This window comes from Quercus robur, chromosome 7 (assembly GCF_932294415.1).
Source record: "Quercus robur chromosome 7, dhQueRobu3.1, whole genome shotgun sequence".
Classification (NCBI taxonomy): Eukaryota; Viridiplantae; Streptophyta; class Magnoliopsida; order Fagales; family Fagaceae; genus Quercus; species Quercus robur.
Window position 1 is genome coordinate 37,869,353 of NC_065540.1, and position 144,179 is coordinate 38,013,531.

Below are 144,179 nucleotides of genomic sequence, written 5' to 3' on the forward strand. Positions count from 1 at the left end.
CGACAGACATAATGGTTTAAAATTACACAAATCTTCACAAATTACAAAAATACACAAGTCGCAATATTTACCTTAAAATATGGGTAGAACCTTCTGCTATTCCTTTTCTCTGGGGGTGTATCTTCGCTAGGCAGTCTTATTAAAGCTCTATATAATTTTAGGACCCCCCCTAAGGACAACCTTGAAGTATCTATGAACAGTCTCGGTCGATTTATATAATTGACTACCAATTACACGGAACCTCACATTATGACCAACAATATGACTGAAAATTATCACTTGCTCTGTAACAGACATGTGAATAGTCAGGTGTACATGCTCTCCCTCAGTGAGGATGTGACATAAGTGGTGGAAAGCTATAGGCTTCATCCTAATTTGATTCACACAATGTCTCTCACTTCCATGCAAAATACTATTTATGTAATGCTCTCTCTCGGCTGCATGATTAACATAAGGCGCCCTAGGCAGTCGTCTACGCCACAATTTCCTTAACAATGCAACCCCCACAAATAGGACAGATGCAACTGAGGCAAGAATTGCGGCTTTGGTTTTTTTCTTCATCTAAAAAATCACAAACACTGTGGTCTAAGAGGTATGTAAACAAGCATGCTATTGATTACACAGTATATAAAAACAACCACGAACAGAAAACATCCAAACCATATTGATAACGAGTACCAAAATTTTTATGCACATATATTTCTGTATAATTGTAACATCAACAACGTACACAATATAATATCATCACAATCAGTATTTACACCTATGAACAAATCACATTGCATTCTATTTCTGTATAACTGTAGCATCAACAACGTACACAACATAATACCATCACAATCAATATTTGCACCAACAAATCACATTACATTCTATTTCTGTGTAATTGTAACACCAACAAAAGTTACAACATAATACCGTCGCAATCAATATTTACACCAACAAATCATAGCATTCTATTTCTGTATAATTGTAACACCAACAAAATTAAATTCTTAAATCAATATTTAAATAAAAAATGGATAATTTATTTGTTTATTTCTTAAATAAAAAATGGATAATTAAAAAAATAAATAAATAATTATATGAAGTAAATAATTATATAAATAAATAAATAAACAAATATATATATATATATATATAGATCGGATCCACAGGAGGGTGGGTCAGAGGTTGGGTTGTTTATGGGTTTGATGGTGGGTCGGCTTTTGTTTTCTCTGTATTTTTGGTGTGTGGATCGGAGCTGTATGGATCGGACTGAGAAATGAACTGAGAGAGTGGATCAGACTAAGAAATGAACTGATGAGAAGGTGGATCGGATTGAGAAATTTTGGGGATCGGACTGAGAAATGAACTCACCATGGATCGGACTGAGAAATGGAAAAGGGAAACTCACCGTGGGTGGAGAGTATCGGCTGCGTGAGGGAGAGGATCTTGAGCGTATGGCATGAGGGAGATGGTGGAGCTCGGTGTGAGTGAGCTTGGAGAGCACTTGCTGCTGTGAAGAGTGCGTGTGAGAGAGCTCAGACAAAGTAATGTGAGGAGTGTAAATGGTTTGAAGTGAAAATGAAAACGGAAAATGTTTTACACCTTAGGTCCCTTATTTTAGCGTCAACACTGAAAATATTTTCAGTTTGACCCAATTTTCTGGACCAACCAAACAAACTATTTTACAGAAAAACATTTCTAAAATTAGTTTGAAGCCAAAACAAATGGACCTTTAATTGTACCCGTGTATATGTACGAGGTTATACACTAATTATAATTAAAAAAAAAAAGTTTCAACCTATGGTGTTTGCTCTTAATGATAACTTATACACTAGTTATAATTTTTTTTTTTTTTTTAAGAGTTTCAACCTATATCATCCACTCCTGATGATAACACCTTATCATTAGACCAAAATATCAATAAGTTTTTTGTGTAGGCAGGGATTGAATCTTAAATCTCTTATTCAACTATTAGAGATTTTACCAATTAAGCTAACTAAAATCCACTAGACTAGTTATAATTTAATTGTGTGTGAGTTATGTTTACATGCAAATTTATGTATTTAAGCTTAGAAACAATAAATAGATTCAATTTGAATTTATCATACTTCTATGTAATACTATGAATGTGTATCATCTATTGTTTTTAAGAAAAAATATTATATTAAAATATATATATATATATATATATTATATACCATTGTGCACATTTGATGCGGTGGTCACTCTACAAGTATAAATGTTTATGGGGTGTGAGGTATGGGGGGCAAGGGTCAGGGTTTAAGTCTCTAGAAGGGAACTTCACACACATATTATACACTTAGATTAGGTTAGAGTAGAAATTCTATCTTGTATAAAAAAAAATAAAAAATAAAAAAATTATATAAATCTCTGTGTGTGCACATGCACTGTACCCCTACATATACAGAGGTTACAAACTAGTTAGATTTTAATTGCTCTCTAATTTTGTGTAAATATCCCTTAAATTGCCTTATAATTTGGTGTCAAATGTCTTTGTATTTTAAATCCTTCCAATTTCATTTCAAATGTCATTTCAATTATAATTGTTAAGAAAAGGGTTGAGAAGCAGACTATCAAGAATGAATCAAGTCTAAGCAAATCTAAGGAATCAAAGAAGGAAGGTATGAAGAAGGGAGGTTTGAAGTCTGTGAAGCTAAAGAATAAGAAGAGCTTAAATGACAACAACAAAAAGAAGGCCTGTAGTAGAACGGCAGCATTTTTGGTTAAACAATTAAATAGATTGCTTGTAGTTTTGAGAAGTCAAGTTATGCATATGAGTGTCACATGAGACTAAGTGTATGTTAGTTAGAAGTAGGGACAGATGTCATAAGGTTATTGGTTCTGTATTTGAAGGGAAGTTAGTTTTCTTTCCCACCTAGAATCAGTTGCTCTGTTTTTGTATATAAACGTAGAGCTTGTACATTGTAGATACACTTTTTCATTTTCTCATTTTTTAGTATAAAGAAATTCTCTTTCTCTGCGTGTGTTCTTCTAGTTTTCTCTAGAATCATCTTCTAGTTTCCAGGTTTTCACATGGTATCAGAGCTTTTAGCAAGATCAAGTCAGTTTGTGTTTCATTGTTTTGCTTGATTCATGTTTTCTTTCAAGCTTTGAAGATTCAACAATGGCGACTACTGAAGAAGCTTCGAATAATCAATCTTCTTCTGTTGTGCATGAGGATTCTGTCAATCCTTTTTTTCTTAGCAATGGTGATAGCAACACGGTTCAATTGGTGTTTAAGAAATTGATTGGTGGAAAGAATTACTTTCCATGGGCGAGATCAATGATCATCTCACTCACTGCTAAACACAAGATTGGATTCATCAATGGCACAATTCCAGTGCCAGATCCAGATTCACCACAATTCATCTTATGGACGCGATACAATATGACAGTTCTGAGTTGGATCATCAATTCGATTTCACATGGAATTGGTTCTAGCATTATGTACACTGATAATGCTAGAGCAATTTGGCTTGATTTGCGTCACAGGTTCTCTCAGAAAAGTGGCCCTCGGATCTTTGATCTTCAAAAGGAATTGGCTTATTTGGTGCAAGGCCAATTTTCTATGGAAGAGTATTATACCAAATTTAAGGCTTTGGTTGATGAGTTGGCTAATTACCAGTCGATTCCTCACTATAAGTGTCCTTGCACTTGTGGAGCACAAAGAGCTACCTTAGATCTTGGAGATCGTGATCAAGTTATGAGGTTTTTAATGGGATTAAACGATTCCTATTTAGCAATTAAGGGCCAGATTCTATTATATGAGCCTTTACCTGATATAAAAAAGGTATTATCCTTGATTTTGCAAGAAGTTTCAAGAATGGAGATTTCACTGATGCTGGAATGGTTTATCCTATTGAGGCTACTGCATTAAACTCTAATGCTAAGACTGGACCTAAGCATAATCAAGGCGGAAAGGGCAATTTCAAGAAAGATGGACCAATCTGTACCTACTGTGGTAAGATTGGGCATGTGGCAGACAAGTGCTATAGGTTTCGTGGTTTCCCTCTTGGGTTCAAGTTCAAGAACAAGTCTTTGGCAAATCAAGTTTCTTGCAACCAGATGCCACATCCAGGAAGCCATTTCAATTTTCAGCCTATGGAAGATCTAGCTTCTACATTCCCACAGTGTCCAATCAGTAAGTCACAATGTGAGCAACTGCTTGCCTTCCTCAACTCTCAAGCTGTGATTGAACCTCAGGCTGCTGCTGTGACTAAACCTCAGGCTGTTGCTATGACCACTGCAAGACCAAGCACATCTCAGCCCATTGCCTTTAGTGCCTCTACTTCTGATTACTTGAACAATTTCTCAGGTAAAGTTTTCTGTTCTTCCGCTTTCTTGCCTTCAAATTCCACTATTTTCACTGCTAGAGTGGTAAATAGGTTAGCTTTTAGAAGCATAGATTGGATCATTGACACAGGAGCCACTGATCACATGGTTCATTCTATTTCTGTGTTTAGTTCCATTACCTGTTTGTCTAATACCTATGTTTACTTACTTAATGGTGAAAGGGCATTGGTGACTCATATAGGGATTGTTCATCTCACAAGAAAATTGATACTTCATAATGTGTTGTGTGTTTCATCCTTTTCCTTTAATCTCATTTCTATTAGTCAGCTTAACAAATCTTTAACTTGTTGCCTTATTTTTCTTGGTTCATTTTGCTTCATTCAGGATCTTGCTCTTTGGAGCACGATTGGTCTAGGTAGAGAGCAAAATGGCCTTTATCTGTTGGACAACAAGTTCAAGGTTTCATCTTTTGTTCCAGCTTCTTTTTCCTTTTGTCAGTCTGCTTGTACTTAGCCAAATTTGTGGCATTTTCATTTAGGGCATTCTTCAAGTGGTAAACTTGATCTCTTGAATAAGGTTGTGCCTTTTGTATAGTGTAATAAGACAGTACATTATGACATTTGTCCAATTGCTAAGCAAAAAAGATTGCCTTTTACTTCAAGTACTAGTATTTCTTAATTTCCTTTTGATCTTATTCATTGCGATCTATGGGGTCCTTTTTCTGTTCCTACAATGCATGGTTATAGATACTTTCTCATAATTGTTGATGACTTTTCTAGATGCACTTGGGTTTATTTGTTAAAAGCTAAATCAGAAACAAAGTTTCTGCTATCTCAATTTTATACTTTGATTGAAACACAATATAACAAGAAAATTAAATGCATTGGAACAAATAATGGTACTGAATTTCTAATGAAAGACTTTTTTAAATCCAATGGCATTATTCATCATTTGAGTTGTGTAGAGACACCTCAACAAAATTCCATTGTTGAGAGAGAACACCAGCATAACTTGAATGTTGCAAGATCACTTAAGTTTCAGTCCAATATTCCTTTGGAGTATTAGGGTGACTGTGTTCTTACAGTAGTGTATCTCATAAATAGGACTCCATCTTTTGTTCTTACTAACAAAACTCCTTCTGAAGTTTTGATTGGACAACTTCCTTCCTTTTCCCATCTAAGGGTTTTTGGTTGTCTTTGCTATGCTTCAACTTTACATCATGGCAGACATAAGTTTTCTCTAAGAGCTACTAAATGCATTTTCTTAGGCTATCCTTTTGGCATTAAAGGTTACAAAGTCATGGATCTTAACACACAGTCTATTTTCATTTCTAGAGATGTTCAGTTTATGAGTCCATTTTCCCTTTTCATTCCCCAAATTTCAATTTTCCTTCCTTATCTTCCAATTCTGATGCACCTTTTCCTGTTTTACCAACTCCTTTGGATGATGAGAATACTACCTATGTTTCCCTACCTACTGACATTACTTTTATTGCACCTGCTATGTTCCCTGGCACACTTAATGCAAACTGTCCTACTTCTGTTTCACCTTTATCCATTGATTCAGCTCCCATAGACCCTCATATTCCTTCACTTCCTGACCACACTTCTCTACCCATAAGAAAATCCACTAGAGTCCATAAGGCCCCTTCCTATTTACAAGATTATTCTTGCAATTTGCTTGTTAGTAAACTTTCCTTAGGTGCACCTTATGATCTTAATCATTACCTTTCCTATGCCAACATAAGCACTTCCCATAGAGCTTTTGTTTCTGCCACCGGTGCTGAGGTTGAGCCTGAGTTCTTTCATTAGGAAGTTGGTTCCAAAACTTGGTAGGAGGTTATGGATAAAGAAATTTCTGCTTTTGAGCTCAATCATCCTTGGGATATTGTACCTTTACCTAGTGGGAAGTCTCCAATTGGGTGCAAATGGGTTCATAGGATAAAGTATAATCTTGATGGTTCAATTGAGAGATATAAAGCCCGTTTGGTAGCTAAGGGCTATACTCAACAAGAGGGGCTAGACTACTCAAAGACTTTTTCTCCAATTGCAAAGTCTGTGTCTGTTAGGGTGCTTTTGTGTATTGCTGCTGTGAAAGGTTGGGATTTACATCAATTAGATGTAAATAATACTTTCCTACATGGTGATTTACATGAGGAAATCTATATGTCTTTGCCACAGGGGTTTCACAGCAATGGGGACTATCTTGCACTTGGTAATGGTGATGGTAGACCACTTGTTTGTAGATTAAGGAAATCTTTATATGGTTTGAAGCAGGCAAGCAGACAGTGGCATGCCAAGTTATCTACTACTATCACAGGACTTGGTTTTATCCAGTCAAAATCAGATTATGCTCTCTTTGTGCACTCTAAAGGTTCTTGTTTTACAACCCTTTTGGTGTATGTGGATGATATTTTGATTACAGGAAATGATCCTAAGTGTGTTGCAGATTTGAAGCATCTTCTTGACATTAAGTTTGGTATAAAAGATTTAGGTTCTCTAAAGTACTTCTTAGGACTTGAGGTAACAAGAAATGCTAAGGGGATCAGTCTTAACCAAAGAAAGTATGCTTTAGAAGTTTTGTAAGATTCTGGTATGCTAGGGTTTAAACCAATGAAAACACCTATGGAGTAGCATTTGAAGTTGTCTAAAGATGAAGGTCAATTGATTGAAGAGCCTTCTTTGTATAGAAGGTTGATAGGAAGGTTAATGTATCTAACATTAACCAGGCCTAATATATGCTATGCAGTTAATAGATTGAGCCAGTTTCTAAGTGTTCCTAGGAAGCCACACATGTTGGCTGCACAAAGGGTCTTGCAATACATTAAAGGAACTCCAGGCCAATGGATTTATTTTTCAGTAGATTCAGATTTCCAATTGAAGGCATTCTGTAATGCAGACTGGGCAAGCTACCCAGACACAAGGAAGTCCTTAACTGGATATTGTGATTTTCTTGGAAATAATTTAATATCTTGGAGGTCAAAGAAGCAATCAGTTGTCTCTAGATCTTCAGCAGAAGCTAAGTATAGAGCTATGGCATCAACTTGTTGTGAAATCACTTGGTTGTTTTATTTGCTTGAAGATTTCAGAATTCAATATACTAAGGCAGCACTCATGTATTGTGACAACAAGGCAGCATTACATATTGCCGCAAACCCTGTGTTTCATGAATGAACAAAGCATATTGAAAAAGATTGTCATTTGACTAGAGAAAAAATACAAGCAGGAATGATTAAGACTTTTCATGTGAGAACTAATTTGCAGTTGGCAGACATTTTTACAAAGGCACTTGGGTCACCTACTTTCATGAATTTGGTGAGTAGATTGGGTTTGATAAATGTTTTTAGTTCAAGCATACAATGTCCAAAGTCATTCCAAGACTCAGTAGCTGTGCCTACCTCAGAAGCAGCTCTAGTCTTGAGGGGGACTGTTAAGAAAAGGGTTGAGAAGCAGACTATAAAGAAAGAATCAAGTCTAAGCAAATCTAAGGAATCAAAGAAGGAAGGTATGAAGAAGGGTGGTTTGAAGTCTGTGAAGTTGAAGAATAAGAAGAGCTTAAATGACAACAACAAAAAGAAGGCTTGTAGCAAAACGACAACATTTTGGGTTAAACAATTCAAAAGATTGCTTGTAGTTTTGAGAAGTTAAGTTATGCATATGAGTGTCATGTGAGACTAAGTGTATGTTAGTTAGAAGTAGGGACAAATGTCATAAGGTTATTGGTTCTGTATTTGAAGGGAAGTTAGTTTTCTTTCCCGCCTAGAATCAGTTGCTCTGTTTTTGTATATAAAGTTAGAATAATTTTTTTTAAAGAAAGTTTCAAATTATGGCGTCTACTCTTGATAATAGTTCTTTATTATCAAACTAAGACACATTGTATGCAATAAACACCATCCATTGCAAACCATTTGTTGTGAGCCACTAAGTGGGCATGGGGTCATCTCCCACCAAAAGCTCATGAATTCCTTTTAGGCGTAAATGCACTTTTAGTCCCTATATTTTGACGTTTTTCCATTTTAGTCCCTACATTTTATTTTTTCCACTTTTAGTCCCTAAAACCAATTAACGCCCTTCATTTAAGTCCTTCAAGCTAACTTCCGTCACCAATCTAATGGGAACACTGACAGATGAATAAAATAATATTAAAAATTTACTGTAGCACCAACACATCAGCCTATAAATTTAAAAAATTAATTTATTAATTTTAACTGAATAAAAAAAATAAAAACAGAATTAAAAAATCATGTTCAAATGCATCTTCATCTTTTTGAAAGCCCAGACCCATTCTTCTGGATCTTTGCCCAGAATAAAAACACATGTTCTTCAACAACCCTCCACCACTACCCATAGTGAAACCCATCCTCACCACTACAACAACCCTCCGCCACTGCCATGAACCTGACCCACAACAAAATTCCTTGCCACAATAGCTAACCCATAGTGAAACCCACCCCTAACACCACGGCAACCCCCCACTACCACCACCACATCAGTCAAAAACCCAGCCACACCCACACCCACACTCATCAAAAACCACCATCGCCGTAGCCACCCAACACCACCACACAATAAAACCGACAACCCAATCAAATGACCCAAAAACTCAAATCGGCGTTCAAGAAAGGAAAAGGTGGAGTCCAGAAGACTTTGCACCAGTCGTTCAAGAAGAAAGAGACTTCGATTCTAGTCCAAGTTCGGAAAGGCGTGGACGAGTTCACCGAGTTGCAAGCTTGCATTGTGCCTAATGACTCGGCCCTTTCACACTTCAGGTTCTCCCTCGACCAACGAAGAGCAGAGCAAGGGGTAGATCTTCAAGGTTTTAATAATGGATGCCATGGATTCTTGATCCAGAGAAAACGATGGGAGATATTTGAGTTTGATTTTGATTTTGATTTTGCAGGAGAAAACGATGGATTCTTGGTTCGTTGTTGGAGATTGATTTTGCAGGAGATCTGTATTTTTGTGATTGTTGGGTTTTGTTCTCATTTGAAGATTGCTATGTGTTTTGCATGTTTGGTTGCTTAGAAAATGCAAGAAGAGAGACAAAAATATTGATTTTTTAAAGTTCTGGGCAAGGTTTGCTGGGAAGAAAATGAAGAACATGATTAACGTTGAAGAACACATGTTTTTATTCTAGGCAAGGCTTGAGCATGGTTTTTTAATTCTGTTTTTATTTTTTTTATTCAGTTAAAATTAATAAATTAATTTTTTAAATTTATAGGCTGATGTGTTGGTGCTACAGTAAATTTTTAATATTATTTTATTCATCTGTCAGTGTTCCCGTTAGATTAGTGACGGAAGTTAGCTTGAAGGACTTAAATGAAGGGCGTTAATTGGTTTTAGGGACTAAAAGTGGAAAAAATAAAATGTAGGGACTAAAATGGAAAAACGTCAAAATGTAGGGACTAAAAGTGCATTTACGCCTTCCTTTTATTATATGTATATATAAGCTAATTTTTTATATTAAATATTTTAGATGGCTCCTTCAAAATTTTTTTTTTTTGAGAATCAAGACTTGATTTTCAATAAAGTAAATCAACCATGGTCGGTTAACAATACAGAATGGAGGTGTGGAGGAACATCCTTCATCCACATCTTTAAACTTGCGACATGTCGTGCATGTTTTGCAAGGTCATGAGCAATAGAGTTGCCAAGACTACGAATGTGGTTTTTGCTGCAGCTACGATGTGACCAAAGGGAGCTAGTGAGTCTTCCTTGTTCTGTAGTGCTTTGATTATCAATTCTGAATCCCCTTCTAACATGAATCTTGAAAAGCCAAGTTCTGTAGCAAAAGAGAGAGCTCTTGCCGCTGCATAGCTTCAACCAGGTCCGAAGAGAAAGGGAGTTGAATCTGCTCTGATAGAGAGGCCAGCACCTGTCCAAAGCCATCCCGAATAACAACTCCCAGACCTGTCTTATTGATGTCCTTGAATGTTGCCCCGTTGAAGTTAATTTTCAAGCAGCCATCAGGTGGAGGGTGCCATGCAACTTGGGTTGGTGTTGGGGTGACCATCTGAGCTCTTTGATCTCTACTTTCCTTTTGGAAGCCTGTTAAGGATTGTTGAGAAGTTTGAAGTACCTGCAAGATGGGGTGATCTTTGTTGTTCACTCTCAATTGGCTCCTTCAAAATTGATTTGTGTATACTGTGAATATATATATATATATATATATATATATATTAGAATCAAAGCGTGAAGATATTTTTTAGCATTTGGAATTGATGGTTTCTCAATTATCTCTTTAAGCCTTCTTGTGTTATAGCTCATAACTCACAACCTTATTACAACTCTTAACTTTCCAATTAATTAAAATATTAAAATGAAATAAAACAAGACCAAAATAACATGATTTTCTCATGGCTGAACAAAAAAGTCAAGTAAATCTACCGTTTGTTTTGCACTGTGTTTTGGAGATTAAGACAAAATAGTTCAGTTTTTTCTTTTACACTTTGCTTTTAATCAAAGATAAGTAAAAAGTGTAATGTTTTTCCTAATCCTAGCTTATATTTATTAATTTTGATAAATATTTTTTGTTATACATCAATTAGTTTATAAATAATAGATAATTAAATAAATAAAACTTTATTTGCAGGTTGAACATATTAATTAACTTTTTACACCATTGTTTCTTTATTTATTCATTTTGCTAACTTGGTTATCCAAAGTTCTTCTAGCATCTAACTATTGCTTCGAGTGTGTAATCACCTGGAGCTCCAGGGACGGACCCAGGATTTCAATCTAGGGGGTCGGAGTATAAGCAAAAAAAAAAAAAAAAAAAAAAAACTTCAAATAGACATCCATATAGCATTCACAAACTATAAATACACAAAGGCATTGTTTTTTAATACATTAAGATGCAATCATCTACCAACAAAAACAAAGAAAAAAACACACAAAATAATATTGTTTTTTAATAATAGGGTGGCTAGGATTTTTTTATTTTTTTATTTTATTTTTGTGTTTAAGCTATTGTTTTTGTTAAGTTTTCATGGATTGGATGGTTGCTAGCTAGTTGAGCTAAGTTGACTAGGCTGATTGAAGAAGAGAGGGGCCTAAGGTTTTGAAAGAGGGGGGCCCAACTACAAAAATGAAAAATATAACCACTGAAAAAAAAAAAAAAAAATCTTTAGGTTAGGGGGCCCAGGCCCCCTTGGGTCTGTCCTTGCTTGTCACACACACATGCCTGGTAATTGTACAGAGGGACCTTTTGGTATTGGCTCTAAAATAAAGGTTAGGATTTTTGAACTTAAGGCCTCATAGATCTCAAAAGGCATTGGGAACCACTAAACTAATTTGCTAGGTTTTCTACACTACTATACATAGTGTCTTTTTGGCAAAGATTATTTTTGTCAACTTATTTTACTATTCAACTTATTTTGGCTACTATTCATGAGTCACTGTACTATTTTAGCTAACTTTTACTTTTATTTACAGTACTTTCAGCAAAAAGTTTTCAATTTCGACAAAAATAAGCGGATCCCAAACGGGCCCATAATATATATTGTGTATATATAAAAATTAATCATCACATTTTTATTTGACATTTCAAAGATAAATTTTTGACTTCATCACTGTTCATTATGAGGGTCTTTACCTATTACAAATAAGGTATTTGTGAGAGTATTTATCAATCACTAATAAAGTATTTGAAAGAGCGCTTACATATCATAAATAAGGTAATTGCCAAAGAATTCTATTATAACAAATAGGTTAGCATTATTCGTTGTGTGCATGTCATCATCGATAATAATTTGATAGGCTAGCTGTTGTGAACACACACACACACTCAAGTTACAATCGGGGCTTTTAGTGTATTCTTGCACAACATAGACTCATACAATCCAATCCAATCAAATCTACACAATTTGGGTATCTTAATCTCACACATATTTAAATATCTACTATCCTCGTCTGGGCTCACATTGTGTTCTAGTGTTCTCAAACCACATGGTGTAATCAGGTTAAATATGATACCATTTGTAACAACATGAGGAAATTGCTAGTCACATATGCGTTTATACCCATAAAGGACTAGTTAACTTACAATTGAAGCTCCTCATAATCACTTAACTAATGTGGGGCTTAGCAAATGCCTGCACACCCAATCCAATTACTAATGTCTTGATCAGGGTTCGCGTTGTGTTGCATTGTCCCTGAGCTACATAGTGTTACTAGGTTAGTTCTAATATCATTTGTATCGACTCAAGAAAAGTGCTAATCACATACACTATCACATTCACAACCCAAATCTATAGCCTTATGGACTTAATCATATGACCAAAAACTAGCAAATTACACATATACAAAACTATTCCACGTAAATATATATAAGATATGACCCAACCATATAAAAAATCAAAATAAAAAGCACTTCCATCAAAAGACTCAATTACACCAATTCAATTCTAAAAATGTTCCGACATGAATAATGTCATAAGATTTCTAATAAAGTCTCGAAAGCACCATAAAAGTTCGAAACAAATGCTAACAAGTGCCCTTAAGGTATTGGTTAACAATTCATTTTAAGAAAGTTTTGACATCATTTTTATGGGAAATGAAAAAAGTTGTCAAAACATTAATTGTTTTTTTTTGCTTTTCCCATAAAATTTTTATTTAATTGGATTATTAACCAACGTACTAAGAGCACTCGTTAGCACGACCCAATAACTAAAAACAACAAATCTACGACAACCTACTTACAATAACTTTTCCTCAATCTGAAAATTTTGGAATGGGTAAGCTTGATAGTTTAGTAAGCACATATGTATTGTATAGAACTAGTCGCTAATCCATGCAATGCACGGATTAGTTGAGCAAAAATTTTAAATTTTAAATTTGCCTAAAGTTATGATCACTTGAAAAAATAAGTTACAATATAAGGGGGGAAAAATAATAACACCAATATGTTTTGACATGGTTTTTATAAATATTAAAATGTTGATGTGACATTATTTAAATGCGAAGTTAAAATTTATTATTATTATTATTATTATTATTTTAAGAGTAATGCTACAATCACAAATTATTGATGTGATAAATTCTTATTAGTTTTAATATGGGCCCACCACTAACATCATATTTATATTTATCAATAATTATTTAAAAATTACTAAAATCACATCAGTTGTTTGTAAAAATATTATAAATTAATTTATATATGTAACATTGTTCTTATTTTAATAGTCATATAGATATTTTGATTGCTCTTATTTTAATAGTCTCCTAGATATTTTGAATGTCAACAGTACACCCCGTCAATCACATAAGATATTTATGATAGGAACCGATGATAAGGATTAAAATAGACGGCCTTTTTTTCAAAATAAGGACTGGGGTGAAGTAGGGGTGTCAATGTTCGACCCAACCCGCGAACACGACACGAACCCAACACGGGTTTTTTCGGGTTAGGGTTGGGCTTTAATGGGTTTGGGTCATAAATGGGTTGACCCGAAAGCGACACGATAAGAAAAGTGTCATAAGTGGGTCAACCCGCGTAACCCGCAATAGACACGTTTGACACGCCAATTTATTTGTGTCAACCCAAAATGACTCATTTAACACAACCCGTTTAACTCGTATAACAAATTAATATTTATTTTATTTTAGATTTGTCAAATACCTTTTATATCCAACATATATTTTAAATTTAAAAAGAAAAGTGAGTAATTATAAAAATTTACAAGGGATATAATTGGAAATTGAAACTTTACAGACCCTAGAACTACTAATTCTTTTTTTTTTTTTTTTTTTTGGCATAGAACTTGCACAAATGAAATTGGATGAGCTTGTGGAAGATGTTATGAATTTGGACATTAACAAAGAATCTATGGATGGTAATTGTGGTCATAGTCTGGATTAGTCTGCTGTTTGCTCAAATTCTTTCAATATTGATACTTAGCATTTGGCGAGTTCCAAGGATATTATATTTTTGTTGAGCTATGTTATTTTATTTTTGTTAAACTTTGTTATTTTGAATTTGGGTTGAAGTGTATGCACTTCTATGGAGTGTAAAAAACTTATTTCTAGATGAATGTTATATTTTTGTTGAACTATATTATTTTGAATGTGGGTTGAAGACTTGAAGTGTATGCACTACTTTTTGGGATGAAAAAAAAATTATTTCTAGATGGATGTTATATTTAATATCTTGCAGGTTGAAATAAGTTGTGTTACATTCGTGTCAACCCAATACCACTTGTTTATTAAGCGTGTCAAATGGGTTGGGTTAGGTCAACCCGCTTTATTAACAGGTCGGGTTAGGGTTGAAGGATCATGACACGATTATTAAATGGGTCGGGTTAGGGTTGAGCCATTTAGTCGAATACCCCTACCTCGACACGACACGAACCCGACACGCTAACCCGAATTGACACCCCTAGGGTGAAGATAAAAAGTATGAACCGGGCCAAAGTATCGGACGAAAAGTGCATTCCCCGAAAAATAAACACAAAAAACCAAACATACAAAACAGATAACGTCAAAATACAGGAAAAATACAAAATAAAAAGACATTTTTTTTTTTTTTTTTCTAAAGATAATAACAGAAGGGCGAGTTGGGCGAAAGTGATTCTGATGCCGTGTTGAAAAATCCGGCGATGGAGACTGGTGGCAGCAAGTCGGAGGTGGTGGCTGCAAGGATAAGCTCGGCCACAGCTGGGCTTGAGAGAACAAGAAAACAGAGAGAGACAAAAGAAATTTTAAGAGAGGAGAAGGCCACACCGGCATGAACCGCCGGTGGCAGTGGCGAAGGTGCACACGGATCGGCTTGAATGACGTGTCAATTTCTGAAGCATTGGATTTAATAGATGGTTGAGATTTGAGTAATTCTAAATCCTTATCTTTCGGTGGCACTGGCAGGCTGTGCGTGGGAGTGGAACTGAAACTCAGACGGTTTTCCTTGTAGCCATATTGTTCCTGTAAGTTCAAAATCTTTTTTGAGTTTCTTAAAACTTGAATTCTCATCAGCCTCCTTTGTTGTTGTTTATGCTTTTTGCAATGGTATTTTAACGAATGCGCAAATGGGTATCTCTTATTTTGAAAGAAACGGTATTTTTGCTTCAAATTGTACCTGGAATTCGTTTTTTTTAAATGGGGTTTTGATTCCTCGGAGACCCATCTTCCCTATTGGTCTAACTGTGAAGAAGGTCCATGTTTTTGGTGTTAAAGTACAAAACTATGGAGCAATTAATGCTTTGTTGAAGGGAGAGTCTGATATCGATAATAGGTTGGTGGGTGGTGGGATTCTGGAGAAGGAGCTTCAGTTTAAGCCGTCCTTCAATGAGTATTTGAAGGCTATGGAGTCTGTTAGAGTTCGTAGGTTACTATTCCTAAAGCTGTGGCTGCTACATTGGAAAGTATTCAAAGGAATTTCCTTTGGGGGTCTTCTGAGGGGAGTTTCAAATATCCTTTGGTAGCTTAGGAAAAGGTGCGTTTACCCGTTGAGATGGGTGGTTTGGGGATAAGAAGTGTGGTGCCTTTTAATCAAGCTTTATTAGGGAAATAGCTGTGGAGATATGGTCATGAAGTTACCCTCTCTGGCGGCGAGTTATCTCCACTAAATATGGTGAGGGTCAAGGGGGGTGGAGTACTAATGCTTGCAGGAGGACTCATGGGTGTGGCCTATGGAGAAGCATTAATGAAGGGTGGGAGAGCTTTTCTAAGCATCTGACTTTGTAGTGGGTGAAGGCACTCGTATCCGCTTTTGGCTTGATAGGTGGATTGGTGACAATACTCTAAAAGATCTCTATCCTGAGCTCTATGTGTGTTCAGCGGTTAAGGATGCTTGTATCTCTGAGGTTTTGTGGATTCCAGAAGGGGGTACTGTTAAAATGTGGAATTTAAGGTTTTATAGAGCTTTTGAAGATTGGGAGTTGGTTGCATCTTATTCTCTATTTTAGCTTATCCAAACTCGTATTCCTTGGGGTGATAGGAGAGATACTCTTTATTGGCGGCTAAGAGGTGATGGTAAGTTTGGCACTTGGTCTTACTACCATGCGATTCGGGGTGCTTCAAATTCTTTGTTTCCTTGGAAGGGTGTTTGAAAACCAAAGATTCCTAAGTGCGTGGCATTCTTTTTGTGGACAGCTGTACATGGTTGGATCCTCACTTTGGATAATCTAATGCTTACGGGTTGCCCTTTGGCTAATAGGTGTTGTATGTGTTGCTATGATGGGGAGTCGGTAGACCACCTTCTTCTTCATTGTCTTGTTACCCATTCCCTATGGACTTCTATGCTTCAGGCCTTTGGTATTCATTGGGTTATGCCATGATCGGTGGTGGGTTTGTTATCTTGTTGGCATTAGTGGCTTGGGAAGCATAATTCGGACATTTGGAACTTGGTTCCAGGGTGCTTAATGTGGATTGTGTGGTTGGAACGAAATTGTCGATCCTTTGAGGACAAAGAGAAGACGTTGCATGAGTTAAAGGTTTTATGCCATTGTAGTCTTTTGGAGTGGTCTCGTTGTTGGGGTTTTACTAATTGTTCTTCTCTCTTTGAGTTTTTGTCCTCCCTTAGCTTAGTTTCCTGACTACCCTCTGTTTGTTGTGTTGTTTGTTTCTTTTTTTCTTGTTTTTCATCATCATGAACTTCTTGTATTTTTCACTTTTCTCTCATTTATAATAGCTTTCTGATTACCTATACAAAAAAAAAAAAAGATTCATAGAATAAGAGGGGGAAAGACTACATATAACCAATCCCCCATTGGTTAATGAGAATCCATGGCCAATTCTAATTTATTGGGATTAAGGCGTAGTTAAGTTTAATTGAATTGAGTTGAGTTGAGTGTGAGCTATCTTAATTAATATTATAGGATTTCATTGTCTTGAGTGTTGATGGATCATTGGCTAATCTATATAATGTTTGAACTATTGTTCTCCTTTGTCTACCTTTCATAGTGGTTCCTTACTCTATATCTATATATATATTTTGCATAGCATACACTCTTATCACTTATAATTTATTTTCACAGAGTATGCTTTTCTAGGATGCACGGATCCAGACACGGGTATAGGTATGGGTATGAGTACGATATGGCGACACGAGCAATTTTTGAAAAATTATAACATGATACGGCAGATTGGACACCATTACGACATTGGTATAGCACCCCAAATGAAGTGTCCATGCATCCTTGCTTTCCCTATCACATAATAAAGTATAATATATGCAAGGTGGATGAGCAGCATTATGCTATCTCTGCAGCACACGTGGAAGAGGGAACAAGAGATGCAACTGAAGTTGGACTCTAGAAGTGGTCGAAGATAAAGCAGAGCAGCTGAAGATAAATGCCTCAAGTGTCGTATTTGAATTAATTAATAGTTTCGTATTTGAATTAGGATGTTGTCATTAGTTGTTGTTATCAATAAACTTCCTGGAGATAGGACTCATCTTATTATCTTGGATAGACTTAGCTATTAGGTTGGTTGTTATCTTTTTAATTGTGGTTATCCCTTTATTTGAGTTAGTCGTGGTTGATGTATTTAAACTAAGAGTTATGGAATAAGAGGCAAGCTGATAATATTTACAGAATTCCTTTCTTTTCTCTTTGTTTGCACTTGGGCCGAGTCAACCTCAGTGTTTTCAGTGGGTTTGTTGATAGTCAGGACATAGCTCTCCACCCCATTGGCTAGAAGCTTTTGGATAGATTGAATAGAGCCATGTGTCACTTTACCTGTTTTCTCCCCCTGTAAAACATACTTCTTGTCTTTACTCCAAAACTCCATAGTGAGATTACTCCAATCATGCAAAACTTTTCCAAGGCCTTGTAACCATTGCATTCCCAAGACAAGATCTGATCCTTGCAAATCCAACGGGTACATGTTGGTTCGAAATTGGAAGCCTTGAATTTCCACAGGTACTGCTTGATAGACTTCTTCACATTGTAGCCTTTCTCCATTGGCTACCATCACTTGAAAAGTTGCTGCCGGTGCCTTGCAACATTCCATTCGTTTGGCAAACTTCCGTCCAACAAAGTTGTGAGTGCTTCCGCTATCAATGAGAATGTGCAAGCGCCTCCCTTTTATTAAACCTGTCACTCGCATGGTTTGCGGAGTGGCTATACCAGATAGAGCATGAAGCGAGATCTCTGGAGTAGTAGCTGATTCTTCTTCCTCGTTACTTGCTTCCTTCACTTCAGCAGATTCCTCTGCATCTGCTACCGTCTCCAAAATAAACACTTGTTGTGTCTTGCACCTATGTCCCGGTCCAAACTTTTCATCACAATTGTAACATAATCCCTTATCCCTTCGTGCTTGCATCTCTGTCCAAGAAAGCTTTTTGAATGAGGGGCTGCTTTGAGTTCGTAAACTAGAGGATGGTGATGTCCCTGCCTTGCTCCATCTAGATGGGGGACTTGGTAAAAGAGCTGGCTGGGTTGTCGGTAGTGGGGCAGATTTGGAAGGGAATGACACACGTTTAAGAGGGCATCTATACCTTCACGTATTGCTGTCAACTCTTCCTTATGGCCATCGACTTGCCTTCGAAGTGAATGGCTACTGACTTCTAGAGCAGACAGTCGATCATCATTGGTAGTTGATCGTGTGGATGGTGGTGGCTTGGAAGTCATCTAGCTCTGATACCAAATGCTGTGACCCGGTTGAATGAATAGAAATAACTAGTCGTATTCGAGGCGACAACCCTCCAAGAACAAAGAGAAAAGAAAGGAATTCTGTAAATATTATCAGCTTGCCTCTTATTCCATAACTCTTAGTTTAAATACATCAACCACGACTAACTCAAATAAAGGGATAACCACAATTAAAAAGATAACAACCAACCTAATAGCTAAGTCTATCCAAGATAATAAGATGAGTCCTATCTCCAGGAAGTTTATTGATAACAACAACTAATGACAACATCCTAATTCAAATACGAAACTATCAATTAATTCAAATACGACACTTGAGGCATTTATCTTCAGCTGCTCTGCTTTATCTTCGGCCACTTCTAGAGTCCAACTTCAGTTGCATCTCTTGTTCCCTCTTCCACGTGTGCTGCAGACATAGCACATTACCTCTGGATTAAGCGACTTAAGTTCTTTTTTTTTTTGGTGGTGGGGGGGGGGGGGGGGGGGTGTGGGTGGGTGTGCTGGTCAAAATATACAGGTTTCTTTCTGCCTCTTTGATCTGCAAACTAATGGAATGCAATATAGCATATAATGGTGGTCCTTTGTTTTTTGTCCTACCCAGTACAACATTCCTACAGTACCCTTGGCCCTTTTCTTGGGATTTGCTGTTAGCTGATAATTTTATTGTCAGTCATCTACAAGAAAAGTGTATGGATGATTACAGGGCTCGTGTGATACCAGATATCTACACATTCAACACCATGTTGGATGCATGCATTGCAGAAAAGAAGTGGGATGATTTTGAGAATATTTACAGAGGGATGCTGCACCATGGTTTTCACTTCAATGCAAAATGTCATCTTCGGGTGATATTAAATGCTTCTGGAGCTGTAAAGGTATCTTCCCTTTCCCCCTGTTATTTCATTTCATGGCATAAGGTTAATGCTTAGGATATAATTGAATGGTGGAAAATAATCTGTGGCTAACTCTGATTAGTTGATTGAGGATCCATAGCCCGCCGCAAAATTTTGAGGCCAAGGCATGGTTACTGCTGTTGTTTTTGATGGGGCATAATACTTGTTTGGACATCTTATGGAAAGGAAATGTTCATTTGTTATGGTGTTTATCCATTGGAGCGAATGGAACATTTTCCATATATAAATATAATAGTAAAATCAAACAAATAATATTTTCAAAAAACCCAAATCTGATCCTCTATGTCCAAGATATTTAGATTTAGTTCAGATTCTATTGTAAGCAGAGTGTATGTTCATTAAGTGCTATGAAAGGAACAGGGAGTAATTAAACTCTTAGGGATATCTAGATATGCTGCCAATTAAAATGGAAAGAACAAAGAAACTATAATATTGGACTTCAACACTGAAAGAATAGAAAAAGTGAAACTGATAGTATGGTAATGCAAGGGTCTAAACTTTGGTTTTGGGTTATGTTGGAAATTTATTATCAAAGATATTCCCTGGTTTACAAACAATCATGCACACCCATGCACAAACGTCCATGTTCGTTTGTTTGTTTGTTTTTGTTTATAATTTTTCTCCTCTGAGCATCATGACATCATCCGCCCTGCTTTGTCACCCATTGTCTAAAACATTGACAATCCATACTCATCTTAGTGACGTCCCAAGGATTCAGTGTTTTTGAAAGATGATCTTTTAGCGATATCATACCAGGAAAAAAAGATCTCTGATTATATACTCTTCATATATATACTAACTCTTAAATATTTTACCTATATGTTTCTCTCAAAAAAAAAAAAAAAAAATTACCTATATCATTCAAGAGTGTTTATGGAGTTTTACATATGTACTTGTGTGTCTCTCTTGGCCTTCTTATTTATTTTGTTCTTATTTTTGTGCACATGCATGCATGCTTACACACAGATGTGAGTTCCAGAATGAGATGTTTAATCATCAACCAGAATCTCTCAAATGGGTCTGGCATAACTAGAATCTCCAAAATCTCTCTCACACTGCATGTCACTTGGTGTTTCCCTTCTGTAGAATACTAGGAAATGAAAATCTCCTTGTTAGTAATTTAATTTAATCTTCAGTTTCTATTTTTATTCATTGGTGGGAGCTATGCATAATTGCCAGGGAGTGTTACTGGAAACAACTTGGAATCACTTGGCCAAGGCAGATAGGACTCCACCACCTGCCCTCGTCAAAGAAAAGTTTTGCATGAAGCTAGAGAACGATGACTATGTGGCTGCTCTTGCCTGTATAACTAGTCATTCCATTCCTGAGTTGCAGGCATTCTCTAATTTGGCATGGTTGAATTTGCTTAAGGAAAATGCTCACAGGTTTAGTAAGGATGCTCCTTTTCGGTTGATACAAGAGGTTAGCATCCATACTAACAGAACTGAATTGTCAAACCTAGCAGTCCAGAATCTCATATCAGCTTGTAAAGAATTTTGTAGGATTCATATGACATTAGCTGAGATTAAAGAAATCGAAACTGTTTGTAGTGCTCAAACTGAATTAGCTTTTAAATCCTGATTAACTATTATTTGTGTTCATCTTTACCATTATATAACAGAAACAAGCATTCCTACTTCTTAGAGTACCTAGTGCTTGAGGGTGTGTTTCATATGTATATATTGTCATTTACTTATTTTCATAAAAATATAATTTTGCATTCTAATATAATGTACCAGAGTACTAAAGTTTCATATGTATATATTGTCATAAACTCTTCCCAATAAAATTGTATATTATATGCCAAAGGTTTTGTAACCAATACCATTAATTGGCATCTTTCCTAATTAAGGAAAACTAGGGTTCAAATTCCCCTTTCTCCACTTTTTGTAACAATTGATTATATATATATATATAAAAACTTAAGCTATAGTCGAAATAATATCCTATCGTGTATTATATAATAAAACTTATGTCATATACATTAAAATAATTAGTATATTTGCTCTAAGTGAAACTCTTTTTCTAAAATTTATAAATATTACTTCAATTAAAATTCTATAACCAATGATTTTTTAAAATTTAAATTGAAGAAGTTTAAATATTTATTTTTAATAATCTACTATAATTTTTATAATAAAACTTGTATCATACATGCTATGCTTGCACTTATTAAAACAGTACTCTATTTAAAAATGAATTATTAAAAGTGTCAATTTTTTTAAAATGAGTTTCATTATATATTATGTAATACTTTTTTTTTTTAGAAACTTGTATATTATAATATTTATTTTTGATAAAAACTTGAACTTATACCATATGAATTTGTCATTTAACTTAAATAATTTTTATATTTTATTTTTACCATCATTAATAATATGTTCCGATGGTAAATATTATTAATGATGGTAAAATGTGTGGAAATTGGTTGGGGAGTCACACTTCAAATGTGTGGAATATGGTTTCAGCATCTCTTATGTGGTTAATTTGGAAGGAGCACAATGCCCGAACTTTTGAGGAAACTGAGAGACTTGTAGATTGTGTGAAGTCTTTGCTGCTTAGGACTTTGTTTGAGTGGTCCCGTATTTGAGGGTTTACGCATTGTCATTCTTTGTTTGAATTTCTCAATTCTGTTAGTCTTTCTTTTTGATTGGTTTGTATTTTTTTCAGTTTACTATTGTAAATCCATTGTACTTCTATCATCAATAAAGTTTGTTATTAACTATAAAAAAAAATAATATGTTCCCATAACTGGTTTAGATATCATTCAAATTATGGTGTATTATAATCGTTCATTTTCTTATGAGATAGAGAGAGAGAGAGAGAGAGAGAGAGAGATATCACATAAAACTCATGATAGTCCTGTTTCTATAATAGGTCACTATGTGCCACAACTTGCCCAACTCATTATTCAGTCCGGATTGAAGTTCAATTTGAAGGGGATAGCGGTAAGTAGAACATGCAAAATGTGACTTATTATGGAACAACTATAATTTTTTAGTTTATTCTTTCCAAATTTGTTTTTATGTTTTGTCAAATAGAACTAAGCATAATATTATTAATTTGTACTTTACATTGCAGTAGGGAATCCTCTTTTGGATTTCAACACTGATTTTAACTTCGTAGATGAGTATTTCTGGTCCCTTGGCTTGATATCTGATTACGTTTATGCACTTCTCACTAAAGTTTGTAACAACTCTTAGATTTCCAAAGAATACATAAGCAGAAATTTTACTGCTGCTTGTGCTTTTGTGAATACCCAACTGAACAAAGAAATTACTAACTTCATTGACCAATACAATGTCATTGGGGGCGTTTCTCTGTCATCTATTCAACCAGACATGGGCATGTTTTATCATCCTTTTAGCTTTAGATTTCAAACTTTGTCATCTCTCCTTTCAGAATCAAATGATGCTTCTTCTACTCAGCAGGTGGTGAAGTTAATTCACTTTGTGCGTCAGAACTCATGTGATGAGAGTTTATTATTAGTTCTCTCGATTCAAAACATTAACTTTTTTCTTTCAATTGACTTTGTTTTCGTTATCCCTTTGCTTATGGCAACCTGTAGAGCAGAAAGATATCTGTGTGATACAAAACGTACAAAAGTATTTCAATAGGAACGATGTGCAGAAAGCTCTCCATGCCCACACTACAAAACACGCGGGCTATAGCCGCGTTTTAAGTAAACGCGGCTTAAAGTATTCACCTATAGCCGCGTTTATAGGTGTTTATAGCCGCGTTTTTTGGTTAGCCCCTCTTGCCACGTTTATAATTTTTTTTTTGATGGAACTAATTTACTGATGAATCTGATTATTTTGTGTGAATTAGTATGAAATTTTTACTAATAAGGGCCTCATTAGTAAAATTTCAAAATCAAAACTAATGTTAGACATAAATAAGAAGGCGAAAATCGTGATACATGTGAGGTTTCATGTTGTGGCAGAGGAGATCACATGGTTTGACAAAGGAAGAGGGAGCTTTTTTGGTTATGGCCTTCTGGGGGGAGGTGATTCTTTTCTAGGAAGGAAAGGTTCACATGACTTGTGCTAGAAAACACTGGTTCGGATAATTATATCATAGACCTTTGTGGATATACATCACAACCATTCACAAGATAATTGGCAAAGAGGGCATAGAACCAAAGGTTATGAGAAAGAGCAAAAATGGTAGAAAAGGCAGTCATGGATCGCATGGCATGCCACCCTTGACTAGCTGACATTGCTTGAGAGAGAATAATAAACAAATCCACTGCAATAAACAAGAATTTTGAGTCCATGTTGTGAACAAAATTTCCGATTAATTTTTCTTAACCATTGACAAGTGGCTCACCTATACGCATGCATTTGGACCCACCCAACACATAATACACACAAAAAGTCAACCTTAGGCCATTTTTGGGCTTATCCCTCTGCTGACATCTTGGTATATGAATATGTGCATGAATCATCTAGGAATAGTATTGCCCAATTAGTGGCTAATTAATACTTTATCATTTGGACGGATTAATTAATTGTTGGATGGCTTGGGAAAATGTAGAGTACATCTTATTAGGCTGGGGTGGAGGGGTTCAATTCTTCAATTGCAGGCCATGAGTGATCACATTATGTCATGGATGGGGCATATGTTACTTGTCCCCTTAAACTACCACTAAACTTTGCAAAAAAGTGGCAGTCCATACCAATTTTATATATAAACCTACTCCTTTCTTTATTGAATATATTAGATGGTCAAGATAACAAAAATATTCTTTGAAAAATTAAAATGTAATCTGATTGCAAAGTTGAAATTAGATGAGGACATCACTTTCAGAGGTTGAATAATTTTGAGACTTTTGGACGCATGTATTTCATGGCATGCCTTAAAATACTCTCTTAATTTATCCTTTTATTTTCATTATCATTTCTTAAAGGATGCACAACCTGCACTAAAATTCACACAGTTCCATTGATATAATTGGCATTACATTTGGACCAAATTCAATCAAATTGGGAAATATGGCTCAAATGAAAGAGTAGCCAAATTGGTCTCAAAATCATGATCTTAGCAATTACTTATTAGTCCATTTCATTGCACTACGTGAAAAAAAAAAAAAAGATTGGAAATAAAGATGCTATCATTATGATTGGCTTGTTCCTGTACTAATCAATTGTGTGATTAAACTAATTCCAGGGAACAAGAAAAGGGCAGAATGAGAATTTGGTGTAAAACATATTAATGGAGGAAACCAAAGTTTCATTATAGTTATCCACAAATTATCACTCAATATTTTAGTAATGCCTGTTGAAAAAGGGTATTCTCATTGTTATTTACATTACATGAAATGCATGTTACGTCCCAAATTCCATTTGTTATGTTTATTTATCGATTTACGCTTGATATCACCAACATAAATTTTCACTATTGTAATGAGACTGTTGAATATGATGTAGGCAAAATCAAGTGGGACAGTAGTGGAGCATGCAATTGTTTATGAGAAAGTATACAGTACCAAAGATGGGGAATCCTGTTAATTCCCAAGTGGGGGAGAACATCGTAAGCACTATTTATAACCTATTTCTTTCGTATTTCGTGCTTGAATTGTTTATAGAAAGTAATATATTATTTGGTTCTTGTGTGAAAATAAGCTAGGATGAAACAAATTTTAAATCAAGAGGGCACATCACTACGAGGAGAGCGTGGTGAAGGAATCCTATGGTCAAAAGATGATGCATTTGCTTGAGTGATGGGTTCAGAGCACTGTGGACGTGTATGTGGGGTGGGTTTTGGACCAACCCCATCAGGAAGAAGTGGGTCCAACCTTTCACACTATACATTGACTCCATTGTCATCAAGCAAAACGACCTAGTGGATTATTGAATTGGAGACTTTGCTTGCATCTGTGATGGACCAACTTTCCCATTCAGAGGAGAGGCATCAAGAGAATCTTGCCCAAGCACTAGCCCAATCAAATGCGAGGAATCAAGAGCAACTCGCCAAAGCACTAACCTAATCAAATGCGAGGCATCAAGAGTAAATGACAGAAATGATGTTGCACATGAAAGAAATGTTTGCCCAATTTAGCCCACTTATGCATTCTTTATTGCCTTCTCAGGTACTAAAAATGTTGCATTTAATTTAACGAAACCTATGTGTTTATTGTAATGCATTGTTATGTGATATTAATACGATGTGTTTAATATATTCAGGATAGTGCTGCTGATAAATGAGGACTCTTCGTGGATATTGATCAAATCATTTTGTATTTTTTTTGGCTGATCATGAAGGAATATTGTAGATTGGAATATTGTTGTGTTAATTTTAATGTATATATATCATATATTATTTTGATATTATATACGGGTTGATATGTAGGCAGGTCAATCATGCCCTTCAAAGAATGACAATCTTTTTTGTAAACAAAACTTTTTAGTTGAATCTCTTGTATATGTAGACAGGTAAATTGATGCTTTAACAATGTAAAAGAGTTTAAGAGGATTAAATAGTGAAGCCATGCGTTGTTCTTAAGATAAGTTTGAAATATACAAATATCGTTGGAGATTTTGGAAAGTTGACAGATATACTCTTGAAAGCTCTCAAGGATAGGCTCATGACCAAGAATGTGGTATGTTTCTCTTACTGCTGCAGTGATGTGCTTATGTTTCATCTCTTTTATTGGTACTACTCAAACACCCTGAACCTACTAATGGGAGTACCATGCTGTTACAATGATAGGCTGAGGAGATAGCTGAGAAGCTTTGTGAATCAGTGGTAACAAGTCTTGAGGGTAAAAGGTTGGCTTCTTTCACAAGGGTATCTTCAACAGTGCAAGTTTGTGATTCATCACTTTTTCCCTCCAATATTTAATCTAAACTAATTATTTCTCATTATTTCACTTTTTTATAAGAATAATGCCATGGAATGAAACAATGACTGCAAACAGCAATAGAGGAAGCTCTTGTTCGTATTCTAACTCCTTGCCGGTCAATTGACATATTGAGGGATGTGCATGCTACCAAGGAACAAGGGAAGCCGTATGTTGTTGTTTTTGTTGGTGTGAATGGAGTTGGGAAATCTACCAATCTAGCCAAGGTAAGCCACGTTTTCCCCCCAATTTAAATGAAGATTGGAATTTTATATGTAGGTCCTGTGGACACAGATTAAACTGTATGGATTTTGATCAGATGGTTTCCTTCAAACATCACTTTTCCAGGTTGCCTACTGGCTTCTTCTTACCACATATATACTTGACAATTTTAAAATTATTTGTAGGTTGAGTAACGTTGAGGAGTTAACTAGGGCTACCATGAAGAAATTAACTTAGGGTATGGCAATACTTGCTAATTGTTGTTTCTACAATTTGTTTTGTATCATATCATTCTTTGTAAGTTAAGAACTATTGAGTATAAGTTGTTCATATAAGAAAGAAACAAATACTTTGTCTTGCTGGAATTAAATTTATTCTATTTGTTGAGTACTTTGTCTTACTCAATAATTATTACTTTTATCGAGTAGGTTCTTTTTTGTGGTTTCGCAGAAAGGTTGATGATTTTGCAGATAGGTTGAATATAGCCGCGTTTGTAAAACCTATAGTCACGTTTGTAGACAGGCATTTGCCATTTGCCCGGGGAAAAAAAAAAAAAAACCCCTTTAGCCGCGTTTTTAAAATGCGGCTATAGCCAAATTAAAAAAAGAAGAAGCTATAGTTGCATTTTTAAAATGTGGCTGTAAGCTGAGGATCTAGAGCCACGTTTAATAAACTCGGCTAATGTACACCCTATAGCCGTGGTTTAAAAATGTGGCCTAAAGATAAGACTTATAGCCACGTTTTGCCGCATTTTAAAAGTGTGGCTAAAATATGTATTGTAGCCATGTTTGCAAAAATGCGGCTATAGACCTGTCAGACCTATAGTTACAAGTTTTAGGCAATGACTGAAAATGCTATTATAAAAAATGTGGCTATAGGAATTTTTGTGTGTGTGTGTGTGTGTAGTGCCAGCTTATTGGATTTGACCAATGGACTCCAATGGACTTTAATTTGCAAGTAATAATATGCACTTTAAACAAAATCTTCCTTCTTTAACTTATTTATTTTTTATTTTATTTTTTTCTAATTATAACAATAAGTGAGGAATGGAGATTTGAATTTTGGTTCTTTTTATAAAAGAGACCGATCATTATCGCTAATCTACAAGAATCTTGGCATCTTCAATTTATGTTTTAAGTAATCTTCTTCTTTTGGGAACAATACATATATATATATATATATATGTCAAAGAAAGATTATGAAACAATGTTGTGCTGTTTTTTTTTTTTTTTCTTCTAAGATAATTTTTATTTATTTATAAACTTATGATTGATTCCATTTTATCAACATAATATATATATATATATATATATATTTTTTATAAGTGACAACTCAAATTTTAAATTTTAAAAAAGAGAAAAAAAGAAATACTATGGTCATAATATTTTCACAACAAATTCTATGTTGTAGGTTGTTACGGGTTATTATTGGTGGAGCAAAAAAGTAATTTTAGTGATAAATTCAAATTAGAACCAATAACAACAAACTACTTATAATTTGTTGTAAAAATGTTGTAGACGTAGAACATCTCATAAAAAAAAATGTAATATCTTTTGACATAACTCTATTATAATTCCTTCCGCTTGCTGACTCATTGGCATTGTTGGGACTTGGGGTCCTTTGTTTTACCATTTTAGTCAAACACAACTACACTATGATCTGAAGAATCTAGAGAATCCAACAATTGGTGTCGTGGGCTCACTTCTCAAGTCTAGAATCCGGGCACTGGTTTACAGGTTTTGTAATGAGCTCTTTATCAAGCATTTCCTGGAGAAAATGGGCAAATGCCCTTTTCTCCCAAACTAAGTAGCGTTTTGCCTCATTTTCCAAACTAATTAGGAAAATGCCCATCTTTTATAACTCGATTTGAGATAAATCGAGTTTAAAAAAAAAAATTTTTTGGAGCCCTATAGCGGCGTTTTTAAGGACCTATAGTGATATTTTAAGGACCTATAGTGACGTTTTGTAACTCCATCTCCATGAAATCGAGTTATAGGCAATTTTTATTTTTATTTTTTTTACCTATAACTCGATTTCATAGAGGTCGAGTTAAAAAACGCCACTATAGGTCCTGAAAACGTCACTATAGACTCCTTAAAAACGACGCTATAGGGCCTAACTCGATTTATCATAAATCGAGTTTCAAAAGAGGGGCATTTCCCTAATTAGTTTGGAAAAGGGGGCAAAGAGCTGCTATTTTTGCCCGGAAAGGGCATTTGGCAATTTTTTCTAGTATTTCCCTTTTACTTCTTTTATTTCTATATTTATTTATTGTATATCATGGGGAAACCTCAGTCTCCTATTTACTTCACTGGTTGATGTTCAATCTAAAAACATTTGTAGGAAGTATTTTATCTAATGTTTGTGTAATGTTTTTATTTTCTAACTTATGATGATATCCTTAAAACTTAAATAAATATAAGAAAGTGGAAATGTTAAAAGTAATATAATAATTTCACAAATATATTGAGAATGAACATAGTGGTTCGGCAAATTCATAATTTGCATTATAATTTTTAACTATTTCAATTAACTTAAGTGCAATTTAAAAAAAAATTATTTTGACGTGTGTTACTTTGTTTTTTTTGTATTATCATTATCCATGCATGAATAGTTTCTACTTAATTTTTTTTTTTTTTGAAAGTTTCTTCTTGTCTAAGGAAGGTAAATTACCAATAAAGCATAAAGGTCATAATGTCTAAATAATATCACATAATGATGTGTTACACTTTTGTTGTGCTACTTATTTATGATGCAACTTTTATTATACAATAATAATATAAGATATAATATAGTAAAATATATATAAAAATCATTACCTCATTTTGATGTAATTTGACAGTGGAGATCAAGATTCAGTTATCCCATTCATCGGGACTCGGACATTGATAAATGGATTAGCAAAGGAGTTAATTAGGACTAAATACAACGGTGCCTTACAGGGTATGGTTCGAGGGAAAAGTTGAAAACAGGTCTATATATTTATATTCTTGTCTCTTTATTCATTGGTGCCAAATGGTATTCTTTTTCCTGATTTATTTTATCTTGTAGGTTGGCGGATGGACACAAGTATATGGTAACACCCAACTATCCTTTGCCTCCATAAGAGAAGCTTCCCACACAGCTCCGGCTCCACAACCAGAGAGATCACTAGTGCTATTTAAGGCATTTCTTGCAGGGCAACCACTACCAAAAGCATGAACACATCAAAAATCATGAAACAAATAATACTATGCTAGTATTACTAATTTGAATTTTCCAAGTTGGGGAATATTTGGCCTCTTCTTGTGTATCAAGTATCTCTACTGGTTCTTCACCCAAAAAAAAAAAAAAAAAAAAAAAAAAAAAAAAAAAAAAATCTCTTCTAGTAAAAGCTAGAAAGTTGTATTTTTTTTTTTAAAATTTTTAAATTTGGATAATAATATGACGCCATTATATTTGACTCGCAAATCAATGTACATATTATGCAATTGTATTTAAAAAAATACACTAACATATCAATGTGATAATCTTCCAAGAATAATGCTGTTAGCATATATGCTAGGTGGGCTTCTTGCTTGAATTTCACAAACCATGTTGATATAAATTTGGATTTTCAGGAAAATTTCTACCAAGATATCATCTAGAAAGGGTGGAGCTGGGAATATTTGTTTGGGGCTGAATACACTATACATCAATATTAATAAAGAAAAATTGAAAACACATATATACTAACACACGCTGCCCAGTTTTTTATTTTTTTATATATATATTTTAAAAAAAAAAATCAAGTTGGTCAGGTATCCATTGCCCAACAAGCACAAAGAGGGAAACCTGGCTCAAAGCAAATGTGACTAATTATTTTTCTAATCATGCAGAACATGTAATATTAGAACTAACTTGGTAACACCTAGTTACCTTCAATCACAATTAGTATTTTTATAATTTTAGGGATTTGACTTGAGGGTGGTAACAATAAAGAATTCATTTTTGAATCAACATGTTTCAGTTCACATTTCATCAACTTTTAAGTTAGAACAAAATTATGTACGAAGTTGTCAAAATCCTTTATATGTGACTATGCACAACTATTGGCATCAAGAGGTTTATGACTTAATAGCATTGTCTAGTTCTTTTTGTGGAGTAAATTTTGATTTGAATCCCTTTTAATGGTCATATTTTCCAATTAAAACATGAGTATATATATGAAGAAGAAAAAACATAGGAGAGAGAGATTAGTGAAAGTATTAATTTCATAGAATTCTGTGCTTTGAAAGATTATTCAAATGCGGCTTTGTTTAACAAAAGCACTAGGGTTAAAGGAAGCAAATTCAAGGAGCCCCTTGCTACGTTGAAATATTTCCATCTCTCGTTCCTCCAATGTCACCCAAGCTTCTATGCCATCACCTTGTTTTGTATCCATCAAGACAATTAGTTTCTCGAAGTAATTGCTTGAATTATTAGTGATCCACATGGGCTTTCCCCACCCAAAATCCATTTCATATAGTGGCAGCTTGCACAAGCTTGTACATCTATAAATGGTAATGTCCATTCTCTTCATTAATTCACCCCTTTCCTTGAGTGACTCACAAACCATTTGGAAACCTTCATCACCTTTGAATTTATTGGCCTTCTCATTGCAAAATTCTATCAACCCTTCTCTCATTTTAGCTACTAAATCGTGTATTTCTAACTCACTGTCCTTAGAAAACACTAGGAATTGCCAAATGAGATTCCCTATGCTGTTTTCAGGCAAGGGTGGCACCATTCTTTTGCGCAAGTCCACTGCTTGGGACAATACCAATGGCCCTAAACGGCTTGATATTGACTTAGAAGCAGCCATAGAACATTTCAATATGTGTGCCAACACTATTTCTACGTTTGTGGGGGATCGCTGTCCAATTGCACCAGCAGTTTTGGCCTTGAGGCTAAATATCTTTGAGGCATCAAAGACAAACCTCCTTGTGATGCATTTTTTAGCCTGGAAGTTCACCTTAGGATTGGGCATGATGGGCAAATCTCTAGGCGGCAACAAAGAACTTCCAATGAATTTCGGGATCACTACTTCACCATATCCACGACTAGTGACTGTCCAACTTTGGAGAAATGAGAAGAGAGACGATCCATCCATGATCTTGTGTGAAGGGCATACAGCTATGGCAATTCCACCACAGCTAAAGGCAGTGAGTTGAATAAGCAACATAGAATCCGAGGCTAATTGAGTAGTGTAAGGATCAATGATGGGACTAAAATGACTTAGTAACTCAATTTTAGGTTGGATAAGGAAGTCTACGAGTGAGCAACTAACTTGAGCTTCCACAAAATAAGCCCCTTGGTCATTGCATTCAACGGAGGCAGTGTCTTTGAGACGGCCAGCCATTGGATAGAAGTGAACCAAGGTTTTAGACAGTGAGTTTTGTAGGCGAGAAGATTGCTGCAAGACTTGAGAGGTGATACTATTACCTTTTTCATTAGGGTTTGAGGAATAGAAGAAAACGGTTGAACTATATATCGGGGGAAAGATTTGGTCCAAAAGGGAAAGGCTAAAGGTTCTATGTTGATGAGGAGTTGGAATTGATGGTTTAATGGTCTTTCTTGACATGATTTCAAACTTCATTTCTGTCACCAACTTCTCCTTTGGGTTGCACCTCTGGTTTTCTTCCTTAAATTTGTCTCTTTTTATAGACTTCTACTAGTATAAACAAGACAAATAGAACATATAGAAAAACCTTTTTTATTTTTAAAGAATGATAGTGTGGTTACACGATTTTCCTGGCCCAACTTGTGTTGATTAGGCCCTGGCCCAAAGCGCAACCCACAATAATTATTTGTAGAGGATGGGTCAAAGAACTTGGCCTCAGTGAACTTGTTCGGTCTTATGCATGGGCAGTATGGTTTGCAAAAGGAAAATAGAAAAACACCAGAATGGATCTTTCTCAAGTCTGATTTTATTTCTTTTTCGTTCCTGATACAGTTCTCCCGTCCCCTTCTTTGAGGGACTCCACTACATTATATATTTTTCTTCTTTTCATCCTAGCCTTACACCTGTTAATCATCCAAGCATCCACTCGAGCACCTGTCCCATCAGACGCCCTCATCAGACCCTTTGTGAGTTGTAGAGGCCAAGGCGGTACTGTTCAGGAGTCTTTTCCTCATTAATGCGGCCAAGAGGGTGGTTGGGGCGCAATTAATGTGGTGGTAGCCTTCCGTGAGATATTTTGAATTTAATTCGTTTTATATGTTGGGAAGACGAGCTGAAATGGCTGGGGCAAGTTTCTCGTCTGGGCTTCGTGATGTCCGAGGAGGAGTTACTCCTCGGACAGGTTTCCTTGACGCTATTGGGGTTGAATAGCGCTTCATATGAGGCTTTTCGTTGGACAGGACGCTCCTCGGACGGGCCTGAGTTTGGAATAGCCCATCATTTTTGGGTCGGGCCCCACAATAGCCCCTCAAAACTCCGGTTTTTACCTCCCTCCGAGGGGAAAGGCGGGGTTTTGATGTTTGTGAGTGGAGGGAAATAAGGAGATCGTGGGGCGCGCGTGCGGACCGTTACTTTTGACGCGCCACAATTTACGAGACGTGGCCATTAACTTCTGGAGGCGTTATGTTCCCTTCATCCAACGGCTTGGCGTGGATCGAACGGCCATCGTTTCTTCCCGTATTTCTAGGCGGGGATGATCTTTTCTCTCTCCTCCCGGCTATATAAGACGCCAGAGGGGTTCAGTTCCTTCTTTCATCTGCATTTCGCAAACCTCAAAAGACTCCAGAGAACTCCATCGAATCCCAGAGATATACAAACACTTGCGTCCGTTACGCCGCTGTAGCCGTTCTTGTGAAGCGCTTCGTCCAAGAGAGATTCCCAGGCGTCCCCTTGAGCGTTTTGTGAAGGTACCAGTACATTTCGCCTTTCTCTCCGTTTCAATTCCCTCCTCGGACTCTACTTTTCTTTTCAGTCTTTACTTTCATTTCCTCAGTTCAGTTCAGATGGGTAGATTCGAAAAATTAGTAAAAACTCCTGCCGCTATGGAAGCCTTTAGGGCTAAATACCACATTCCCCCGAGGGTTGGGCTGCGGCACTGTCCTCTTGAAGGAATATTGACCGATAGAGTTGAGGGAGAAGTCGTTATCCCCATGATTGCTTTCATAGAGGGAGGGATGACACTTCCCATGCGCAGGATCACAAGGGAATACCTGTTCAACCTTAGGTTGACGCCGTATCAGTGTGCCCCAAATATGTTCAAGATACTAGGCTGTGTAGATGTCTTAAACGAGCGGATGAATCTAGGCCTCACTTGGCACGATGTGGCTTATTTGTACGAATGTCACCGCCTCGGGGATGATGGGTATTATCTTAAATCCCGAAACGAGGACGTTAGGTTGATCTCTTGTCTTCCAGTTTCCAATAAGACCGTGAAGAATGACTTCCTCATTGCTTCTGGGGAGTGGTTCGACGGTATTCACTGTCCAACTCGGGCAGGAAACCCAGGTGCGGCGCTTTTAGGATTGATCCTTTTTGGGGAAAGGATTTAGTGTTGAGGGGTTATTTTTTCTTGCTTTCTTTGTAATTGGAAAATTTCATGATCTGACCTCACTTTTCTTGGTTTGTTTGCAGACAAAAATCACGTTGCTCCTCGGATAAGACTTGTGAACGTGCCAGCGCTGAACTATCTTCTCAGGTCGGAGATTTACGTTACCGGGGACGGACAGTTGCGTGCGGCCCATCTGGTTTTGGGCTATCAACCTCTGAGCAGCGCTTTCCAGGCAATCGGTCACGCTATAAGGGCTGGCAGCCCGAGGCTGGCCAGAATTGACGTGTCCCGGGACGGATTCCTAGCTGACCACGATTTGCCACCAGTTGTGTTGCCAGGTGTCAGAAATCCCTACTTAGCGGAGTAGTTACCTCTGGTAAACGAGCCTGGTGCTGCTGTTTTGGTTGAAGAAGAGGTTGAATCATCTCGTCTTTCCCTTGAAGAGGAGATAGATAAGTTTTACTTCGAGGAGGAAATTCAGCAAAACCCCTTGGTGGAGTCTTCTAATCCCGAAGTAGAGCAGGACCAACATTCCGCAGTTGGTGTTCCCTCAATCGTTATCTGCTCGGACGATACTTCAGACGAAGAGGTAGAGCCCATGGCAGGAAAGGGAAAGTCTCTAAAGGAGCTGATGTCCTCTCGGGGGAAAGGTCAGTCATCAAAGGTTCAGCCATCGAAGGGACCAAGTCCATCAAAGGTCAAAACCCTTTCCCCTGTGGTCCCCCAGGGCGTCTCGGACCCTGGCCTTAAGGTTAACCCGGACCTGAAGAAGAAGAGACCGGTTGACACCCCTGAGGAGGGTGAGATGGCTGTCCAGCCGACCAAACAGCAAAAGACTACGCGGGCGCCGAGGAGCAGAAGGGGTAACTCCTCGGAGAGCCGGGATGAGGAGAACCTTGCTGACGTTCGCGCCTCCCCCCGTGTATGGAACCCCAAGCTGGAGCTGGATGGGGTTGCCATCTCCTACAATGCTTCGGTTCGAGAGTACAACCGAGGACGGGCAGGGTACGTGGCGGATGCCTTAGAGCAACCCTTACTCCTTCCTCGGGACATGGAGGCCTATAGGCGATGCACTCAGCCCGAACTCTTCCTATCCCTAAAAAGGGATCTCGCGTTGGTAAGTAATCCTTTTACTGTTCTATTGATTTTCCTATTTTGTTAGATTTCTGTAACACTCTTGTTTCGTTCGCAGATTACCCAACAGGTGTTCGTGGCTGATGAGTTTTGTCGCGATAGCCGAAGTAGGGCTGAGGCTGAGACCCAGGCTCGGGCAGAGATGGAGAAAGCCTTGGGGTCTCTCAAGCACGAGCACCTTAAACTCACGGACGACTTTAAGGTGTTGGAGAACCGGCGCAAGAGTGCAGAGGCTGGTTTAAAGAGTGCTGAGACCCAGGCGGAGGACCAGCGCAAAGAGCTGTACACGACGCAGCTCGACCTCACCACCGAGAGGCAGGTAGTGCGGGATCTCAGGACTGCCCTGCAAAAGGTAGAGGATGAGCTGAGGCTAGTAAAAGAGGAGGCCCAGCTGATCCGAGAGGCCACAGAGGCTGAGAAGAATGCTGCTCGCCAGCTCGGGGCCGAAGAGACGGAGGCCAGGCTGTCTGAGGAGATTCCTGAGGTATGCAGAGAGTACTGCGACATTTCATGGGCTCATGCTCTCGACGCTGCAGGAGTTCCTGCGGATTCGGCCCTAAGACTGCCCGAGAGCATCTTCTATCCTCCGGAGATCCGAGCTAACCCTGATGAAGCCCAAGTCGCTTCGGAGCAAGACCTGGCGGTGCCTGATGCCGTCCTTGTGCCTGATGTGGCTAAGGATCCTGCCACAGACTCTACCATTGAGGTTCCTCCTCCTCAGCCCGAGCAGAAAGAAGATTCTCCCGCTAAGGCTTAGCCCCTTTTTTTTTTTTTTTTTTTTTTTTTTTTTTAATGAGAGTTGTTTTGTTTTTTCATTCTTTTGTAAGGACCTCTCTTTTTAATGTACTCGGAATATTAATATAAAATGTTCGTTTTGCTTACTGAGAATGTATGTCAATAGCGTTCTTTTTTAAACATTTGCAACGAGGTAGATACAGGCAAACGGTCAAAATGAAAATGGGTTTTTGGGTTGCTCATTTGAGGGTCGCGATGGTGCTAGACTGTGCGCATGTATTAAAAGTGATTTCCTTTAAGTAATAATCTCCCAATCTATCACAAGTAATAATCTCCCCAAAAGTCTGTGGTCCGAGGAGCCAGGCAGGACTTAGGTTCTGCTTAAAACTATGACTTGTCATGAGTAATAATTTCCCCTAGAGTCTGTGGTCCGAGGAGCCATGCAGGACTTAGGTTCTGTTTAAAACTATGAGCTGTCATGAGTAATAACTTCCCCAAAAGTCTGTGGTCCGAGGAGCCATGCAGGACTTTGGTTTTGTTTAAAACTTATAAATAGTTGGCTTAAGTAACAATTTCCCCCAAGTCTGTGGTCCGAGGAGCCATGCAGGACTTGGGTTCTGTTTAAAACTTATAAACAACCGGCTTAAGTATTAATTTCCCCCAAGTCTGTGGTCCGAGGAGCCATGCAGGACTTGGGTTCTGTTTAAAACTTATAAATAATTGTAATGTAGACTGGCAAGCGGCAAATAGTCATGAAAGAGAACGTATGCTAAGCCATTCTTATTAATAATAATACCTCTTGAGGTTATTTACATTCCATGGTCGAGGTACAGTTTTTTCATCCAAATCTTCTAGGTAGTAGGCGCCTATTCCGGCCACGGATGTGACACGGTATGGTCCCTCCCAATTGGGCCCCAACTTGCCCCAAGAGGGGTTCTTTGCGCTGCCAAGAATCTTCCTCATCACGAGATCACCTGGACCCAGAGGCCGCAGTTTGACGTTAGCATCATACCCTTGTCTTAGCTTCTGGTGATAATAGGCCATGTGAATCGTGGCCTTCTCCCTCCTTTCCTCGGCTAGGTCCAGACTTCTTCCTAGCAACTCATCGTTATCGCTTGGGGTAAACGAGCTAGACCTCAACGTGGGGAAATTGTTCTCGATCGGAAGCACAGCCTCAGCCCCGTAAGTCATTGAGAAGGGGGTTTCACCGGTTGAACGCCGCGGCGTTGTCCGATAGGTCCATAAGACGTGCGGTAGCTCTTCTACCCATCTCCCCTTTGACTCATCCAATCTTTTCTTCAATCCGTTCATTATGACCTTGTTTACAGCCTCGACTTGCCCATTTCCTTGGGGGTATGCGGGGGTGGAATATCGATTAATGATCCCAAACTCACGGCAATACTCCCTAAAATTCTTGCTGTCGAACTGAAGACCATTGTCGGAAACGAGTGTTCTCGGAGTTCCGAAGCGGGTGATAATGTTCTTCCAGATGAATTTCTGGGCGTCCACGTCCCTGATGTTGGCCAAAGGCTCAGCCTCCACCCATTTAGTGAAGTAATCGGTTCCGACTATTATGTATCGCTTGTTCCCCGCAGCCTTGGGGAAAGGTCCAACAATATCAAGACCCCATTGCGCGAACGGCCATGGACTGGAGAGTGGGTTGAGAACCCCTCCGGGTTGGTGGATATTTGGGGCGAATCTTTGGCACTGATCGCACTTCTTAGCGTATTCCTGGGCTTGTCTCTGCATGTTCGGCCACCAGTATCCTTGGGTGAGTGCCCTGTGCGCCAGCGATCTTCCTCCGGTGTGACTTCCACATACTCCCTCATGCAACTCTTCAAGAAGAGACTCGGACTCTTCTGGATGTACGCAGAGCAGGTACGGTCCAGAGTAGGAGCGCCGATAAAGTTTGCGGTCCTCTAATAGCCAAAAACGAGGAGCATTTCTACGTATCTTCTCGGCTTCTAGTCTTTCTTCCGGTAGGATCTCATCTTGGAGGAAATTCCTTAGGGGGTCCATCCAACTGGGGCTCTGTCTTATCTGATGGACTTGGGTCGGGTTTCCACTGATGGGACTGGCCTTAACTAGATCTTCGACTAGGATCACTCGTGGCAAATTACGTGCCGAGGACGTGGCAAGAGTGGCCAGCGAGTCTGCATGAGTGTTTACGCTCCTGGAGATGTGCGTTAAACTGAAGGATTCAAAGCTCTCCTGTAGCCGTTTAACTTGTCCCAGATACTCTTGCATCCTAGTATCTCGAGCTTCCAGCTCTCCCATCACTTGTCCGACCACTAATCTGGAGTCCGAGAAGGCTTCTATTACTCTTCCACCCAACCTTTGAACCATTGCCATTCCTTGAAGTAAGGCTTCGTATTCGGCTTCATTGTTCATAGCCGAGAATCCGAGTCTTAATGACTTTTCAATGACAGTGCCGTCTGGCGATATTAAAACTATCCCAACTCCTGATCCTCTCTGGTTGGCCGCGCCATCCACGTAGACCTTCCAATGCATGGTTTCCCCGGCCGAAATCGCGCCAACCAGTTTTCCGCCCAGGTCTTTCTTCTCGGTCATCGTTTCTATAGAGGGCTCAGCAAACTCTGCTACCAAGTCCGCGAGGAACTGTCCTTTGACGGAGGGTCTGGGCATATATTTAATATCAAAAGCCCCCAGAAGAGCACTCCACATGGCGATCCTTCCTGTGTAGTCAGCACTTCGAAGCACGGCTCGAAGTGGAAGCTGAGTCAGGACGATGACCGTGTGCGCCTGAAAGTAATGAGGAAGCTTCCGGGTTGCATGCACTATCGCCAAAATTGCCTTCTCTAAGGGTAGGTATCGCACCTCGGCTTCATGTAGTGACTTGCTCACATAGTACACCGGTCGCTGCACCCCATTATCATCCCGTATTAATACCAGGCTTACGGCGTGGGGAGCTACGGCGATGTAGGCAAACAGCACCTCGTCTGCCTCCGGACTGGACATGATGGGTGGTCGGGACAGGTAGTCCTTAAGCTGTTGGAAAGCCTGAACGCAATCCTCCGACCATTTAAACTCTTTCCACTTGTTTATCAGGAGGTAAAAAGGCCGACATCGATCCGCCGATCGTGATATGAACCGGCTTAATGCCGCAATCATGCCAGTGAGCTTCTGCACTTCCTTCGGGTTCCGAGGAGTCTGTAGACTGTTAATGGCTTTGATTTGGTCAGGACTTACTTCTATTCCTCTATGGGTGACCATGTACCCTAGGAATTTCCCAGACCCGACCCCGAATGAACATTTGGAGGCATTCAGCCGCAACCGGTGCTCCCTTAAGATAGCGAAGACTGTTCCAAGGTCTTGCACGTGCTCGGACACCCTTTTACTCTTCACAACCATATCGTCTATATACACCTCAATGATCTTGCCCAGTTGCGGCTCGAACATCCGAGTCATCATCCTTTGGTAGGTTGAGCCCGCGTTCTTTAGCCCGAATGGCATCACCTTATAATGATAATTTCCGATGGGCGTCATGAAAGCCGTTTTCTCTTGGCCCTCTAGCGCAAGGGGTATCTGATGATAGCCCTGGAAGGCGTCCAGGAAGCTCATTCGAGGGTGTCCCACGGTTGCATCCACCAATCGATCAATTTTGAGCAGGGGGAATGGCTCCTTGGGGCACGCCTTGTTCAGGTCCGTGAAGTCCATGCAGACCCTTCACTTCCCCGTCTTTTTCCTTACCACCACTGTGTTCGCCAACCATTCAGGATAAAAGACCTCTTTGATAGCCTCTGCTCTTTTCAACTTGGCCACTTCGTCTCTTACGGCACCAGCGTGTTCCTTTGAAGGGCGTCGGGGTGGTTGCTTCCTCGGAGTGGAAGAGGGGTTGACGTTCAGGTGGTGGCAGATGAGGCTGGGATCAACTCCAGGGGCATCGTAGGCGTCCCAAGCGAATACGTCGACATTTTCTCTGAGAAATCTAACCAGTTCCTCCTTTTCCTGAGAGGGCAATTCAGAGCCGACCTGAAAGAACTTCTCCGGGTCATTGCTGACAGCAACCTTATCTAAACCTTCACACCTCATCTCCTCGGCCAGCCCCTCGTCTTGCTTTGCCGAGGAGGCTGGTTGCTATAAGCTCTTTGGGGCCGAGGTCTCGACCAAGGGCCGATGTAAAATGGCGGCCACCACACACTTCCTGGCCACGGCCTGATCTCCTCGGATCTCTTCCACTCGTCCTCTGGATGGGTATTTCACTTTCTGGTGAAGTGTGGAGGTCACGGCCTCTAGGCTGTGGATCCATGGCCTTGCGACTATCGCGGTGTAGGGTGAATAAGCGTCGACCACGATGAAATTCACCTCCACCACTTCCGCCCCAGTCTGTACGGGCAGTCGGATTTGCCCCTTTAGCGTTACAAGCTTCCCCTCGAAGCTGAGGAGGGGGGAGTCATAAGCTGTCAAGTCTTCTGGCTTCAGATTCAGCCCCTTGTATAGGTCGGGGTACATTATCTCCACCGCACTTCCAGAGTCTACTAATACCCTTTTCACATCGAAACCCCCAATCCGCAAGGTGACCACCAAGGCGTCATCGTGAGGTTGAATTGTTCCTCCCTTGTCCTCATCCGAGAATCCCAGTATCAAAGAGCTTCCCTTTTTTATCCTTTTGGGTTCCCTTTGTCTGCCCTCGGAGGGAAGGTGGTCCACGGCTAATACCCTGGGGATGGGTGGCCCAGTTCTTCCTGGTGCAGCGAGGATGACATGTATCGTCCCGGTGGGGGGTCTTAAAGACACGTCCCTTCGAGGTTCTTGTGTCGCTTGGCCGGGATGGCCGCTCGATGGGTGCAGCAGGTGGCGTAGCTTTCCTTCTCGGACCAATTGATCCAGGTGATTCCACAAATTCCTGCAGTCCTCACTCCTCAGTAGTATGCCCGTGGTCCTGATGATATTGGCAATACAAGTTCTGATTACGATTGGCAGGGTTTCCAGCCATCTTTCCCGGCCATCTGAAATAGGGTTCATCCCTTACTCTCTCCAGTACTTGTTGTACCGGCTCTCTGAATACGGCATTCACTGTTTGCGGGGTGCTCTGCCCAGCCTGTCGCGGAAAATCTCTCCTCGGCTGACCAGGATTGTGACGTTCCATTCTGAAATCATTTGCTTTAAAGGGGATGACCTTCTCCTTTCCCTTCCCCTGCAGCTGATCCTCCTCCACTCTTTTGTACTTGTCGATCCTATCCATCAGCTGTTGGACGTCAGTAACTGGTTTCCCGGTGAGGGATTTCCTTAAGCCATGCCCGGTGGGGAGGCCGCTTGTGAACGTGCTGATAGCGACGTTATCATGGTTGTCATCTAAATCGTTATACACCTCCCAATACCTATCCGAGTACGCTTTCAGGGTTTCTCCTTCGTGCATGGATAAGGACAGCAGCGAACTGAGAGGTCGAGGGACTCTGGTGTTTGTAATGAAACGGGAACAAAAAGCTTGAGTGAGCTGCTTGTAGGAGCCTACGGAGTTTGTCTTCAGGCTGTTGAACCATCTCATTGCCATCGATCCCAAGCTAGAGGGGAAGATTTTGCACATCAGGGCCTCGTTTTGCGAGTAAATTGCCATCTTTTGATTAAACTGACTCACGTGCTCCACCGGGTCTGCTTTGCCGTGATAAATGGCGAACGCCGGTTGGTTGAAGCGTCTTGGCATCTTAGCCCCTTCGATTCTATTCGTGAAGGGTGATCTTGAGACCTGATCCAACGCCTTCTTCATGGCGTCGCTCCCCGAACCTTTGCTGGATGGGCGCTCATACTTCCGTACAAGGCGTGGTTCCTTTTCGTAAGAAAAGGTTTCGCTTGGGGGGGTCCTTGACCTTCGTCTGTAACTCACGTCTTCCGGATTAGAAGACTCGCCTGAGTCAGAGGGAGATCGTCTTCGCTGCGCACGTCGTAACTTCCTTTTTAGGTCATCTATCTCTCGCTGCATGGCCTGGTGACTATTTCGCCTCTGAGACACGTGACTTCCTGTCTGAGTGTGACTCTGGCTCGTCCGGGTGGTATGCACACTCCCCTCACGATTCCCCCTGCCGCTTGGGTTGGTTGGGTTATTTTGCCTCTGGGACTCGGCAGGTCGTGTTCGTTGGGAGTTAGCTTGGTGAGGATCCTCCTGGTGTGGATCTAGTTCTTCCATGCTCAACTGTTGCACTAGCTGATGCCCTAGCTCTCCCCACAGACGGCGCCAATTGTGGTTACACGATTTTCCTGGCCCAACTTGTGTTGATTAGGCCCTGGCCCAAAGCGCAACCCACAATAATTATTTGTAGAGGATGGGTCAAAGAACTTGGCCTCAGTGAACTTGTTCGGTCTTATGCATGGGCAGTATGGTTTGCAAAAGGAAAATAGAAAAACACTAGAATGGATCTTTCTCAAGTCTGATTTTATTTCTTTTTCGTTCCTGATACAGTTCTCCCGTCCCCTTCTTTGAGGGACTCCACTACATTATATATTTTTCTTCTTTTCATCCCAGCCTTACACCTGTTAATCATCCAAGCATCCACTCGAGCACCTGTCCCATCAGACGCCCTCATCAGACCCTTTGTGAGTTGCAGAGGCCAAGGCGGTACTGTTCAGGAGTCTTTTCCTCATTAATGCGGCCAAGAGGGTGGTTGGGGCGCAATTAATGTGGTGGTAGCCTTCCGTGAGATATTTTGAATTTAATTCGTTTTATATGTTGGGAAGACGAGCTGAAATGGCTGGGGCAAGTTTCTCGTCTGGGCTTCGCGATGTCCGAGGAGGAGTTACTCCTCGGACAGGTTTCCTTGACGCTATTGGGGTTGAATAGCGCTTCATATGAGGCTTTTCGTTGGACAGGACGCTCCTCGGACGGGCCTGAGTTTGGAATAGCCCATCATTTTTGGGCCGGGCCCCACAGATAGCTATAGCTTTGGGTGAATGCAAGTGTTCATACGCAACCTATGATTGGAGTAAAATATATGCAAGTAAGACTCACGTTCTGAATAGCTCTCGCTTGCGTGGAGATATAAAATGGTACATTTCTTCAACGCTATATATACTAGTCTAGTTTCATTAGGAACGTGGAATTGGTAATCCATCATATTCATGAAAGTGCCAAATATTTTTCATATCAAAGACATTTGGAATCCAAGATAATGTAAAAAAAAAAAAAAAGACATATTTGGAAGAAACAAATAATTTTATCAATAATTAAAAAAAAAAAAAATCATCCATGATGACAGTGGTGACTCCAAGAATTTTTTTCAGGGTGTTCTTTAAGAAGTATAAATTATACAATTTAATAAAAAGAGAAATTCATATATTGACAATAATAACAATAAAAAAACACGCAAATACATAAAATTTATAATTATCTTTTACGAGTTTTCATATTTTGAAATCGTTGCATGATAGTCTCATTATCAATATTACAAGCTACATCTCTTTCAATATACGCAATCAAGTAATCATTCATCCACTAAATGTAAAACAAATTACAGAGTAAAATTTAATTTTATTGGCATAAAAAAACCTGAGGGCGTTCCCAACTTTTTTTTGAAGGGTAGACAAATAAAAATTTTTAAATTATTATATATATATAAATTTTAGGCCCTTGCATGATGATATGCCTCACCGTCCTCAGATTAAGAAACATCTAAGCATTTTTTTTTTTTTTGGGAGAACAAAGTCAACTACTCTAATGGTTGGTGAATTTGGACAATGGTCATTTGGTAATAGTGTTTAAGTATTGGTGTTTAAAATGATGTAAAAACATGTGTTTAAAATACTTACAATGCAAAAAAATGTGTTTAGTATACCATGTTTTAAATAACATATTTTAAAATGTAAAAAATATAATTGTGTGTTAGGTATGTGTATGTGTGTGCGTGTGTGTGTGTTTTTTTTAAATGATAACTCATTGAGTAGTACAGTAAAAGTATACCATTTTATTTAAGTAGAGAGAAAAAGAAAGAAAAGAAGAAGAGGTTAAAGTGTGATGAGAGAGAGAGTTTCAGTTATGTTTGGTATTGTCAAGTGAGTCCCAAAATTTTCAACTTATATATTTACAATAGGCTCAGTCAACAATGTTACTTGAAAACTAAAAAATAATATGGATGAGTTATCAAAATACATGTTTTGAACATCATAATTTGAGAATTGTAAATCAAATATTCTTAATAAAACATCTTTGTCAAAACAATAATTTTTAACTATAATTTTCAGTTTTTAAACACTGAAAACTGTTATTTGAAATTTGCTACCAAACAAACCCATAATCATTTGCAGAGGAGTATTAGGACTTAAGTTAATTTGGTTACATATTCAAGAAAAAAAAATCATATCCCCCCTAACACCCCCCCCCCCCCCCCCCCCCCCCCCCCCCCGCGAAGGTCTTTGAATTAGTACATATTTTTAATTTAAAGATAGAAGAATAAAAGACCATTTAAAGTTTTAATAAAAAAATTAAATAGGTTTTAAATGAAAAAAAAATGTAAAAAAGTTTTATATTTTTTATTCTTTCCTTTTTAAAAAAAATAATTCAATTCTTTCCATAAAAAATATATATATATCGATTCTTTTTTTTTTAAATAATATTTTACCATTGGCCAGCTCCACCGACGGACAGAGGAATTCAATATATATATATATATATATATTTTTTTTTTTTATCAAATTCTAGCTAGGATGTAGATATTTTTTAGTGATGCAATTATTCTCACTCTAACATATTCATGAATATTTCTATAAAAAAAAAAAAAAAATCATGAATACGTTAATGTGCTTATTTATTCCAATCAATACAGGTAATCAATGATTATTTTTAGTATAGTTATTAGTTCAATTTGACAATTTGTATTTAGTAATAAAATATAATTAAAATTTTTGATAAGCTCACTTGGTGTCGTGGGCTTACTTGTTAAGTTTGGAATCCGGGCATTGGTTTACAGGTTTGGTAATAAGCTCTTTATCAAGCCTTTCCCTTTTATTTCTATATTTATTTATTTGTATATCATGGGGAAAAACCCAGTCTCCTATTTGCTTCACTAGTTGATGTTCAATCTAATGCTCTGTTTGTTTCATTGGAAAACGTTCTGCAAAAATAATTTTTCACATTTTCCAGTGTTTGGTAGCACCAAAAAAAAAAAAAAAAAAACTGGTCAACGGAAAACTATCTTTAGTCAACGAAAAATACTAATAAAAATAAAACTTATTTTCTATAGGCTGTTTTCCAAAATATTTTTTTTGGAAAACAACCTCTCTCTCATGTGTTGCATCTCCTATAAATATTATATTCATCTGTAGTCATGAGAAACATAATTTTTTGGCGCCTTCTCTCTTTCATAGTAAGTTCTCTCACTTTTTCTCACTTTCTTTTACTTTCTCTCCTTAGTCCTCACACCCTCACTATCACTAACTCTGGTCTCTCCTCTTCCTATAGATCTTTCTCTCTCTCTCCATCTGTCTCTCGTCTCTCTTTTCTCCTTGTTTCTTTTCTCCTTTATAATACAATTCTCTGATTATATTTTTTTTCCCCTCACTGATCAGTCTTAGCTCCGACTTGCAAAGGAGAATAGATTTGCAGCAGTTATTATTTCATTCCTCTCTACCAAAATCTCAATTCTTTACTTTGAATTTCAAGCTTGATTTTATTTTTTCTCTTAGAAATTTTCGGTTTGATGGATTTCAGGCAGAAGTTACTACTTTTTTGAATATAAAAGTGCAAAAAAAAAAAAAAAAGGAAAAAGAAAAAAATGAATGAATGAATGAAGTAAAAGACGAAAATTTTAAATATAGTGCTTCTATGGCTCTAAATTGCTTTTACATAGGACAATATTTATGGTAAATTAATAATATTGTTATATAATAAATGATAATTGTTTAAGGGAATTGTATTAATTTGTTGGCAGATGCATTATGCAATGATGATATATTATACAGATACATTACATAAATACATAATTTAGAGTAATATTGAGAACTTGTAATTCACCATAGTGAACAATTAGTGTACTAGTAAAAATAGTAAACAATTAAAAGTTATTGTTATTTGATAGCGATCAAGGATTCAGTTAGTTGAACGGCACGGATCTCGATGATGTTGAGGGCCTGAAAGATAAGAAATAAGAGATCAGAGGAGACCGGGGTTGGCCGGTCAAAATCCCTCCGATGATGAAGTTAGCAATTCTCCTCTTCAAGAAATATAGTGTCTGGAAAGAAGAAAATACTTAGCTTTTTCTTGTTGGAGATTCATCCCCTTTTATAGGTTTAGGAAACGGTTATCCGTTGGATAACTTCCCCCTATTTCACGGAGTTTGGAGCGTACAACTTGATAACCGCTACAGCGGTTATCTTTTCATGTCAAAACTGCTTTGGTCTCGTCCTAAGTGCTGTTGGACGAGAAATGGTACATCAGTCAGTAGATGTCGTCCAGAGGTTTCCACGGACGACAGGCGAGTAGTCTATGCCTTGTGAACTAAGGACGACTTTCCTTTTCTATGGACGACATACATGGATGAATAAGGAGTTGGCTATTTTTTAGACACCATCATTATTTGTACTTATTAAAGATGTATTCCCCTGTCAATTTATATATATATGTGTGTATATGTTTTAAATTATACAAGAAATATAAATAAAAAAAATTGCATAACAATCACCAGAAAACATTCTCAGACTCATTTTTAAGGTCGTTACCAAACACCGAAAAATGAGATAGTTTTCTAAAAAATACTTTTTGTAAAATGAACCATTTTTCAGAAAACAATAATGTTGAAACAAACAGAGCGTAAAAGCATTTGTAGGAAGTATTTTATCAAATGTATGTGTAATATTTTTATTTTCTAACTTTTTTTTTATGAACATTTTCTAACTTATGAAATCATTAAAACTTAAAAAAATATAAGAAAGTGGAAATGTTAAAAGTAATATAATAATTTTATAAATATATTGAGAATGAATATAGTGTATTTCTTGCAGGGCAACCTCTACCAGAAGCATGAACTCATCAAAAAATATATATTTTTAACTATATCAATTAACTTAAGTGCATTTTTTTTTTTAAATTTTTTATTGCGTCTGTTACTTTGCTTTTTTGGATTATCATTATCCATGAATAGTTTCTACTTATCATTTTTGATGATACCGAAAACAATACCACCAATGAGTCACACGTTCCTCGTACGATTACTAATGGCACCTGCACAATGAAAAAGAATAACCTAGCGGGGAGTACCGGTGTGGTACCGGCCAAGTACCCTCCGAAGGTCAAATTAGAATTATTCTCACTGCTCTAGAGTGCTAGAGAGGGTAAATTACGCGTACCTTGATTTGTGAGGGTGCTTGGGTTTTTATAGTAGAGAGGGCTGACCCTCTTTTCCTTGGAGTAGAAGTCTTTTCCTTGTAGGAGTCTCCTTGGGCGTATTTTACGGGATTCTTTCCATATAGGAGTCTTTAGGTTCCATGAAACGTGGGGAGCAAGTTATTTACTTATACGTGCAAAATGGAAACTTCATAGACTGACACCGTCAGTTTATGTTATCCCGTCAGTCTATGCTTACTCTGTAAGCTTCAGGAAGTTCGGCCTATGTGGAGTTCTTCTGCCTTACATCACCGTCAGCCTAGAAGGTATGCTGACGGCAAGACCATCTCGTCATCCTTGTTAAGTCGGCATCTTCACTCTTACCAGGTTTGCACCGTCGCCTTTGTCAGGTACGTGCCGTCACCCTTGTCAGGCACGTGCCGTCACCCTTGCCAGTGTTTTTATCCTCATCATTTGCCCCCTACTCCATATCTCCGTCACCCTCTGCACTGACGGGTTATGGAGTTTGTTTTCAAAAGAGGCAGAAACATCGCGTAGATCTGAGCATTTAATGCCCTGGACAGGTGGCTCGTTCCCATTGGCCTCACTCCTGACGAGATGTCGCTTCGTCTTCCGCGCCATTTTTTCCATGTATATAAACAGCGTTTTCAGTCATTTTTCACTATTTCAACCCTGCTGAATTTGTGGAGAGACAGACCGTCGCTCATCTTTCGTCAGCTTCACCACCGTCACTTTACCGTTGCTGTCTCTAGAGCCGTCCAGAAGGCTTCCATACCGGTGAGTTTTCATCCTCTCTCCTTTTTCTTTTTATTTTCTGGCTCATAAGTGAGGCCGTCATCCTAGGTACTTAGTTTGAACCCGTCACTTGTAGGTAGTCAGATGTCGAGTGACGCGTCTTGTGACAAGTCGTCAGTCCGCGAGGGAGCGGGCTACGACGAGGCCTTTGGTTCTGGAAATGAGTCAGAGTTCTCCCTCCCGTCAGAGAGAGAGTCGTCAGCCCAATCTCCTGACAGTGAAGAGAGTTTTGCTGAGGGAGAGGGGGATGGGAGAGGAGGGGATGAAAATGATGGGGTTGGATTGGATGTTGACGGGGATGGCATAAATGTTGACGGGGATGATAGTGACGGGGCTGAGAGATCCAGTGAAGGGAGTTCGGAGGGTTCCGGAGATAACCGTCCCTTCATTCTCCCTGAGGATTGGGCCGTCAACAAATTTTTGCCCGGGATGAGTGGTAAGGTCTTTAGGGAGTTACGGGTTCGCTATCAGATCCCAGACCACATTCCCATCCGTCTCCCTAGAGAGGGTGAGAGGTGCTACTCCGGGCGGACAGCTGACGTCGGTATGTATGACGCCATGTTTGCTGCGGGCCTGAGGTTACCGTTGACGGCTCTGCACCGTCAGCTAGCTGATTTCCTAGGAATATCCGTCACCCAGATTATCCCAAACGCCTGGAGGACCTTTATAGGAGCTGAAATCCTGTGGGGCAGCTTTAGTGGAGGGCACCGTCAGCTTACACTTGGAGAATTTTTTTATTGTTATAGGCCTCATCACATTGCCTCGTCTAAGGGGACTTATCATTTTAATGCCCGAGAGAAAGGGCTACGGTTAGTGTCAGATATGCCTGACTCAAATAGGAACTGGAAGAGTAGGTATTTTTTCGTTGAAGGGACGGACTGGGTGTGCCGTCAGGAGGAGTGGGCGACGATGCCCAGTGGTTACTTTGACAATACCTGGGCCTTTGTCAAGGATTCAGGTTAATCCCGTCACCCACGAGGCTCGTGCGTTTTTTGAAGTGATGGTGCTAACACTTGTTATTTATTATTTTTTTTTTATTTTTTTTTCTCTTTTCCCAGCTTATACCCGTCCGCATATAACTGACGAGCAGGAGGAGTTCATCCATCGGGTTCTAGAAATTCCTTTGGAGGACCGTAAGTGCAGGGATTTGATTACCCTTGACACCCTCCATCTATACTGTGGGGGCCCAAATCCGTCAGCGGAAGCTCGCAGGTTGGAGGAGTTTGCGCGACGTCGTAAGTAGACTTTTATTTTTCCGTCAGTTTCATTATTTCCGTCACTTTTCCTAAAGTGTTTTCTTTGTGTTGTAGAGATGGATTCTGCGAAGCAAAGGATACGGGCTGCCGCAGCTCGTCAGAAGGAGGAGAGGAAGGCCAAGGAAGCAGGGGGGGAAGCCTCGTCAACCCCCACGGCCGTCGCCAAAGTGGCGAAGAGGAAACCTGACGGGAGTGACGGCCGACCCTTAAAAAAGCCTGCCGTTACTCCGTCAGTCGAACCATTGAAGGAAAAGTCCCCTCCGACGTCTGGTCATGGTGCAGGAAAGGGGGTGATGACTTCCGCTGGTCCCGTCACTGAGGGTCCGTGCCGTCTCCTAACCCACAAAGAATATGCCGTCGGGGAGGTTGAGTCCCTGATAAAACCAACGGACATGGAGCCCTGTGATCAAGTAGGGACGGAGGATTTAGGGGCGTCGGCCCTCTTTGATCTCTCCAGGGTAAGTTTCTCACATTTTTGGGTTGAACATGCCGTATCTTGTTTTGGCGTACTTTTTATCTGACGGATATGCTCTTTCAGGCCTTGGTTCGTGTCAAAGCCCTCCGTGACCGTTGCGTGGCGAAGGAGGGGGTCGTCAGTCGAGTTCGCAGCCATAACAAGAACTTGCTGAATCAGCAGGCTCAGTATAAGGAAGCCGTCCGTATCCTGAACCAGGAGCTGCAGGATGTTAATACTAAACTGACGGCGGCCAGTGGCGAGAACGTCAAGCTCCAAGGAGAGGTGACGGCTCTGGAGGAGAGGCTACAGACGGCGGGGGCTGACGCGATCAGGGACTTCAAAACGTCGCAGTCTTTCATCGACTCATGTGGTCAGTATTATGGCACTGGGTTTGATGATTGCCTTCGTCAGGTTGCGTCGGCCTTCCCGGATCTGGACTTGTCTGGGATTACAATGGACGATGGAGACGACGTCTCTCTTCAGCCCGAACCCACACCGGAGCATGACGGCAGCGTCGTCTTGGCTCAGCCTGCCGCTAATCCTACAGCTTCCGATTCTCCTGCTGTTATAGTGGACGTTGAAGACCGTCTTGCTGACGGTAATCCTGCTGACGTTCCTGCTGCCTAATTATGGCTTTGTAGTTTGCTTCTTTTTTCTTTTTTCATCTCTTCTGGAAAACAGTTGTAATTTTTAGACAGTTTTAGTTTTAAACAGTTGTAATTTTAAACAATTGTAGTTTTAAACAATTGTAATGTTTAAGTGCCCTTAACGTTTATGCATAGTTGCACGTATTTCATTTCCGTCGCTTTTATCTCTCTCAGACAAACGTTGGAAATTCCCGTCTGTTTTTAATACGTCGGCTTACAAGTGTTGTCTTTTGACATCTTTGTTGGTCCGTCAGTTTTGAGGACCTTGCCTCTAAGATGGTTATTCCACCTTATTGGACCGTCAGCCCTTAGGCTGTTAGTCTTTTTGGGCCGTCACCTTCTTGGCCTTGGCCCTGATGTCATTTGACATCGTTTTAGCCCTTCAGCTTTTTAGGTGTTGATGTCTTTTGACATCTTTTTCGATCCGTCGGCTTTTTAGCCTTTTCGGACCACTGTTTTCTTGGCTTTTTTAGCCTTGATGCCTTGACATCTTTCATTAGTCCGTCGGCTTTTTAGGTGTTGATGTCTTTTGACATCTTTGTCGATCCGTCGGCTTTTTAGCCTTTTCGGACCACTGTTTTCTTGGCTTTTTTAGCCTTGATGCCTTGACATCTTTCATTAGTCCGTCAGCTATTAAGGCCTGGGCCCTGTGATGGTTACTCCATCTTATTGGACCGTCGGCTTTTTCTTTAGTCCGTGTGTAATGGACTTAGTCGTTTTTTTTTTTTTTTTTTTTTTTTGGGCTGCAAACTTAGTGGACCGTCGGAAGGAAAATACACTTCAGCAATTTCTGAATAAAACTCCTCTTATTGCCATGCATAAAAGTAATTAAAACCAAATCCTGCCCCTTGGGCTAAAAAAGTTGTTGCGAAAAAACTAAAATAAACGATAAATCTGAGGAGTTAAACTATAATTTGCTGAAAAAATATAAAAGGAGTTGGTCTTCATGCTGCTGCTCCTATTGGTAGTACTTCCGTAGGTGCTCGGTGTTCCATGGATGTGGTAGTTTCTGTCCCTCCAATGTTTCAAGGTGGTAAGTACCTTTTCTCTGGATCCCATCAGAACTCGGTAAGGACCTTCCCAATTGGGGCCGAGTTTCCCTTGGGTAGGGTCCCTAGCGGCGCCCATGACCTTTCTAAGAACAAGGTCTCCGACTTGGAAGTCTCTGTGTCGGACCCGAGAGTTGTAGCATTTGGCCATGCGATCCTGGTACCTAGCGAGCCTCTGTTCTGCTGCTGCCCTGATCTCGTCCACTAGGTCAAGCTGCAGTCGTATAGCCTCATCGTTTCTGCCCTCATCGTGGTTGTGTACCCTGTAGCTTGCGAGTCCAACTTCAACCGGGATGACTGCTTCGCTTCCGTACGTCAGGCGAAACGGTGTCTCTCCTGTGGGTGTTCTTGCCGTCGTCCTGTATGCCCATAGTACACTTGGCAATTCTTCGGGCCATATACCCTTTGCCCCCTCGAGCCGAGTCTTGATGATCTTGAGCAAGGATCGGTTTGTGACTTCGACCTGTCCATTAGCTTGAGGGTGGGCGGGGGAGGAGTAGTGGTTTTTTATTCCCAACTGTGAACAAAAATCCCGGAAATGGTCGTTGTCGAACTGTCTCCCGTTATCCGAGACAAAGACTCTAGGAATGCCAAACCTGCATACGATGCATCTCCAGACGAAGCTCCGAACGTTTTTCTCCGTAATCGTGGCTAAAGCTTCAGCTTCCACCCATTTCGTGAAATAGTCGATGCCTACAACCAGGAATTTCAGCTGCCGTATAGCTGTAGGGAATGGTCCCATAATGTCTAATCCCCATTGTGCGAACGGCCATGGGGCTGTCATTGGGGTCAGCTCTTCGGTCGGTTGTCTGATGATATTGCTGAACCGTTGGCATTTGTCGCAGGTCCTGACATAGGCTTCGGCGTCCTTCTGCATGGTGGGCCAATAATACCCTGCTCGTACAAGCTTGTGTACCAATGATCTGGACCCTGAGTGGTTTCTGCAGATTCCTTCATGTACTTCTCTCATGATGTAGTCTGCTTCTTCCGCGCCCAAGCACCTCAGATACGGTCGGGAGAAACCTCTCTTGTATAGGACGTCTTTTATCAGGACGAACCTTGCCGCCTGGACTTTAAGTTTCCTTGCGGCGTCCTTCTCGTCTGGTAAGACCCCGTCTTTTAAGTACGAAACTAACGGTGCTGCCCAGCTGCTGTCGGAACATATTTCCTGCATGTTGCTGAGATCTATTAGCGGGGAAAGCTGTACAAAAGAGAGTACATTACCAGGGATGACCATTTGTTCAGCTGAAGCGGCCTTCGCGAGACGGTCGGCTCTCTGGTTCTCTTCTCTGGGAATCTGGACGACTTTGGCTTCTAGGTCTCCCACCCTTGTCTTTACTTCGTCAAGGTACCTTTTCATCTTTTCGCCCTTGCAATCGTAGTCTCCGTTTATTTGGTTAGTGATGACCTGTGAGTCGCAGTAGATGACTACCCTGGCGGCTCCTACTGCTTTGGCAAGGTCAAGTCCTGCTATCAGAGCCTCATACTCTGATTCATTGTTGGTGGCAGGGAAGTCGAAACGGACCATACATTCGATGGTGTCTCCCTCGGGCGATAGCAGCACGATGCCGGCCCCTGCGGCTTGTCTGTTGGACGATCCGTCCGTATATATGCTCCATTGAGGGGACTCTGCTGCCCCCTCATCTTCCCCATGGGTGAACTCAGCTATAAAGTCGGCGACGATCTGTCCCTTGATGGCGGTCCGCGGGCGATATTGAATGTCAAATTCGCTTAGTTCTATGGCCCAGAGTGCTAATCGTCCCGCTGTCTCAGGGCTGCTCATCGCCCGTCGTAAGGGCTTGTCCGTTAGGACATTTATAGTATGAGCTTGGAAGTATGGCTTGAGCTTACGGGCTGCCGTAATCAATGCGAAGGCAAGTTTCTCCATGGGCGGGTATCTCTCTTCGGCACCGTGAAGCGCTCGGCTTGCGTAGTACACGGGTTTCTGCACCTTCTCTTCCTCTCTGACCAAGGCCGCGCTAACGGCTGCGGGGGAGACGGCTAGATAGAGGAAAAGTTCCTCTCCTGGCTGCGACGGGCTTAGCAGTGGTGGGGAGGAGAGGTAAGCCTTCAATCTTTCGAACGCCTGTTGGCACTCGTCAGTCCACTCGAAGGATTTCTTCAATGTTCGGAAGAAGGGCAAGCACTTGTCCGTCGCCCTTGACACGAACCTATTCAGTGCCGCTATCTTTCCATTGAGGCTTTGCACCTCCTTCACATTTCTTGGTGGTGCCATATCCATAATGGCCCGGATCTTGTCCGGGTTTGCCTCGATCCCTCTTTGAGACACCATGAATCCCAAGAATTTTCCTGCCGTCACTCCAAAGGCACATTTCCCCGGATTGAGTTTCATGTTGTAAGAGCGAAGGGTGTCGAATGTTTCTTTGAGATCTCCTAGATGATCTTCCTCCCTTCGGCTTTTGACTAGCATGTCGTCTACGTAGACCTGGACATTCCTCCCAATTTGTTGCGCGAACATTTTGTTCATGAGCCTTTGGTATGTTGCGCCCGCGTTCTTCAGGCCGAAGGGCATGACCTTGTAGCAGAATAGGCCTTGGTTGGTCACGAACGACGTTTTCTCCTGGTCGGCCTCGTGCATCCGGATTTGGTTGTATCCTGAGAAAGCGTCCATGAAGCTCAGCAACTGATGTCGGGCCGTAGAGTCTACTAGGACATCGACCCTGGGAAGGGGGTAGCTGTCCTTGGGGCAGGCCTTGTTAAGGTCGGTGAAGTCCACACACATTCGCCATTTTCCGCTCGCTTTCTTCACCATCACTACATTTGCTAACCAGTCGGGATAGTACACTTCCCTGATGAAGTTTGCATCCCGTAGCTTTCTGACTTCCTCTGCTATGGCTCGGTCCCGCTCCGGGGCAAACACTCTCTTCTTTTGTCTGACGGGTAAAAAGGCGGGCGACACATTCAGCTTATGCACCATGATTGAAGGATCTATTCCTGGCATATCTTCATGACCCCATGCGAATACGTCTTGATTTTGCCTAAGGAATGTTATGAGCTCTTGACGGGTCGTGGTGTTAGCGAGTGTTCCAATTCTGGTCGTTCGGCCAGGATCGGAACTGTCAAGGGGTATTTCTTCTAGCTTCTCAACTGGCTCCGTTACCGTTCGGTGCTCTTCTATACTTAAAGTCTGAACCTGATCCTCCATTTCCACCATGGCTATGTAACATTCGCGCGCGGCCATCTGATTCCCGCGCAACTCCCCTACTCCGTAGTCAGTTGGGAACTTAATCATCAGGTGGTAGGTGGAGGTTACCGCCTTCCATGAGTTGAGCGTGGGTCGCCCGAGGATAGCGTTGTAGGCTGATGAGCAATCAACAACCAAGAATGTCACGTCCCTGGCTATCTGTTGGGGGTAATCACCCACAACTACGGATAAGGTGACTGCGCCCAGTGGGAATACTCGGCTCCCGCCGAAGCCGACAAGCGGGGCATTTGTTGGGATCAGTCGCCCCCTGTCGATCCTCATCTGCTGGAACGCGGTGTAGTATAAGATATCTGCTGAACTGCCGTTGTCGACGAGCACCCGGTGCATATTGTAATCTCCTACACGCAAGCTGACGACGAGTGCGTCGTCATGTGGATGGTGAAGGCGTCGTGCGTCTTCTTCTGAGAATCCGATCACGGGACCTTCTCTTCTTGCTATCTTCGGCACGGCTCCCGTCAGTTGAACATTCTGTATCAGCCGGAGATAGGTCTTACGGGCCTTCTTGGATGACCCGGCAGCGGTTATCCCTCCTACGATCATCCTTATATCCCCAATTGGGGGCCTTGGTCGCTCATTGTCCCGTCGGGGGTGCTGGTCTTGTGCAGGGGGATCCGCCCTCTCCTTGCAAACGAATCTCTGCAGCTTTCCTTGTCTAATAAGGGCTTCAATCTGCTGCTTGAGGTCATAGCAATCTGCTGTGTCGTGGCCGTGGTCGCGGTGGAATCGGCAGTACTTATCTCGTGAACGTTTGTTGGGGTCACTCTTCAGCTTCCCTGGGAACGTCAGCGGTTCCTCGTCCTTGATCTGCATAAGGACTTGATCTATCGGGGCTGTTAGCGGAGTGAAGCTTGTGAACCTTCCCCCCGGGGGCTTAGGGCGTCTTTTGTCCCTTCGGTCCGTGGTTCTTGCCTTCTTTCGGCTTTGGTCCTGCCGACCGTCTTCCTGCCGTTCTCTTTTTCTAGGCCTCTCTTCCCGAGCTAAGAGTGCATCTTCAGCGTTCATATACTTTGTGGCACGATAAAGTACTTCTGACATGGTTTTTGGGTCGTTTTTGTATATGGAAAACAAAAACTTGCCCTTCTTCAAACCATTTGTAAATGCCGCGACAAGTATCTTGTCGTCCGCTTCGTCGATTGAGAGCGCCTCTTTATTGAAACGGGAGATGTAGGCTCTTAGAGTTTCGTCTTCTCGCTGCTTCATACTCATCAAGCAAGCCGTAGACTTCTTGTACCGATGGCCTCCAATAAAGTGTGCGGTAAACTGAGCGCTGAGTTCCTTGAAGGTGCTGATGGAGTTTGGGGTCAGTCGACTGAACCAAATTCTTGCCGCGCCCTTTAGCGTTGTAGGGAAGGCCCTACACATGATGGCGTCCGCTACTCCTTGAAGGTGCATTAGGGTTTTGAAGGTCTCCAGGTGGTCCAGTGGGTCCTTGACCCTGTCATAACTGTCTATCTGCGGCATGCGGAACTTACTTGGCAACGGGTAGGAGTTGACGGTAGTGGTGAACGGTGAGTCCGTTCGGTTGACGAGGTCGTCAAGGTCGCTTGATACCCGTCCCTTGAGAGCATTCATCATAACCTCCATTTGTTCCTTCATGGCTTGCATCTCCGCGAGAACGAGGGGCGGAGTGGTTTCCGCGAGGGAGGGGATGCTCGTGTTCTGTCGTTCAGGTTTGCTCGGGGCGTTGCTGGCCTGGGGTCCTTCCTGGTTTCTCCTGTCAGCGCTGGTTCCTTCTTGCTCTGCTCCTTGGTTGTTGGGAGCTGCATTCTTCTGTCTCAGTTGCTCTTCTAGGTCGTGATTTTGCTTTGTGAGGCGCTCCACGGTGGCGGCGAGCGTCCTCACCTGTCTTTCAAGCGCGGTTGTAGGAGCTTCTTCTTCTTGAATGTCGTTGTTGGTCGCCATTGAGCGAGTGAGTACCATGTAACTCTCTTGTCTTGAAAGCGAGAACGTGCTAAAGCGGTTCCCACAGACAGCGCCAACTGATGATACCGAAAACAATACCACCAATGAGTCACACGTTCCTCGTACGATTACTAATGGCACCTGCACAATGAAAAAGAATAACCTAGCGGGGAGTACCGGTGTGGTACCGGCCAAGTACCCTCCGAAGGTCAAATTAGAATTATTCTCACTGCTCTAGAGTGCTAGAGAGGGTAAATTACGCGTACCTTGATTTGTGAGGGTGCTTGGGTTTTTATAGTAGAGAGGGCTGACCCTCTTTTCCTTGGAGTAGAAGTCTTTTCCTTGTAGGAGTCTCCTTGGGCGTATTTTACGGGATTCTTTCCATATAGGAGTCTTTAGGTTCCATGAAACGTGGGGAGCAAGTTATTTACTTATACGTGCAAAATGGAAACTTCATAGACTGACACCGTCAGTTTATGTTATCCCGTCAGTCTATGCTTACTCTGTAAACTTCAGGAAGTTCGGCCCTATGTGGAGTTCTTCTGCCTTACATCACCGTCAGCCTAGAAGGTATGCTGACGGCAAGACCATCTCGTCATCCTTGTTAAGTCGGCATCTTCACTCTTACCAGGTCTGCACCGTCGCCTTTGTCAGGTACGTGCCGTCACCCTTGTCAGGCACGTGCCGTCACCCTTGCCAGTGTTTTTATCCTCATCAATTTTTTTAGGAAGTTTCTTCTTGTCTAAGGAAGGTAAATCACCAATAAAGAATAAGGGTTATAATGTCCAAATACTATCACATAATGATGTGTAACACTTTTGTTGCCCTACTTAATTAACTGCAATATAAGATATAATACAGTTAAAAAAAAAAAATATATCATTACCTCATTTTTATGTAATTTGATAGTGGAGATCGAGTTTCAGTTATCCCATTTATCAGGACTTGGACATTGATAAATGAATCAGCAAAGGAGTTGGGACTAAAACTAAATACAACCGTGCCTTACAGAGCATGGTTTGAGGGAAGACAAGTCTATATTTATATTGTTGTACTCATTGGTTCCAAATGGTATTCTTTTTCCTGATTTATTTTATCTTGTAGGTTGGTGGATGGACAAAAGTATATGGTAACACCCAACTATCCTTCGCCTCCGTAAGAGGAGCTTCCCACCAAGCATGAACACATCAAAATAATGAAACAAATAATAATGTACTAGTATTACTAATTTGAATTTTCCTAGTTGGGAAATATTTGGCCTCTTCTTGTCTATCAATTATCTCTTCTAGCTTTTCTCAAAAAAAAAAAAAATTATCTCTTCTAGTAAAAGCGAGAAAGTTGTATTTTTCTTTTTGGCAATAATATGACGGCATTATATTTGACTCGCAAATCAATGTATTATGAAATTACATTAAAAAACAATACACTAACATATCAATGTGATATAATATTCTAAGAACTATACCGTTAGCATTTATGCCAGGTCGGCTTCTTGCTTGAATTTCACAAAGCATGCATGCATCTATAAAATTGGATTTTCAGGAAAATTTCTACCAAGATATCATCCGATAAGGGTGGAGCTGGGAATTATGGTTTGGGGGCGAATACACATTATACATCAATAAAGAAAAATTCAAAACACATACATATATTAACACACACGCTGCCCAATTACATATTTTTTTCAAAAAAAATCAGGTTGGTTAGGTAACCATTACCCAACAAGCTCAAGGAGAGAAACCCGCCTCGAAAGCAAATGTGACTAATTAATTTTCAAATCATAACATGTAATATTAGAACTAACTTGTTAACACCTAGTTAATTTGTGCATTCAATCATTATTAGTATTTTTATAATTTTAGGGATTTGACTTGAGGATGGTAACAATAAAAAATTCATTTTTAAATCAACATGTTTCAGTTCACATTTCATCAACTTCTAAGTTAGAACAAAAGTATGTGTGAAGTTGGCAGAATCCTTTATACGTGACTATGCACAATTTGGATGATTTCTTCCTTGAATTTGCTCTTTCATAGACTTATACTTGTATGAGCATAGCCTTGGATGATTTCAACATATATAAATAAACCTTTTTATTTTTATTTTTATAAAGAATGACAACTATAGCTTTGAACGAGTGAGAGTGTTCATACAATTGGGAAAAACAAAAAATTGCACCTTCGATAAGAGTCAAGTTCTGAGTAGCTCTCACTTGCGTGGAGTTGGTAATCCATCATTTTCATGAGAGAGCCAAATAATTATCAGACAAAGAGATGTTTGGAAGAAACAAATAATTCCATTAATTATTCACAAAAAAATCTATCCATGATATGCCTCACCTTCCTCGGATAAAGATAAATCTATGCCTTTTTTTGGGGTAAGGCGGGGGCTCGGTTTCTTGACAAAATCAACTACGCTAATCGTTTTCCAGGGCGGCGTTTTATTATTATTATATTTTTTTTGAAGAGAAGAAAATTTTATTGCAAAAACAAATAGAAACTACAAACAAAAACTACAACCCAACCTCATCCAAGATAATGCAAGCAAAACTTGAAGAGCAATGTATGATAGAAATTCTACTCTACCCTAATCTAAGTGTATATATGTGTGAAACTTCCTCCTAGACACTTGAACCTCGACTCTTCTCCCCCCCTATCATCACCCCACTAGCACTTACACTTACAAAGTGACTATAGCGCTAAAGGTGCATGATGATATATCCTTAGTTCTTAAATATTATTTATCCTCATTTTATCTGTATATGACTCTTTTATTCTATTTTATTTTTCCTATTTTATACTTCCTTCTGAATTTTGGGCTTGTTAACTAGAGAATTTTGGTTTTCTGTTTCCGAAATTGTTCCTCTACAAAGAAATTCATGAAGCTCTTCACATATATAAGCTTCTTCAGCATAATTTTGTGGTGTTGGATCTTTTCTTTGAATGATATCTAATTGTTTTCAAATAAGGGTCACCTATAATAGCTCATGACCTGGCCTAGTAGCCTGCTGGCCCACCAGGCTAATCGTTGGGCCAACTTAGTAATGTTTAGGCATATGAGTAGCCTAGTCCTGCTAGCGCAGTGGGGCAGGTCATGGGCCAACCCAATAACTCGGAATTTATAACAAAATAATTTGGAAGAATCAGAGTCAAATTTAAAACATGATAGAAAAACTTTAAGATCCCGCACATTTTAATCACTAGAATACTTAAAGTAATTGTATTAAATTATGCTTATGAATTATATATTTTCCTAGTAGTCAAGTAACTTTGATTGGTTTAAAAATAATAATAATAACCCTTGGACATTTATTTTTTTAATTAAAAGATAGAAAAAAAGGGGTAAACCATTAATTTAAAAAATTAAATAGATTTTGATTGTAAAAATGGATGTAAATAAGCTTTAATTCTTTCTATAAAAAAACATTGATTCCCACCTAAAAAAAAATTGTTTCTTTTCTTAGAAAAATATTTTACTGTTTGCTATGATCCACTAATGGCCAAAGGAATTCAGAAATTTTTATTTTTTTATTTTTTTAAGTTGGGATGTAGACATTTTGTAGTGATGCAACTGTTATCACTCTAATATTTCAAACAAAATAAATTAATTATTTTTTTAATAAAATATTTTACTGTTAGCTGGGCTCCACCAATGGTCAAAGCTAGTTTTTTTTTTTTTTTTTTTTTTTTTTTTTTTTTTTTTTTTTTTTAAGTTGGGATTTAGACATTTTGTAATGATGCAACTATCCTCACTCTAATATTTTCTACAATATATATATATATATATATATATATTCATAAATACATCAATTTACTTATTTATTCCAATACATACAAGTTAATCAATAGTTTTTTTTTTTAATTTTTTTTTAATTTTTTTTAAGTATATTCAATAGATCAATGTGACAATATGTGGCTTGTGCTTTGTAATACAATATAGAGAAGTGCTACGTTCATAATATTTTCACAACAAATTATAAGTGGTTAGTTATTATTGGTTATAATTTAAATCTATTACTAAAATTACTTTTTTACCCACTAATAACAACCTGTAATAACCTGCCATTTAAGATTTATTGTAAAAATATTGTAGACCACATTTCTCTACAATATAACTGTAATTTTTAATTGAATTTTATAAGCATATTGAAGTGCTCATGGATAGCCCATTAGACCCTACCTACCTATAAGGCCCAGCCCGCTAAAAATAAACAAATTGGGTATTGCCACAGGTCCATCGGGACAAATTTTCACTTCCGGCCTGTTCCAACCTGGCTTATTGACTGGTCAACAGCCCAATAGGCCCATGGGCCAAGTAAAAAGAAGCCCGGCCCATTGCTGACCCTTATCCCAAGTACTTATTCATGTTTGCAGGTTGCCAAGATAGTGTCCTTTTTCCAAGTTTTCAAGGCTGTTTTTCAAGATATTTTCTTTCATAGTCTAAATTTTAAAGAACCTTGCACTGTGATTTCCTTGTTCTACTACTAGAAGACTAGTGTTATCTCTAATCCACATCCCCAATTAAAAGGACGAGGAACTACCACTCGTTCCCTTCAGTGTTTAAATCCTATAGGAAAGTGCTATGAAGCAAAAGAGGAATGAGCCTAAGCCCCCGGCCATTAAAAAAGCTCCCATTGCAACCAAAATATTACAAGAATCACTATATCCGACCATACTGACAATACTACACAAATCTAAACCCATAACCACAATCCAGAACCCATCCAAGCCACCAAAAATTATGCAAACATCATCATTTACATGGACACGACACAATTGCTCCCACTTGCCCACACAGCTTACCAAGCATCAAAACCCACACTTGGTTGAAAGCCTGAAACCCAAGAATCATTACACACCCAAATCAAACATAAAAACCTACCTCCACAGAATTTCACCCACTCACCCCCTCAGCTGAAACCCATACTGCCAGTCCAACAAACAAACACTAACTCAATTAAACAATAGTCAAGGGCTCACTCACAAAACCCATTAGCTACTGCTTGTATTTACTTAAAAACTCAAACAAATTCTCCATAAATGTCATTTTCTCCTAGGGTGCTCAACAGATCCACAAAACTGATCCATATGTCTGATCTGGCCTAACCTGAAAGTTGGCACCGGTTTCGACAAGGTGAAAGGTTGGTAGCAGGTTTGGAACTCAAAAAACATGTGGTTTGGAGAGTGGCGGGTCTAATATAAAATTCACCCGATATAGTATAAATGCTATGTTTTTGTCCCTGAAACTTAATAGAAGTTGAGGAAAGAACAAAATGTAGAACATTTTAAAGTTCAACAAACAAAAATATAACTCTTTGAATTTGAAAGACAAAAATAGAATCCATGAGAACTCCTATCTTTCAGTTTTCAGTTTTCCAAAGCCCTCCCCGTTCCACCCTCACCCCCTCCTTGGCCAAAGGGGAATTTAACAAAGGTTGTCTTTGTCACTACTACAAGAACAAAACTGAATCTCCAGATCACAACATAGAGCAGAGTTCCAAAGGATGTGCTTGCGTTCTAGGAAGAGTGGGAACAGGGATGCTGAAGTTCAACGGACTATAAGTATAGATAATCTGGTAGGAGGAAGCCACAAAAGCATTATCTCTAAACTAGCGACGGCAACTACTCTCTACAATATGTGGAGGAAGCCACGAGCATTATCACAAGAGGTCATGGTGGGAGATTAAGACTTCAAGAATGGAGAAGAAATCTTGAAAACAATTACAAATGGTGTCATGTATTGACTACTGCAAAAGAAGAAAATTATGAGCTCATTTCAAAATAAAGTCATCTGGTTCATTAGGTGATCGGCAATCCCCTGCTGCACAAGTTTAGCAGTAAAGCACTTATCAAAAAGAAAATAATTTTAGCAGTTAAGCTGTGTTTGAAAGATAAAGGGGTACTTTGATAGTTTGACTAGGTTTGGTCTACTGCGTTCTAAATAACAGCTGTCGTATCTCATTTTCTTATGTACTTCTACAAATTCTGATATCTAACAACACACAGATAGTGTAAATCATCAAAGTTACAATTTAAAAAATCTCAAAGAGGTTCTATAGCTCCGCACTGGTAGGTGCTAAATTCTGCAAAAGCTATTAAAAGCGCATGATCTAATGTAGTCTCTTCTCCTAATTAGGTTATCCAGCCTATTATCAATCTAATCTGTGAAAGGTAAACAATCTGAATAAAAATCTACATTTCTTATTTTTACACTATTACATATGAAAGAGTAAAATCATAATAAGATCATTAATATTTTAAAGAATGAAATGGATTTTTTGCATAAAAGAGATTCTGCCATCTCACAAGCATTTCTATCACAAACTAAGAATTAGACCAATAGGAGTTTCACAAATCATGCAAGAGACAAAGCTAACCCAATGTCAAGCCTCAAGAATAGTTACAATAATGCCAACCGTGATTAGGTGCTTTTTTCATTGAACAAAAGATAATCAACCTAAAAATTTAAACACAAATGTACAAGCCAATATGAACTACTAATTCTACCTTGAGAGGTTTGGCATATTTGAATTGATCTTACATGCTACACAAAATGTAAGACTGCATTTTCTCTGAAGAGATTAATTCAATCTTTGATATCCAAATGGCCAGGGTAAAACCATAACATTATTTAGTCAAGGCACAATGTGACAATATGTAAAGAATCTACAACAGAAAGTGTTCAGAGATAGGTTAAATGACAATATTATTAAACTGTACATACTACATAGGAAAAACATAGTTCTCTAATAAAATCCAAACCACTTTTATGAAACCTTCAAGCACAATATGCCAATCAAAGTCTGCAAGGAATGCAAAGACTTTATTTATTTTTTTCTTTTGTTCTTTTTCCAACAGGATGCCCAAGGTTCTTTGAGAGCATGATCGATCCCAAGATATGCAGTTCCATCACACATTCACCAGGCAATTATACAGATAAACTCCAATGGGCAAACCCAAGTGGTTGGTCTCGTGGTTCCTAAGACCACATTTGATCCATGAGCTCCTAGTTTCAAAACTCCTAGTCAGCATTTTAGGGCCACACCCATGGAATTTCTCAATGTAATTACTGTAGAACGGAGGGATTGCACACATCCGAGGAAATAGTCAGAAGCTCAAAAAGTGTTGGAAAACCTCATTAATAAAAAGAGAAAAAAGAAACATACAATCTGATTAAAAGAAAAGGTGAGAAATCCCAATGGGTAGAACCAAAGGGAGAGTTGAATGCTGGTGAGGAGGGTCAAAACTCAAGACCCCATATTGAGAAACCATGAATTCAAGGAACCCCTAAACTAAAACCATATTGAGGTTAGTGGGAAACGCAACAAGTCTCATGACATAAAAATTAACAGGTGCCCTTCGGACATTTTTATTATTGGACCATTTTAGAAAAAATTTAATACCACTTTAAATTCTTTAATGAGAAATATAAAAAGCTGTAAAAAAAAAAAAAAAAAAAAATCAGTTCTTTTTTTCTTTTTGTTAACAAGTTATTATGAAAAAAAATTGTGCCACAGTAACACAAGCATGCCAATTTTTGGAATGGCATTCTCAATTCTTAAATGGACTCAGCAACGACAGTGAAGGTAAAAAATAATGTAATATGTCATTTACGTGACTTGCTAAGCATTTTAACAAACATAGCCATCACGCCGAGCAAATAAGGCACCTGCTCAGGGAAGAAACGACGGAGCAGCAGATGTTGTTGGGGTTGCGGAAGAGGGCGGCGGAGGCTCAGTTCGGAGTTCTTTGACGACGGCGGAAAGAGACTCCGGGTTGAGACCGAGGTCGCAGAGAGCTATGAGGACGGAGAGGGTGTGGCGGTCGAGCCCTGTGTCGAGAATGTTCGACATGTGGAATGCAAGGTCGAGTGACTCCCTCGCCGTTCGAGCAGCCTCCGGATCCATTGATCTCTCTCTCGAACAACAGCCTATTCGAATTGGACCCCACTTTGCCTCGAATTGAACAGTGTCACAAAGATATCTGGGACCTTAAAAAGTTTGAAATCGATCTGAAATTTTTAGGGGAATTCGAAGTCCTAATGGTTGGTGGAGCTCTCAATTTGAGAGTGGGGTTCGAGTAATCGAGTCTCCTCACTCTTCAATCTAAAATAAATAAAAAATGCCTAAAGTAAAACTTTAGGCAACGGTATTGAAAAAGAAAAGTAATTTTTTTTTTCTTTATGAAAATTACATTTTAAACCCTATATGGTGGTTTCAATTTCAAATTAAAGCCATATTGGGGGAAAAGTTTGATATTAGGGCACGTTTGGTAGACTGTAATAGACACTGTAATGTAATAGTTATTCATATGATTTAACTATTTAATAGTTTGGTTATGTTTTTATTATATGAAATAGTCATTCCTTATGAATAGCTATTCTTTAAAATAAGGAATAACTATTCCTCTTTAAAATGGTTGTAATAACTATTCCTTAGTAGATGTAATAATTTCTAACATTCATATATTTCCAAATAAATAAACTTGCCATATCTACCTAACAATTATGGAAATAAAAAATCATAAAAAAATAACTCATCTCTCTAAAATTTAAAATATATTATTTTCTAGGAAATATATTTGTATGAATGAGATATTTCCTAAAATAGATCATAAGTTTTTTTTTAATGTTACAACTCACAACCAAACTAATGAATAGGTTTAGTTATTCCATTACAACATATTTTATTCCTGGTAATAAAGATTACCATTCCTGTTGTAATTCACATTCAGTGTACCAAATGTACCCTTAGATCCGCAAGCTTAAATGAATTTCAAAATTTATAGTTTCATTTGTTTTACACTGAACTCTCTCGACTTTGGAAATTATATCAATTTAAATCCTTCAATTAAGGTTCAAAATCTAAGAAAGAAGTTTCTAGAGGTGACAGCTGGCACTACAGCTGGTGCTCAGCAAAATGAGAGCTGACTGTCTCTTTCTTATTCCTGTAAATAACTCCATCACTCTTGACTCATTACATGACAAATAATAGCATGAACCATTTATTGAAGCAATTGGGTAAGGTCCTCCCACCAACATTTAAAAAGTCCAAAAGAAACCTAGATCTAGAATCAAACAATAAAAATAACATGAACCATTTATTGAAGCAATTGGGCAAGGTCCTCCCATCAACAAATAATAAGTCCAAAGGAAGATTGAATCAAGAAATATCACTAATTCACAATGTATTATGCGAATGGCTAGGTGTCCAAATCTTTTATCCCAATCAGGGAGTGAAGCTCATTCAGCAACACAGGTAGTATAGGTTCGACGTGTGGAAGATGATGGAAAGAAAGAGTAAAGGCCAATATTGAATATTCTTAGTTCTTAGTTCTTGTTATTTGAAAATAAAAGTAAGGGAAGAGCCACTGTCAATGTGAGTGATAGTCAAACTTGTGCGTCTCCCTCATATACTTGATCTTTACCATTGTACTCTCCTTAGATTGCATATTCAAATTGCTCATATCAGGTGTGAGATGGCTTGTGACTCCAGTATCAGGATACAAATTTAGGTTAGAAGATGATTATAGACCAATATGAAAGCGTCCATATGAGAATTCCTAGTCTTACCATGATAAATTGAACTGACCAGTAGCTAGGTATATATCGTGTGACAAACTCTGTTGCAAACATGACAAGCTTTGTGCATGATTTGAGTGATTTTTGGTGGTGGGATTTTCATTATGGAACCATGCATCAAAAACATTATGGTATTGTTCATCTGTTCTCGCGAGCAAGTAGATGCCCAAAGAAATCATCAACTGAAAAGCAGAGTAAGTAAGGGCCGGACCAAGGCCTAGGCCTAAGGCCCTATCACAATTTTTTTTTTTACCCTCAGCGAAAAAGGCCCCCTCCTCCATTGTCAAAGGCCCAAAATTTTATTTTTATGAAATTATATATAATTTTAATGGTTGTACACTTAAAAAAAAAAAAAAAAAAATAGTGTTGTTAAGAATACTACAACTTTTACTATAGGCTTACAAATTGGGACGTCACCGATCTCAAAAAAGTAATTTAAAAATTCATTAATTAGATTTATGAAATTCATCAATTATAATCATTGTCATATCATATTGTGAATATTTTGTAGTGCTTTTATCACATTTTTCCTTTTCATTACTATCAAGACTCCCAAAGTGCGATACCAATAGAAATCTAACTCAATTAAAAGCCCATACCGTTTCAAAATAATGTTTCAAATAAGTTAAATCATCAATTATAAATTAATCTCCTCCAATAATTTGAGGCCTTAATTTTTGTAAACCGATATCGTACAAAACCATACTCCAAATAATATCTATCTTTCTTTGTTAAAAATAAGATATAAAATTAAAAATTAAATTACAACGTTTATTAACTATGCATTGTCATATATCCAAAATAAAGTATATTTTTTAATCATAATATATTTTTATTTCTTTTTATTAAAATTTATGATTCAACTATATGAAAATACACTAGTCTAGTTGGTATTTTCATCAAATTATGTATTTAAAATATCAAATTAACTTTGATTTGATTAATATTAAATAATTTTGTTCCATTAATATTTATAAATAAATGACCCTCACATAAATTTTTCGCTTGAGGCTCCAAATTCTGTTGGGCCGCCGTAAGGTACGCATTAGTCATTACTAAGTAATCCGTTGCAATAGGTTAATAAGTATGTATAATAGTCTCCTTTTTATTTTATTTTATTTTATTTTATTTTAAAGAAACATAGTGTGGGTTTGGATAGCAATTAATTCGGCGTCTGCATTTTCAAAGCGTGTTTTCTCCTTTTTTTTTTTTTTCTTGCATTTGTTGACTTTGAGAGACAATATTTACTATTCATGAATAGTGTATGCACTGTTTACACACTGTGCATATACTGTTTACACATTAAAAAATATTAAAATGGGTCCCACGGCACTATTCATACATTTAAAAATTATTTTACTACAGTGTTTTCAGTTTCAACAAAAATAAGCTCAATCCAAACAGACCCATAATAGAGTCAATGGTGTGTGGTTTTTTAAAATTGTTTTAGTTTTTTAAAAATGTGGGGAAGATTACATTTCTTAAGGTACACCCTCTCTATAAACATATATTCACTTGGTTTGAAAAATGCATATATTGGATTCTTGCATTAATAATTATCTTATGCATTAACTTTCTTGAACGTTGCTCTTCTCAAACGGTGACCCACACACAATATGTCAAGTGGCAAGAGTAGTCCAAAACTCCATATGAGTGAGATATTATGTTTATGTTTATGATGACAACTCCAATTCTGTTTCCACACAAATCGACAATCAATGTCGACCTTGATCTTTTGTTAGTTTACGATAATCACGCCATGCCTCATCAATCATATAGTGTCGTAGTCTCAACGATAGTCCCCAAAAATCATACATATATATGTGGAACGCTGCAAGACTCAAAGTAACGTTTGGCTTTTTGTTGACCACGTCTCATTGCGCCACATGGTTACATAAATTTATGCCACGTTTATGTTTTAAAATAACAAAACATTATGTCTTTTCATTTGGTAGAATAAGAGTAACGTTTCAGTACCATATTTTGCTATGGTTGGTGTTCAGTTGCACTGCTCCAGGGGGAAGTTATAATAACTAATAGTCGAAATGTTTGACTTTTTGTTGACCATGTCTCATTGCGCCACATGGTTACATAAATTTATGCCATGTTTATTTTTTAAAATAACAAAACATTGTGCCTTTTCATTTGGTAGAATAAGAGTAACGTTACCGTACCATTTTTTGCTATGGTTGGTGTTCAGTTGCACTGCTCTAGGGGGAAGTTATAAATTTCACATATTTATCCTTGCTATGGTTGGTGTTTAGTTGCATTGCTCCAGGGGAAAGTTATAAATTTCACATATTTATCCTCGGTAATTAAAAACTTATAAGTGGGTATGATGAGGGTAATTTAGGCATAAAAAATGAGGAATCCAAACAAGAAAAACCTCATAAATAGTAGTATAGATGACACTATGACTTGGAAGAAGAATGCAAAGCTAGCTAGGAGGAGCCTTTTTTTTTTTTTTTTTTTTAAGGTAACGGTTTACGTCGTTTGAATAGCGCACGCAGCACATCATGTGGTCAATGCGTAGTGGTGATATTTTTATGGATCATTTTATTTGAATATTATCTTGAATATGCCATCCAAAAAATTAATAAATAAAAACATTATATTGAATAAAAGTATGTGAACAGAATATAAGGCAGGGAGTTTTTCAATGGCAATTATTGCAAACATGGACCATTTTTTTTTTTTTTTAGGGAGAAAACATGGACAATTATTAGTTTACATGAATAACAAAATAATAGAACGTAAAATTTATATTGTAGGGAACTGAATTTATAATCTTTTTATCTACAAATTAATTTTATTATGCTCACACGCGTACTCAGAGGCTCTTCTATTTTTTCGGTAAAAGTTAATAATTTATATCTATTATAATTTGAGATTACTACATTTTTCAATCACAAAAAATACCTAGGGGTGTGATGAATGTTATGACTTATGCTTTTGTGGGTGAAATAATTTTTTCATCACACCTCTAGATATTTTTATGATTGGAAAATGTAGTAATTCCAAATTATAATAGAGGTAAATTATTAATTTTTACCGAAAAAATAAAAGAGCCTTTAAGCAGGCTAGTTGTTGTTGTTGTTGTTGTTGTTGTTATTATTATTATTATTTTTTTGAGAAGAAAGTGGGATATTATGTTTATGAAGACAACTCCAATTCTGTTTCTACACAAATCGACAATCAATGTCCACCTTAATCTTTAGGGGGGGCGTTTGGTTTGCTATATTGTGCCCTTGATGTGATGCACATTACGATGATGTGACATTAAAATTTTTGGTTTTTTATTTTTTTTTAAATTACCACAATTTAAAATTGATAAGCCAAGAATGTATTGACCCATGGGGTAAATTAACCAATTAATTGGCCAAGTGAATTAATTAGGTTCAATTACATGCAATAAGTGTGGTAGCACAAACAAATCACCAACTAAGTTAAATGTAGCGGAAAATAAATTTGATACGGGTGATTTGTTTACGAATGGGGAAAACCATCGAGGCAAAACTCCACGGAGTGAATTTAAGGTGACTACTCCCGAGAATCTACTATTATCAAAATAAGCAGTTACAAGTAAAAAGAATCACAGTACCTAAAACCAACCTACAGTTGAACCCTTATCCCAATACCTAATTGGACTTGTAATGTAATGACAATCTCTCCTTTCAATGTACGGCTCCCAGTATGTGACTAACCAATGATGCATGGATCTCAGTACGTGACTAACTCCACAACAACCCTTTAATTGTTGTAGTTGATTGCAGCAACTTCACATAGAAACACTAATAACATCTTCAATGTTGGTGCAAGAGACTTTACTTGGTTACAGAACTCAATGGTGTACAAGAAACATAGTAAGAACTCTTTCTTCTGTAGGAGGAGGCTAAGGTTTTAAAAAGAAAACCTTATGAAGCTCTCTAGGGTTAGGATTTTCTTTTTCCACCCCCTTGAAATAGGAGTTTAATGGGCTCTCCTACTCCAAATAGGTTTGCACAAAACTTGGGCTAGGCTTTTCTAGTCCAATAAGGATTATACAAACCCACAAACCTTGGGTTTTCCTGGTCTTATAAGGATTATAAAAACTCATAAACAAATATCCTTTTAGAATAAAAATGTTGCTGGCTATAGTCTGAATCCCGTAAGCTCGATAGATTGAGACATGTGTTGAGCTTTAAAGAATCTCGACAGATCAGGCTTCTGTCAAGAAGGTATCGAGACCTGCAGATTGCACTTTTTTCTTGAGTAGTTCTTGAGTAATCTTCATGTTTTCAATTTAACCACTTGTAATGATCTTCTTGAACCTTCTTAGATTTAACCCAAATACAAGTAAAGTGCGTTTTGTCAAAGGATATGCCAATTACATAAAAATATGTCCATAATAATCTCTCTCTTTGGCAATCCGTGACAAAACCACAAGAGTACATTGAATGTCTTAGAATACATTTTACTCAAGATTACAGAATAAATAAGCCTAGTTTAAAAAATCTGAACCTTGGAAGTTGTTGCAAGAAGAAGGTTCGGAATCTTGACTTGGCTTTAACTTGTCTTTCCTAAAAGGCACTAAACAAAACACATCAAGGTACCATGTGGAAAATAATGACAAGTTAAATAAACAAGAAACATGTGTATAAAGAGAGAAAAGAAATAACACATGTGAGATAAAGAGTGAAACACATACATCATCATCAAATATAGAAACAACACATGATGTATGTAAACGGTTACAAAACCAAAAGATACACAACACAAAATATACATATTAATATCAAAATGTATTAGACTAACTCTTCTCCTAAGTTAGCTACATAAAAAACTTTCTTCCTTTTAACAAGAAGTTCTCCCCTTAAGTCTATTACTCTCTCTGAGGAATGACATTCAATTCTCAAAATTCTTCTCCTTTTTGAAACCATTGTCAAAGGGCAAAAAAGGCCAAAAAAAAAAAAAAAAAACTTGACCAGAGACAAACAAAAAACTGATATAAAGGGAACGAGGAGAACAAGGAACCATAGACCTACAAGAAAAAGAAAAATAATATGTTATGGACACAAAGGAAAAAAAATTCAAAACAAAGAAAAGTGAAATGCATGCAAGGGTATCTTGATCGATTAAGGATGTGTCGAGAATCTATCAAGAAGAAGCCAATCGATCGAGAATCTGTCAAGAATTTATCGGCCAGACAGAAAGTTTCTTGATGGAATGAAAAGCTATCGAGACAAAAACTAGAAATTTTCGATGGATTGAGAATGCGATAAGATCTGTCGAGACAAAACAAAAAGGTCTCGATATATGCGAATCTGTCGAGGATCTGTCGAGCTTGAAGAAAAGGTGTTTTCAAAGAAGGGAAAAACACATAAAGATGAATGCAGCAAGCAAGCTACTCAAACATAGATCCAAACAACATGTTAAGCTCTCAAAAACATCTCTCAAAAAGAAATTGCAAAGCATTCATGATCCAAAACACATACACACACACACACACTAAACAAGTCTAACCAATTTTATATTTCAAAAACAAGTTGAGACAGTTTAGTGAGCATACATTAACACTTATATTCCTTGTGATGGCTAAATCACATTGTACCTGCACATATATTTCAAAAGTAGCAAAGAATTTGCGTGTTGTATGTGAAAACATAGCAAGAGTACATAAGTGTCTTATATTATGACGATTTGAGATATGAGAAAATCAAATATACTCACACACAATCATAACTGCTTGATGGAGACTATCACCTTCGAGGTACATCCTATAACTTCCACATCTCCTAGAAACATGCTTGCAACCATATTTAAAAGTATTTTGATTCTTTTTTGTTTTTATTTTTCTTTGCACATTTTTCTTTTTGAGCATATCATGCATGGGCATATAAGAGAGAGAAAAGAAATACTCAATTATGTAAGCTTAAAAATCACAATTTTGTTATGCTGAAGCACACAGATGTTATACATGATTGGCGGGCTTTAGTGGTGAGATGGTTATTTATGTCTTTCTCTTAGAATTTTTTAGTCATTCTCGTCAAAAAGAGTGATATGAGTGTTAAGTATAAGAGATTACGTAATCTTATTCATCACAAACAGGAACCACAAAACTCACTTGCTTAGTTGTGCATTGAGATGCTCATTTAAGCTACAAAAGATACAAAGTTTAGAAAACTTTACTTCAATGGCCATCCAAGGTACACAAGTACCAATGAACACAAACATACTATTTTTGCATTTTTCTGATTTTTCAATATATATATATATATATATATTTTTTTTTTTTTTAATTTAATTTTTATGAGAAGCAAAATAAACAAAAACTGAAAAACAGCCAAACAAAAACATAAAAAAACACACAAAGCATAAAACTAGATGTAAATGCATGAAAGCATGATTTCAAAAACAAATAAGAAATCAAGCAAGAAAGTCCAACTTTAGATAGAAAGAATTAAAGTAGAGGACAAACAGAAAGACAATTAAGTCTTAGGTTCCTTTATTACCCATACAGCATGAGGCTTTGGTCGTGAAGATGAAAATGCACGTGTCCTAGTATAACTACTAAAGGACATAGAGGAATTAGAATTCTCCTAAAATTGAGTCAAAAAGCTCAAAACTTTTAATAACTCACCAAGAATAAGTACAGATCCTTTAGACAAAGGATGAGACCTATTTGATACTTGCTTATGAGGAAACAACTTGAAACAATTAGGACAAGTGTGACCTGAAGCACCACAATGGTAACAAACATGAGTAGTTTTAGAACTAATCGGTTTCCTAGAAGGAGGTCTAACCTTGGAGGTTGACAGAGACCTTAACTTAGGACAATTTGGCCTAATATGACCAAAAATATGACAATGATGACAAGTGGGGACAAAAACATAATTTTTATTCAACCTAGGAGGAGTTTTAGACATAGGTTTAGAAACTTTAGCGTTAACATAAGATATTTTACCTTTGTCCATCCTAGAAAAATTAGCCTTTAGCTCTTCATTATTCCTATTAAATGGAGGAATATAAAAATATTTTTCTTTTGAGTTAGTATCAACAACAAGTTTGACTCTAGTTAATTTTTCAACTTCAATTTTAAATTCAACTAGTTGCTCTTCCAAACTTTTAATTTTTTCCACCTGAGATGAAATTTGATTTTTAAATTTCTCATTCAAATTATTAGCTTCATCCAAATTTGCAATCAATTCATCTCTTTCAAGTTTGACCTTCTTAAAATTAGCTTTTAATTTTGTAGAACAATTAAGAGATTTCATACAAAAATTATAAAGCTTACAATAGACATCTTGAATATCATCATCATCATTCAACACAAGATCATGCAAATAAAAACAATCAAGAGTTTCCATGACAACGGGGGTCAATGGATCACACAGCAAAGATTAAAACATAATCAGAGTGTGCCCGCTCTGATACCACTTGATAGGCCAAGAATATATTGACCCCTTGGGTAATTAACCAATTAATTGGCCAAGTGAATTAATTAGATTCAATTACATGCAATAAGCGTGGTAGCACAAATAAATTACTAACTAAGTTAAATGCAGCAAAAAATAAATTTGACACAGGTGATTTGTTTACGAATGAGAAAAACCATCGAGGTAAAACCCCACCGGATGAATTAAAGGTCACCACTCCCAAGAATCCACTATTATCAAAACAAACGGTTACAAGTAAAAGGAATCCCAGTACCTAATACCAACCTATAGTTGTACCCTTACCTCAATACCCAATTGGACTTGTAATGTAGTGACAATCTCTTCTTTCAATACACGGCTCCCAGTACGTGACTAACCAATGATACACGGATCCTAGTACATGACTAACTCCACAACAACTCTTTGATTGTTGTAGTTGATTTGCAATAGCTTCACGTAGAAATACCAATAAGATCTTCAATGTTGGTGCAAGAGATTTTGCTTGGTTACAGAACCCAAAGGCGTACAAGAAATGCAGCAAGAACTCTTTCTTCTATAGGAGGAGACTAAAGTTTTAAAAAGAAAATCTTATGAAACTCTCTAGGGTTATGTTTTTCTTTTTCCACCTCCTTTGAATAGGCGCTTAATGGGCTCTCCTATTCCAAATAGGTTTATACAAACCTTGGGCTTTCCTAATCCAATAAGGATTATACAAACTCATAAACCTTGGGTTTTCCTAGTCCTATAAGGATTATACAAACCCATAAACAAATAACCTTTTAGAATAAAAATGTTGTTGGCTATAGTTTGAATCCCATGAGCTCGATAGATTGAGACATGTGTCGAGCTTTAAAGAATCTCGATAGATCGAGCTTCTGTTGAGGAGATATCGAGACCTGCAGATTGCACTTTTTCTTGAGCAGTTCTTGAGTAATTTTCATGTTTTCAATTTAACCACTTGTAATGATCATCTTGAACATTCTTAGATTTAATCTAAATACAAGTAAAGTGTGTTTTGTTAAAAGATATGCCAATTATATAAAAATATGTCCTTAACAAAAATTATATAATATATATCATCATTTTAATCTCATCACCTTCCTAAACAATGTAGTATTGTATTCTTGTGTTGAGATTATATTAATGTAAGATTATAATAACGTAACTACTATTACAACGTAATATAACATTACAGTGAATCAAATGCCCCTAAATGTTTACGGTAATCACGCCATGCCTCATCAATCATTTAGTGGAACACTGCAAGACTCAAGAGTACTTTGGTTAATTCGGTATCTATTTATGGTATGACTTGGAAGAAGAACGCAAAGCTATAGGAGCCCTTTATAAGGTAATCGGTCTACTTCGTTTGAATAGCAGATGCTGCACATCATGAGGTCAATGCGCAGTGGTGATATTTTAAAGGATCATTTCATTTGAATATTATCTTGAATATGCCATCCAAAAAATAATTAAATAAACAAAAACATTATCTTGAATAAAAGTATGTGAACAGAATATACGGCAGGGAGTTTTTCCAAATGGCAATTATTGCAAACATGACAATCATTAGTTTACATGAATAGTAGCATGTAAAATTTATATGGTAGGGAATTTTAAGCATACAATCTGTAGGGACACGATTTGCGTTAAACCACAGTAGGATTGGGTTCGCACGTAAATGGACCCATACAATATCATTTGTAGAGAGTGGGATCGAAAGGCTAAGTCATGTTTACTCGGCTGTGGTTTTGTTAAGTTGTTCATGCATGATTTAGAGGTGTTCACCCCTTTTGGTCCTTTTCTCTGGAAGGATCCCCCCCTTTAGGTTGCAAATTTTCCTTTTATATTAGCATGCATTCAATTTCCTTCGTCCACGTGTAGGGTCGAACTTTCCTAGCCTGACACTTGTCCCATCAGTTTAAGACCTGAGTTGTTGGGAGTAGTTAAGTAGGCTAAAGAGACACGACTCTGTGAGAGGCAAAGCTCCGTCTAGGGCAGGTAGTTTGGGCAGCCTTTCCTAGATATTTTAGATTTCTTATAAGATTATCCCTATGCCGCTTTTACCCCTTTCCTTAGTGTAGCTCTGGGCTAGCCGAGGGCTGTACCCTCCTCGGCGGTTTCTATGGCCCATTGGTGCTTTGCGTTTATTGGGCTGGGACTACTATCCTCTTCGGCTTGGGCCTTAAGTATTCCTGTGAATAGGTGGATCTGGCCCATCTGTTGTCGGGCCCCACACAATCTTTTTGTTTACAATGTACACTTTAAATTCTACTGTTCATACAAACTAATAATTTTCCTTGCTAACATAATTACATCTCCTTTCCAAATTTCAACTAACTCTTATGTGAAGAGAAAACAATCCATGGAGAATATTCCATTGAACATCAAAATTCTGTGTTCTTTTGTCTTGTTGCTCTCTCTCTCTTCTAAAGTATTAAATGGTTCCATTTTATTAAAATTTTTGACTTTGCCATAAATCTAATATACCTGATGTAGATAAAGTTCAAATATTTGGTAAGTAGCACTATGAACACAAATGCTTTAAAAAAAAAAAAAAAAGAAGAATAAATAAACACTAGGCCACAAAATTTTCCACAAAATTTCTTAAGAAGTTGTTACTTGTTAAAAGTGGTGTGCTCTGATTAAATAATATAGGTTTTACTAACTTAGGCATACATTAGTAAACTATTTTAGGAAACGTTTTATAGAAAAATGAAAAAGTTACTAATTTTCTTGATAGCTTTTTCAATTCCCCATAAAATGTTTTCAAAAATAGATGACTAATGTATGCCATAACCGGACCCTATTCCTAAACCAATAAATTAAGCTAGTTTGAAATAAAGTTTAGTTTATACAAGACCACAAGATGCTTGCCAATCTAGAAATCATGATGGTTGTTAGAAATTAGTGGTTAAATGATTAAATTTATCATATTCCAATAATTTAAGCTTTCAGGACAATCGAAAATTTAACATGGTATTAGAGCAAGAGGTCATGAGTTCAATTCTTGTCTCCTCCACTCTTACCTCCTATTTAAATTCCCACGAGTTTGGGGCTTGACTATTAAAAAGGTAGTTTATAGTGCATCGTCTATAATGTCATCTAAGCTTTGGATGTGCCATCTTTAATATTATTGTCATCCAAACATCATACTCGTCCAGAAGAAACGACATTCAACACTTAGAAAGATTTAAGCCACATTTGCCAGAATTGAGATTTATCACATAAGCCCACTACTTCTTAACGTGAGATCAGTTTCATCAAAACTCACCTCCACTATCTCCACTAAACTAACATGTCTCTCGTGGGAAGAGTGGCAGGAAACAAGGAAACCCACTCAAGATCTCCTATATAAGGACTTTACTTCACCACTTTTGAAGTACGTAAAAAATTTCATAACTCTTACACTTTGAGATTTTTTGAAGATCTTTTAAAAAGTTCTAACTTAGCTATCAGAGGGTCCTTGGTAGGCATCATACCGGTGCACTTTTCGTACTTCATTTTAGGTCTTCCATTGCAACTTGGTTTGAACATTCAGCCCACGAATTTCTCACATCATCACACTCATTTTAATTAAATCTGAATTGTCATTGGAATGGATAAATTGTTTATGTTGCATTGGTAAATGAAGTTTTGTATGTGAATTTTATTTAATTTGTAGACCTTAAAAAACAATACCTAAGGTATTATACTTTAGTGTTACCATTTAATTAAACTCTAATCCTTGCCAAATTTGATATTCTTGTCATTCATTAAATCTTTGGCATGTAATCACTATCTCCATACTGTTTTTTGGATATTTAAATAAAATAGAAATGATGTTTTCTGGATGATTAATATATTTCACAAAGATGATGTAGAGGATTAAGAGCATTCATATTTAGTATGTAAAAAATATCCAATTTTACCATCTTAAAAGCTACTTTATCTATTATATCATATCATTTTACAACACACCCAACATCTTAAACTCTATTTCTTTTGTCACTTTATTTAAATCCACCACAGCACCACCATGACTCACCACGCCCCACCCACCATAGACCCACCATGACCCAAACCACAACTACCATGCCTCAGACCCACCACGACCTAAACCCATAACCACCATGCCTCAGATCCACCACGCCCCACCCACCATAGACCCACCACGACCTAGACCCACAACCACCATGCCTTAGACCCACTACGACCCAAACCCACAACCACCATGCCTTAGACCCACCACGATCCAAACCCACAACCCACCGCTCCACCGCCACCAAATCTGACTCACAATACCCCTTAGCCAGTTGATTGGTGGAGAAGCTTTGATCTCTGCTTCGTCAGTGTGGAGGCCTAACCACTAGAGATGTAAGGAAAGAGATAGTGAGAAAGAAATGGACTGAGACTAGAGAAAGAGAAAGAGAAAGACAAAGGAGAGAGAGAATAAAAAGGATTAAAAGAATGAGACGAGGAATAAATTTAAATATTTTATTTTTGCAATTGAGCTACAGTATCATCATAAAAATAAGATGACATTGTAGCATTATTGCAAATTTTTTTGTAATTCTAAGACTTTGCGAAACCGAATAATGGAGGGTTTTGAGACACTGATGTTAAATATTGCTAACATATGGCATTTACAAAATCCAATGTGAATGCTCTAAAAATAATAATTTTTAAAGGGCTTTGACAGATGTGACCTTAATGGAATTAATGCAATTATTGTCTAGTGGCTGCGAAATTGTCGCCAATCCTTTCATCCAGCTTGATTAGGTTGGAAAGAACTCTGTCCTTAGCTCCTCCTCCTACCCCTAGGAATGTACTCCATTCTTGATACCTCTACTTGGAACTCCCATATAAATGGATGATTGAGTTCCAACTTCCAACACGTCAAACTTTTTTTTTTTTTTTTTTGAGAAATGTCAAAAATAAACATGTGTTCCTTCTGCCAGCTTCCATAACTATTGTGTCCTTTTTTAGAAAGTTAATCTTGCAACGCATGTCTATATATATATAAACCCTCCGTTTTTGTTACGTAATATATATATATATATATATATTTTTTTTTTTGAGTATTTAATTGCGTTTTTAAAATGTTTGGAAAACTTTTTTTTGGGGGGGGGGGGGGTGTTTGGGTGAGACGTAAGTAAGATACACGGTTTTTAAATTAAAAAAAAAAAAGTAGACGTCCTAAATACCTCAAGAATTTCCTTAATAATCAAAATACTCCCAAAACTATCAAAATAAAATAAAAAAAAAATTTAATTACCAAAATGACCAAGTTATCTCTAATCAATATACTCCTAGAATTAAACCACCAAAATAATCAAAATATCTATAGAACTAATGGAAGTTCTAAGGATATTTTGGTCATTTGTGGCATTTCAAGGGCTTTTTAAAATAAATTTTTTGGGGCTATTTTCATAGATGTGGAGATTATGGGGTATTTGAATAATTTTAGAGGTTTTAGGGCTATTTTCATATGAACGAAAGGACCTTTCATTTCTAACCTTGTCCCAATTTAATTAAAAATTTGGGACGAACTTAATTAGGAGTTTCATTTATATAATAATTATCTTCATGAAGTATATGTTTAATTAATTAGAGTCACAATGATACACAGTTTGTCAACAGTACTAAACTTTTTCTCGCTAAAAAAAAAAAAAAATGTATTAGATTTTTCCCCCTTAAATTCTGTTGTACAATCAAGATTGTTGTATCATGGATTTTTTTTTTGGCAGAAATTTATTTGAAGGGAGTAAGTATTAACCCCAAAACGGGGGCGTCATGACAAGGACGTTGGCTAAGAAAAACTCAGTGAGTTTAGATGAATGATTCTTTATAACAAAAAACATAACTCGAAGACTAAAAATACAAAGAAATAGTAAAAACTCATAGTTAAAATCAAAACAATTTCTTTATTTATTTACTTATTTTTGTAGATATATAAGATAGAACAAAAAAAGAAAAGAAAATATGTGTGGTTACTCTTGATTAATTGATAAGAATCTGTAAGTATAACCATACTAAATTTAATAGAGATTAATCTTCATTGGGTTTGCGTTTATCATAGCTCAGTGTCATATTTTTGTCAAAGTCAAGCCTACTTGGTTAATTAATCACTTTCACAAGGACCACCAACTTTTAATTTCCACATGAGACGCGCATTCCAATCTTCACTATATAAGAACAAGCAACTTCGTGGGGGTCATCCATTCAAACCAAATTAAGAGCCCAAGTTCTCACTCTCTTCATCTTGCTCAATGATTCAGTCTCAGCAGCAATGGATGGTGATGGCCATAATATGTGCATCTTTGGTGCAGATTTTCATGGCAGTGGAGTCTGTTCCCACAGATGATAAAATCACAAGTCTACCAGGTCAACCTCAAGTCAGTTTCCAACAATTTTCTGGCTACATCACCATTGATGAAAAGCAAGAGAGAGCTCTTTTTTACTACTTTGTTGAAGCTGAAGCACAGCCTGATTCAAAGCCCCTTGTTCTTTGGTTAAATGGAGGTAAGAAAATTCTTTTCCATTTCCTAAAAATTTATGTTTTTGATGTCCATTTTTCTTGGTTTAGTTTATGAAAATTGTGAAACATTTTACTTGTTTTTTGGTGTATGAATATGACTTTGCCTTTCTGTCTACATGTAGGGCCCGGTTGTTCATCAATTGGCGCTGGAGCTTTTGTCGAGCATGGACCCTTTAAACCGAGTGGAGACAATTTAGTCAAGAATGAGTATAGCTGGAATAAAGGTCTTCCACCATCCTTTCTCTTTATCTTTTTTATCTGTGTGCGGTAGGTAAATATCCATTTTGAATCCAACTTTTTGTTGAAGCATATATCCGTATATATTTTTAAAGTCCTTTTCTTAGATAAAGTAAATTTTCAACTTTATTTCATAATTTTTATTTTTATAAAAATGTTTGTTCTATAATTATTGTTCTTTATGTTTTTTATTTATTTATAAAGTTTAATAAATTATACTAGTATCTTAAAAAATAAGTTCTTAATTACAATGAAAGTTGCCTATAAACTCACCTATAAATATATAAAATTATAAACACAAATATATACTTAACATGTGGCATACATTGATAAGTATTTATTTACTTAAGAAGTGTAAATAATAATTTTTATGTTATTTGAAAAAGAACTCTATTAACATTATGAGTGTTATTGATTTAATTCATTTCCATGCACTTTTCTACGTGATTTGGTTTACTTAGATATCATCATTAATTAATGTAAGATAGAGTATAAAATAAAAAATAAAATAAAAATTCAAAATGTTTGGTTTGGGTTGTTCAACCAGCCCGCAATAAAAACTTATGTGAGGTTGATTTTTTTTTTTTTTACTCCATTAAACCAACCTTTGGTTATTTAATTATTCCAACGTTTTTTTTTCTTTATAAAATACTTTTAAAAAAAGTTATGTAATAAAGGCAAGAAAGTAAATTTATTCAACCTTCATTTTCTATCATCTCATTTTTTCTTCTCAACCAAAGAAATGATTTTGCCATCTCTTAAATTTTAACCCCCAAACCAAACACACATGAGGAACTAAATCTTTTATATTCCCTCACTTTTTACGAACTTTACATTTTTTATCTCCCATTTTTCCATCCTCCAACCAAACAAAACCTAAAGTTATAACATCTAAGAAAAAAAATTTGCCAAAGGTCTTATAACTGAATTGGCACCTTCTCATGCATAAAGTGCTTAGAGATTTAGGGGGTAAAAGATTCAAGCTGCGGGGTTAGTAGCATATTGTAATTATTTCTTAAAAAAAAGAAAAAAAATTGAATGAGAATTGGATTGCACTGTCCTTTTAGTTATTAATTTATGGGAAAAAAAAAAATCTTCCATAAAGTTTCATAATACAAAAATTAATTTTTAATTATATGAAAATTTAATAAACATTTAAAAATTTAAAGAGCTTGTGGACAGTGTTACAATTCTGATATCAAAGATTGTGACTGATTAAGAAAATCTGATACAAGCATAACAACCATTTAGGAATTTAAGGGTGTGATACTGACAACTGTCATGCATTTCAGTAGTCGTGCAGGACCCGCACATTATGTTTGCCGTCAAAATCTTAACATATTAGACAAAAGAGAAATGATATGTTCATAATATTTTCACAATATTTTCACAAGAAATTCTAAGTAGAAGGTTGTGACTGATTGTTATTGTTGGGGCAAAAAAGTAATCTTAGTATTAGATTCAAATTTGAACTAATAATAACTAACCACCTATAATTTGTTATCTCTCCGCAAGTGCGTGAATCTTATCTCTTGCTATTTCCTTTTCTACTTGGTAATCATTTCAAGTTCGGAAACTTCCGCACTAGATGCTGGGGCATGGGGTCCACGAATTCTGAAAATTGAATAATTCTCTTTATATAATAAAACAGTAATTATATATATATATATATATATTTATTTATTTATTTTTCACTTTGATGCTACAAATATTTATGGGCTACCCCACTAAAAAAATTAAATATTTTAAATTTGAATTGAAATAATCTAATAAATAAATGAGAAGAAATTTATAAATATATTATATAGATAAGCAAGGTCATCATTTTCATTATTAGAAAGCTATAAATATATAGATAAGAAAAGTCGCTACGCTTGTTTGCCTGCTTAACATTCTCAAAAAAAAAAAAAAAAAATCATTCAGAAAAAAAAAAAATATATATATATATATATTTTATTTATTTATAAAAAAGCTTATATATATATAACACAAAATTTCTAACTTACACACACACACACACATATATATATATATATATATATATATATTGTATGGGCACGATTTGGAGTCCAAGCCCAAATGTATGGGGTCCTGGTCTAATAAGCCCAATACAATAAATTTGTAGAGTATGGGTCAAAGAACTAGATCTTAATGAGTTGAGCAACGGCTCATGTTGAGTTAAGGGACAATCAACACAAATAAAAGATATCGGTGTCAATGGATCTTTAGTCCGAGGAGGCCAAAGTTTAACGTATACTGATCACAATTGAAAATTAAGATTATTTAGTATGCTACAGTATTCTCTCTCTCTTTTTCTTTTTTCTTTTCTCCCTTCCCTACTCATGGGGGTTCTTCCACATTATATAGCTCATTTCTGATCATCTAGACCTTACACTTGTTGATCATCTGGATCCCCATTTGAGTATCCATTCCATCAGACACCCCTTTCAGTCTTTTGTGAGTTGTGACAGCCAAGACAACACTGTTTAGAGGTCCTCTCCACATTAATGTGGTCAGAAAAGTAGCTGCAGTGCACTTAATGCGGTGGTAGCAGCTTTACCTTAGATATTTTGAGTTTCTTTACCTCTCATACGTTCATGGGGCACATTTTAATTGCTAGAGTACACACTTGGTCTGCCTTTGTTGTATCTGAGGAGGAGTTCCTCCTCGGACCTCCTTCCCCTCATCCCCCACTGATGAGGCTTTTAATAGGAGTCATTTAATAGTTATCTTCTCCTCCTCGAACTTGTTAGTGTCCTTGGACTAGGCCCAAGACCCAATACATTATTTTGGGCCCTAGCCCTTACATATATATATATATATATATATAACGCAAAATTTCTAACTTACATTAATTTTTTTTTTATAAAGTAAAGTTATATATTTAAAATTTTTAATAGTGTATGATAATTTTTCATTGGGTTTTTATACAATCCTCAAAAAAAAAAAACAAAAAAAAAACAAAAAAAATCCTATATATGTATAATAGATTTGATACCTAATTAAAATTTATAACATGCCAAAGTCTAAAAGAAAATTTGAATTACTGATTTTCAGGTTACTTTAACTCCTTTCTCAAAAGGATAAATTTCTCATTGAACTTATTTAATTAAGAGAAAGTTTATATATACAAAAAATTTGAAAACTGTTAATATGATAGATAATTAGTGATAGGTAAAAAAATGATGTTTGTGGTAAGCTTAGATGAGATCCAATAACAGTGTTACTCTTTAATCAAATGTACGTGTATATGTTTATATGTGTGTTATGTTCATTCTAAGATATTGTGTGTGAGTTACAATCTAGATTGAAGTGGATGTATAGTTGTTGTTTACATTTTAAGTACCTCTTTGTGGCAGAAGCAAATATATTGTATCTGGAATCACCAGCAGGAGTTGGATTCTCCTACTCCGCTAATAAGTCATTTTACAATTATGTGAACGACGAGATAGCAGGTATATGTTCTCTAGCCTTTATAATCAGTCAAACTTTTTTTTCCTACTGAATTTGTTTCAATACTTTTGTAGCTTTATACGTATTGCATTAGTACTATATTCAAATAGAATGTGCATATACCTTTCCTTTAGCAATGATTTAAAAGTAAATTACAAATGTGACAGCCATGATTTGAGAACGAAAACAAAACGAAAGGCAATTTGCTTAAATTTAAGTGCACAACTTTTACATTCAAATAGCATTGCCATTTGTATAATGATTTTATATATGGACCTTTTGAAACTGACATTGGGTTTGCTTTTCTTAAGCACGAGATAGTCTTACATTTCTGCAGCGCTGGTTTGGAAAATTTCCAGAATACCGAGACAGAGATTTTTTTATTACAGGAGAGAGCTACGCAGGTGTTTTTTTTTTTTTTTTTTTTTTTACCCTTATAATTGAAGACAAAATGTTTTTTTTTTTTTTTTGGTGCAAACAACTATAAATCTTCTGTTCATGTGCATATGCACACATTGTTGAGAGAAAGTGAGATAGAGAACATGAATTAGAATCAATATTTTGGTCTATAACATCACATTGATAAATTATTGGATCATTGGGAAGACTCAATTAATTATGATGATTAGGGAGCCATAATAGGCCTGGTTTAAAAATAAAGGTGTATTATATTTTTCATTTTCAAGTAGCCAAAAAAAAAAAAAAAAATTCTGTTAATTTCTTATCAAAGAGAGATTTCTTATAAAATTCATGGTATTATTTCTTTAATAGGTCACTATGTGCCACAACTTGCCTACCTCATTATTCAGTCCAAAGTGAAGTTCAATTTAAAGGGAATAGCTGTGAGTATAACTTTGGAGATATGACTTCAAGAAAACTTGAATTTTTTAATTTAATTGTTCCTATTTATTTTATGTTATGCTTATGCCAAATAACATTGAGTGGGCAAAATTTTATAATCCAGATAGGGAATCCTCTTTTGGAATTCGCAGTTGATTTCAACTCGCCGGATCAGTATTATTGGTCTCATGGTTTGATATCTGATGGTGTTTATGAACTTCTCACTAAAAGTTGCAATAGTTCTCAGATTATGAGAGGTGCCATAAGAGGATTTCTTTCTTCTACCTGCACTTCTGTATATACTGAACTTGCAAAAGAACTTACTGACTTCATCGACCGATACAATGTAATTGGTGACGTTTGTCTATCATCTATTCAATCACAAATGGACATGCTTTATCAGCCCCTCAGGTCTAGATTTCAATATTTGACATCTTTCAATTCAGAATCAGATGCCCTCAGTCAGAAGGTGAAGTTTATATACCTTGTCAAAACTCATGTTATGTGTGCTCATTACTTCTTTTGATTTAAAACACAACCTTTTGTTTATGGAGATCACAATTGACTTTGCCTTTATATTTACCCTCTGCTTACAGGAAAGTATAAAAGAGGTAGATGTTTGTGCACAAGAAAACACACAAAAGTATTTAAACAGAAAAGATGTGCAGACGGCTCTCCATGCCCAACTCGTTGGAATCAAGGAATGGAGTTTATGCAGCAGGCAATGATATGAGCTTTTTTTTTGAAAATTTTAGAAATTAGTGCCATCTTTAACTTAAGTTTTAAGTATTTTTTTTTCAAGACCAATTTAATATATCATAAATATCTCAAATACTATGAAACAAAATTAATAGCCACAATGTTAGAATGGTGACTTGTAATTAAAATACAAAGGATTCTTGCAATCTCAATTAATAGTTCATGATTTTTCTTCATAAATTCTTTTTTAGTTTCAGAATGAGTCCCATCTGCGATCTAAAGAAATCAAACATTCATTTTGTTTTTATAAATTATAATTCTTTCCTCTTAGTGATACCACAACTCTTGGGGTTCCTTATTTTACTATTTAAATCTCAGAGTTCTAGAGTATGATGATGAAAACCGAGAGATACCTACAATTGGTGTCGTGGGCTCACTTGTCAAGTCTGGCATCCGATCCTTGGTTTACAGGTATGGTAATAAACTCTTTACAAAGCTCTTTATTATTTTGCAAGAAAAGGTCTTGCTGTCAATTTAGTTGATTTTGATGTACTATGACAGTGGAGATCAAGATGGAATAATCCCATTTACTGGGACTCGAACACTGGTAAAAGGATTAGCAAAGGACTTGGGACTGAATTCAACTGTGCCGTACAGAACTTGGTTTGAGGGAAAACAGGTCAATATATTTATATTCTTGTCTATTTATTGATAGTGCCAAATGGTATTCTTTTTCCTCATTTATTTTTTCCTTTAGGTTGGTGGATGGACACAAGTATATGGTAACAATCAGCTATCCTTTGCTAGCATAAGAGGAGCTTCACACACAGCTCCGGCCACACAACCAGCGAGGTCATTACTTCTATTTAAGGCATTTCTTGATGGGAAACCACTACCTGCAGAAGCATGATGGTACGTGCACAAGTTGCAGGGCAGGTGGGATCTTTGAAGATTGGTAGCTATGGTGTTTCCTTGATTTGTGTCAAGATAGTTGGTATTTGAATGTTATGTCAGTTGTAGTTTTTTAATGTTGAGTTATTATTTTGTTCTAGCTTTTAGGAGTTGGAGTCTGTTGTTATTTAGTTCTACTTTTTAGGAGTTGGAGTTTAAGAGGATCACGATTGTGTAGTGGTCCTGATTTTATGCTTTGGAACGTTGCCATCTACTTGTATAAATTCAGCAACTATTGGAATAAAAGTTATCAGAAAATTTATCATCCAAACTTATCTTTTAAGGAGGCCAGATTACCTCGAATCAATCCAGAAATTATTCATTGTTTCCTATTTAAATTCCACAAATAAGCCATCATAGGTAACGATAAGGAGATATACGTACCAAAGTGGTATCAGAACTTGGGGATGGACCAAAGAGTGGAGCAATTGGAACAAAATGTCAGCTCCATGGTGAGCGGACAACAACAGTTGATCGAAAAAATGGTTGATATTTATGCGAAGATTTTGGAGCTCTCTTCTCGACGTGAGGAGGGTGAAGGGTCACATGTCGCTTCGGGAAAACGTCCTGAGGGAAGATGGCAACAGGGGGGATCTCATGTTCGAGGTAGCAACTAGTCATATGCTCCTTGTTTAGTGAAATTGGATTTTCCAAAGTTCAATGGGAGTGAAGACCCTACAAGTTGGATATGTAGGGCTGAACAATTCTTTTGCTTTCATGAAACGCCGGTAGAGGACCAAGTAGCTCTTGCTTCATTCCATCTTGAAGGGGAAGCTCAACTGTGGTATAAGCTCTTGTAGCAAGAGACAGACACAACCACTTGGGCCACGTTCAAAACGGGGTTGCTGGCTTGCTATGGGCCTACACAATTTTATGACCACTTTGGCGAACTCACAAAACTGCAACAAACTAGCACAGTAAAGGAGTACCAATCTCGGTTTGAACAACTCTTGGCCAAGGTTGGATACCTTCCACCTCCACGCCAAGTAAGTTGTTTCATGAGCAGGCTAAAGGAAAGCATTAAGGCAGATGTTTTGGCGGGATGACCTTTGGATTTAACTACGGCCATTGGGTTGGCACACTTGTTTGAAGCTCGAAACAATTCTTTGCGGCGTCCACCAGTAACTTCTCAAACTGTGGCAAGAACCAATCCTATCACTAGCAAGGAGGAGGGTGGTTTTCGGTCCCTTATGCCAGTCCGACAATTGTCACCAGTCGAACTTAAGGAGCGACACGACAAGGGTCTTTGTTACAATTGTAATGAGAAGTTTGCACCTGGCCATTGGTGTAAAAAGCTCTTTTTGATTGAAGCTTGCACAACAGAAGAGGATGGAGATGTTTCCATGGAATTAGAGCTAGAGGAAGAACAAGAAACTCCAGGCATCTCACTGCAGGCCATTAGTGGTGACCATGCGCCAGAGACAATGAAGGTGTTAGGAAAAATTGGATCAGTACCAGCCATGGTTCTCTTGGATTCAGGTAGCTCCCATAATTTTATTAGTGAGTCCCTCGCATAGAAGTTGGTCTTGCAACTAGTCCAAGAAAAGAAGATTCGAGTTATGGTGGCGTCTGGGGAAAGGCTTACTAGTAAGGGAAGATGTTTCGGAGTCACCATTAAGCTTGGAAGCTATGTCACTTAAGCTGATTTTTATATACTGCCCCTAGAAGGGTATGATGTGGTTATGGGTACTCATTGGCTCCGTACACTTGGAGAAATCCTTTGGGACTTTGCCAAACTTACCATGAAATTTATGAGCCAAGGTAAGGAAATAATTCTAAAAGGTTTGTTTGATAGGTGGGTAGAGGGCCATAAGCTTGAGAAACACACAGGTAAACAACCAAAGGGAGCTATTTTGCATTTGGTGGCACCCACTTTGTCAGACACATTGGCTAGGGAGGAAAAAGAAAAGCCAGGATTGTCACAACTTTTGGAAGCTTTTAAAGAAATTTTCAAGGAATGCAAAGGCTTGCCACCTAAAAGAGCTCAAGATCATCACATTCCATTACAAACAGGAAGTAACCTGGTCTGTCTAAAGCCTTACAGGTATCCCCATTTTCAAAAGTTAGAAATTGAGAGATTGGTCACTGAAATGTTAACCGTTGGGGTCATTTGTCCTAGCAACAACCCTTTTTCCTCTCTCGTCGTATTAGTGAAAAAAGGTGATGGTTCTTGGCATATGTGCGTGGATTACTGGTCTTTGAATCGGATCACCATCAAGGACAAGTTTCCTATCCCAACAATTGATGAGTTGCTTGATGAATTAAATGGAGCCATGTTTTTCTCAAAACTGGACTTGCGATCCAGTTACCATCAAATTCGAGTAAGCCCAGATGACGTACCAAAAACAGCATTCCGCACTCACCATGGCCATTATGAGTTCCTTGTCATGCCATTTGGACTCACTAATGCTCCATCCACTTTCCAAGCATTGATGAATGACATTTTCAAGAATCAATTACATAAGTTTGTTCTTGTATTTTTTGACGATATTTTGGTATATAGTGTCTCTTGGTAGGAACATTTGCAACACTTGCAAATTGTTTTAGATATTTTGCAACTCTATGTCAAGAGAGAAAAATGCCAATTTGGGCAGCAGGAAGTACGATATTTGGGCCATATAATTTCACAAGATGGAGTGTCAGTTGATCAAGAGAAAATTTCAGCCATGGTACAGTGGCCTAAGCCAAACAATCCGCGAGCAATGCGAGGTTTTTTGGGACTCACTGGATACTATCAGAAGTTCATCTAGGATTATGGCAAAATTGCAGCCCCACTCACACACATGCTAAAGAAGAATTTATTTTCTTGGACACCTCAAGCTGAAGTTGCATTCCAGCGACTTAAGGATGCAATGACAAAGGAACCTGTATTTGCCTTGCCAAATTTCTCTCACCAATTCATAGTTGAATGCGATGCTTCAGGTACAGGTATTGGCGCTGTTCTTTGCCAAGAATGTCCAATAGCATTCCATAGCTAAGCACTTCATGGTAAAAATTTACTATTGTCAACCTATGAGAAAGAAATGCTAGCATTGGTAATGGCTGTTCGCAAATGGAGGCACTATTTATTGGGAAGGAAGTTCCTAGTTCGTACTGATCAGAAGAGTTTACAATATTTATGTTCCCAATAAATCACCACTGAAGCACAGCAGCAATGGCTCCATAAGTTGATGGGGTTTGATTTTTCCATTGTGTATAAAAGGGGTTGTGAGAATCGGGTGGCGAATGCACAATCTAGGCGTGATGAAGTCCAACCAGAACAACACTTGGTTGCCATTTCAGCACCCATTCCGCATTGGCTGGATGAAGTCCGAGAAGAGCAAGGGAAAAACACCTTAGTGCAGGCCATAGTGCAATGGGTCCATGATGATGATGCAATGGGTCCTTGGGAATTAAGAGATGGTTTGCTTCTCTTTAAGGACCGAATTTACCTCCCAGCCAATTCAACTTTAAAGCATGACATCATTCAACAATTTCACAATGGGTCCCATGAAGGTTTTCACAAAACTTTAAGAAGAATAAGAGCAAATTTCTATTGGAGTAAAATGAGAGATGATATTAAGGCTCATATTCGGATATGTGAAGTTTGTCAACAATAAAAAGTTGAGCAATTGTCTCCAGCAGGTCTTCTTCAACCATTGCCCATTCCAAACCAGGTTTGGGAAGACATTTCCATGGACTTTATTGATGGGCTACCAGTGTCTCAAGGGAAGTCCATTGTTATGTGCACAAGTTGTTGTAGGGTAGGTGGGATCTTTGAAGATTGGTAGCTATGGTGTTTCCTTGATTTGTGCCAAGATAGTTGGTATTTGAATGTTATGTCAATTGCAGTTTTTTAACGTTGAGTTATTATTTTGTTCTAGCTTTTAGGAGTTGGAGTTTGTTGTTATTTAGTTCTATTTTTTAGGAGTTGGAGTTTAAGAGGATCACGATTGTGTTAGTGGTCCTGATTTTATGCTTTGGAACGTTACCATCTACTTGTATAAATTTAGCAGCTATTGGAATAAAAGTTATCAGAAAATTTATCATCCAAACTTATCTTTTAAGGAGGCCATATTATCTCGAATCAATCCAGAAATTATTGATTGTTTCCTATTTAAATTTCACAAATAAGCCATCATAGGTAACGATAAGGAGATATACGTACTACATGAACTATTCAAAATCATGGATAATTAAAATATGAATTTATTGCAATTATTTATTTTCACATTATTGTATTTGACTTGCAAAGTTACGTTCTAGTATTGTTAATCTAAAAATACTACCAGAATTATGTCTTTTACATTTATGTCTGATTGGCTTCTTTGCTTGAACTTTATAGAGCATGTCTGATTGGCTTCTTTGCTTGAACTTCATAGAGCATGTAGTGAAGGCTGCAAGCTTAATAAAATTTGTTCTTCGGTGTGATCATCATAAAAAATTCTTTTACGTAAATATAGAGCGATAATCTTAACACAGTACACCAATATATACCGGTACCAAAATATTTTGTCCCACCTACCAATTTGGAGTGGTCTCTGTTTGTTGAATTTGTTATCTATTTGTATATAGTGTTGTTGTCACTATATTTTGGAGTTATCTGTATATACATGTTACTAATAGGTAAAAACTTAGAGAAAGTTTAATTAGAATTTGAAATTAGAATCCAATTTTGCGCCGTATGTCTAAATTTATGTGAGGACCACACCATAATTATCTACTTAAGTTTATGTCATGTGTCCACTTAAGTTTTTTAATCTTTGTGTTAAGTGAGTTAATGAATGCAAAATACTAAGAATTGAATATATATATATATATATATAAATGCAAAATACTAAGAATCGAATATATATATTGTAGGGGGGCGGTTTTGGGGCTCAGGCCCAACAGGCGGGTGGTTCTGGCCCAAAAGTCCCTCAACAATGAATTTGTAGAGAGTAGGTTACAGAATTAGGTCTTTGACAGAGGAAACGTAGTTATGACCAAGCCATGCAACCAGTTGGACGTAAGGATATTCCTCCAAACTTTTGGAATAACGGTCCCTGGGGCTGTTTCTTCTGCTTCTTGTCTCTATTTCCTTTCTTTTTCTATCTTTTTCTTCTTTCTGCTTACGATCCCCCTTTCCATGGGGATTTCCTTCTCTTATATAGCATCCTTCCTAAGATCACGACCCTACACTTGTCAACCATCTGGCCCTCTACTTGAGTGCTTGTCCCATAGGTCATCTTCCCTTTTTTCTGTGAGTTGCACTGGCCAAGATAATTCTGCGTTCCTGTCCTTTCCACATTAATGCGGCTGGAAAAGTAGTTCCTTGGCATTTAATGCGGCAATTGTGGTTGCCCCCCTTCCTGAACGTCACGCACTATTCCTTCGTATTGGGTGACTTTTTGCCATGTATGGAGTGTGAATCGGACACCCACTTGGCGAGTCCGAGGAGGTAGTCCTCCTCGGACGCCCCTAAGTAGGCCCGGCCCAACATGGTTGGGATGGGATACCCTATGCCCATGCCTTTTCTTCTTGTGGTGGTTGGGCTTGGTACATGTACTATGGCCCAACATCGGCTCACGGATTTTACCCCCACAATAGCCCCTCAAAATGCCTGCCTTTTTTCTGGGTCCGAGGAGAAAAGGCGGGATTTTGATCCTCACTAGACGGCTCGTGGTGAATCACTGCTTCACACGTGTAGGGGGGAAGCACGCCTTCACGTGCCTCATTAATGCTGTGGGCAGTTAATGACCCAGGGGAAAGTAACCGCAGCTTTCGAGGTTTTACACTCGCCCAATCCAACGGTTGGAGGCAGGATCTACGGTGGACAGCGTTTCACGTGCCTTAGACGTGAGTGCGTCTGTTCAGCTTCTACTGAGTATAATAGGCTTTGAGGGCGTTTGTCCCTCACTTTTGACGAGCATTCCAATATTCAGAACTTCTCGGAGCTTTCTCCTTCAGTCCGTTCTTACTTCCGCTGTCATTCTCTTGAAGACTCCTTCGAGCCTCTTACCCGTAAGTGCACGTTTCTTCTCCATTATTCTTCATTAATCATACTGCCTTCAAGTTGTTTTAGGATTAGAGGGGATGGGTAGGCTTGAGAAAATGGTAGATTCTCCGGCCGGTATGGCGGGCTTCAGGGCGAAGTATCGTATCCCACCGGAGGTAGGTTTAGAGTACTGTCATCTGGAGGATATTTTGCTCAAACGGAGAACAGGAGAAGTCGCAATTCCAATGATAGCCTTCGTGGAAGGAGGAATGACTATTCCAATGGGGAGAATAACTAGGGATTACCTACGTGGTCATAGATTGGCCCTCCATCAATGCACCGCTAATTTGTTCCGGATTCTGGGGTGTGTCGAAACCCTGAACGATCAGATGAACCTCGGCCTCTCATGGCACGACGTGGTTCATCTTTATGAATGCCATAGGCTCGGTGACACATACTATCTAAAGTCTAGGACTGACGAAGTGAGGTTGATATCCTGCCTTCCGAAGTCCAGCAAAGGCTTGAAGGACGACCATTTGATCGTCTCCGGACCATGGTATGACGGCCCTTACTGTCCGACTAGGGCGGGAACACCAGGTGGGGTGTCGTAGAACTAGACTCCATGGGGAGGACCTTGGTTTCAAGCTCCTCCCCCTCCTTTTTCCCTTTTTATTTTAAACTTGTTGGTTTGGTTGCATGTCTCCTCGGACTAACATAAATCTTTTAACGGCCTTTGCAGACAAGGGACGAACATCTCCTCGGCTGAGCCTGGTCAATATCTCGGCCCTAAATTACCTCATGAGGTCCGAGATCTTCGTTAGCGAGGACGGGCAACTACGGTCGGCTCCTTTGATTTTGGATTACACTCCACTCACTCGAGCCCAGGTAGAAGCCGGACAAGCTATAAGGGCCGGTAGTCCGAGATTAGCAAGGATTGACGTTTCCATACCAGGGTTCCTCGCTGATACAGACTTGCCTCCTATTCAGTTACCTCCCCAACGTGTCTTTCCCCCAGTAGTTATCCCAGAGGAGGAGGCCGGCTCATCACATTCATCCTTAGAGGATCAGATAGACCAGTTCCAATTTACTGAAGAAGGGGAGGCTTCGGTTAGAGTAGTAGAGATCTCCGACTCTGACGCTGATTTAGACCGTGCCTCAGCGGCTCCTGGTATTGGTTTGGTCATCGCACAACCTGATATCAGCGGGGACACAGAAGAAGAAGAAGGAATGGACCTCCAGCCGAGGACTGGCCTCAGGGGTCTTCTGTCCAACAGGTCCAAAGGGCAGACCTCCATGGAAGTCTCGAAGGGACAGACCGTCCCCAAAGCCCCCGCTCCTCCTCCCCCTCCCTCGCCGGGTGCGGCGCTGAAGCCTATGCCCAACCTAAGGCGAAAAAGGCCTATAGAAGAGACGGAGGAGGGAGAGGTTGCCCGTGAGAAAGCCGGGCCTAAAAAGAAGGGCAAGGAAACGAAAGAGCCCCGAGAGAAAAGGACCAGGTCCACTGAGAGCCGAGATGAGGCGGCCACTCTGAGGGGACCACGAACATGGTCTCCTCGGATCGAGCTAGATGGCGCTCCAATCCTCTGGGATGCGACCCTATGGGAGTCCCAGCGAGAGCAGGCTTCGTTCATGGCCGAGGCGCTGCAGCAGCCTCTTCTCTTGCCCCGTGATATGGAAGGCCTTAGGAAGATTCGTCAGCCAGAACTTTTCATGTCACTGAAGAGGGACATGGCTGTGGTAAGTGGAATCTCCTATCTTGTCTTTGTGTTGAGAACCTTCTTATTGTCTTATCTTGGTATCGTCTTCATTTCTGTCCGAGCGCAGGTCACCCAACAAATTTATGTTGCGGAGGAGTGGGCCAAGAAGGCCCGTGAGGATATTCATAGGGAGGCTCAGTCCCGTGCTGCGGCTGAGAGGGCCGCTGGCGATCTCAAACGAGATCTTGATCGTCAGGATAACGAGCTAAAAGAGGTAAAGAAGGCCAATGCGAGTGCAGAGGCTGGCCTGAAGAATGCTGAAAAGCAAGCCGACGAGCTGCGCAAGCAGCTCCGTCACTCTAAGGAAAGACTGTCAGCGGAGCAACAGGCGGTTTCGGAGCTTAAGGCTAAGCTTGCAAAGACCAAGGAGGAAACTCGCTTGTCCAGGGAGGTTGCCGAGAAGGCTGTGGCGGCTTCGTACGAACGTGGAGTTCGCGATACTGAGGAGAGACTCGTCGAGGAAGTTGCCACCGTCTGTAGGGAATACATCACCTCGACCTGGGGATTGGCCATGGATTGGGCAGCCGTCCCCGCAGATTCTGATCTCAGGAAAGCTGAGAACATCTTTTTCCCTGCGGAAATTCGTGAGATTCCTGGCGAGGTCGCCCCCACTGAGCCTTTTCCAGCAGATTCCTCCATTCCCGAGACTGGGGGCACGGAGCAAGCTACGCAGGGCCAATCACCTGAGGACAGTCTTCGCATCAGCGAGATCCTTGCCCAGGCCCAGGAGATCGCCCCGGAGAACCCAGCAGCGGATGATCAGCCTGCCTCGACTTAGGGCCCTTAGGGATGTGGAATAGGAATTCGTCTGTTTTGCTTTTTGTACTTCGTTTTGTTTAATCCTCGCTAATATTTCTGAACTGAGTTACTTCGAACATTATATGACAAAAGTTATTTCATTACATATATCGCTGCTTTATTCTATTCTGTTTTCATCATGAATGGATATTGGTTTTTGCCTTTTTATTGTTGAAAGTCAAGCAATAATGAATGAATACGTTAGAATGGCGACACTTTGTAAGAATCCGCGCAGGACTTGGGCTCCCTTTAACGCTTTTGAGAATCACAAAGGGTTAAAACTTACTGAGAGTCGTTGCGTGGTTAATTTCCCCCAAGTCTGTGGTCCGAGGAGCCATGCAGGACTCAGGTTCTGTTTAACACTTACTGAGATAATTGGGTGGTTAATTTCCCCCAAGTTTGTGGTCCGAGGAGCCATGCAGGACTTGGGTTCTGTTTAACACTTATTGAGAATCGTTGCGTGGTTAATTTCCCCCAAGTCTGTGGTCCGAGGAGCCATGTAGGACTTGGGTTCTGTTTAACACTTACTGAGATAATTGTGTGGTTAATTTCCCCCAAGTCTGTGGTCCGAGGAGCCATGCAGGACTTGGGTTCTGTTTAACACTTACTGAGATAATTGGGTGGTTAATTTCCCCCAAGTCTGTGGTCCGAGGAGCCATGCAGGACTTGGGTTCTGTTTAACACTTATTGAGATAATTGGGTGGTTAATTTCCCCCAAGTCTGTGGTCCGAGGAGCCATGAAGGACTTGGGTTCTGTTTAACATTTATTGAGAATCGTTGCGTGGTTAATTTCCCCCAAGTCTGTGGTCCGAGGAGCCATGCAGGACTTGGGTCCTGTTTAACACTTACTGAGATAATTGTGTGGTTAATTTCCCCCAAGTCTGTGGTCCGAGGAGCCATGCAGGACTTGGGTTCTGTTTAACACTTACTGAGATAATTGGGTGGTTAATTTCCCCCAAGTCTGTGGTCCGAGGAGCCATGCAGGACTTGGGTTCTGTTTAACACTTATTGAGAATCGTTGCGTGGTTAATTTCCCCCAAGTCTGTGGTCCGAGGAGCCATGCAGGACTTGGGTTCTGTTTAACACTTATTGAGATAATTGTGTGGTTAAACGACATCAAGTAAAGTATTTTTCATTAATAAAAGTACCTTTTCAGGTTATTTACATTCCATGGACGTGGCACTACACGTTCGTCCAAGTCTTCCAAAAAGTATGCTCCAATGCTAGCCACCGAGGTGATACGGTATGGACCTTCCCAGTTTGGTCCGAGCTTTCCCCATGCAGGGTTCCTCGCGTTGCCCAGGACTTTCCTCAGCACTAGGTCCCCAGGCGTCAAGGGTCTCGATTTCACCTTGGCGTCATAACCCTGCTTGAGCTTTTGTTGATACTGAGCTAGATGCACCATCGCGCAATCTCTTCTCTCTTCCAGGAGGTCCAGGCTTTTTTCTAGAAGCCCGTTGTTAACAATGGGGTCGAATGTAGCAGTCCTCTAGGAGGGAAAGTTTATCTCTAATGGGATGACGGCCTCGGCCCCGTAGGTCAACGAAAAGGGGGTTTCCCCCGTGGATCGGCGGGGCGTGATGCGATACGTCCACAAGACATGGGCGAGCTCTTCAACCCACCTCCCTTTCGCGTCGTCCAACCTCCTCTTCAGCCCATTCACTATGGTCTTGTTGATTGCCTCTGCTTGTCCGTTACCCTACGGATAGGCTGGTGTAGAGTATCTATTGACAATCCCCAGTTCACTGCAATATTCCCTAAAGGCCTTGCTATCAAATTGCAGGCCATTGTCCGAGATGAGGGTGTGTGGGGTACCGAACCGTGTGACGATGTTTTTCCAGATAAACTTCATGACATCAACATCCCTAATGTTTGCCAGCGCTTCAGCCTCGACCCATTTCGTGAAGTAATCAGTGCCGACGAGAAGAAACTTCTTGTTCCCGGCAGCTTTGGGGAACGGACCTAATATGTCTAGGCCCCATTGTGCGAATGGCCAAGGGCTGGACAATGGGTTAAGTACCCCCCCGGCTGATGTATATTCGGGGCGAACCTCTGGCATTGGTCACACTTCTTCACATATTCCAGAGCCTCCTTGTGCATGCTCGGCCACCAGTAACCCAGCGTCATAGCCCTGTGGGAGAGGGACCGGCCCCCCGTATGGCTTCCGCAAATCCCCTCGTGCAACTCCTCCAGAATAAGTTCAGTAGCCCCTGGGTGTACACACAGCAAGTATGGCCCTGAGAATGAACGTCGGTAAAGCTTGGAGTCCTCGGACAACCAGAATCGAGAAGCTTTCCTCCTGATTTTGTCGGCCTCCACTTTGTCATCCGGTAAGGAATCGTACTTCAAGAATCGGACAAGAGGGTCCATCCAGCTTGGTCCCTCACCGACGATGTGTACCCGAATACCGTTAGCCTCCTCTTCCGTGGGGCGGCAGAGGTCCTCGACCAAAATGACCCGCGGCAGGGGCTGAGCCGAGGATGTGGCCAGTGTTGCCAGAGAATCGGCATGGGTATTCCCGCTTCTGGATATATGCGTTAAACGGAAATCGTCGAAATGGGCTTGTAGGAGTTTAGCTCGGGCAAGGTACCGCTGCATTCTTTCATCTTTCGCCTCCAATTCCCCGCTTACTTGCCCTACTATGAGTCTCGAATCCGAGAATATGCTCGCGCATTTCCCACCCAACCTCCGGATCATGGACATCTCCTCCAGCAGTGCCTCGTACTCGGCTTCGTTATTCGTTGCTGGGAATCCCAGTCTCAACGACTTTTCCAAGATTATACCTTCGGGAGAGATTAGAAAGAGCCCCACTCCGGAGCCCTTTTGGTTTGCTGCACCATCGATGTATGCTCTCCACTTATCGTGTTCTTGCAGAGAAATCGTGCTGACCAATCTCCTATCGTCACTCGGTGATCCCGACACTTCCACCCCTTCCAAGGTAGGCCCCGCAAATTCAGCTACCAGATCGGCAAGGACTTGACCTTTTATGGCGGTGCGTGGCATGTATCTAATGTCGAAGGCGCTCAAGATGGTTCCCCATTTGGCTATTCTCCCCGTGTAGTCGGCGCTACGGAGGACTGATTTCAATGGAAGTTGGGTTAGTACAACCACTGTATGTGCCTGAAAATAGTGGGGAAGTTTCTTTGTAGCTTGCACGATAGCCAATATTGCCTTTTCGAGGGGTAGGTACCTGGTCTCTGCCTCCTGTAGCGACTTGCTTACGTAATACACGGGCCGCTGCGTGCCGTTGTCCTCTCGGATTAGTACTAGGCTCACCGCATGATCGGCGACTGCGATGTATGCATACAGCACCTCATCTGCCTCGGGACTGGACATGATCGGAGGTCGGGCGAGGTATTCCTTGAGCTGCTGGAATGCTAAATCACACTCTTCTGTCCACTCGAAACCTTTCCACTTGTGCAATAGGAGGAAAAAGGGTCTGCATCTGTCCGCTGAGCGGGAGATGAAACGATTTAAAGCTGCTATCATGCCGGTAAGCTTCTGGACATCTTTGGGATTCCGAGGAGGTTGCATACTATGAATGGCCCTTATTTGGTCAGGGTTAACCTCGATCCCCCGGTGGGTTACCATGTAGCCAAGGAATTTCCCCGATCCCACTCCAAATGAGCACTTGGATGCGTTCAGTCGCAGCTTGTACCTTCTCAGAATGTGAAACACTTCGTCAAGGTCCCTGATGTGGTCGGTCACCAATTTACTCTTTACTACCATATCGTCTATATACACCTCGACAGTTTTTCCCATCTGTTGCTCAAACATCCTAGTCATCATCCTTTGATAGGTCGACCTGGCATTCTTCAGGCCAAAAGGCATCACCTTGTAATGATAGTTGCCAATTGGGGTGACAAAGGCAGTTTTTTCCTGGTCTTCCGTGGCCAAGGATATCTGATGGTAGCCCTGGAAAGCGTCCAAGAAACTCATTCGGGGATGTCCGACAGTTGCGTCGACCAGTCGATCTATCCGCGGCATTGGGAAAGGATCCTTCGGGCAGGCCTTGTTTAAGTCCGTAAAGTCCACACAGACTCGCCATTTCCCGCTCTTCTTCTTCACCACAACTGTGTTCGCCAACCATTCGGGGTAGAACACTTCCTTGATAGCCCCAGCACTTTTCAATTTTGCCATTTCCTCTCTCACAGCGTCTGCATGCTCCCTTGACGGGCGCCGGGGAGGCTGCTTCTTTGGGGTAATAGCCGGATTAACGTTAAGGTGATGGCGTATTAGGTCTGAGTCAACCCCAGGGGCTTCGTAAGGATCCCAGGCGAATACATCCTCATTTCGTCGTAGAAAATTAATTAGCCCCGACTTCTCCTGTATTGGTAACTCCGAGCCAATCTGGAAAAATCTCTCGGGGTCTGATCCGACGAGCACTTTCTCCAGCTCTTCACAGCTCACCTCCATGGCCGGTCCTTCATTACCCGTAGCTAAGACCGGGGTCTTTGATTGCTATAAGCTATTCCCGGCTGAAGTGGAGGGCCCGCTGCTTAATTGTCGAGCAATTGCCGATACCATGCATTGCCTGGCCATTCCTTGATCCCCCATTATCTCTTTGATTCAGCCCTCTGACGGATATTTCACTTTCTGGTGCAGGGTAGACGACACAGCCCCTAATGTATGAAGCCATGGCCGTGCCACAATAGCTGTGTAGGGTGAGTATGCATCCACCACGATGAAGTCCACTTCCACTACTTCTATGTCTGTTTGCACTGGCAACCTAATCATGCCTTTCGGGATGACGATTTTTCCCTCAAAGCTAAGCAGGGGTGAATCGTATGGCGACAGGTCCTCCTGCTTCAAATTCAGCCCCTTATACAAGTCTGGGTACATCACCTCCACAGCGCTACCCTGATCAACTAACACCCTCTTCACGTCATAACCTCCTATTCTGAGCGTCACGACTAGGGCATCCTCATGGGGTTGAATAGTTCCCTCCTTGTCTTCCTCTGTGAACCCAATTAATGGCAGGGCCCTCCCTCTAGCTCTCTTGGATTCCCTTTCACCTGGCTCTGTCGGGAACTTACCCACTGACATCACTCTGAACGGGCCGGAACCGGTTCTCCCAGGTGCGGCAAGAATGACATTTATCGTGCCTATGGGTGGCCTCAAGGCGCTTTGCCTGGTATCGACATTTGATTGCTCAGGGCGTTGCAACAGATGCCTTAGCTTTCCTTCTCGGACAAGTCGATCCAAATAGTTTTTCAGGTTCCTGCATTCGTCAGTGACGTGACCAGGCTCTTGGTGATACGCACAATATAGATTCTGATTGCGTTTTGAGGGGTCGCCTGCCATCCTATTCGGCCATTGAAAAAAGGGTTCGTGCTTTATCTTCTCCATGATCTCGTGCAATGGCTCTCGGAACACAGCGTGGACTACCTGAGCCCCTGTAGATCCCGATTGTTCCGTATAATCTCTTCTCGGCTTATTACTGTTACTGAAGCGGTCCGACCTGAAGTCCCTTCTCTCCTGAGGGACAAACTTCGCCTTTCCCTTCCCAGTCTGCTGGTCCTCTTCGACCCTTTTATACTTGTCTATCCTGTCCATGAGTTGCCGCACGCTGGTGGCTGGTTTCCCAGTAAGAGACTTTCTCAAGCCATGCTCTGTCGGCAAGCCCCTTTTAAAGGCGCTGATGGCGACGTCATCGTGATTTCCTTCTACCTCGTTGTGCATCTCCCAATATCTGTCCGAGTAGGCCTTCAGCGTTTCTCCTTCTCGCATGGACAGGGATAAAAGGGAATCGAGGGGCCGAGGGGCTCTAGTACTGGTGATGAAGCGGGAGCCAAAAGCCTGCGTCAACTGTTTAAAGGAGTCTATGGAGTTTGGTGGGAGGGCATCAAACTATCTCATGGTCAGGGGCCCCAGGCTGGATGGAAACACCTTACACATTAACGCCTCGTCCCTGGAGTGGATGGCCATCCTTTGGTTAAACTGGCTCACGTGCTCCACTGGGTCAGTTCGACCATTGTACAGGGTAAACGTTGGCTGATTAAACCGTCGAGGGAGCACCGCCCGCTCTATACTTCGGGTAAACGGCGACTGGGAGATTCGATCCAGGGCCTTGCTCATGGCGTCATTGACCAAGCCTTGGTAAGGTGGGCTTTTGCGACCGCGTTTGTGAGGCCGCTCTTCCTCATAGGAGAACGTCTCGCTCGGAGGGGTTCTCGTCCTTCGTCTGTATTCATCATCCTCACCGCTGCTAGTATCTGAAATGGGCGAAGGATGTTTTTGCTGGGCTCGACGCAGCTTTTTCTTCAAATCCTTAATCTCTTGCTGTAGAGCCCTCCGCTCGTTGTGCTGGTGGGACGCGTGATCTTTCCCTTTCGAGCGACTTCTACTCGTGTGAGAGGTGTTCACACTGCCCTCTCGTTGATTATCTTGGTCATTTGCCCGTTCGAGGTTTACAAAGTTGTCTTGTCGTTGAGATTCTGCGCGTCCGGTTTGGCGCGGACCTGATCCTTCCATCCCTTACTGTTTCACTTGTCGAGACACGAGTTCTTCCCACAGACGGCGCCAATTGTAGGGGGGCGGTTTTGGGGCTCAGGCCCAACAGGCGGGTGGTTCTGGCCCAAAAGTCCCTCAACAATGAATTTGTAGAGAGTAGGTTACAGAACTAGGTCTTTGACAGAGGAAACGTAGTTATGACCAAGCCATGCAACCAGTTGGACGTAAGGATATTCCTCCAAACTTTTGGAATAACGGTCCCTGGGGCTGTTTCTTCTGCTTCTTGTCTCTATCTCCTTTCTTTTTCTATCTTTTTCTTCTTTCTGCTTACGATCCCCCTTTCCATGGGGATTTCCTTCTCTTATATAGCATCCTTCCTAAGATCACGACCCTACACTTATCAACCATCTGACCCTCTACTTGAGTGCTTGTCCCATAGGTCATCTTCCCTTTTTTCTGTGAGTTGCACTGGCCAAGATAATTCTGCGTTCCTGTCCTTTCCACATTAATGCGGCTGGAAAAGTAGTTCCTTGGCATTTAATGCGGCAGTTGTGGTTGCCCCCCTTCCTGAACGTCACGCACTATTCCTTCGTATTGGGTGACTTTTCGCCATGTATGGAGTGTGAATCGGACACCCACTTGGCGAGTCCGAGGAGGTAGTCCTCCTCGGACGCCCCTAAGTAGGCCCGGCCCAACATGGTTGGGATGGGATACCCTATGCCCATGCCTTTTCTTCTTGTGGTGGTTGGGCTTGGTACATGTACTATGGCCCAACATCGGCTCACGAATTTTACCCCCATATATATATATATATATATATATTTATTTATGGCAAAAATGCACTTTTGGTTCCTACATTTTTGGGTCAATTTCCATTTTGGTCCTAAAATTGATTTCATTACTAATGTCGTCCCTAAAAAAGGAAAATCGATTTTATTTTAGTTTCTACCGTTAACCCACTAACGGAAACATCCTACGTGGCAAACGGAGTGCCCTACTTGCTGACATGGCGTTGATGTGGCCATTAAAATATTATTAAAAAAATTATCTGGCATTTTTTAAATGCTATGTCAGATTTAAATTAACAAAAAATTAAAACAAAAAAAATTAATTCCTCAATTTTAATTTAAATTAAAAAAATAAAAAACAAACAAAAAATTTATTTTTTTAGTTTTAAAGATTGAAGCTCTTTGTTCAAAAAGAAAAAACAAATTCCATATGTTCCTTAAAGCTATTAGTGACCAATTTGTGTAGAACTTTCAGCCAATTAAAATACTCATAATGATAAACACGTCTTCTAAGATTCTATTCAAAATTATAATCACTTTTCAATTACACAGAATCCCCTAATTTGAAACATAACCCAAATACTAAACCCTAACTCTATCCTTCTTAACCTCCAAAACCATAGAGTCCTGCACTACCTCTTCAAAGCATAAACAACATCCATGGCAGTAACAGTCTTGTGGTGAGTGTGCTCGGTGGGGGTCATAGCATCGTGAATCACATTCTCCAAGAAGATCTTGAGTATCCGAATCATGTTACCTCAAAACCTTATAGTGCCGTTTCGTTCCTCCCTTTCCCAAACTTTGCCTCCTTTTCCTCTTCCTGACATTTCTCTTTCTCTCTCTCTTTGATTCTTTGGTTTTTCTTTGGGGTTTGATCGGTTGTTTTTGTTTTTGATAGGAAGATGAGAGACAAGGTTGGTGGGTTTATACAAGGGGAGGGGGTGGTGGTGTGGTCATTTGATGAGGAAGCGATCTGTGTGAATTATAAGATCAGCGGGGTGGTGGTGGTTTGATTGTGCTAGTTATTGGTGGTGGGATTTGGGTTTGATTGTGTGGGTCGGTGGTGGTGGTGGTGGTGGTGGTTTTGAGATCTGGGTTTGATTGTAGTAGTTGGGGAAGAACATGAAGAATTCGATGGTCTTGAATTGTAGGAGATTTGATGATGTTGGGTTTGATGATCTATGAGTTGTTGAATTTGGGTTTTCTCTGCGTTTTGATGAATTTGGGCAATTGGGTTGTGTTGATGGTGCTGAGCGATTGTGGTGAATTTGGGTTGATTTGGATTTGATGATTAGATTGGTTCATCGTTCTTCATTCTTCCTATTAGTATTTAATTTAATTTTTTCTTCTTGTTTTCATTTATGTTCTATTGATCTAGGTTTGAGTTCTTGGGTTGCTGGGTTTGTGTTCTTGTGATGGGTTTGAGTTTTTGGTTGCTGGGTTTGATTTGGAAAGAATATGAAGAATAAGTTGTAAAATAAAGAACAAGTTGAAGAACATGAAGAACATTAAGAATTTTTTTTAATTAAAATTTTTAATTAAATTAAATTAAGGTTTTTAAATTTATTTTATTTTTTTTAATTTTCTGACATGGTTTAAAAAAAAATAAAATAAAATGCTGACGCGGCATTTAAAAAAAATGCCAAATAAATTTTTTTAATAATATTTTAATGGCCACGTCAGCGTCATGTCAGTAAATGAGGCACTCCGTTTGCTACGTAGGAGGTTTCTATTAGTGGGTTGACAGCAGAGACTAAAATAGAATCGATTTTCTTTTTCTAGGGACAACATTAGTAACGAAATCAATTTTGGGACCAAAATGGGAATTGACCCAAAATGTAGGGACCAAAAGTGCATTTTTACCTTTATTTATTTATAACCAATCACATATACTCAATAAAAATCATCACACAATAAAGATCACCACGTGTTCTATTTTATTAAAAATTAGAAAAAAAAATTATTATATTTAATATGTAACTAATATATGACTAAATACGTTTACTTAAAAAAAAAAAAAATATTTGATGAATTATTTATATTTTGATGCTAAACATTGTGTTTAATTTTAAATGTATCTATACTGATGATGCGCAAAAATTGTCAGTGAGTTGATCATCCACACACGTGCCAATGGGTGCACCTGAAGAACAAAAGAGAGGAACCAATCAAAGGGCACCTGTGGGGTACCGGCCAAAGACCCTCCGAAGGTTAAGTCAGTGATGGACGAATATCCAAGAACTCAATAGTGCAAGAACTAGGGAGAATTCACGTACCTTAAGAAAGAAGATGCCTAGTGCTTATATATTGGCGTAGACTTGACCAAGATCCCTTAAATGAAGGGCTTTTTCTTGTAGAGAAGATTTGGAGTTAAGACCCCGAGATCTTGAGCTTTTCTTCCCATATAGGGAAGACATGAGCATGGAGTATGGCCTTTGGGCATGTAGTGCAAGTTATTTCCTTATAGGGATGTATGAGTGGAGAATACGTAAAGGTTTGTGGGACCTAGTTACTCAACTGTCGGTATGACCATCTGTCCGTCGGTATGAATACGGAGGATAAGATGTGACCATCCGTTGGGTACATATGCAACCATCCGTTGGGCACATACGCGAAGCACTGATTTGCTAAGACTTCAAGGAAGTCAAATGAGGAGTTCATCCTGATGGGTCCGCAGTTGGCAGGTCCTACCAGATGACGACCGTCAGGGTGGAATGTGTCACGCAGTGTTAGGGAAGGTACTTGACGACCGCTGGGTACCTGACAACCCCTTGGTACCTAACGACCAATTATACGTGACAATTGTTAGGGCAGAGTGTGTTGCACAGTGTCAGGGAAGGTACCTGAGAACCCCTTAGTACTTGATGACCCATTGATATGTGATGACCGTCAGGGCAGAGCGTCTCGTGCGGTGTTAGGGAAGGTACCTGACAACTGCTGGGTACTTGACGACCCTTTGGTACATAACGACCAATTAATACGTGACGATCGTCAGGGCGGAGCGTGTCGTGTAGTTTTAGGGAAGGTACCTGATGACTGTTGGGTACCTAACGACCCCTTGGTACCTGACGACCTATTGATACATGACGATCGTCGGGGCGGAACGTGTCGCGCAGTGTCAGGGAAGGTACCTGATGACCATTGGGTACTTGACGACCTCTTGGTACTTAACGACTAATTGATACGTGACGACCGTCATGGCGGAGCATGTCACACAGTGTCAGGGAAGGTACCTGACGACCCATATATGTGACAACTGTCAGGGCGGAGCGTTCGTGTGGTGTCAAGGAAGGCACCTAATGACCGATGGGTACCTGACGATCCATTGATAAATGATGACCGTCAGGGTAGAACGCATTGCGCGATGTCACGCTCCCATTGTGACCGACTGTACTTTTGGTGACTGAAGATTCTTTTGGTAAGCTCATGATGCTTTTGGTGATCAAAGACTCTAGGGTGTTAGAAAAAAATTTCTAACTGGTGAAAATATTCCCTATCAGTTGCCCTCCATTCCGTAGTCGTCATGTAAGTGGATGAGTGCGGAATTTGAAGGCTTGTGTTGTAGTTGTAGAGTGTTGGGGGTTTTTTCTTGCCCTCCACTCCATAAGCAACTTAATTGGAGGATTTTTACTTAAGTCGATTGTCATTAGAGGATTGCTATTTGACCCGATCATCTTTGGAGGGTTGTTCATCACCTTGGTGACTTGGTTAGATGATCTTTACTTGAGTCGATCATCTGGGGAGGATCACTTGGATTGTTCGTCACCTTGGTAACCTGGATCATTCGTCACCCTATAGGTAGGAAGATTTAGATCCTTTACCAAGGCACTCGTTAGCGGATTGGTTCATTCGTCCACCCGTAGGTAGGTGGACTTAATTTTTTTACCAAGGCACTTATGAATGGCTTGGTTCGTACGTCCTCCAGTAGGGAGGATGACTTAAATCTTTTACCAAGGCACTTGTGGGTGGCTTGATTCTTTTGTCCACTTGTAGGTGACTTTGGTTATTGTTATTCTCTTTTAGGGATGACTTTACTTTAGACTGTCCACCGTAGGTGACTTTGGTTTACTGTCCACCTGTAGGTTACTCTAGTCATTGTCCTTCCATCTTGAGGATAAATTTACTTTGGACCATTCACTTGTAGGCGAACTTAGTTTTCTATCCACCTGTAGGGGACTTTGGTTGTCCGTCCACCTGTATGCAACTTTAGTCATCGTCCGTCTCTCTTGGGGATGACTTTACGTTGGACCGTCAACCTTTAGGTGACTTTGGTCGTTTGTTCACCCGTAGGTAGGACTTAGCTTGCTATGAGGATCTAGTGCCTGTCGGCATTTTAAAACGTCGATCAATCCCGCAAGGATGAGGATTAGGTGCCCATTGGCTTCCTTGATCGTCGGTCCATCCCATAGGTAGGACTTAGTTTTGGATGAGGAACAGGTGCCCGTAGGTATCTTTGATTGTTGGTCCATCCCATTGGTAGGATTTAGTTTTGGATAAGGGTAAGGTGCCCATAGTCATCCTTGATCGTCGGTCCATCCCATAGGTGGGACTTAGTTTTGGATGAGGATCAAATGCCATTGACATCCTTGATCATTGATCCATCCTGTAGGCAGGACTTAAATTTAGATGAGGATTAGGTACCGTTGGCATCCTTGATCGTCAGTATCCTTGGTTGTCAATCCATCCTGTAAGGATGACGATTAAGTGCCCGTGCACATTCTTGGTTGTCGATCCATCCCATAGGTAGGACTTAGTTTTGGATGAGGATTAGGTGCCCGTAGGCATCCTTGATCCTCAGTCCATCCCGTAGGTAGGACTTAGTTTTGGATGAGAATCAGGTGTTATTGGCATTCTTGATCGTTGGTATCCTTGGTTGTTGATCCATCCCGTAAGGATGATGATTAAGTGCCCGTGGGCATTCTTGATTGTCGATCCATCCCGTACGTAGGACTTAGTTTTGGATAAGGATTAGGTGCCCGTAGGCATCCTTGATCATCGGTCCATCTCGTAGGTAGGACTTAGTTTGGGATGAGAATCAGGTGTCGTTGGCATTCTTGATCATCGGTATCCTTGGTTGTTGATCTATTTCGTAAGGATAAGAATTAGGTGCCCATGGGCATTCTTGGTTGTTGATCCATCCCGTTGGGATGACGATTAGGTGCCCGTTGGCTTCCTTTTGTAGTGTTTAGCCATGAGGTCTTGTTGAAGCGTTGGCACTTGTCGCATACTTTTACGTAGGATTGGGCATCCTTCTGTATGGTAGGCCAATGGTACCCTGGTTGTACATGCTTGTGGACCAACGATCACGCCCTAGAGTGGTTTCCACACACCCCTTCATGACATAGTCTGCTTCGTCGGGAATCAAACATCTTAGGAATGGTCAGGAGAAACCTCTCCCATCAACATATAGCACGATGCCCAAACTTTCACCTTCGGGACGCGTTGTGGTCCTCTTGAAGCATCCCATTCTTAAGGTAGGAGGTGATGTGAATCATCCAACTAATACCTACTAGTATCACTTGTATTTCTAATTCTTCAGTGGCAGGGAAGTGTTGGGTGAAGGATAGTACTTGACGATCGATAGTCATGTGTTCGGTAGATGCAGCCTTGGCCAATCGATCAACATGTTCTTTTTCCTCCCTTGGGACTTGTACAAATTCTGCTACAAAATTTTGATTTGTCCGTCTCTTGACAAGGCTAAGGTACTTCTTCATCCACTCTCCCTTGGCTTTGTAGTCTTCGTTGATATGCCCAATGACAACTTAGGAGTTGCTATGGATGACGACTGATGAGGTCCCGACTACTTTGGCCAAGTCGAGTCCCATTTGTATAGCTTTGTACTCGGCTTCATTATTGGTCATTGGGACTAGAGGCGGATGGCGCATTCTATGATGTCCCCTTCAAGAGATTGTAGGACTACTTCGATCCCTCTAGCATGTCTGTTGGACGATCCGTCTGTTCAGACCTTCCATGGGGCTGCCCCTCCAGCCATCCGCCTTGTTCGTCGTATATTTTGTGACGAGGTTAGCTAATGCTTAGGCTAAAGGGTTTGTTCGTCTGGACTACTATGGTGTGCGCTTGGAAGTGTGGCCTAAGCTTGTGGGCTGTTGTGATTAGAGCAAAGGCCAACTTCTCCATAGGGGATATCTTTCTTTCACTCCCCTAAGTGCTCGGCTGGAGTAGCATACAGGTAATTGCACACGATCCTTCCTTTGGATGAGAGCTGAACTAACAACCGTGGGGGATATGACCAAGTAGAGGGAAAACTCTTCATCGGGTTTGGATGGACTAAGGAGTGATGGAGATGCAAGGTATGCCTTAGTTCCTCAAATGCTTCTTGGCACTCATTGGTCCATTCAAATGCTTTCATCTTGGTCGTCCCTTTCCTGGTGATCGTTTGTCTGGGGGCGGTTGTTGTTGTGTTCGCCACTGCCCTATTCATCATTTTGATAGTTTAGATACTGTTCGTTCCACTAGCCCAAGTTTCGCTCCAGCTCATGATATCGTTGGGTGAGTTGTTCAACTGCCGTGGAGAGGGTTTGCACTTGCTTCTCTAAGGCATTGGTTGACTTTTCGAGCTCTTGGTTGATGGTAGCAATTGATCGTGTCAGGACCATACAACTTTTTGTCTTTAAAATGGCGATATGGCTTATCACTCGTCCCCACAAACGGCGCCAACTAATGATGCACAAAAATCGTCAGTGAATTGATCGTTCACACATGTGCCAATGGATGCACTTGAAGAACAAAAGAGAAGAACCAATCAAAGGGCACCGATGGGGTACTGTCCAAAGACCCTCCGAATGTTAAGTTAGTGATGGAAGAATATCCAAGAACTCAATAGTGCAAGAGCTAGGGAGAATTCATGTACCTTAAGAAAGAGGATGCCTAGTGCTTATATAGTGGTGTAGACCTGACCAAGATCCCTTGAATGTAGGACTTTTCCTTGTAGAGAAGATTTGGAGTTAAGACCCTGAGATCTTGAGCTTTTCTTCCCATATAGGGAAGACATGAGCGTAGAGTATGGTCTTTGGGCGTGTAATGCAAGTTATTTCCATATAGGGATGCATGAGTGGAGAATACATAAAGGTTTGTGGGACCTAATTACTCAACCATCGGAATCACCATCTATCTGTCGGTATCACCATCTGTCCATCAGTATGAATACGGAGGATAAGATGTGACCATCCATCAGGTACATACACAACCATTCGTTGGGCACATATGCGTAGCACTGATTTGCAAAGACTTTAAGGAAGTCAAATGAGGAATTCATCTTGACGGGTCCGTAGTTGGCAGGTCCTACCAAAAGAGGCATAAACCTTGACGGGTCAGTGGTGGAGTATTCCATCTTGATGGGTCAAAGTGCTTGAAGGACTTTATTGGACGAAAATACCCTTATTAGTGTGCAAGTTGGTTTGTTAATTGGACGAGTATAGTGCGTTGTCTAGTAAAGGTGTCTTATCGATTTAGATGAGTTAGTGTGTGCATGTTCTGGGCAATGAGTAGGGTACCTAACAACCCCTTGATATGTAACGACCGTCAAGGCGGAGCATGTTAGGTGGTGTCAAGGAAGGTACCTGACGACCGTTGGGTCCTTAACGACCCCTTGGTACTTGACGACCCATTGATATGTGATGACCGTCAGGGCAGAGCGTGCCGCATGGTGTCAGGGAAGGTACTTGATAACCGCTGGGTCCTTGATGACCGCTTGGTACCTAACGACCCATTGACACATGACGACTGTTAGGGCGGAACGTGTCGTGCAATGTTAGGGAAAGTACTTGACAACTGTTGGTACCTGACGACCCCTTGGTACCTAACGACCAATTGATACGTGATGACTGTCAGGGCAGAGCATGTCACATAGTGTTAGGGAAGGTACCTGACAACCCCTTAGTACTTGACGACCCATTGATACGTGACGACTATCTGGGCGGAGTGTCTCGTGCGGTGTCAGGGAAGGTACCTGACGACTATTGGGTACCTGACGACCCCTTGGTACATGACGACCAATTGATACGTGACGATCATCAGGGCGGAGCATGTAGTGCAGTGTTAGGGAAGGTACCTGTTGACCGTTAAGTACCTGACGACCCCTTGGTACTTGACGACCCATTGATACATGAAGACCCTCAGGGCGGAATGTGTCGCGCAGTGTCAGGGAAGGTACTTGATGACCGCTGGGTCCCTTACGACCCCTTGGTACCTGACGACCCATTGATATATGACGACCGTCAGGACGGAACGTGTCGCGCGGTGTCAGGGAAGGTACATGACGACCGTTGGGTACCTGATGACCTCTTGGTACCTAACGATCAATTGATACGTGACAAACGTCAGGGTGAAGCATGTCACACAGTGTTAGGGAAGGTACTTGACGACCCATTGATATGTGACGACCGTCAGGGCGGAGCGTCTCATGCGGTGTCAGGGAAGGTACCTAATGACCGCTGGGTACCTAATAACCTATTGATAAATGACGACTATTAGGGTAGAATGCATCGCATGGTGTCACACTCCCTTTGTGACCGACTATACTTTTGGTGACCGAATATTCTTTTGGTAAGCTCATGATACTTTTGGTGATCGAAGACTCTAGTGTGTTAGAAAAAATTTTCTAACTGGTGAAAATATTCCTTATGATATACGAATGCATGTGTTATATGCTTTATTTATTTATTTATTAATAATTTGACTAATTATTTATATTTTTATACTAAAAATTGTGTTAAATTTTAAATGCACTCATGCGTTTGCATGGGTTGCATGCTAGTAATAATAATAATAATAATAACCATCCACTTTGTGTATCAACTATCCTGTAATAATTCAGTTACTTATTTACTAATAATTAATTTAGTTATTTTATTTATGACTTTTCATTTGGACCATTCGTTGATAATTATATTATAAAAAAATCAATTTCTTTTTTCATAAATATATAATTCTTTGATAGCTTATGATATTTGACACAAAATAAAATTTATATATTTTTTCTCATATTTATTTAATAAACTACCAAATTTTAAACTTTAAAAGTACCCTAACATGTTTGTTTATTTACAATCAAACCATAACTGAATTTTTTAACAACTAATCAGATGACTTTATTAGTTGATATCATTAATTTATACCTTTAGCTTAATAATACTACGAAATGTATCAAAAAAAAAAATACTTTGTGTATCACGTAATGGTTTAATGCCTTACTTTGTGTATCACGTAATGATTTGGTAGCTTATTTACTAAATATGAGATAAAATATATAATTTAAGTTTACATCAAACACTATATATTAAAACAAAATCAAGGAATCCGCCGAAAATCATCATATATTATTATTATTATTATTGCGAAGCTATTTTTGAAAATATTCATGACCAAAAATACTTAATTATTTCATAATTGTAATAAAAATTGAAAAAGTAAATAGAATTACCATTAAAGGAAATAGTGTTAACCATGTAAGTTGAAAATTTTATTCATTATCATTATACGTACAATTAATATTCTTCTCGGTAAAAAATCCAGTTATTTTTGTTAAAAAATTAAGACATACAAACACATGTCTTGGTGCAGTGGGGCTTGATTGGTATCAAAATTGGTGCAGTGGGGCTTATGTTTAGATTTATTGGGATGTGTCATGCACAAAGCTATACAATTATTGTAGCATTGGATACTTGGCGCAGTGGGGCTTGATTGGTATCAAAATTGGAAAATCTCACTTCAAAGCAAACTTTATTAAAGTGGAAAGAAAAGGAAACAAGTTGAAAGGAAGACAGCCAGCAGACAGATGTGAGTCGGAAAAGGCAAAGTTAGCAAAGGGAGATGTTAATTGTAGTGCGAACTCGTGGCTGGTTAGCTAAAAATCTGGCTCAGCCCACGCTTTTTGTCTTTCTATATTGTTTATTTATTTATTTATTTTGGTTTCTTTAATTGGTTTTGTTTTATCTTTACGGTTTGATTGGATTTGGTTTTTGCAGTGTATAATCGGTAGCCAAGAAGCTGAAATAAATAATTAAATAAATTATTACGTGAATTAGTCAGATATGTGCCAATTGTGCCAGGGAAGTCTTTTTAGGTCTGTTTTGATACTGCTTATTTTGTTGAAAACTGAAAACTTATTGCTAAAGGCACACATGGAGATTACTAAGTTGGTTCTAATACCATTAGTAATTATTTAAGGATAAACATTAATCAGTAACTACATTTACGCTATACCTCAAAATGACTAATCTAATCACATTTGAAGTTCTTTGTAGTTATTTCTAAAACTTAGATCAGCACAATAAATCTTGATGTGAGACTCCAAACATAATCACAAAACACACACTCAACTAATTCAATCTACGGCATCATAATACACAACAACAAAATTAAAATATCGAGGGGAATGATGGTCATGGTAGTAGGTCATTACCTCCTTCCTTATCACTTGATGTTGATCTGTTGACAAGTCACTAGTGGAATCTCTACCACCGTTTTGTGTGTTTAACCGAACATAAGGTGTATGACGTAGTAAAACTCAACAAAAAGGTTTAGTGACTTCAAGGAGACTATGAACGGTGAAGATTGTGGAAGCGAGAGTGAGAGGAACTCCTAAGAGGAAGACTAGAGCTTTCTAACGATGAATGATTAGAAAGCTCAGTCTAACTCTCAAGAGATTCTACCCTAGCACTTTGGTAAAGGAAAATGTCAAGCCAGTAGTAAAACTGATAGAGTTGTGGTATGTCATGTGTAGGTACTCCATAGGTCCATTGAAATGGGGTTGAAGGTAGGATCAGCCGCAGGTTATGCGCAGGGGTTCAAATGAACCCCTGACCTGGCAAAAAAATAAAATTATAAATGTTGGAAAAAATTCTATATTACTGTGAATAAATTTTAGCAAGCACAGCGAAAGCACAACCACAGAAAAACACAAAGATTTACGTGAAAACCCTTTCTCCTTGAAGGGAAAAACCACGGGACAAACTCTGAATAATTTCACTATATAAAATAAAGATTACAACACTTAGAGATACAACTTAAGTAAAAAAAAAACTCTCTTTTTCTTTTCACTCACTGCTTTCTTCCTCACTGTGTATTTTCTCTTACTCTCTCTATTTTTCTCTTCTCTCTTGCTGGCTCTCACTCACGCAGTTCTTCAAGACTGCACTAGTCCTCACCACACTCTTGGGACTTCACTTCTTTTCTTCCTCTGCCCAAATGGCCGAATGGCCTCTACCCTTTTATTTCTTTCACCTTTTCTTCTTTTCTCCCTTTCACACTCTTCACATCAAGTCACAATAAGTGCAAGCCACTTATTTTGACTTTGCTTCAACCAAAATCTCTTTCTTTAGCTCTCATTGGCCGAATGGCCTTGCTTGTTTCTTTCCTTTTTCCTTTCAGCACTGCCATAGCAGAATAACTCTTGCTTTTGCTTCTTTCTTTTCTTTCTTCAGCATGTTGGACACGCCTAAGCCAACCAACCCAATTACTAATGCTGACTTTTGTACATGATGAAGAATAGATAAGAAACATTAAAGACATGCTCGTTAAATGAGCTCTTGACCAAAAACATGTGGACTGGACTCATGGTGTAGTGCACCCAACAATAAATAGTTTTTTTTTTAGGTTGACCCCCTAAATTAAAATTTTGAACACTTTGACCCTAATTTATTTTAAGCACAGCTGAAATGGTATTGAATATGATAATCTTAACAATATCTAGGTCTTAAAAAAAAAAAAAAAAAAAAAAAAACAACAACAACAACAACAAAACATAGTTGGGAAAAAGGAAAAAATAGGGAATTCACGCAGGATTAAAAAAAAAAAAAAAAAAAAAAACAACAACAACAAAACATAGTTGGGAAAAGGGAAAAAATAGGGAATTCACGCAGGACTTGCAAATATTAGGGGGAAAAAAACAATAAGCTAATTTATAATCAAGACCCAAATGCACACTTAATACAATTACAAAAACCAATTGTTGTCAAAGTTGAGTTGAATTGTTAAATAAAAGAATCGTAAAGAGTAAAGAAAAACTAATAGAGTAGATCAAAGAATTCTAAGCAATAATAGTTTAAGTTCACTAAACAATAATAATTAATATGTTTATTTTATTTAAAAACAATAGAAGATTTCAAACAATTCATCTTAGCAACATTAATTAGTATGTTCATTATATTATGAAACAATATGCCAATTAAACTTATAGTTTATCTATAATTCTCTTCCTAGGAGATTGAAAAACTTTGTAATATAGAAACCTTGTAAACTACAAGTTTCGTCTCCTATCCAAGATTTATAGGTGCGTCTGACTATTCCTAGACTACCTGCTTATTTATTTATTTATCAAGGATTAATGAAAAACTAGATTTAAGTGAATTTATAAAAATTATTTAAACCTCAAAGGGTTGGCTTAATAGTTCTTAAGATCTCATGATATTCATGAGATTTTGAATTCGAAACCTCTTACTCCATCTTGGGTCACCTCTAAAGGATCCCTCTTTATAATAACTAGGTATGTGGACAGGGAACTACACACCTCTGAGGAAATAGTCAAATAGGTCAAGACACTCTTGTTTGGCAAAAAAACTTCTTCATTTAATCTTTTGTTTCAGAAGCAAATATGTTGTACCTCAAGTCACTGGCAGGAGTTGGTTTCTCTTACTCGGCTAATGAATCATTTTACACCCATGTGAATGATGAGATTACAGGTATATTTATAATAACCTGGTGCGTGGATGGGGAACTATATACACACCTTTGAGGAAATAGTCAAATAGGTCAAGATACTCTTGTTTGGCAAAAAAACTTACTTCTTCATTTAATCTTTGTTTCAAAAGCAAATATGTTGTACCTCGAGTCACCGACAGGAGTTGGTTTCTCTTACTCGGCTAATCAATCATTTTACATCCATGTGAATGATGAGATTACAGGTATATTTATAATAACCTGGTACGTGGACGGGGAACTATATGCACACCACTGAGGAAATAGTCAATAGGTCAAGATACTCTTGTTTGGCAAAAAATACTTACTTCTTCATTTAATCTTTGTTTCAGAAGCAAATATGTTGTACCTCGAGTCACCGGCAGGAGTTGGTTTCTCTTACTCAGCTAATGAATCATTTTACACCCATGTGAACGATGAGATTACAGGTATATGTTATTTGGCCTTGTTTCCTATTATTCAAAAACATACCAATCAGTCAAACTTTTTCCTAATTAATTGATTTTTAAGTACCTCTGTTATATTATTCACAGTGAATACTATATGCTATAGTTTGTGCACTTGCCTTCTTGCCAATGATTTTAAAGACAAAATTTTCGAGAACAAAGATAAACAAAACGCAATTTACATAAATTACAACTTACATTCAAAAGTCAATATCCTTTACATGTGGAATTTTTTTTCCACGCAAATTACTATAAGGATGTTTATATAACCAATCATTTTATATATCGAGATTTTGAAACTGACGACATGTCTACTTTTGCTAAGCACGAGACAATCTTATATTTCTGCAACGCTGGTTTGCCAAATATCCAGAATACCGAGACAGAGATTTTTTTATCGCAGGAGAGAGCTATGCAGGTAATTTTTCCATTTTAAACGAAGGCTATCAGTTTTGGTTCAAATTAACAACAGTAAGGTTTTGTGTTCATGCCCACATACGCGTTGCTGAGAGGTCTGATAGAGAGCATGGACTAGAATCCGATATTATGGTGTATATTGAATAAATAAGATTCATTTCAACATGATGAAAAGAAATTGTTAATTAGTCTAGTATTCAAAAATAAATAAATTAATTAAATAAAAAAATAGATTCATCCCTCTACAAATTCGAGAGAGATTTCTTATAAAAATCATGGTCTTCTTCTTTTTTATTTTTTATTTTTTTGGTAATAGGTCACTATGTGCCTCAACTCGCCCAGCTCATTATTCAGTCCAATTTGAAGATCAATTTGAAGGGGATAGCTGTGAGTAGAACATAGAAATATAACCTCTGAAATAGCTTGAAAATTTTTTCTGTGGCAGATAATATTGATCAATCAAAATTTTTATTAATTTGTACTATTTTGCAGGTAGGGAATCCTCTTCTGGATTTCAGCATTGATTTAAACTGGCCATACGAGTATTACTGGTCTCACGGCTTGATATCAGATGACATTTATCAACTTGTCACTAAAGTTTGTAATGGTTCAGCTCAGATCATGAGAGGAATCATAAACCAAGAAGGAAGTGAATCAGCTTGTATTGCTGTAACTTTACGAATCAAACAACTTACTGACACCATCGACCCTTTTGATGTCACTGGTGACATTTGTCTATCACCTATTAATTCACATATGTACATGCTATATAAGGCCTTCTTGTCTAAATTTCGAACTTTGCCACCTCTCAATTCAAAACTAGATGCTCTCAGTCAGCAGTTAAAGTTTTTACTCGCCCTATCAAAACTCTTATATAATGCGACTTGTTTTTGTTAGAGATTATCACATTTTTATATTTCAAACAGGGTAAAAATTAGATACCATTTCTTAGGAGCTATATTTTGGGTTTCTTAATTATGTTCAGATGCATAGTTTCATTGAATCTAATGGTCCTTCGATAGGATAATTCAATTTGTAATTTATTGGTCAATATAACCATGTGTTTGTATTTAATTGAACCACACTTAAAAAACTGTATATAAATTTTATCCTTCAAATTGCAACATTTTCTTCATGTAGATTTCAATTGAGAATTGCTTTATTCATCTTCCCTCTGCTTACAGCATGCTGAAAAGAAGGAACTGGTCTGTGGAGAAGGTATCACAGAAAAGTATTTAAACAGGAAAGACGTGCAGAAGGCTCTCCATGCCCAACTCGTTGGATTCAAAGAATGGGGTATCTGCCAAGAGTAATGAATTGATCAATAATCACTGTTTTTTAAAATCTTAGTAATTATTTGCATCTTTAGTTAAATTTAAGTTATTTTCTTTCAAGAACAATTTAATATCATCAGCATGTGAAGACAATTAGGAAACAAAACTAATCATTAAACCATGAGGCTTTTCATAACAAGTCCCAATAGTGGTGCAAAGAAATCGAGTATTTGTTTTGTTTTAATAAATTATAATCCTTCCTCTTGCTGACATTGTAATTTTGGGGTTCTTTTTTACAATTTTAGTATCAAAGTTCTGCAATATGATATGACAAATTTAGAGATACCTACAATTGGTGTCTTAGGCTCACTCGTGAAGTCTGGCATCCGGGCCTTTGTTTACAGTTATAGTGATACAATCTCTTTAAGCTCTTTGCTATTTAATTACTTAATATCCTTTATCACATTTGAAGAACAGAAAAAGGTCCTGCTTATAATTGATTTGATTTTGATGTAATTTGATAGTGGAGATCAAGATTCAAGAATTCCATTTACCGGGTCTCGAACACTTGTAGATAAATTAGCAAAGGAGCCGGGTCTGAATAATTTATTCTCCCTAAAAATTTATTCTCCCTAAAAATTAAAAAAAAAAAAAAAATTATTCAGTCCAATTAGGTTTACTTCGATCCAATTTGGTCCACTGAGTCAATTTCAGTTTCCCTTGAATCCATTTTTAGACTAATTGGGTTTTAAATTGATTCTATTGTGGGTTTCTCTTTTCAAGTTTAGCTCAAAAAAAAAAAATTTTCCCTTAAATTTTGGGTTGAAAAGTTCGAAATTTTATCATATTTGAGCTAAACTCTTTAGGTTTGAGTTAAAAAAAAAAAAAAAAAAAAAAAAAAAAAAAAAAAAAAAAAAAAACATTAAAAATTAGAAATATGAGCTCAATGCAATAAAAATGATAAATATTCAAAAGTCTTATTCAGTCCAATTTGGTCCATTCAGTTCACATTGTCCCTATTCGGTCCACATTGGTCCTATTTTGTCCACTTCGGTCTTATTCGTCCATTCAATCTACTTTGGTTCAATTTGGTCCTATTCAGTCCATGCTGTACACTTTGATCCACTTTAGTCCTATTCAGGTCATTCGGTCTACTTTGGTCTATTTTGTCCACTTTGGTTCTATTCGGTACATTCAGTCCAGTTTGGTTCTATTTAGTCCAAGTTGGTCTTATTCAGTCCACTTTGGTCCTATTCTGTCCAATTGGTTTCGTTCGGTCCATTCTGTCCACTTCAGTCCTATTCGGTCTATCCGTTCTTATTCAATCCACCATGTTCCTATTCGGTCCTATTCTGTCCATTTGGTCCACTTTATTCTATTTGGTCCAATTTAGTCCATTTGAATCACTTCGGTTCATTTTGGTCCATCTTGATCTATTTTTGTGTGCTTACATAATGGGAATCAACATTTAAAATAACATTTATTGTTGCTACACTTTTATTGAGCCACATTAATGTAGCATTTCAGTTCACTTCGGCACAACTAAAGTTAAGTGAAAGTCTTTCTAAACATAGAGGTTATGAATATACAAACTTTAGGGTAGTCATTTATTTGTTTTAATGTCATTACTTTTAAATGAATTGCATAAAGTTGATTATACGTTTGAGTAAAATAAATAAATATATACATATACGTATACGTATGTATGTATGTATGTATAATTTTTATTTAAATAAATTATCCAAATTATTCATTCTTTTAAAAAAGATTATCATGACAATCAAAACTCATATCAAACTTATACTGAGTATGTATAATTTATTCTCTAAATTTATTCTAGAGAGGGAGAGAGAGATAGACTACTTGTGATGGGGAACTAAAAAATATAACACCAAAACATATGAACCCAAAATAGAATTTTAAAGATCACATTGATTCATCAATATAAAGTAGAGTTGCAAGAAAGAATAAAAAATCAAGAGAAAGATAATAACCACTTTTTCAAGAGAGAATGAAAAGATATTTATATAAATATGAGAAGAAAAAAGTTTTTTAAAAAAGTAATAAACACCAAATTATCCAAGTCATGTTATGTAATAAAATAACATTATATTCTTATATACTATCTTTATAATGCAATATGATAATATCTATGAAATCAAAGAGAATAAAAAAGATAACAACTTAAGAACACAAAACTTAATCACGTCAACCCAAAGTAGAGCTCCAAATAATAAAAAAATTCATCAACCTAAGTAATGTTGGTCATCAATCTATAATAGGTCACTATATGTCCCAACTTGCTTAGCTCATTATTCAATCCAATGTGGAGATCAATTTGAAGGAGATAGTTGTGAGTAGTACATGAATATTTTTATGTCATGTCAAATAATATTGACCTAGAAAATTAACTTTGATTAACTACAACTATTTTAGGAAGCATGGGTGCAACTCCAAGGGTGCCGCACCTGCACGCAACACGCATGGGCGTGCTGAGTGACCGTCAACGCGGTTGCACGTGCATCCATGGTGTTGAGGTACAAATTTTCAGGCCCTAATCTCATTAGCCCACTCACTAAAATTCACATACAAGCCCATAAACAATTTTGGGCCCACACAAAATATTTCCTAAATACTTCCCACATATTACCCAAATATTTCCCCATATTATTACCCAACTTGGGCCACAAAATTATACCATCTCTATAAAAAGCCCAAACTCATTTGCCTTGTGGGCAAAATCCAAAAAGCCCAACAAAACTCTCTTTACAAAGCTTGTTGCTACACGGCACCTCTAAAGCTCGTTGCTACACAACACCCTCAACTCCGTTGCAACACGGCACTCTTACAAAGCCCGTTACTACACGGCACTCTTACTAAGTCCGTTGCTACACAGCAATATTTTTACAAAATCTCAAACTATTTACAAAAGCCCAAATATTATTTTGGCACCTATTTACAAAAGACCAAATACTATTTTGGCACCTATTTACAAAAGTTCAATAATATTTTGGCAACTACTTACCAAAAGCCCAAATACTATTTTGACAACTATTAACAAAAGTCCAATATTATTTTGGCAACTACTTACAAAAGCCCAATATTATTATTATTTTTTTTTTGAAGAGAAAAGCCCAATATTATCTTGGCAACTATTTACAAAAGCCCAATATTATTTTGGCATCTTATCAAAAAACCCAAAACTATTAGGCAAACTATTATTCTACTAAAGCCCAAATATTATTTGACAAAAATAATTACATTATGCTCAAAGCCCAAAACTATTATTTGACAAAATAATATTTTCATATGATATTGTAAGTAGACCGCATTAATTGGGGTGCTCTCAAAAAAGAGATTTGGGTGCTTTTAAGGGCACCTCTCTTTTTGGGTAAATGGTATGGAGTCGTCACTTATTTTTTCTAAAAAACTAAGAAAAAATAAATACAAATTACATGATATAGTAGGCTTTATGAATCCTTTTTTTCCTTCACAAACAAAGCAATATAGCATGGATGAACAGGAAAACGAATAAGAAGAATCTTGAGAGGGGTAACTTAGGTTCTAACCCAAAGACAATAGTATGCAAGGAAAGATTAAAAAGCAAATTAAAAATCTCTATTAGCTACGAGGAATGTGACTCATTAGAAAATCTCAAAGTTTAAACTACAATCATTTTAAAGCCCCAATATAAAAGCGAGAACAAGAGTGAATTGACAGAAATTAGTATGAGAAAAACTTCATGAGAGAAAAGCATTTCCCTTTTCTTATCAAAAATAAAATAAAATAAAGGCATAGCTGTTTTTGACATTACAAACAGTGAATATATTCTCACTTTGTTGCCACTTGCCATAGAATATATAAAACAACAAATTCCTTGAAGATGGAAATTGATCACAGCCTATAGCTTCTAGTTAAACATATATTATATGTGTCCCTGCTAATTCTTTCCTAGTGAAACTAAGAAAGAGAAATCAAGTCTCAATCGGCCTTTTCCTAGTGAAACATATATCATATATCACATTCTATCATCGCTAGCTTCTCAATCTGCCTTTCCTTCTCATTCCTTCTAAGCAAAAAGCAAAGTTTATACATACATACATATATATATATATATATATATATATATGATATAGGTTCAAGTTATAACTGGTGTAACTCTAAAGAGTTGCACCTTTTTTGAACCACTAGATTTAAGTAGATCCAACGGTTAAAAAAAAACTATAATTATTACAAATATTTTGATTAGAATCTAATTAATTACCCTCATTTATTACCTTCTAAACTTATATCTAAACCCCAAAAAAAGTTTGACTTCTAACTCTCTCTCACATTTACATTTCTCTTTCTCTTTCTCCTCCACCACCTCCACAGGTTGCCAGCCAAAAAAAAAAAAAAAAATAGAACTTGTTGCTGTCTGATAGTGTCCTCATAATTTCCACAACCAACAGAAATCCACATGAGCTGTGCATTTGTATGAGGTTAAAGTTAATGGAATCAAATTTATTCTCAGTGAATGGCGGGTTCACAGTTAGAATCTGAAAGTTGGACATGCATAGAGGAGGTTCAAATAAAAAGTAACCTACCATTTCCATTGTTTAGTCAAGTTTAGCCTATCCATATACTTAATGGATAGCTAGAAATAGAAACTAATCAATTAAAATTTTAAATTGCCTTTCAGTGATAAAGGCACTTGCAGAGGGATTTAAGAAAGATGATGAATAAAGAATGGTTATGAAGTCAATAAAAGAGCTTTACTTCTTTTCAATAGCTAATCAGTTGCAAGTCACAAATTGGGATTGGCAGAATTAGAACTGATTATATTAGGTGTTATATGTAGTTATTTACTGTTTTTGACAAAATACTCTCACTGTGCTGCACCATTTTAAATGACTGCATTTTTGTGCTATTATCTTCCCGGGAATTCACTTACTGGATAATAAGGTCTCTCGTGATTTCATTTTCTTGTTTTGTTTGCTGAATTTTGCTCATACTGTCGTTCTGCAGGTACTAATAATTTGATTCCAATGGAAATTGCCCTTAAGATTGCTGAGAAAATTAGAGCAAATGAGAGATTTACTGTATATATTGTTATCCCAATGTGGCCAGAAGGTGCTCCAACTGGTGGTGCTGCTACTCAGAGGATTCTATATTGGCAGGTAGGCTCCAATTAGTGACTGAGAATTGAAACCTCTGTTCAGTCAGGGAAGGCTTTTGCTATTATACTTCAGCAGTCTGAATGACATAGACCCCTACTGGTATCCCTTTTTCATCTTTTCCCTCAAAAGGCTGCCTGCAAAAGAAATAGAGCACTCACAAACCTGAAAAGAAAGGAAAACTAGAAACAGAGCACCTCACGTACCACAGCTTGGGGGTTTTTTTTTTTTTGTTTTTTTGTAGAGGTGGTGGAGGAAAAAGAGAGAGAGAAAAATGGAGAGAGAGAAACGTAAATGAGAGAAAGTCAGTAGTCAAACAAAGAACAACCACAAAAATTAAACTTAAATATTTAACATATGACCCATCAATGAAAAAATAATATCTAACTTAAATATCTAACATAGGATGTGCCTGTATACCAACGGCAACACAACAATCAATAAAAAAAATAATAATATAATTAACAATTTTGTCATATACAACTACTTTGTCCTAAGTTAATAGTATAATAGGTCAATATATTAACTTTAACAAACAAAAACTTGAATTAAACACATGAATTCCTCAATAGAAGCAACCGGTGTAGGTGGAAGTGTGGCGGCTAGAGTCTGACTTCTAAGGCTGAGAGAGTGATAAGATTTTTATTTTTTATTTTTATTTTTACTAAGAGCATTCTCATTAAGAGTGTCAAATGCCAAATATTTGGCATTTGACACTCAAAACTCTAAAAATCAACCTTTATCAAGAGTTTCAAATGTTAAAATTTTTGCAATTGATGAACAGTGCGGTCTCAAATTTGAGACCGCACTGTTCATCTATTGTAAAACTTAAATTATTTTTTTAATTCAGGTGGGGCCCCTTTCTTTTCTTCTTATTATTTTTCTCTATTTCCTATCACTTCTCTCCTTCCTCTTCTCTCTTCTCTGTACCATGGTTCGGCGTGGTCCGATGGTTAAGGTCGTGGTCTGATGGGTTTGAGTTCGATTGGATGGTTCGATGGTCGTGGGTGGTGGCGGCGATGATTCGTGGTCGGCGATTGTGGTCTGATGGGCATGGGTCGTGGGTCCGATGGTCCAATGGTCATGGTGGAGGTTGGGCGATGGAGGTTTCTTCTTTTTTTTTTTTTCTTTTTTTTTTCTGCTATGGTTTGTGGTCGTGGTTTTGGTTCGGCGTGGGTCACCGATCCTGGGTTTATGTGTGTGTGATGGGTTTTGGTTCCTGTGGGTTTTGGTTTGGCGTGATGGGTTTGCTAGTGGGTTTGCTGGTTGTTTTTGTGGTGGTTGGGTGGTGGTTGGTTGTGATTTTGGTGGATGGTTGTGGTTATGCTTTGGTTTTTTTCTTTTTCTGTTCTTCCTACAGGGGGTTGCGGCGATGGTGGGTGGATATGGTGGTTGTGAAATGGGTGGGTGGATATGGCCGACGGCGGTGCTGGGTTGTGAAAGAGAGACACAGAGGACAGAGAGTCAGCGAAAGAGACTGGAAAAATAAAAAAGAATAAAAAATGATAAAGAAAGAATATTTAAATGAAGTGTTAAAAAAAATAGAAGTTTTGATAGAAAGGATGATATAAAGTGGTGTGTTATATGTTATAAAAATGGGTTTTGAGATGGTAAATGTTAAATTTTTTGCAATCCTTGATAAGAATGCTCTAACAAAAGAACAACAGTGAGATATGATATGACTAGGGTATTAAATTATTAATATATGGATCTTTTGTCCCTATTTTATATATATATATATATATATATATATATATATAATATAAAGTAAGTAAATATATTAATATATATAGAGGGTATAATACAGTGCGGTGTGTGCGTTTTTCATATTATAAAACCGCAATCTTGTGGTGTGGTGCACTGTGACTTGTAGTACAATGCGATTCTGGCATTTTAAGGGTGGTTTTGGTGTAATTTTTGTGGTTTAGTGAATACAGGAGCCTAAATAGCCTATGGGTTCAGCCGGCACTGTTGACTAAGTTTTTATTAGAAATCGTAGTTGAATTGAGTTGTGAGTTTTTATATTTGAATAAAGCCAAGAAGATTTGAGTTGAGTTGATTATAGTTCAAACGTATCTTTTTTTCGTTTTTTCTTTTTGTTTTTGCTAAGCACCATTAAACCTGTCTTATCATTTTCGGAGACTAAGTATTTTTTTTTAATCATTTTCGAAAGGCCTCTTTTTGCTCACAGGACTGTTCCAACTCTATAAGAAGAAGCACCAATCAAGCAAAGCCTTCTATCACAAACCAAAGGGCGCTTGTTCTCAATCTCTTCCTCTCAGTCAATCATGCAGTCTCATCAGGAATGGATGGTCATAGGCATAATATGTGCATCCTTGGTGCAGATTTTTATTACTGTGGAGTCTTTTCGCATAGATGATAAAATCACAAGTCTGCCAGGGCAACCACAAGTCAGTTTCCAACAATTTTCCGGCTACATCTCCGTTGATGAAAAACAAAACAGAGCTCTTTTCTACTACTTTGTTGAAGCTGAATCACAGCCAGGTTCAAAGCCTCTTGTTCTCTGGCTAAATGGAGGTAAAATTACAGTATCAGCTTTAATTATAGCACCTAGATCACTGAATGAACTCTTAACTCTAATTCTTTTTTTTCTATTTATGGTATACATTTTACTTCTTTTTGGTGTCTGACCATGTGGTGCTTCTCTTTTCTTAGGGCCTGGTTGTTCATCTGTTGCATCGGCTTTCCTTGAGCATGGCCCCTTTAAAGTGAGAGGAGACAATCTGGTTAGGAATGAGTACAACTGGAATAAAGGTATTCCTTTTCTCCAAGTCCATGAGAAACTCTTGTTTATCTTGTTTCATTTCCTTTTTAACTGGCTATGATTAATGTTTTACTTTGTTTATAGGTGCGTCTGACTATTCTCAGACTAAACCTGCTTATTTATTTATTTATTTATCAAGGATTAATGAAAAACTAGATTTAAGTGAATTTATAAAAATTATTTAAACCTCAAAGGGTTGGCTTAATAGTTCTTAAGATCTCATGATATTCATGAAATTTTGAATTCGAAACCTCTTACTCCATCTTGGGTCACCTCTAAAGGATCCCTCTTTATAATAACTTGGTACGTGGACAGGGAACTACACCTCCGAGGAAATAGTCAAATAGGTCAAGACACTTGTTTGGCAAAAAAACCTTCTTCATTTAATCTTTTGTTTCAGAAGCAAATATGTTGTACCTCGAGTCACCGGCAGGAGTTGGTTTCTCTTACTCGGCTAATGAATCATTTTACACCCATGTGAATGATGAGATTACAGGTATATTTATAATAACCTGGTACATGGACGGGGAACTATATACACACCTCTGAGGAAATAGTCAAATAGGTCAAGATACTCTTGTTTGGCAAAAAAACTCACTTCTTCATTTAATCTTTGTTTCAGAAGCAAATATGTTGTACCTCGAGTCACCGGCAGGAGTTGGTTTCTCTTACTCGGCTAATGAATCATTTTACACCCATGTGAACGACGAGATCACAGGTATATATTATTTGGCCTTGTTTCCTATTATTCAAAAACATACCAATCAATCAAACTTCTTCCTAATTAATTGATTTTAAGTACTTCTGTTATATTATTCACAGTGAATACTATATGCTATAGTTTGTGCACTTGCCTTCTTGCCAATGATTTTAAAGACAAAATACAGATGTGACAACCGCGATTCGAGAACAAAGATAAACAAAACGCAATTTACATAAATTACAACTTACATTCAAAAGTCAATATCCTTTACATGTGGAATTTTTTTTCCACGCAAATTACTATAGGGATGTTTATATAACCAATCATTTTATATATGGAGATTTTGAAACTGACGACGTGTCTACTTTTGCTAAGCACGAGACAATCTTATATTTCTGCAACGCTGGTTTGCCAAATATCCAGAATACCGAGACAGAGATTTTTTTATCGCAGGAGAGAGCTATGCAGGTAATTTTTCCATTTTAAACGAAGGCTATCAGTTTTGGTTCAAATTAACAACAGTAAGGTTTTGTGTTCATGCCCCCATACACATGTTGCTGAGAGGTCTGATAGAGAGCATGGACTAGAATCCGATATTATGGCGTATATTGAATAAATAAGATTCATTTCAACATGATGAAAAGAAATTCTTATAGTGTTAATTAGTCTAGTATTCAAAAATAAATTAATTAATTAAATAAAAAATAGATTCATCCTTCTACAAATTCGAGAGAGATTTCTTATAAAAATCATGGTCTTCTTTTTTTTTTTTTTTTTTTTGGTAATAGGTCACTATGTGCCTCAACTCGCCCAGCTCATTATTCAGTCCAATTTGAAGATCAATTTGAAGGGGATAGCTGTGAGTAGAACATAGAAATATAACCTCTGAAATAGCTTGAAAAAATTTCCGGTGTCAGATAATATTGATCAATCAAAATTTTAATTAAGTTCGTACTATTTTGCAGGTAGGGAATCCTCTTCTGGATTTCAGCATTGATTTAAACTGGCCATACGAGTATTACTGGTCTCACGGCTTGATATCAGATGACATTTATCAACTTGTCACTAAAGTTTGTAATGGTTCAGCTCAGATCATGAGAGGAATCATAAACCAAGAAGGAAGTGAATCAGCTTGTATTGCTGTAACTTTACAAATCAAAGAACTTACTGACACCATCGACCCTTTCGATGTCACCGGTGACATTTGTCCATCACCTGTTAAGTCACATATGTACATGCCATATAAGGCCTTCTTGTCTAAATTTCGAACTTTGCCACCTCTCAATTCAAAACTAGATGCTCTCAGTCAGCAGTTAATGTTTTTACACGCCCTATCAAAACTCTTACATAATGCGACTTGTTTTTGTTAGAGATTATCACATTTTTATATTTCAAAAAGGGTAAAAATTAGATACCATTTCTTAGGAGCCATATGTTGGGTTTCTTAATTATGTTCAGATGCATAGTTTCATTGAATCTAATGGTCCTTCAATAGGATAATTCAATTTGTAATTTATTGGTCAATATAACCATGTGTTTGTATTTAATTGAACAACACTTAAAAAACTGTATATAAATTTTATCCTTCAAATTGCAACATTTTCTCCATGTAGATTTCAATTGAGAATTGCTTTATTCATCTTCCCTCTGCTTACAGCATGCTGAAAAGAAGGAACTTGTCTGTGGAGAAGGTATCACAGAAAAGTATTTAAACAGGAAAGACGTGCAGAAGGCTCTCCATGCCAAACTCGTTGGATTCAAAGAATGGGGTATCTGCCAAGAGTAATGATCGATCAATAATCACTGTTTTTAAAATCTTAGTAATTATATGCATCTTTAATTAAATTTAAGTAATTTCTTTCAAGAACAATTTAATATCATCAGCATGCGAAGACAATTAGGAAACAAAACTAATCATTAAACCATGAGGCTTTTCATAACAAGTCCCAATAGTGGTGCAAAGAAATCGAGTATTTGTTTTGTTTTAATAAATTATAATCCTTCCTCTTGCTGACATTGTAATTTTGGGGTTCTTTTTTACAATTTTAGTATCAAAGTTCTGCAATATGATATGACAAATTTAGAGATACCTACAATTGGTGTCTTAGGCTCACTTGTGAAGTCTGGCATCCGGGCCTTTGTTTACAGGTATAGTGATACAATATCTTTAAGCTCTTTGCTATTTAATTACTTAATATCCTTTATCACATTTGAAGAACATAGAAAGGTCCTGCTTATAATTGATTTGATTTTGATGTAATTTGATAGTGGAGATCAAGATTCAAGAATTCCATTTACTGGGTCTCGAACACTTGTAGATAAATTAGCAAAGGAGCTGGGTCTGAAAACAACTGTGCCATACAGAGTATGGTTCGAGGGAAAACAGGTAGACATGCTCATATAGTTTTCAGTTGAATGGTTGGTGCTAAATGGTAGTCTTTTTCCTGATTTATTTTTCACTGCAGGTTGGTGGATGGACGCAAGTATATGGTGAAACCCAGCTATCTTTTGCCATCATAAGAGGAGCTTCACACACAGCTCCAGCAACGCAACCAGCGAGATCATTTTCTTTGTTTAAGGCATTTCTTGCAGGAGAACCACTGCCAAATGCATGAAGCCATGAACTTATCAAAATCATGAATAAAGTAAGACTGTACCGTACTATATTAGCGATGTGGACAGTTGTATTTGACTAGCAAAGGCATGTCTTCAAGCAATTGCTTTAAATAAAAATGCACTAGTATTATTAATCTGAAAGAAAATTATTACCTTACTTTGTACTATTAAGATAAGATTTACATTGTAGCTTAAACAAATACCTATAATATTTTACTCCTTTTGCAAATTTGTACAAACAAATATGTACAATATTGTACACATAGTCAACCTTATAATGAGAAAAAATTTATAAATAACTAATAATAATTTATAATAGAAAATTATAATTTGATTTAAATAAAAATTTAAGGTATAGAACAATAGAATTTGGTTTATGAAAGGCAATTTTGCAATTTTACTAAACTAGTAGCAAAACCATATGATGCATGGGAATAAATAATTATTTTGTATTGTAATATAATGTATAATTTTTTCTCTAAAATTTTTTGAAGATAATTTATTCTCCCTAAAAATTAAAAAAAAAAAAAAATTATTCAGTCCAATTAGGTCTACTCTGATCCAATTTGATCCAATTAGGTCTACTTCAATCCAATTCGGTCCACTCAGTCAATTTCAGTTTCCCTTCAATCCATTTTAGATTAATTGGGTTTTAAATTGATTCTGTTGTGGGTTTTTCTTTTCAAGTTTAGCTCAAAAATTCTTTTTTTTTTTCTTAAATTTTGGGTTGAAAAGTACGAAATTTTATTATATTTGAGCTAAACTCTTTGGGTTTGAGTTAAAAAATACAAAAAAAAAAAAAAAAAAACTAAAATAGAAATTAAAAATTAGAAATATGAGCCCATTGCAATAAAAATGATAAATATTCAAAAGTCTTATTCAATCCAATTCGGTCCATTCAATTCACATTGGCCCTATTCGGTCCACATTAGTCCTATTCTGTCCACTTCGGTCTTATTGGTCCATTCTATCTACTTTGGTTCAATTTGGTCCTATTCAGTCCATTCTGTACACTTTGATCCACTTTAGTCCTACTCAGGTCATTTGGTCCACTTTGGTCCATTTTGTGCACTTTGGTTCTATTCGGTCCATTCAGTCCTCTTTGGTCCTATTCAGTCCAAATTGGTCCTATTAGGTCCACTTTGGTTCTATTCAGTCCACTTTGGTCCTATTCTGTCCAATTTGGTTTTGTTCGGTCCATTCTGTCCACTTCAGTCCTATTCGGTCTATTCGTTCTTATTCAATCCACCATGTTGCTATTCGGTCCTATTCTGTCCATTTGGTCCACTTTATTCTATTTGGTCCAATTCAGTCCATTTGAATCACTTCGCTTCATTTTGGTCCATCTTGATCTATTTTTGTGTACTTACATAATGGGAATGGACATTTAAAATAACATTTATTATTACTATGCTTTTGTTGAGCCACATTAATGTGGCATTTCATTCCACTTCGCACAACTAAAGTTAAGTGAAAGTCTTTTTAAACATAGAGGTTATGAATATACAAACTTTAGGGTAGTCATTTATTTGTTTTAATGTCATTACTTTTAAATGAATTGCATAAGGTTGATTATACATTTAAATAAAATAAATAAATATATACATATACGTATACTTACGTATGTACATATAATTTTTATTTAAATAAATTATCCAAATTATTCATTCTTTTAAAAAAGATTATCATGATAATAAAACTCATATCAAAATTATACTGAGTATGTATAATTTATTCTCTAAATTTATTCTATAGAGAGAGAGAGATAGACTATTTGTGATGGGGAACTAAAAAATATAACACCAAAACATATGAACCCAAAATAGAATTTTAAAGATCACAATGATTCATCAATATAAAGTAGAGTTGCAAGAAAGAATAAAAAATCAAGAGAAAGATAATAACCACTTTTTCAAGAGAGAATGAAAAGATATTTATATAAATATGAGAAGAAAAAAGTTAAAAAAAAAAGTAATAAACACCAAATTATTCAAGTCATGTTATGTAAGAAAATAACATTATATTCTTATATACTATCTTTATAATGCAATATGATAATATCTATGAAATCAAAGAGAATAAAAAAGATAACAACTTAAGAACATGAAACTTAAACACTTCAACCCAAAGTAGAGTTCCAAATAATACAAAAATTCATCAACCTAAGTAATGTTGGTCATCAATCTATAATAGGTCACAATATGTCCCAACTTGCTTAGCTCATTATTCAATCCAATGTGGAGATCAATTTGAAGGAGATAGTTGTGAGTAGTACATGAATATTTTTATGTGATGTCAAATAATATTGACCCAAAAAATTAACTTTGATTAACTACAACTATTTTAGGAAGCACGGGTGCAACTCCAGGGGTGCCGCACCTGCACCCAACACACACGGACGTGCTATGCGACCGTCGACGTGGTTGCACGCGCATCCATGGTGTTGAGGTACAAATTGTCAGGCCCTAATCTCATTAGCCCACTCACTAAAATTCACATACAAGCCCATAAACTATTTTGGGCCCACACAAATATTTCCTAAATACTTCCCACATATTACCCAAATATTTCCCCATATTATTACTCAACTTGGGCCACAAAATTATACCATCTATACAAAAAGCCCAAACTTATTTGCCTTGTGGGCAAAATCCAAAAAGCCCAACAAAACTCTCTTTACAAAGCTCGTTACTACACGACACCTCTAAAGCTCGTTGCTACACGGCACCTCTAAAGCCTATTGCAACACGACACCCTAAACTCCTTTGCTACATGGCACTCTTACAAAGCCCGTTACTACACGGCACTCTTACTAAGTCCATCGCTACACGGCAATATTTTTACAAAATCTGAAACTATTTACAAAAACCCAAAAATTGTTTTGTCACCTATTTAGAAAAGCCCAAATACTATTTTGGCACACATTTATAAAAGCCTAATAATATTTTGGCACCTATTTACAAAAGCCCAAATACTATTTTGGCACCTATTTACAAAAGCTCCATAATATTTTGGCAACTACTTACCAAAAGCCCAAATACTATTTTGACAACTATTAACAAAAGCCCAATATTATTTTGGCAACTACTTACAAAAGCCTAATATTATCTTGGCAACTATTTACAAAAGCCCAATATTATTTTGGCATCTTATCAAAAAACCCAAAACTATTGGGCAAACAATTATTCTACTAAAGTCCAAATATTATTTGACAAAAATAATTACATTATGCTCAAAGCCCAAAACTATTCTTTGGCAAAAACATATTTTCATATGATATTGTGAGAGACTGCATTAATTGGGGTGCTCTCAAAAAAGAGATTTGGGTGCTTTTAAGGACACCTCTCTTTTTGGGTAAGCGGTATGGAGTCGCCACTTATTTTTTCTACAAAGAAATAAGAAAAAATAAATACAAATTACATGATCAAAATACTTCATTGACATTGATTGAATAAAGAAAAGTACAACTTAGGTAAATTAATCTTACAAGGCTTTAGATCCTAGTTACAATCTATGCAAAAGAATAAAAAAACTTTGGTCCTAGTTTCAATCTACCAAAATTAAAGATAAAGCACTAATCTACCTATCCAAAAATCCTAAGCTTGGGGGCTAGGTTACGAAATGAGAAGGTGTTAAGTACCCATTCTGTCCAGAGAGAGTCTGGTCTTCTAAACTAATGACCGATATACTCTTTTTGCATGATGTTGAATGATATGTTGAACACACATGATAGACTCTTAACAAAAATTAATTTAAGTAAATTTTCCTTATGAATGATGTCCTCTTCTTGAAGAAAATTCAAATCTATCTTGGAAATTAAAAATAAATAAATAAATAAGACTTGGTTTATAAAAAAATCAGATATGTTTTTATGTAAAAGAAATAATGAGATTTAAAAAAAAAAAAAAAGTATCATATCCGTTTTGTGTAAAGTTAAAAAAAGGTGATTTTGTCAAGAAAAATCAGATCCTTTTTTTTATGTAAAAAAAAAAAAATTTAAAAAGGACTTTTTGAAAGAGGATTCACATTCATGATACAAATTCATTATGCATGCATCACAACATATAAAAATTCAACCTAACTTTCAGTTCTTTCTTTTAAATTTCAAAATCTGCAATTTTGTAACAAAGAAAACTTTTTTAAAAAAAAATTAGATTTGTATTTAATGAAAATATAGATCAGTTTTGTGTTTTTTTTTTTTTTAAATTAGATCTATATTTAATGAAAATATAGATCAGTTTTGAATTTAGAAAAATTAAATATAAAAAATACAGATCAGTTTTGAATTAGAAAAAATCATATCTGAAAATATAGATCAGTTTTTTGAATTAGAAAAAATCAGATCTGAAAATACAGATCAATTTTATGTTAAAAAATTAGATGTGAAAAATATAGATCAGTTTTAAGTTTTTAAAGAAATTTTTGATAGACATTAGCAAATTTTGAAATTTAGGAAAGAGAACCACAAGAAACAATCATCTAAGAACATGTTAAAGAAAAATTCAAGCAGAACATGGTAATTATATATTAAGAACAAGAAATAATAAAACATGTTAAACATATTCATGCATCATCAACAAAAATTAATGGAGAAGAAAAGAAAAAAAATAGAATACCTCTTGCATGAGTGTGCTCTTCTAGTGAAAGAATATTTTAGGATTCAAAGAAATTTATTTAACTCTTTGAAGCCTAAAATCCTTTATTTACAAAAAAGAAGTTCCTAAGGCAAGAGCTTCCAGAACATCTTTAACGTAAGTTGATTTGAAAAATCAGAAGAAAAGAGCCAGAAAGAGGGAGGTAAAAAAGTATGCTGATTTTTGAGAGACATCCCCTATTTATAGAGGTTGGAATGCTTCAAAAAATTAGCTGAATGATCAGATACGAATTGGGATGCGTCCTTATCTCTAAAAAATCGAAAAGGGTAAGGTTTATCTCAATCCAAGAGTCCTTGGGCCAAGCCGACGATTTAGGCCAATTGGCACTTTTCATGTGCCAATTGGCACTCCAAGAGTGCTAAATGGCCCTCTGGGGTACCGAACCAATGTTTGAATTTTGGTCCAATTTGGACTCCTTTTTTGAGAATTTTTAAGCCAAGAATTGCACTTAGACGCATTTTTAATCTATATTCTAAAAATTAATCCCCTTTTTTGGATATTCAAGTTTCTAAAGTGATAATTATCTTGTAGATAAACACTCCAAAAAAGTCTTGATCATCCACAATTTCTTTGTTATCTGATTATCCACTTTATTCCCATGCAAGCAAGTCTATTTTTAACACTAACTAACAACCAATTACAAAATTATTTAATTAATTTTAATTGTCTAATCAGTCAGAATTAATTTAAATTAATCATGCATGGTTGGTTTCACCCAAACAAAATGCATGCAGATCATGCAAACTTAATCATGTGATATCTTTCAATCTAACAATCCGATTTGAAAGTCTGACATACAGTCGCGACCGTTAGAATCTCAAGATCATTTTTATGATATGCAATGAATGAATTAATGCATATAATGGAACTCTAAATTTTGGGTATATGAAGGGTCATTCTAGCCATTTTCCTTGATTGAATTATGGGTGCAAAATCGAGTGTCTACAGATATATTACTCATCTTTTAAAACTATTTCTTCTTCAAAATTTATGAGAACTATACTCACTTTTTCCATAAGAAACTCTAACTATGAAAGCCCATGTATATTACCCATGGCAAAACTATTCATTTTGTAAGGATGAACAAGCCCAAAAAAGCCCAACAGCAAGGCCCAGCTGAGACAGCCTAGCCCATGTGCTAATCCCAGCAACCAAGGTTCACTTGAGTAACTAAAGTGATTAGACTAGGCACTAATCAAGTTTCAGCACAACTAAGCTGACAGCTAGGGCCCAATGCCATCATTTTCAACTTGTCAAATCAAATCAAAAAAGGACACATGTCCAGCTGAGCTTACATGTCACGCCCCAAACCCCAAAGGGTCCAAAGCATGAGAAAGACGTCTCAAAGTACCTGTAGACTTTTCCTTTTTGACAATCCAATCGACATAAATCATATCAAGTACCAATATCAAGAATTATCATAATAATTCCATTTAATATACTCTCAAAATAAGTCAGAACCCTAAGCAATAATTACAAGGACATTGGCCACAAAAGAATAGAGGTCTGAATAAATAATTACGTAACATTAGCTTGTCCTATCAGTGGGAGTAAAGTCACAACCACTATAATATACAAAAGAATGAGTCAAGCCTATTCTAAGATGTACATCATCTAATATCTCAATTACAAAAGTTCAACCTCCATCAGTAGTTAGTCTAACTACTGTTAGCCACCAAAAAGCTATTCAAAAGATTGTTACCTACTCTGAAAATTTTATAAAAAAATGAAATGAGATAGAGCCCAGTAAGTAGCATAATTAATGGGGGTGGGGAAAATGCAAGTTCCATTTTCAATAATAGTAATATGATATGAAAAGAATGATTGAATAATGAAACACAAAATTTCTCAAAGTAAATACCTTGAAACTATATACCATAATCTGTGAGCACTAACAATATAGTTTCTAAAGCCATAAAATTTAACATACAGTAATTTATCACAAAGATACCACACTACCACATAGATCGATTAGGGTATCCACCCATTCATAACTGGCATGATATTGTCCTCTCTAGTATGCAAACTCTTGGCCCCATGGACAGTAGCCTCACCCATACCTTCAAGGTTTTTCTCTCCCCCCATGGGCAGCAGAGAGAGTGCGTCAAATAGGATCTCTTTTGCATGTGGTCTTTTGGCCCCATGGATAGCAGCCTCACCCACACACAATCAAGAAACCTCTTCCCCCCATAGGCAGCAAGGAAGAACACGTCATCCAAAGTGAAAGGGCATTGACCTAGATTTGATTCAATTGTCACAAAGACTATGGAAATCAAATCGAGTGATCACTAGGAAATCACACATGGCATGGTGTTAAAACCATATAAAGCTCACAGGTTACATTACTTTGAAACACATAGTTTATGTTTAGGTAATTTCAGAAAAACCTTAAATAATCTAACCTCTAAAAAGTTTGTAAGGTTTTCAACTTCATTCTTGTCAAGAGATTTTCTATCAATTTCCCACATAACAAGACAAGCATCTTTAAATTTTCTAATATACCATAAAATCCAAGATTTCCCTATCAAAAATTAAATAAAAGGTGCTCATTTTTCCATATCAACCATTCATGCATTTCCCCAAATCCAATACCAAATATGATGCATTTTCATATATATGATCATATATATATATTAAGGTTACAACACAATAGTTTTTAGGAAAATATAGTTTACATAGGTAGTTTCCAAAAGTGTCTAACCCAAAAACAACATTTATGCAACACGGTTATTTTTCAAAAATCCCATTAAAAAGCTACTTACCTCGCAACCGCAAAAGTATAATTCTCTAAGCTCCAAGGAGATTAGCTAGAACCTAAACAATATCAAATAAACCTATCACAGTAAGCATAGAGCTTAAAATTGTATCTAGCTACAATTTAGGAATTACCAAATGAGCATTTAATTAGGCAGGCCTAGTATTTAACCTCATCAATACTAATATATTCCACTTCCAAAGTTTCTCAACAAATTGCTTCACAAGGCATAAACACCAATTTATAAAGTTAACCCATTTAATATCATCTCCAACATCATGACTAGCTTCCATAAAATTTACACTACATCATTAAGAGACCCATGAAAGCAAAATCAAAATATCCTCCAAGACAAGAAATTTAGAACTTCAACTAACTCCAAATAAACCTAATTGCAATGGAAAAATTAGATTTACCAACCATCACATGTTATAACTCAAAACCTCTAAATTTACCACCATACATAAATCTTAAGTAGTCATCATTAGCACAAACCATAAACCCACTCATCAAATAATTCCACCCATGCAAAAGTCATACATAAAAACACATAAATATCACTTCCAATGCTCATAAATTACATGGGTATCATTATTAAAGCTTAGATAAAAATATAACCTCAAGCAAAATATTAAACCCACCAAAAAGAATAGAAAATTTTACCTCAAATAAAGGTATGATGATGCTTAGGGATTCTTAAGGATTTTTCCTGTGGTCTTGTCAAAAAAATGATGGTGAAAATGGTGGTGGTGGTGGTGTGGAAGTGCCGGTGAGAGAGGATATGAGTAGAGAGGAGTGTGTTCAAGTGAAAAGAAAAAAAAAAAGGAACAAATGAGTGATATTGTCGGGCATGAGAGGGTGAGATGGATTGAAATGAGTGGTGGGTAGTGGGGTTAGGTGGAGCATGTGGGAACCCAAAAAAAATCTGATCTTTACTTTTCTTTTTCTTTTTTTGGGGGGTCTGACTAGGACGTTACATTACACCCTTCCTTGCCAAGCTGATTTCCATGATTACTGATGTGACATAGAGCATGATGATAAGACACAAGGCTGAGAAGCTGCAACCAACCATTCTCTCCCTCTTCTCCGACATAATCGGTCAAGGAAGAAAGAGCAGCCATGAATAGACCATGGAAGCTTCTGGAATTACTTGTAAATAGCTCATTACCATGCCAAAAACGTATACTTTTTGGTTCATGAACCAAGCACATGAACCCAAATGAGAAAATTTAAGGAACTGTGGTTTGGAGGGCACCAACGAGATCTCTAGTAGAGTTTCCAGTAGAGGGCTCCAAGATTGACACCTGGCTTAGGGTGACACAATATACCCAAGCTCTAATACTAGCAGCAGACAACCAAGAACATTAGCCTAAACACATGCTCTAATCTCACTGGCTGAGGACAATTAGCATTTAATGCTAAGTCAGAACTCTAGCTTCTATTACCCAAAACATCAAGAACATTCTAAAGCTGAACTTAACACTCTTAGCCAAATCCTAGGAACGATTTTCTAAGGATTTTCTGAAGATTGAGACTGATTTTGGCAGAGATTATTTGCTAAAAACCCCCTTAAAATCAACTATAAATAGAGCTCTCTTCAACACACTCCAATAAAGAAGAACTCTTTAATAAACTTCTCTAATTTTCTCTCCCTAATTTTCTTTAAGCTCTTAGTAAGGTTCTGAGCTTCTGAGTTCTTAGTTTCAAACCTAGAAACTAACCTCTTTAAACCCCTAGATCACAAATAAGCCTCACAACTCTACTTATAAACTCTTGTCCATTCCTAGTAAAAAGTCCCAGTAGCTCTACTAAACTCTCTCTCTCTCTCTCTCTCTCTCTCTCTCTCTCTCTCTCTCTCTCTCTCTCTCACACACACACACACACACACAACTCATTATACCAAAATGATCCTCGCTACTCACTACATATACTATATCTATGAGCATACCCTAGCATAATAATGATCTAGCTGCGCTAGCTGGAATCTCTCTCTCCCTTCATCTCACACTAAACTTTCTCCATTTTTTGTTATAATATAACCCATAGTGTTTGTTTATTCATTTACTATTGAAGGTTATAATGTAATTATTACTATAGAGTTTTTCCTTCATGTTCTTGTATTAGAGGACTTCTTCTCACTAGAACCTATGGATGATGATTTTAGAGATGTAGACATTTTCCTTAATCTGTGAAATAGATAACGGCTAGAGGTTTATTCTATTCTGTCTCATTTTACTACTGGAATATTTTACTGTTAGGCTATTTCTTTATTGCAGTATGCTTTTCTGTTTTGCTGACATGTCTGCTATAGGTAATGTTTTTGGGCCATCCCATAATCCTTGTTAGTTCCAACCTAGGCCCAAGGCATAAAATAAGGCGAATTCTCCAAATCTTCCCCAATAGCCTTTGGGTCATGCTTCAAGCCTATAGTCAAGTTTCGGTTTAAGCTCATAACCCAACATAAATCTCATTTGTCGAAAGGAAGACTTTTCTGCCCCCGACATTTTGGCAACTCCAATAGGGAGCCTATTGAAGTCAAGAATTCACCATGCCTCTTAGGTTGCGAAATAGCTGGCAAGAAGGGACTCAAAACAACAACCCTCCAACAGCACAAAGCTGTTGCAACCCAACTACACAAGATGAACAAGCTGACCAATATGAAATTAATCAAGAGAATTCTGACCATCGATTCTCTTTTCTCTTGGAGATGCTACAAGGAATGCAAAAAACCCAGTTTGAACTTGCTGAATCTATGAGAGTCATGAGAGAGACTCAAGAACCAGTACCCCAGCCATTACTTTGAGCTCTAGATCCCAGAACACAACAAGAGAAAGGATCAGCCACTGGAAATCCTCAATCTGGTGAGCAAAATGCCTCTCCTCCTTAGTTTGTTACATTATCTAACCTCACTGCTTTGCTAGAAAGGGAAAGAATTAGCTAGCTAAGGGAACCAAGACACTTTGTTTAAAGGCTACCATACCCATATGAGTTACTAAGCAAGCCATACCCGAAAAAGTATGATAATCCCACCTTCACTCTTTATGATGGTTGGAAAAGGAATGCACTTGAGCATGTTAACAAGTTTCTTGATTCTATGGGTCCTTTTGCTGGAAATGGAGATCTTTGTCTAAAGGAGTTCTTAAAATCCCTTACCGATTGTGCATACACATGGTATTCCACTCTCTAGCTAGGTTCCATTGCCACATGGGATGACATGGTTGAAAGTTTCTACTCAAAATATTTCCATGGGGAGGAAAAAGTCACTATCCTCACACTTCACAACATCAAGCAAAGGTCCTCCAAAGGACTCCTTAACTTCATCTGATGATTTAGAGATGATGCTCTTGATTGTTATAGGCAGTAAAAAGAACAAGAGCTTGTTGAAATTTGCATTGACAACATGTCTCATGAGTACCAGGCACATTTGGAGAATCTTGACATTGTTCAGTTTGTCTAGCTACTCCAGAAAGCTCATAAGACAGCAGTATTAGTCAAACCCTCCACTGCTAAAAAACCCAAGTCAGAAAAGAAGAGTGTTCCTCAAGCTCTCACGGTCTCTAACAGTGAACCAATGGTTGGAGTGAAGCGAAAAATAGAAGAGGAAGAACCAGAGGAGTGCCTTCCCATACCATGCACCGATGAAGAAATGAATGTTGTCATTGACAAGTGGATGGCTGACGGAGTGCTTATGCCTTTCAAGCCTAATTAAGAGCCTACTCTGAAGGACATGCAAAAGCCTTTTTATTGTTGGTATCCTCGATATATGAGTCATGGAACTAGAGATTGTAGAGCAATCCGAAGAACATTTCACTAGAAGATTTCAAATGGCACCTTAAACCTCACACGTAAGCAGAAGGTCCAGCGGAACCTACTACCTCAACATCACAGAGAGAAAGCCACAACAGTTGTACTCTTTCATATAGGGGCGATGAGGATGAAATGGCTAGTAGTACAAGTATGCCTCTAGCAACTATCTTCGCTCTTCAAAGGAGCCCTCTTTAAAGGAGCCCTACCTTTCGAACTTTGTTCAAATAATTGGGGCTCAAAAAGGAGTCAAGGAGAACAGTGACCGAAGCTCTTGTATCCATTGCTACCAACTCCAGAATACACTACCTCACAGCTGAAGCTTATGCCAGCCGAGCTTTCCTAGAGACTACAAATGTCATTACCTTCATCGACAAGGATATGGAGGTACAACACCTTGATCATAGTAGATCATTATATGTTGCTGCTCAAATCAATGATGTTCACATAAGAAGGGCACTAGTCGACACTAATGCATCACTTAATCTTGTTCCAACCAGCACACTCAAAGCAACTGTAATCCCACTCAGCAAAATCGCTGGGGCTCCTATTGAAGTTTCTGGCTTCATTAGAATTCATGAGTACATTATTAGAAGCATGCAACTAGTCCTCAAAGTGGGGCCCATTGTTGCTCTCACCAAATTTCATGTAATCGACTCACCTGTTTCTTACCATGCTTTACTTGGGAGGCCATGGCTCCACAAACATAAGCTTGTGCCATCCACTTACCACCAATGTGTCAAAGGAAGACTTAATGGTAAGCCTATATGCATCCCTACTAATCCTACTCCATTTGATTTATCTGAGGCACATTACTTTAAGGTTAATTTCTATGATAAGCTCACCCCAAGTGGGGAAGATTCTACTTCAAGGCCTATTGAGATCCCATTACCTAGCTAGTAAGATATTGAGAATGATTTAGAAATAGACATGAGATCTCTCTTTGATCAAAAGAGAAAGAAAAGAGAACATAGGGAAACCTCCAACAACGTCTCACAGCCACGATGTGTGCAAGTCTAGCTGCTAGATGGACGTTTGGGGTATCATGTAGGAAAGTACACAGGGTCTAGTTGTCTCAAACAAAAATGTCTCAAATTGAATGGAGCAAGCACTACACCAACATGTTGCTATACTAAAGAAACAGAACCCCAGCGATAGAAGAGAATCTACCCAGCATTCAGAATCATTTGAAGAGCCTCTAGCAGTGACCAATTTTTCACCTGATGTGGAGCTAGAAACCATTAATCTCAGTGATGATCCAGTGTCCAGCGACCAATTTCAGTTAATGTAACTTTGCCACCGTTGGAAAAAGCTCAACTCATTTCATTATTAAAGGAGTACATTGATTTCTTCGCTTAGGAGTACCATGAGATGCCCGGTTTGGATCCCAACCTAGTAGCACATGCTCTTAATGTGGAACCAAGGGCAAAGCCAGTAGTACAGCCCATGCGTACCTTCCATCTTGATGTTGAACCTCAAATCATTCAAGAAGTCTAGAAACTCCTCACAACTGGGTTCATCAAGCCCATCATGCATCCAAAGTGGCTTTCCAACATCGTACCGGTCAAGAAAAGAAAGGACAAATACGATGTTGTGTCGACTTCTGGAATCTTAATAAAGCATGCCCCAAAGATGAATTTCCACTTCCAAACATGGATATGCTCATTGATTCAGCTGCTGGACACGCAATGTTTTCATTCATGGATGGTTTCAACAGATACAACTAGATCAAAATGTCATCCAAAGATGCAGCCAAAACAGCCTTCAGAACTCTTATTTGCAACTTTTACTACACCGTCATGCCCTTCAATCTCAAAAATGCTAGAGCCACCTATCAAAGGGCTATGACCGCAATCTTTCATGATATGATGCACAAGGAAATTGAAGACTATGTGGAAGACATTGTTGTAAAGTCAAAGACAAGAGAAGATCATCTTGCTATCTTAAGAAAAGACTTTGAAAGGTGTCGGCTCTACAAGCTTCACATGAATCCACTCAAATATGCCTTTGGAGTTACGGCTAGAAAATTTCTGGGATTTCTTGTTCACCAAAGAGGCATAGATGTTGGTCCTAGCAAAGTGCAAGCCATTGCTACTATGAAGCCACCTATTACACTCATGCAGCTCAAAAGTTTTCTTGGTAGACTCTCATACATCCAGTAGTTCATTCCAGGTCTTGCTACCCTCACAGCTATCTTTACACCACTACTGAAAAAAGGAAAACCCTTCCACTGGACTTCCAAATGCCAGCAAACATTCCTCCAGCTGCAGCAACTTATGACTAGACTGCCAACTGTATGTGCACCCATACCAGGAAAACCACTCAAGCTGCATTTGGTTACCAATGAAGAAGCAATTAGGGCACTCATAGCCCAAGATGATCAAGAAAGGATTGAGCGACTAGTTTACTATATTAGTAGAAAGCTAAAGGATGCTGAAACCTGCTACCCCAGGGCTAAAAGGGCTTGTGTTGCTCTAATATATGCTGCCCAGCAATTGTGTCACTATCTGCAAGCTCACATAGTATAGCTCTTAACAAAATCTCATTCGATCCACTCACTCTTGAGGCGCCCAATTCTTTTCAAAAGGCTAGCACAATGGCTTTTACAATTATCTGAATTTGAGATCATCGCAATCACCCCAACAACTATAAGAGGTCAAGCCATTGCTGATTCGTTGTCAAACTTTCCTAAAGAAGACAGCTGGAACATTACTGATGATGTACTTGGTAAGCTGCCAGAAATTGCACTAATGGAAACAGTTGGAGCTATTTGGACTTTACGTTTTGATAGATCCTTTACCACTTCTAAAGGAGGAGCTAGAATAGTCCTATCCAAGAATATCGGAGAATCAGTGGCTATGTCATTCAAGCTTGATTTTCCATGCACCAACAATATGGTTAAATATAAAGCGTACCTCATGGGCCTAGCGGTGGCTCGTGAAATGGGTATTAAACATCTTCAACTAATTGGAGAATCAAATCTGGTTGTTTGCCAAGCTAAAGGAGATTTTGCACTCAAGGAACCATCTTTAGCTCTATATAGAGCTATGGCTCAAAGGTTGGAGGACTCTTTTGAAGAGTTCAATATTGAACACTCTCTAAGGTTCGACAATCGCTTCATCGATGCTTTAGCTACCTTGGGATCAAAAGTCAGTTTTGAGGGTGCAACAACAGATGTCACTATTGTAAAAAGGCCCATTCCAGTCATACAAATGCTGAAAAAAGAGTTCTTTGATCAACTGTTGGAATAAACAGATTGGCAATCATCCCTTAAAGAAGCATTGTTATTACCCGATGAGAAAGATCATTTGAAGGTGCTTAAAGATTACACTCTAATGGCAGGAGAGCTATACAAAAATCTTCCTGGAGGAGTTCTAGCTAGATGCTTAAGCCCTGATGAGTCCACTAAGCAATTAAAAGAAGTTCATGAAAAATATTGTGGCTCTAGCTGTTCTATCAGTCTTTACAAACGCCTTCTAGCAGTCAGGATATTACTGGCCAAAAATGAGAAAACAAGCTGCCACTATCTAAGAATAATTTACTAGTTGCCAATACACTTTTGATCAAATAGAATCATATGCAGTCTTTGCCACAGGTGATTGGCGTATACCCTTTCTTGAGTATCTCATAGATGGCATCCTGCCTGACAACCATTAGAAGGCCTATTGCTTGAGAAAATTGGCTACTCATTACTTTGTGGAAGGTGGTATTCTTTTTCGAAAAGGATTTAATGGGGAACCCTTGAGATGCCTAGGGACCCCCGAAGCACAATCAATCATGCAAGAGGTACATGCGAAAGAGTGTGGTGACCATCAAGGCAAAAAGCAATTTCTCCAACAATTGCTCAATCTTGGGTATTTCAGGCCCACCATGAAATAGGATGCAACTGAATGTGTGATGACATGCCATACTTGCCAAGTACATGGGAATCTCATACACACTCACCCCACCAACCCCCAAAACATGATGACTCCTTGGCCATTCCATACTTAGGGGCTTGATCTAGTAGGCCCAATCAATCCAGCATCCAAAGGCCATATTTGGATACTAGTGGCTACCAAGTACTTTACAAAATGGGTTGAAGCCACTCCCCTAAAGAAGGCTATAGGCCTAGCTGTTGCAAATTTCATCCGAGAGCACATAATCTGCAAATTTGACATCCCTCACAAGATTGTTACTGATAATGGCACTCCTTTTGCCAACAAGGATATTCGAAAGTTACTCGACCATCGTCACATCAAGCACCGCAAGTCCACTACCTATTATCCACAAGGCAATGGTCAAGCGAAAGCTACCAACCGAGTGCTATTAAGAATTCTCAGCAAAATGGTGCATGAATATGAGGGTGGCTGGATTGAACACCTGCTGGAAACCTTGTGGGCATACCAAAGCTCAAGAAAAATAGCCATCAGATTATTACCATTTTCTCTTGTATATGGTACCGAGGCTATATCTCTAGTTGAGCTATTGGTTCCCACCCCAAGGGTTGTTCATGGACAAGAAACAGACATGGATGCTGCCACTTGTGCAGAAATTAGAACTA

The 144,179-nt window shown here is 38.2% G+C and overlaps 8 protein-coding genes, 1 long non-coding RNA gene and 1 pseudogene across 17 annotated transcripts in view; 7 read left to right on the forward strand and 3 right to left on the reverse strand.

Moving 5' to 3' along the window:
• The first annotated feature begins 14,682 nt into the window (after positions 1-14,682).
• On the forward strand, positions 14,683-21,448 carry LOC126693316 (pentatricopeptide repeat-containing protein At1g30610, chloroplastic-like). Of its 5 annotated transcripts, XM_050389255.1 has the most exons (4): positions 14,683-15,050; positions 15,159-15,217; positions 19,590-19,761; positions 20,980-21,448. In XM_050389255.1, exons 3-4 carry the CDS (start codon positions 19,627-19,629, stop codon positions 21,379-21,381), a joined length of 537 nt encoding a protein of 178 aa, XP_050245212.1. In that variant the 5' UTR covers positions 14,683-15,050; positions 15,159-15,217; positions 19,590-19,626; the 3' UTR covers positions 21,382-21,448. The 5 variants fall into 5 exon arrangements, 3 of the variants coding, with proteins under 3 accessions (XP_050245212.1, XP_050245211.1, XP_050245210.1); XR_007645305.1 differs by lacking the exons at positions 19,590-19,761; positions 20,980-21,448 and adding an exon at positions 17,270-17,829; XM_050389254.1 differs by having other exon boundaries at positions 14,683-15,217.
• Positions 21,449-22,213: 765 nt separating this feature from the next.
• LOC126691346 (serine carboxypeptidase-like 45) lies at positions 22,214-30,064 on the forward strand (annotated as a pseudogene).
• A 1,013-nt stretch (positions 30,065-31,077) lies between these two features.
• Positions 31,078-48,151, reverse strand: LOC126691347 (acyltransferase Pun1-like). Its single transcript, XM_050386399.1, has 2 exons — positions 47,951-48,151; positions 31,078-32,531 (listed from the first exon to the last, which is right to left on the reverse strand). Exons 1-2 carry the CDS (start codon positions 48,149-48,151, stop codon positions 31,125-31,127), a joined length of 1,608 nt encoding a protein of 535 aa, XP_050242356.1. The 3' UTR covers positions 31,078-31,124.
• A 1,723-nt stretch (positions 48,152-49,874) lies between these two features.
• On the forward strand, positions 49,875-50,798 carry LOC126690913 (uncharacterized). Its single transcript, XM_050386023.1, has 2 exons — positions 49,875-50,039; positions 50,120-50,798. Exons 1-2 carry the CDS (start codon positions 49,875-49,877, stop codon positions 50,663-50,665), a joined length of 711 nt encoding a protein of 236 aa, XP_050241980.1. The 3' UTR covers positions 50,666-50,798.
• An 11,435-nt stretch (positions 50,799-62,233) lies between these two features.
• Positions 62,234-64,982, reverse strand: LOC126693317 (mitotic-spindle organizing protein 1B-like). Of its 3 annotated transcripts, none has more exons than XM_050389257.1 (2): positions 64,531-64,982; positions 62,234-62,608 (listed from the first exon to the last, which is right to left on the reverse strand). In XM_050389257.1, exon 1 carries the CDS (start codon positions 64,766-64,768, stop codon positions 64,535-64,537), a length of 234 nt encoding a protein of 77 aa, XP_050245214.1. In that variant the 5' UTR covers positions 64,769-64,982; the 3' UTR covers positions 62,234-62,608; positions 64,531-64,534. The 3 variants fall into 3 exon arrangements, with proteins under 3 accessions (XP_050245214.1, XP_050245215.1, XP_050245213.1); XM_050389258.1 differs by lacking the exon at positions 62,234-62,608 and adding an exon at positions 63,541-63,867; XM_050389256.1 differs by lacking the exon at positions 62,234-62,608 and adding an exon at positions 63,541-63,930.
• Positions 64,983-79,955: 14,973 nt separating this feature from the next.
• Positions 79,956-90,590, forward strand: LOC126693322 (serine carboxypeptidase-like 45). The gene is made up of 11 exons (XM_050389266.1): positions 79,956-80,360; positions 80,499-80,600; positions 83,973-84,068; positions 84,378-84,470; positions 84,838-84,908; positions 85,031-85,375; positions 85,503-85,627; positions 85,984-86,076; positions 86,167-86,284; positions 86,363-86,541; positions 90,304-90,590. The coding sequence occupies exons 1-10, from the start codon at positions 80,108-80,110 to the stop codon at positions 86,513-86,515; spliced, it is 1,449 nt and encodes a 482-aa protein (XP_050245223.1). The 5' UTR covers positions 79,956-80,107; the 3' UTR covers positions 86,516-86,541; positions 90,304-90,590.
• A 21,964-nt stretch (positions 90,591-112,554) lies between these two features.
• LOC126693328 (uncharacterized) lies at positions 112,555-113,861 on the reverse strand. The gene is made up of 2 exons (XR_007645308.1): positions 113,374-113,861; positions 112,555-113,133 (listed from the first exon to the last, which is right to left on the reverse strand). It is a non-coding gene; the product is annotated as an uncharacterized LOC126693328 (long non-coding RNA).
• An 895-nt stretch (positions 113,862-114,756) lies between these two features.
• LOC126693325 (serine carboxypeptidase-like 45) lies at positions 114,757-128,178 on the forward strand. 2 transcript variants are annotated; one of them, XM_050389270.1, is made up of 8 exons: positions 114,757-115,009; positions 115,358-115,453; positions 115,797-115,889; positions 116,205-116,275; positions 116,381-116,727; positions 117,073-117,197; positions 117,468-117,645; positions 128,034-128,178. In XM_050389270.1, the coding sequence occupies exons 1-6, from the start codon at positions 114,922-114,924 to the stop codon at positions 117,125-117,127; spliced, it is 750 nt and encodes a 249-aa protein (XP_050245227.1). In that variant the 5' UTR covers positions 114,757-114,921; the 3' UTR covers positions 117,128-117,197; positions 117,468-117,645; positions 128,034-128,178. The 2 variants fall into 2 exon arrangements, with proteins under 2 accessions (XP_050245227.1, XP_050245226.1); XM_050389269.1 differs by lacking the exons at positions 117,073-117,197; positions 117,468-117,645; positions 128,034-128,178 and having other exon boundaries at positions 114,758-115,009; positions 116,381-116,794.
• LOC126693323 (serine carboxypeptidase-like 45) lies at positions 124,412-128,579 on the forward strand. Of its 2 annotated transcripts, XM_050389267.1 has the most exons (11): positions 124,412-124,856; positions 124,995-125,093; positions 125,504-125,599; positions 125,726-125,821; positions 126,182-126,274; positions 126,595-126,665; positions 126,772-127,023; positions 127,464-127,588; positions 127,856-127,954; positions 128,075-128,192; positions 128,272-128,579. In XM_050389267.1, exons 1-11 carry the CDS (start codon positions 124,607-124,609, stop codon positions 128,419-128,421), a joined length of 1,449 nt encoding a protein of 482 aa, XP_050245224.1. In that variant the 5' UTR covers positions 124,412-124,606; the 3' UTR covers positions 128,422-128,579. The 2 variants fall into 2 exon arrangements, with proteins under 2 accessions (XP_050245224.1, XP_050245225.1); XM_050389268.1 differs by lacking the exon at positions 125,504-125,599 and having other exon boundaries at positions 124,413-124,856.
• A 12,790-nt stretch (positions 128,580-141,369) lies between these two features.
• LOC126691348 (uncharacterized) overlaps positions 141,370-144,179 on the forward strand; it is a 2,839-nt gene continuing 29 nt past the window's right edge. The window contains exons 1-5 of the mRNA XM_050386400.1: positions 141,370-141,775; positions 141,950-142,158; positions 142,261-142,798; positions 142,892-143,118; positions 143,630-144,179. The exon at positions 143,630-144,179 is cut by the window's right edge and continues 29 nt beyond it. Of these exons, the coding sequence (XP_050242357.1) occupies positions 141,370-141,775; positions 141,950-142,158; positions 142,261-142,798; positions 142,892-143,118; positions 143,630-144,179 (1,930 nt within the window). The remainder of the gene's footprint in view (positions 141,776-141,949; positions 142,159-142,260; positions 142,799-142,891; positions 143,119-143,629) is intronic.

Excerpts from the sequence above, each read along its gene's own strand:
- LOC126693316 (XM_050389253.1), top strand. The coding sequence starts at position 19,435 with ATGGAATGCAATATAGCATATAATGGTGGTCCTTTGTTTTTTGTCCTA. Across the intron at positions 19,762-20,979 it reads ATGCTTCTGGAGCTGTAAAG|GGAGTGTTACTGGAAACAAC; the intron begins GTATCTTCCCTT and ends CATAATTGCCAG.
- LOC126691347 (XM_050386399.1), bottom strand. The coding sequence starts at position 48,151 with ATGGCGCGGAAGACGAAGCGACATCTCGTCAGGAGTGAGGCCAATGGG. Across the intron at positions 32,532-47,950 it reads AAACACTGGCAAGGGTGACG|AAGTCTATAAAAAGAGACAA; the intron begins GCACGTGCCTGA and ends TTATACTAGTAG.
- LOC126690913 (XM_050386023.1), top strand. The coding sequence starts at position 49,875 with ATGACTTCCGCTGGTCCCGTCACTGAGGGTCCGTGCCGTCTCCTAACC. Across the intron at positions 50,040-50,119 it reads CCCTCTTTGATCTCTCCAGG|GCCTTGGTTCGTGTCAAAGC; the intron begins GTAAGTTTCTCA and ends ATGCTCTTTCAG.
- LOC126693317 (XM_050389257.1), bottom strand. The coding sequence starts at position 64,768 with ATGGATCCGGAGGCTGCTCGAACGGCGAGGGAGTCACTCGACCTTGCA.
- LOC126693322 (XM_050389266.1), top strand. The coding sequence starts at position 80,108 with ATGATTCAGTCTCAGCAGCAATGGATGGTGATGGCCATAATATGTGCA. Across the intron at positions 80,601-83,972 it reads TGAGTATAGCTGGAATAAAG|AAGCAAATATATTGTATCTG; the intron begins GTCTTCCACCAT and ends TCTTTGTGGCAG. Across the intron at positions 84,909-85,030 it reads TCAATTTAAAGGGAATAGCT|ATAGGGAATCCTCTTTTGGA; the intron begins GTGAGTATAACT and ends TTTATAATCCAG.
- LOC126693325 (XM_050389269.1), top strand. The coding sequence starts at position 114,922 with ATGTTGTACCTCAAGTCACTGGCAGGAGTTGGTTTCTCTTACTCGGCT. Across the intron at positions 115,010-115,357 it reads TGTGAATGATGAGATTACAG|AAGCAAATATGTTGTACCTC; the intron begins GTATATTTATAA and ends TCTTTGTTTCAG. Across the intron at positions 115,454-115,796 it reads TGTGAACGATGAGATTACAG|CACGAGACAATCTTATATTT; the intron begins GTATATGTTATT and ends ACTTTTGCTAAG.
- LOC126693323 (XM_050389267.1), top strand. The coding sequence starts at position 124,607 with ATGCAGTCTCATCAGGAATGGATGGTCATAGGCATAATATGTGCATCC. Across the intron at positions 125,822-126,181 it reads TGTGAACGACGAGATCACAG|CACGAGACAATCTTATATTT; the intron begins GTATATATTATT and ends ACTTTTGCTAAG. Across the intron at positions 126,666-126,771 it reads TCAATTTGAAGGGGATAGCT|GTAGGGAATCCTCTTCTGGA; the intron begins GTGAGTAGAACA and ends ACTATTTTGCAG.